General features: G+C 44.0%; 1 protein-coding gene and 1 long non-coding RNA gene across 4 annotated transcripts; both read left to right on the top strand.

Moving 5' to 3' along the window:
• Positions 1–5,375: 5,375 nt before the first annotated feature.
• Positions 5,376–31,344, top strand: LOC106146465. Of its 3 annotated transcripts, XR_001230908.1 has the most exons (5): positions 5,376–5,805; positions 11,980–12,243; positions 12,827–13,003; positions 13,745–13,853; positions 31,124–31,344. It is a non-coding gene; the product is annotated as an uncharacterized LOC106146465 (long non-coding RNA). The 3 variants fall into 3 exon arrangements; XR_001230906.1 differs by lacking the exon at positions 31,124–31,344 and having other exon boundaries at positions 13,745–14,228; XR_001230907.1 differs by lacking the exon at positions 31,124–31,344 and having other exon boundaries at positions 11,977–12,243; positions 13,745–14,228.
• A 10,300-nt stretch (positions 31,345–41,644) lies between these two features.
• Cd38 (CD38 molecule) lies at positions 41,645–82,950 on the top strand. Its single transcript, XM_005402521.2, has 8 exons — positions 41,645–42,741; positions 64,530–64,659; positions 66,196–66,331; positions 69,122–69,204; positions 73,577–73,650; positions 76,177–76,269; positions 76,620–76,706; positions 81,592–82,950. The coding sequence occupies exons 1-8, from the start codon at positions 42,485–42,487 to the stop codon at positions 81,653–81,655; spliced, it is 924 nt and encodes a 307-aa protein (XP_005402578.1). The 5' UTR covers positions 41,645–42,484; the 3' UTR covers positions 81,656–82,950.
• The last annotated feature ends 43,535 nt before the right edge of the window (positions 82,951–126,485 follow it).

Here is a 126,485-nt window from a genome sequence, read left to right as displayed (position 1 = left end):
ATATATATATATATATATATATATATATATGGATAGGTGGGAACTGCTGATGTCTGGTGGTGTGTTAAAGGGAAGATTTAGTGCATAATTTTTTTTAAAAAATATTTTGACCAGTTTTGCATGTTTGTATTTGGTAATCTGAGCAACTGATGTGAAGACAAAAATATGCAATATGACAACCGTTGGTGAGTTTCTATAAGCTTGTCTAGTGAGACTCTGTATTGTCTCTAATGTTATTTTTTAATTATTACTTTATTATTCTCTTTAATGGTTTGATCAGTCTTCCCATCTTGCATCTGGTAATCTGAGCAACTTTGTAAAAGATACCAATATGTAAAAAAAAAAAAAACATACCAATATGTAATATAATAAGCATGTTAATCCCTATCATTTGCTTTAAACCCCGTATCTTTTTTGTGTGTGTGCCAGGAATCAAACTCAGGACCTTTCACTTGCCAGGCAGGCGCTTATGCCACTGAACTATATCCCCATCCCCTCACCCCACCCCTGTATCATTTTTAAGGTCCTTGCTTTGTTTGGTTTGTATTCCACTATTCTTTTTTTCTTTACTACTCTCTTTCAAATAATAAAAAAAGAATATTTTTATGTCATTTCCATGACATAAACTGTCATGGAAATGACTTACATATTTTGGAAAATGTCTGTTGAAAAGGCAACCTGTGTATGCATGTTTTACCCCTGTGCCAAAGTGTAAGGTACTTATTTTGGGTGGAAACAGATGCACCTACATGATTTTGTTGTAGAAAATATGACATCCTAACTCTGAGATGGTTCTTGTACAGTTTTCCTATTTGGGGGTAGTGATTACACACTTAGAAGCATTCAGAAGAAAATTTTTTTTTTTGTCTTTTTGAGACAGGGTTTCGATATGCAGTTCAGGCTGGCCTTGAGCTCACTTTGTAGCCTGGGCTGGTCTTGAACTCGCAATGATCCTCCTGCTTCAGCCTCCTGAGTGCCAGGACCAGCTCAGAAGAAAACTTTAAGCTTGTTTGAATTTTGTGTGATGCAGTGCTCTGTACAGAATTATAATCAGAGTAGTTACTCTTTTTTTTTCTCCCTGGTACTGGGAATTAATTAAACTCACGACCTTGTGCTTGCTGGGCAGGTGCTGTGCCGCTGAGTTACATCCCCAGCCCGTAGTTACTCTCTTATCTCTGCTTCTACAAATACAATTTAGGGAGGGTGAGCAGGGAGACAGAGAGAAAGAGGGCAAAGGAAGGGGAGAAACTCTCCCAACTCCTACCGGCAGATAATTAAACTAGTACAAATTACTATGTTTTAGGTATGTGACGAAGGTGATCCAGGGAATGTTGGGGTTGCAGAGTGAGGGGCCTACTCTTATCTACACCAGGGAAGGAAGAATTTTAGAACAAGGGTCCTTCAACTTGAGACCAGAAGGATGAAGGTTTTGTAGCCAGGTGGGAGGTGGGGCTGAGAAGGGTGGGTCAGAAGTATTTCCAGGCAGGGAGGTTAATGTGTACAAAGGTTTATGCTCTCAGCTATGGAATTTGTCTCAAGTGTTTGCACTTTATTTAACAAATTTATTTTGCTTGGCCAATATTTACTGACTGTCTTGATCAGAAGACTCGGGAGCAGCTGTGTTATTCCTGGACAGTGTAATTCCCAGGATGTGAGACTGTTTGAATTTGGCCCTGATGTTCACCCCTCCCCGAAAGGAGATGCCCTAACAAGGCTGCTGAAGGTGGCTAAACTCACAGATTGGAAATCAACTTTCATTACTGCTACAGTTTAGATCTTGAATCCCTCTGCCCCAAACCACTTGCTAAAGGCGTGGTCCCTGTCACTGTTAGGAAGCCATGGAGGCTATAGGAGGCAAAGCCTTGTGGGGGGTCTTTTGGTTACTGGGGCACGGGCTTTGGAGGGTATGATGGGCTGCAGCCCCCTCCACACTCTCTTTTCCTTCCTGGATGGGAGATGAGTAGTTTTGCTCTACCAAGCACTCCCTGCATGATACACTGCCTTGACACGGGCACAAACACTGGATCAATGACTCATGGCTGAACCCACCAAAACTGAGGGCCAGAATAAACCCTTTCTCTTTGTAAGGTACTTATCTCAGGTATTTCGTTATTCAGGAGCCAGATTGTCAGGCTTCTACTGGGGCCTGTCCTTGTCCAGTGCTGAGCTGGACGGCCCAGGGAGGACATCGTACTGGCGGTATGATAACCTCACCCAGGTGTAATGTGGCCCGAGATATTTCACTCCTAGAAATCCTATTAGGAGCTCTTCCTCAAGACAGAGGGCAGGTGGACAGAGGAGGCTGGGGATATAGCTCAGTGTCACAAGCCCCTACCTGGCAAGCACAAAGTCCTGAGTTCAATTCCTAGTACCAAAAAACAACAACAACAACAAAATCAAAGAATCAACAAATGGGATCATATAAAATAAAAAGGTTCTGCACAGCAAAGGAAACCACCAACAACATGAGGAGACAACCTACAGAATGGGAAAAATTTTTACCACCTACTCCTTGGACAAGGGAATAGTATCGAAAATATATAAAGAACTCAGACAAATTAGATCACCCCCTAAATAAAAAACTCAGTCAAAGAATGGACAATGAAATAAATAGACACTTCTCAGAAGAAGAAATATAAGCGGTCAATGACTATACAAAAAAATGCTTAAAGTCACTGATCATTAGAGAAATGCGAATTAAAACAACATTGAGATTCCATCCCATTCCAAAAAGAACTAATAAATGCTGGTGAGGATTCAGGGAAAAAGGGCCCTTTCACATTGTTGGTGGGAATGAATCCCCTTTAGTACTAAAGGGAAAGCGAAGTTGTTGACTGCATTATTTCACAAGTAGAAACTGTGACAAAAAAGAAGCCCAGGTACTTTCTGTGGGAGGCAATATCAGGAAACACTGGGCGTGGGAGGGTATGGGAGGTCAGAGGCCAAGGCAGTGTGGTGCAGTTACCCCAGAAGACAGCTGCCACTTCCGCCTTCTGGGGAATCCCAGCCAGCATCTGGGCCCCCGAATTCTTGCACCTGCTGCACCCTTGGGTTCATCTTCCAGGGGTGGCAACTAGCACAAGGAGAGAGCTGAGTAGGACAGAAAAGAAACAATTTTTTCACATGTAGTTTCTGGTGAACCAATTCAAAGGGAGCTTTTGGATTAATCTTTGCTTGTCATTTAAGGTACTGGTAAAGAATGCATACACGATTCTTCCAAATTATGCACACATCATGAAGTCCCTTTCTAGTTATGCAGACCTTGCAAATTATGGAGTGAGAGAAAAACATCAAAATGCCATTGTATCATTCTCAATGAAAATTCAGACTTAGAAGCAGTTTGTTGGAAGTTAAGTTTCTCTGAAAACTTGTTCTGTGAGTCATCAGTCTTAGATGTACTACAATTAATATTATAAAAGAACTTGCCAGCTTTATTCCAATACATTAAAATGTTTAACAGCTCCAGTAACAGATTTATTAGCAGGAAATTCTCAAAATTCAAAATTATGAAACAGGGGCTGGGGATTTAGCTCAGCAGCACAGCACCTGCCTGGCAGGTGCAAGGTTCGTGAGTTCAATTCCTGGTACCAGAAGAAAAATAAAAACAAACAAACAAATAAAATCAAACATACTGCAATCTTGCATTTTCCAAGGGTGACTGATATCACTTTCAATTACACCGATTGATAACAAAGTTGCTGAAAGTATAAATTCGAATGAACTATAAATGAATTTGTGGAGAAGAAAACCAGAACAGTGTCATAATAAATCATAGTATCACATTAAACTTATTTATTATATTAATAAAAGTATATACTATACATTGAATTCTGTAAAATACTATATTAAATTATGGCATCAAAATCTTTTTTTATAATTTGTAAGTTTATCCTGTTATTTATGATCACTGTTATACTAATTACATTTCATAAGTAATAAAATAGTTCTATTTTTTGTTTTTTTGGTTTTTTTTCCCAGTACCAGGAATCGAACTCACGACCTTGCACTTGCCAGGCAGGCACTGTGCCACTGAGCTAAATCCCCAGTCCCTGAAATAGTTCTAAAAGAAAACGTTTTATTGGAGTATCTTTAGCTTATTTAGTTGTACTTTTTTTCTTACTTTGTGAACAAGGTGTTCTGTTTTGATTTTGCACAGGGAACTCCCAAATTATATAGCTGGCCCTGTCTCTAGCACAGTGATTTCTTCTGGGTCATGCGGTTAAAATATCAATGAGATTCAGGAGCTGGATGCTCTGTGGAGCCTTGTCTTGTTCTTGGAGCCATTTGATGTCAAGAGCTTTCTGATTTGTATGATCAATGGTTCAAAACCATATTCCCAGGCATGGCTTGTGCTGTCTTCAAAATCCAGAGAAGGAGTCCAAGGGCTGTGCTTCTTTCATTGTTGCAGGAGACACAAGCTGAAATAACATATCCTTCACTATGGAGGGGAGGTCCTGCATGCCTCCAGACCCCTAGCTCACTGTAATCTCCTTCCCAGGTTGTAGGGTTAGCACCCATCCTCTAGACAACATGTATCTTACCAGGGCATCTAGAAGATCTGACACTTCATGCATACTAATTTTAGTTAACACAACTTCATCAATATGAGGGGTCAAACTGGTGTTATGATGAACATTTAGACAAACATTGAGATCATTTTAGACTCCAAAGGGCCACAGAAGAGGCTAAGATGGTGAGTCACCTATACCGTCCAGGTGAGTGCAAACTGCTCCTGGCCTTCACAGCACACCAAATCCTAAAGGTCATGAAGACATCACCACTTGGCCCTGTAGCTGAAGATTGGAGCTACCACTTGACTGTATTTGTGATCATCTATTGTCATGTGACATAGTTCATCTAACGTTTGGTTTTGTTAGGGGCTAAGTAGGTGAATTAAATGAGGATATGATGAATTGCTATCTTACACTGTAGGGGGCAATGAATCTTAGCATATTATTTTAGATAAAATAGTTTTGGTAAAAGCCTGCATGGTGCCTTGGGAAGCCTCCCGGGACAGTGTAAGAGCTAATTCTCCAGATCAACACTGCCCAGGAATGTCTCCCCAAGATAAGGGGGCGCCTAGGTCTAGTTAATCCTCCATGATCCTGCCTGGGCAGTTCCATCTCCTGGCCCTACGTAAACATTGTAACCATAAAGGAAATGTATGGTTATCTAAAGGGGGACATATAAAACAGAGTACAGAAAGTATATATCATTGTGGTTGGGCTCATGACCGGAGCCTGACCCGGTTACATGGCACAAGGAAAACAACACGTGGCCAGGGCTACAACATTCCTTTCTGTTACCGTGGAAACCAAAAATGTATATAACCTGGGAACAAAGACAGGTCCACTCCCACTTCCCGGACTTGCAAGTTGGGATGAGAGGTGACCGGTCTAAGTTAAAACTGTCTGTTCTCTTTGGTCTCTTGCGGAATACAGCCTGAATTTTTGCCGTAACAACACCCTCCTTAGGCTTAAGGGTGGTCCTTGCCTTGCCTTTTAGGTCTAATGTTGTTTCTTGAGTGGGGGTCACTTTCAGGAGCATTTTCTTGGTTTTTCTCACTACAAGAGCTTTTATCCACTATAAGCCAAGGAACCAGTGTGAGGAGGGGGTCAGGGAAGTAGCCTGCTCATTGGAGCCACTGTGATGACCGTACACCGGAAGTCCATTTGTCAACTGGCCTCTGGGATCCCATATTTAATTGAGACGGCCATGACTTGTGGTAGTGATAGCTTAGACTTCGTAATCAATGTTCATCAGAATCTCCAAGCTTTTCCACTCCTTCAGGGAGCAGTAAGGCAGGTAAGTGGCCATTGGTCTCTTTGGGGAAGGAATATGGATATCATTATTTTATATGCTTCCTGAAGGCATTGCAAAATTGTTCTTCCTTTTTAGAAATTAGATTTGGGTCTGAGATTCTATGCCATCTAACGAAGGCATCTGACACATTGTAATCTCTATTTAAGTGGATAATATTTCTCTCTCTCTCTTTTTTTTTTTTTTTTTTTGTATTGGGAATCAAACTCAGGACCTTGTGCTTGCCAGGCAGGAACTTATGCCACTGAGCTACATCCCTGGCCCTGGGTCTGAGATTCTAGATACAGGTCTGAGAACTGCATGACAGACTGTGGCCTTCCCTTATAGTAACAAACCTTTAATCACTTGCTCTTGGCCATTTTTCTTGCAAAGGTCAAGTAATATTCTTATGCCTGCCTGTGTGTTTAGTTCTTGGGACCTGTGGTGTTCATTAGCTGCAGTCTCAGTTTCTGGCCTGCAAGGCCCCTGTTTGCCATGCGTACTTTGTTGCTACAATGGTAGTCATGTCTACCTTGCTTATGGGGGTAAAGGGCTGCTCCCTGGGTAGCAGATGGTAGCCAATGCAGGCATCTGCTTTTCTGGAATCCTATTGTTCTTCTTTGCCTTGGGGAACCTGGGCTCGTAAAACTATCCCTCCCAACAACCTGGCCTTGAGAGCATAGCCATCTGGGATGAGCTTCTTCATGAAGCCAGTGCCCCACAGATGGTGCAGCCTTCCTTGGGTTAATGAGGAGCATCTCCCAGGCTCTCCTGGGGAACAGCGTCAGTTGGCTGTTGCTCTGTGCCGTACTTTGGAGTATGCGCATCTTGCTGAGCCCAGGCAGAGTACCAGATAAGCCTATTTCATTTGCTTCAGGCAAGCTTTTCTCAGATTTCTGTGAACCGTTCCAACAGTGTTACTAGGGCTTCCTCTACCTGCCTTACCAGGTGCTTACATTTAGGGTCTTCGAAGAGTGTCCCTACCCGATGCATTGTTTCCTGTCCAGCCTTATAGATCACCATCCCATCCCAGTCTAGCATTATTCTCATGCATGTTTTTCCAGTTTTGACATACAGTTAAGCAGATCTTACAGTTCTTTTAGTTAAATATACCCTTTTCTCCAAAACAGAGGACACTTTCCCAGGGACACAGTGCTGACACCCGCACTTGTGACTGATTCGGAAGCAGACAGTAGAGGTGGGTCCTGCAGAGGACAGACATCCCTGTGCACTGTGAGGCTGTGCACAGTCCCCAGGCCACGGGAGCTCTCACTCTTCAGCAGGGGAGGAAGACACTCCTGCCAACTCAGGACGGTCACGAAATCTGGGGGCTCAAGGTTCGCAAACATGTGGGGAAAGATGTCCTCATCTTAACTTTCAGGGTCCTCTTTTTCTCTGTCGGGCCTTGACTTGATTGAAGGACACTGCCAGGGCTGTGAGTTCAGAGTCAGACCTCTTGGCTACTCTGCTCTGGTCACAGTTGGCATGATGTGACCACGGGGTTTTTAGCGTGGCCGCATCTTCTGGCTGCAGGAGTAGAGATCTCCTTGGACACGCCATCAAGGTCTCCTAGCTTCACACCCTGTCTAAGTCAAGTGTTGTCTCATGCTATCCTGTATTTCTGTTCTGACCACTTTGATGGCACTGGCTGTGTATCAGTCAGGGTTTACTAGAGAAACAGATATAACACAAGATATACAAATGTACAAGAAATTACAGGTTTGGCTTACAGTGGTCAGCCACAGAGTTGGATGAGGAAGCATGCAGAGGGTGTCTGCATGCTGGAGATTGAAGAGCCCAGCCCCGGGCCTGGAGCTCGCTGCAGTGTCTGTGCAAGTCCATATCAGGACACTGATGGGTCTGTGACGTAATGGTGAAGAATGTACGATGAAGGCCGGAGAGCCAACACCAGAAGGCTGAATAGTCCAAATGGAAGCCCAATAGTCTGCACCAGAAGCCAGGAGACGACCAAGCTGAAGGCGAAGACCAGAGCTCCTCGGAAGAGCCAGCAGCCAGTCCTTTCTCTATTCCCCTTTTTTTATGCAGCCTACTTGCCCTGGGAGGGGTGGGGGTGGTCCTGTACACCCACATGGTCTGCATGCCTTCCTCTTGCACAGCTCAGGATGAGTACAAAGTAAGCACCCTGGCTCCCTGCTGAGTCACTTAGTTAACCTTCTAGACTCTCCAAGTTGACACAATGTATCAACCATAACAGGCTGTAAACAGCCAACTCCACATTCTTTATCAGTACCATTCTGCGACATTTCTCCTTTGCTAGATTTGTGTGGAAGTCAGTGAAACGCTGTTCCCTTCGTCCTCCACAGGCCATCTCCCAGGGGAGCCTCAGTAATAGTAATGTCACAGCACACCAGGGGTGGGACATCCAGCCTGGGAGGAAAGAGACCCACTAAGGGTGTGTTACAGGAAAGCTGTCACTGCAAGCAATTGGAACCTGAGCTGGTGGGGAGCTTTGGCTGACAGTGCAGTTCTCAGGGTGAACCCACTCAAGGGCACAAGTGAGCTGAGGTCCTCATCCTTCACTCCTGCCTGTCACGAGCTGCAGGGTGCTCCCAGTGAGGGTATTACTTCCTGGGCACTTTCAGGCTGTCTTGTGCACGGGAAGAACACTGTAATTCAATTAGAAGTTGGAGAAGGCTCCCAGGCAAAAAGCGACAGGTGCTTCCGGTGGGAAGGAGAGGCTGGGCAGGTCTGTAGGAATTGGTCACTGCCAGAGTGGGTAAGCATTAGGCATTTTCTGCTATAGTAAGTTTTCTGTCACTTGACCCAAATGCTTAACAGTTCAAAGTCTGGATTTCATTTGTTCTTGTACTTTATTCTTTTTGGGATTCTACTATGTCTGTACTTCAAAATTCAGTTCTGCCCTAGTTAATGTAGGACCTTTATTTTTTCATTCTTTTTTTTTTTTTTTTTTTTTTTTCTGGTACTGGGAATTGAACCCACGACCTTGAGCTTGCCAGGCAGGTGCTGTGCCACCGAGCTAAATCCCCAGCCCCAAGTTTTTCATTCTTATGGTCATTTTCTAAAAAAAGTCACAAGCACACTGAAGTCCTGGTCACTCGGCCTAGTACATTAGTTGATCTCGTGAGTAGAGCACACTGCTGGGTGTGTCTGGATAAATCACGGAGGCATGGCCTTGTGTATTGTATGTGATGCCTTGCTCATTCCACTCTGGTGCTGCTCCCCTGCCCTGCTCCCAGGCTGCCATAACTAAGCAGCTTTGCTCCTTCACCATGACGCTCCTGCTTTGAAGCCAACCATGGACTGAGTCCCACCAAGCCATGAGCTAAATTCAATCTTTCCTCCATTAAGTTGTGAGTGTCAGGTATTGTGCTCAGTAATAGGAAAACTGACTAATACACACGCACTGGGTGCTGTTAAAGTAATGGGAGGACGTTAGGCTATAATGGCTCTAATGCCTGGATCCCTACTATAGTGGAGGAAGAACTTCTTTTCCCATCCATCCCTAGGTTCATGGATGAGGTCTCTTGAACAAGGATAGATTATTTTTTTATTTTAAAGAGAAAAAATACTAAAAATAATGATAAAAATTTCAAAACTAGATTGTAGAAGAGTAACAATGGTTAGTACATCGCTTATTGTTATCTTTGAAGAAGTTGCTCAGATTATAAGATATAGACATAAAAATTGATCAAACGATGTAAGCACAAAACTTTCTATTAGTTAGCTAATAGAAATTAGTAGTATGGCTATCTTAACTATTTTATATATATATATATATATATAACTTTTACAAAGGACAGATTAATAGGAGAAAAACATACAAATCTGTTTAACGTTAATTGTATGTGACACGGGAGCCTTTGGAAATGAAGACCTAACAGTGCAGGCAAACCTGTGTATTTTTATGATTACTTCCAATGGAAAGTGGCAGTTGTGGAGAATCATAGAACAGAAGGGTGCAATCTGTGGTGATTACGTGGGGGAACTTAAGGAGGCCTGTTTGTTCAGCTTCTCCTGTGTGTCCCAGTTCCTTGAGAGATAAGGAGTTCCTTCCCTCTAGGTATAGAGAAATCACTTCTTGAATGCGGGTCTCATGGCCTGATGGTAGGAGGGTAGAAGGAAATAAGAGAGAGATCTTTTGTGGTTTTCTTAAGTGCCAGGTTGCCAAATTTGGGGAAGGTCTGTCCAGAATTCCATCACTACAAACAAATCTGAACAAATCCCTCTATGTGGGCTCGCCAGGGTGGGTCCAGCCCTCTAGGCTGGGTGGGTGCAGGATGAACAGTGCAACAAGCACCACACGGACTGATTGCCTGCCCCCCTACCCAGAGCCCCAGCAGACTAAGTCAACCTGTGTCCTTAGCCTCAGGTCCCTGAGTGCAGGAGCTTTTTTGAGGCCGTGATGCTGACTTAAACTAGGTAGGTGAGCCAGGGATATAGCTCAGTGGCATAAGCGCCTGCCTGGCAAGCACGAAGTCCTGAGTTTAATTCCCAGTACACACACACAAAACAAAAACAAGCAAACAAAAAAACTAGGTAAGTGATTTACCTGTGCAAGCACATTGTATATTTTCTCATGCTGAGCCTGCCCAGCCAGAGACTTTGGGAGATGCATCTGACCAGTGCCAAAGATTCTCTCTTTGACCTAAATCCTCAAGTCCCCTGACTGTGTTCAAGACGCACTACCCCGAAATATGGCACCCTGTCATCTGAAAAGCGGTAGAAGCAAAGATCTCCCTGGTCCTCCCGCCTTTAACCCTTAACAGCTTATAAAAGGATTCTCTGGCCTTCCTCTAAAACAGGTCATCAGACTCTCATGTGAGAGATGCCAACCCTATACCCATAAATGAGGACTGTCCTTATCTTTAGAGATAGAGGGACAAAGAGAAGAATCTAAACAAGTAGGCTTGCCAAATTCCCTTGATTAGACCACAGCCACTTTTTGTCCAGTCATATTTCTCCACAACTAATCATTTCTTCCTCAAACTTAGCAAAAAAATATGCATGGGTTTCCTGTTTCTTTGGAACTTTAGTTCTGAAGGCTTCTGTATCATTTAAAATTTACATCAAATAAATTTGTATGCTTTTGTTAATCTGTTCTTTGTTGTAGGTGCTTCAGGCACGAACTCAGCAATGGGTGATTTCCACTGCTATACCCTGATCTCGGGCATGCTTGGCCTATTTAACCCTGATTAACAAGGGTCCTGCTGGGGCAGTTTAGTAAAACTCTACCACCCCAATATCTGATCAAATTCTTTAACTGCCCATCACCCAAGAATTTATCATCCTAGCCTACCTTCACCAAGAATCCTACCAGGGTGGTTTACCCAGAATATTTTTCCTTGGGCATGGAGATTTCTTTTCTAAATTATATTTTGTAGTCAAAAGAACATAGGTGCACACATGCACACATCATACACAAATACACACATGTACATAAATGTATGTTCTGTATCAAATCTCTCTACCCCCTTGGAGGCTAAAGACACCAAGATATGATTAACTAAGATATTTTCAAGACTTACAGGGGCATCAAAATTGACAGATTATCAATCACTAATGTTTACAACAGCCTGTTCAGACCACCAGGCGATGCCTAGAAGTCTCCAGTCATCGCCTTAATCCTGAAATAGGGCTCAGTCATTGCTCTAACAAATTTGTGTGTGTGAGTGTGTGTGTATGTGAGTGTGTGTGTGTGTAATCATCAGGCCCCAGAGGTGGTATACAGATTATTTCTAAGTGAACACATTGGAGCCAAGAAGATACAGAAAGAAATCTCACCTGAGCTTCCCTTACCTAACTAAGGCAGTGCCTCAGAAAATAGCGCTGTCATTACATTCCCCTCTGTCATTATACCACCTGTGAATCTGGCAGCCTCAGAGACAGATTCCTTATTCACCGGCATACAAAAGCCCAGTAGACTCTCCCAAGCTTCCCTAATGAGGCCCTGAGCCCTCCTCCATTCTCAAGTGTGGCATATGCATACATCTTTTATCTCTGTCCGTTCAGTTACTTATTATTGTTACTTATCGTTGAGTTACTTATCATTGAGTACTCCGTCCTGTATATGAAAATTAACTTTTGTTCTTCTGTTAATTTATAGGCCTATCACTGCATACAAGTTGGAAAAAGTTCTCCTAACTAATGAATACACACATTTGTGTGTGTGCCTGTGTGTGTGTTCCTTTTCTCAAGTAGCTCCCAGGTAATGCGTAGGGAAGATTGACCAGCAACGTCTAACTGAGAAGAGGATGTGACTTGAGGCTGGAATCGGGTGCTCTAGAGCCCAGGAAATGGGAAGACTCACCTCGATGGCAGAGTGTGGTGGATCGATGTGCAGACAGTGGAGCTACTGAAGCAGACCTTTTTTCCTGTCGTGCCGGTCACTGAAATGATGAGCTTGCAGAAGAGAAAGAATTTACTAGCGGGGCACAGTCCTGTGCAGACAGGGAAATGCTTCAGGTGTGTCTCCTGGGAATAGGGTTCACAGGTACTGTTACCAGAGTCCTGGCCAAAGGTCTGGCTCTGGGGGCCCCAGCGACCAAGAGTTACAAGCCCAAAACCACCATCTGTGGCTGCAGGTCGAATCTCTAGTTACTAGCTGCTTGGGTTTGTGTAAATGACAAAGAATTTACATTCTGGAGAAAGTCCCCCTCGAAAACTTTTCCTAAGAGCTGCAGTAGAGGCCATAAAGCTTCTGAGCAGGGGTAATGTCCCAGAATTATGTCTTTCTTATAGTCTGCTTACCATTCATCTTATAAAAGAAAGTGAAGTGTTTCTCCAAAGGTAAGAAAAACAGTCCGGGGCGCCTAAATTAGCACACCCCAGGGAGTGGCCACAGGTATGCAGCTGCAGTCATAAAATTTGTCAGGAGACTTTGCACAGAGACTGCTCTATTTAGTGACTTGCTTCATTCATGCTTGTAAAGTCCCTTCGCTTAGGGTGTAAACATGGAAAGAACACAGTTGTAAATCAAGTTGGATTGGACTCGGGTCCAGCCTCCTCCCCACAGCTGGCTACAGAAACAAACTTCCTTCTTTTACAGATATTCTGCCTCTCAGTTTGTTGGTTTTAAGGAAGCAGCGGACAGTTTTATGGCAACACAGCTGTGACCACTTGTCCCAGGAGATCCATTAGCGGAGGAAAGGGATGGTGAAGCTGGAAAGGATCTTGTCTTCAGTGTGGCCATCCTGGGAAGAGCAGAGCAGCCTAATGATGCCAGGTCTGTCTTTGAGGTGCTGGCAGTGGCTCTGGGATTACAGAGGGGAAGGACAAAATTAGGGGGTAGCATACACGCAGCGTCGAGCAGTATGGGTCAGACTACGGTCTGACTGACGTCCGCTCAGGTTGTGTTGGTACCAAGGAAGCTGATTGTCTGCAAGGCTCCTTGTTCTGGAACTTGACATAGGTTGGGGAAGAGAACGATTCAGAGAGATAGTAGCTCAGAGGAGAAAATTGGGGTTGGTTGGGGCAATGCCTTGGGACAGGATATCGTAAAAGCTTGTGGCTGATAATCTGTTATTATGATGCCCCTGTAATCTTGAAAATATATCAGTTATTCTTATCTTATTGTCTCTAGCTTTGAAGAAGGAAGAGAGTAGATAAATTTAGGATTAATCAACTGCGTATTATTGGTTTTAGACAGATATTCCTTAAATGATTATCATGTCAGCATGCTGAGTTGAGCAGGAATCTGAACCAAAGTTGAAGGTAGCAAAGTAGAGAGATACAATGTAAAGGTGGAGATTCCAAGATTTGATCTTGGTTTTAGCTCCCATCAGATATCTGCAGACCCAAGTGAAGAGTCAAAGCCTTTAGGAAAAGCAGCCTTTGAAACCCTATTACAGTATTTATGGGTTAAAGAAGAAGGGTCGTCTAAGGCTTGGGAGGGGTGATTGGAAGTGAGAGAAATGAAATAATTTGTGGTCTGCACATGCGTAACTAAACTTCATGGCTCTTGCAGGGTGCATGTTTAGAAAACAGCTGCTTCATCGTGATCTACGGGTGGAAGTTTTGGCCTTCTTAAGTCAAAAGGTCATTCATCAGACACTTCCACGGGTCCAAGAGAAGAGGTTGGTGGCTTCAACTGGTTTGAGCTAGACAATGCTACCTCTAAGTTCTTGAAAAATAAGCAATTGTTACTGTTAGGGTTGAGACACTCGCTGCGTGAAGGAAGACTCCAAGAGACGTTCTCTCATGCAAAAAGCAAGGGGATTTTATTCACTAAGCATGCATGGGGCTCACTGAGCTCGCAGGAACAGAGAGCCCCAAGCCAGGTCAGTTCTGGCTCTTTAACCCGAAAAACCACAAAGGAGGGGGCTTGCAAGCATCATTACAGAAGCAGATGGCATTGGTTAATACACATAGTTTTTTACACTTATTGGGCCTCTATGATGTATAGTGTGCAGGAATGCAGAGTTTTTCTGCTTATGGGCAAGGGGAGGGGGAGAGAGCTGTGTCAACACCAGATGTTCTTTCTTCCAAGGACAGAAGATAATGCTCTGGCCCTTCTGGCGCTCCCTCCTTTCCGGGCAATCTCAAACCTGTTGAAACTGCTTATCTATGAGTCACAAGAAGCCTTATTTTTACATTTCCACAGTTACCATAGAGAACACACATCAGAGGTACTACCTATAGCAAATCTAGTCAGGGTTTATTACTTCTAAAGCAAATAACTCAAAGCCAGTGAAGCTTGAGGGTTTATTCAGGGTGTTCCACAATTTCAAGCAGGTCAGAGATGTCAAAGGGCAGCAACATTTGAATTAATACACGCTGTAAGCGGAGGTGAGAACAGTGCCTAGTGTGTGTGGCGATGGTGGTTATGGGTTGGAATAATGCCCTTCAGTTAAAAACATCTCAGGGAACATTCTGATCAGTGGGGCTTGAGTCATTTTGGTACTGGGCAGTTTCTGTGAGATCCCCAAGGCTGAAGTAAGGAATTTGTCCCATCCCTTTAAAATAAATTCGCAAGTTGGCTGAAGAAGAATTTTCAGGATGCGCCAGTAAAAAGAGACATGAAAGGCTTTTATTTTAGGACACATGCAAAGAACGGAGTGCCTGTGCTCAGAGAAATGAAAATACATGACAAGGTGGAGACAGGTACCTTTAAAGGGCGTCTTCACGATGGTGACCAGTGATCCAGGACGCCTGTTCTCACTGTCTGTCACCTGACAGAACAGGCCGTGTAGATGTGTTTGAAGTTGAGATACGCTTCCCCAGCAATGTTGCCGCTTCCCTGGGTGGTAGAGGTAGTGTAACTTCTGAGTAAAAAGGATTCAACTAGTGCCCAGAATTTACAAGATGTTGTAAAAGTGCAACGGCAAGCAGAAACGCTGAAATGACACTCAGGATTTGAAGGTGCTGATCTGGATCATTCCCAGAATATCAGGCCCTGATATCTGGTAGCCTAGGGCTTTTATATGATGTATAAACATGAGGCACAAAGGAGGTACAAAGGCGAGACAGAGCAGCCTGGCAGTTCTGGTTAGCTAGCAGGGTGAGATTATCAGTTACAGGGGTAGGTTAATGGTCATCAGTTTATGAAGCTTGGTACAATAGTACAGTCCATTGGTTACAGGGGTCAAGAAAATAATTACAAATCATGAAGCAGTTACAGGGCTAGGCAGTTTCAAAAGAACAAAGTTTTTAAAAATTTATTTTAAAAATAAAAGAAGGAAAACATATTAACAAACAGACATCCATTTACAAAACAGCATAAGAAGAACACAAACAATACAGAGTTACAGACAAGTTGTAGGAAGTTAACAATGGTTGTTGTATTACTTATTGATATCTTCAAAGTGGTTTCTCAGGAAAACAAATAGAGACATGCAAGACTGATCAAACAAGTAATCATTAACTGTTACTTTCTGTAGAGTAATAGAAGACAGTCGTATAACTACATTAGCTATCCTGTATATACATATGTACATAATTTCCCCTTCTTTCCCTTCTCTTTTCCCACACCCCAGTAAATGAGATCTGAATGTATTAAGCAACGTATTTTCTCACTAGTGTAAAAACCTGAAAGAGTGAATGAAAACTAGGAGGTATGCTAGACATTGTGAAATGAAAGGAAAATGCTCAAAAGTAAAGAACTAAGTTTCTAACAGAACAATTTCTAATGTAGAGTTTTTCCCTTTCAAAAAGACTGTTAGGATTTTTTTCTTTGGACTGAGTTTCCTGGAAGGGAAAAAGCCTTGTCTTCAAGCTACAGTTTTTCTTACAAGTACAATTTTAAAATCTTGATTTCCTTGTCTCCTTTCTACTTACTTTTTATTTCTTCTATCCTACCTTGATATGACCCTTCTGGACCAATGACTATGTTGAAGTGGGCTGACTATTGCAATTGACCTGGCTGTCGCTGGGGACAGTCCCATGGAAGAAGATAGGCTTCTCCATTCACAAAAAGAAGATAAGCAATTCCTCAAACGAAAGGTGGCACTGGTCTGAAAACTGGTCTGAACACTGGCCAAATTGAAGAACAACCATGAATTCCTTGCTCGTTTCATGCTGGTGTCCCTATCTCTTTTCCCTCTGTAAGACAGAAACACTCAGCACTTCTTAGGCTATGCCAATTCCTCCCTTTCAATAGTCATGGCAGTTGGGAAAGCAGCTTGTGGGGAAAGACCAGAAAGTAAATTGCTGCCCACTTATAAGCAAGCTAAGGAGCTAGCTTTAGTTTTGTCCTGAGCACAATGAGGAACCACTGAACACTGAAAAACATTGGCAAAAGAGGCAAATGACCTCTTTATGTTTTTTGAGACAGGGTCTCACTGTGCAGTTCAGGCTGTCCTTGAGCTCACTTTGTAGCCCAGGCTGGCCTCGAACTCACAACGATCCCCCTGCTTCAACCTCCTGAGTGCTGTGATTACAGGCGTGTGCCACCATGCCCGGCTAGACCTCATTTGCACTTAGTAATAAGTCAGCACATATTATCATGCATCACGCTTTCTAAGCACTCTTTAGGTACTGAGATTATTCAGTGCACAGACAATGATTCATGCCTGCTTACAGCGCACATCCATGTGAGTTGGCAGGGTGAGCAGTAAGTCACATATGTAAAGAAGTAAACTGTGTTTCACAAGGTGATGCATGGTACCCAGAAAAACTCAGCAGGGAAGCGAAGTAGAAACTGCTAGGCTGGACACTATGGCTTTGAATAAGGAGAAAGTGCTCAGGGAGAAGATGATGTTGGAGGAGTGGAGGCATCAAGTCATGCTGATATCTGTGGAAAGAACATCTCAGATGCAAGTATTATAGATGGCTAAGTTAGAAATTCATATACAGTCAGAGGATGGGGCCTTCAAGGAAGTCAGTATAAAAATAAAGACATAGAATTGTGGCTGAGGGTGAAGCAGAAGAGAGAAAGTCCAGCCTTGGGATGGAGCTGCAGTGGTCAGGTAAATGGCAACTGGAGATTAAACTGGAATAGTCCCACCTGGTCCGGTTGGTCCAGGTAGGCATCGGGGGCACAGGTGTGTGACTGGTACATCCGAACCCATCTTCCCCTCGCCTACCCAAAATGCCTCTGTTCTTTCCGTGTACCCTTGTAACATGACTTGTTTCTCTACTGGGTCAATATTAGCTAAGCAGCTGCCCTCGTAATCCTGTAGGTTGATGTTAGTCTGACCTATGTTGTATCCATATTGTGATTTTGATGTATAAATTACCCCTGACTAAGGACCTTGATGGCCACCCATTCGGGACCCCTCCTGGAAATCTAGGAGCTATTCTTCTTCCCCTTATTTCCAATAAAACTCTTGTAGCCTCTTCCTTTGGCTCCTGACTTCATTCCTTGATGTAAAACCATGAACTCTGTACATTTGACATCTATCAGGTCAGAGTTATATTTTTCCTATATCACAAGAACAGCGGAAGCAAAGGCTCTGGGTTGATCATGTGCTTGGAGAATTGGAGGATTAAGAGGAAGACCAGGATGGTAAGATTAGCAGAAGGCAGACTGGGTCCTGTAGGCCAGCTCAGAGGCTCTTCTCTGAATAAGACAGAGTGCCACGAGAAACCCACTGGAAAGACCCTTCTGGTCAGTGTATCGATGACCTCACACTCTGCTTGAAGACATAAACCAAATAGATAATAGGTAGATGAGATGGCTATCCTGTTAGTGTTGCAGCTGGTAGCACATCACCAACAGTTTCTTTTTTGAGACAGGGTCCCCCTATGCAGTTCAGGCTGGCCTTAAGCTCGCTTTATAGCCCAGGCCGGTCTCAGACTCACAATGATCCTCCTGCCTCAGCCTCCTGAGTGCCGCGATTACAGGCGTGTGCCAACACGCCCAGTCCCACTATCCATTTCTATATGCCTGATAGAAATGTTGACACCTCTGACTAGGTGTGCTTTGGCTGATACAGTTTCATTGAAGCTGTATTAGTCTCTGTGGTTTAGGTAGGTCAGGGCTGAAGCCATGGGGCTTCCAGAAGTCCATTTGTGGGAGGCATTGTCCAAAAAAGGAGCTCTGGAAAGGTGAGAAGAAGAGTTTCTAAAGGTTTCCACTGTATCTATAGTGAGACTGTCATATGTTGGTGTGTGTATGTATAGACCAAATATTCTGGTTTCCATGACAATGTAAACTGGTATCCTTTGTCCCCATGTAATTATGACTAGCATTCTTCTCTGTTAGGGAGATTGAGTGGGCTCCTTATGAATTCCATGAGACATAGAGCCATGAAGCATATTTGATGGGACTCCACCGACAAAGTGTGGCCCAGGCAGGGGACAGCTGGAGATTCACCAAGATGGTGGTCACCAAAAGCATTGATAGAACAAATTCAAATTACCTTATAGGCAGGGAACTCGATAGGGGTCAGTCCTAGAAGGGCATGGGTGCTACACTCAGGGTGATCTAAGGAAGGTTTCATCTAGGGCAATTTAGAAAGGTATCAAGAGTATGCAGGGACACACCAGGTGGGAAGAGCTGAGGGAACCAAGAGGCTGTGGGAATATGGAAGGAAAAGGTCCCAAGCAGAGAAGAGCAGTGACCTCTGCCAAGGAATCTGGCACTCTGAGGCTGCCCTGCAGGAGGAAGCCAGCTGGAAGCTGAGGACAGAATCTTGTGGTCCTTCCTAGATAGGAGCAGTGAACCCAGAAAGAAGGACGGAGGATCTGCAGAGCCACACGGGGGACTAGAAGCCACAGTCTCCTCACTAGGTGTCACCAGTGGAGAGAGAGGAGGAACAGAAGAGGCCAGGTGGATGGCAACTGGTGGTGGGCAGCCCTGGTGAGCACAGCTTGTCTTCTCCCTGTGGGACATCCACACATAATGAGGGAGAAACCCCCGGAAAGGGAACAAAGCTCTGCAAAACCAGTGGCGGCCTCAAGAGGCACTAAAAGAGAGGTGGTTGGGTTAGTGTGACCCCACGGTGAACTCTGGCCCAAAGGGACCCAGGCTCCCGCAGATGCTAGTTTGGAAGGCTTTCAGAATTTCCAGATGTTCTTTCCTGAAACGGAGCATTTGCTATTGTCTCATCTCCAAGGGCTGCATAAGAGGTATCTGAACATCCTGTCTGCTGCTGTGTCCTTGGGGGACCAGGGGGCAGCAGAGCAGGGCTGCCGAGGGCAGAGAAGCTGTGGTGAGAAACAACACCGGATGTTTTGTGGGTCTCTCAACTAGGGGTGATTCAATATGCGGGCCTTGTGTAAGACAGGAAAACCCAGCTGCTCCATATTGGTTTTTGTAATATATTATACATGAGTAGATGTCTTTTAGATTATATTTGGTGGTTTCATGCTATTTTTGCTGTTTTATTGGATTTCTTTTTATTTTATTGGTACATTTTAGATATACATAAGGATCACATTTGTCATAGGGGATTTGTACCTGTACATGCTATATCTTGCTTCTTCTTTTTTCCCCATTCCCCTCCCCTTTCTTCAACTTTTCCTCCCCTCCTTTATTTTTAAGAGGTGGTGTATACTCATGGTTAAAAAAATAAGAGCACTGTGAAAAGTCACTTCCACCTGTCTCAGTTCCTTTTCTACTGCTATGACAGAATACCTGAGTTACCGTGTTGTAAAGAACAGAAAGAAACTCATTTGGCTCATGGTTGCAGATGGGGGTCCAGGAGAGTGGCACTGGTGTTGGGGAGGGTCTTAGCCCCGCGTCCTGTGTGGTGGAAGGATGAACAAGCACCTGCCCAGCAGAGACAGGAAATAGGGCCGAGCCCACCCTCTCAGCAGACACTGACCTGTATTATAACCATCCACTGTTGTGGCAGATACTCACAGTAACTACCCACTCCCACACTAACTCTGCTCCTGCAATAACCACCCACTTGTGTGGTAACTAACCCATTCTCATGATTCCCACTCCCACAAGAACTGCCTGCTTCTAGGATAATGATCTTCTCCCATGCTGCCTACCCACTCCCACAGTAACTGCCACTCTCACGCTAAGGACAGTTCCTGTGTGAACTGCCCACTCTCACCAGGACAGCTACCCTGCTCACGACAGCAGTGCCCGCATGATCTCACCCCACCAAAAGTCTCACTTTGTACAGTTACAAGGGCAATTTCATTTCAGCATGGGCCTTGAGGGGACACCCAGACCTTCATGCCACCCCATCACCTCTTCTGACTCCCACCTGTCACTCTGATAACCACTTGTTAAGGATTCCTGTAGATTCTCAAGGATTTCTTTGTAAAAATATGAGCGTGTATAATTACATGTTATTGTGCCCTACCTGTTCTTACACAAAAGGGAGCAGCCAATGCATAACCTTTTGTACCTTACTTTTTCACTGATTAATATGCACTAGAAATTACTTTGTGTCAACAACGTAGAGACCTTCACTCTCTGTTCTTGTTTTTACAGTTGCATAATAATCTATGGGAGAGATGTTCTGGGTGAATTTGCTTAATTTCCTGCTAGGAAAATGATTTGAGTCTTTTGCAATCTTTATTTATAAACAATGGGATGAATCATCTGGTATATCCATCATTTCTTATGTGGGCAGAAATATTTGGAGGATAAATTTCTAGAGATGTGGTCAATGGGTTAAAGTGTAAGTGCATTTGTATAATGATGCACTGATTCTTTGCTGAGACTATTGCAATGAACTGCATACCTGTATTATTTATGGGTGAAAAACTCCAAAGAGGAAAATAAAAGCTGAGTTGGACTGTAATCTTTAATCAGTTTAGGCAGTGGTTGCCACTCGTGATGAACTTCTCAGGGCACTTATTCATGTGTGTGCCCTCATGTGGGCTCCACAAAATTTGAAAAAATCTAACCCTCTGGTTATAATTAAGTGCCCACCCCACTCTCAGAGAAACAAGTTTTTTAATTGACTCTAGCTGCATAAGTACCATGTACACTAATAGATGCCTCTGGGGTGCCAAGAGCAACATCTGAAACATCGTCCTATTCTTTGCAACATACACATAAACTTCAAAGTTGCAGGGCCAACCATGCATGGGAGTGCACACCTGTAATCCCAGCACTCAGAAGCAGGAGTTCAAGGCTAGCCTCGGCTACATAGTGAGTTCAGAGCTACCCTACTACATAGTGAGAACTTCTGTCAACAAACAACTCAAAAAACAAAGTTATGAAGTAAAATTGATCTTTATTTTGAAAATACCTGAAAATTGAATTAAAAAAAACAAAAAACAACTCAGTACTAAAAGCAACAAAACAGAAAAGTGAAAAAAGTACTTCTCTGGTGTTTTTGCTAAAATATAGCAGGGTAGATGGGGAGATTTAAAAAAAAATTTTTTTAAGAGAAAAAATGAAAACAATGATAGGAAATTAACAAAAGTTATTATACTGCCTATTGTTATTTTCAAAGTAGTTGCTCAGATTACAAGATACAGGTATGCAAAACTGATCAAAGCTTTTGTCAAGTTTAGAAAAATAAATCTTTGCTTTTTATTTTGTTAAATTGTGATAAAACATACATAATGTGAAACTTACCACCTTCATCATTTTAAATATACAATTTGGTCGTGTTAGCTGCATTTACAGCGTTGTGCGATGAAAACCACCATCGATCTCTAGAACGTTTTTCATCTTGCAAAACAAGCTCCATACTCGCTGAACTCCACATTAACTCCCCTTCCTGCCTCCCGCCAGCCCCTGGGAACCACTATTGTATCTTCTGTTTCTGTCAGTGTCACGCTCTAGGTACATCATATAAATGGGTCAAGCATTTCTATAGCAAGTATGTTTGGAATGGTCTATCATTCTAAAATGAAAATTTCTAGAAGCAAAATAAATAATAACATTCAGTATGTTTCCAGGATGTATAAGAACACCCTCAGGGACATTTTCCAGAAGCGACCACTGTTAGCAGATCCTTGTGTTTCCAGAAACACCAACTACGCTCATTGTATGAATGTGTTATGTATATGAACACATATAAAATCTTCACCACTATTTACAGAAATTATCGCATATTCTCCACAGTGTTCTACATTTTGCCTCTCAGGTATCAGTCTTGTTCTTATACATTGAGACTGCTTGAGATGCTGTATGTTTTCCATTGGAAGGAAAAACAAAGCATTTGCTCGGTCCCCTATCAATGGATGTTAGACTCCTTCCAGCCTTGTATTCTTTGAAGTCATCCTCTGCTTCAGCTAACCTCACACACAGGCTTTGAGTGCACTTGGGAATCTATTAGCCAGATGTATTTTTAGAGGTAGAATTGGACAGATAAGTGATTTCTTGAGTGTTAAGTGCTAGTGGGTCCTCTAAAGAGGCTGTTCCAATTTACACTCAGTCTACTAAGTATGTGAACTTTGGCAGAAAGATCTTTGTTACCATGCCTAAAAGTTGGGGTTAGAAAACATGGTAAGTTCCCTGTCATAATAAATACCAACTACTTGGAGGGAGACTGCCTGACCATTACTTCAGAGTCCTACAAGGGAGATAAATGTAGCCACTCCAAGTTATGTAGGAAGCTAAAGATGCTACAATTGAGTGGTCTCATTCTTACTCTTAGAGGGCTCAGCCTGGTATCCAACCCATATATGTTGAGCTATCAGGCTTGACTCCTTTGTGTGTGAAAGTCAAGAGGACAGGCTCTGTGTCTCTCACTGAGGTGGGGGGAAACTATTTTCACGAAAGGAAACACCAGAAAACAGCCTCCTAAAAGGTCATGAGAACAACTTATGCAGTAAAACCTAGAAAAGTTGCCTAAGACGCATGGTAAATTCAGGGAAGAATGGAAGAATAGGTCTGGTCCTATGAAATACTCAGTTGGCAAGAATATTTCTATTTAATCTTTAATCTTTTAGTTCTTGGGTGAAGACTGCATCACAGTGGCAAGTCCACAGTGGAATATGTTTGAAGAAACTATTCTGAATTTGTATTTTGTGGTACAAGCCACACACAGGAAGTGATGCTTAGCCATGTTTTCCTGAGCTGAGTGGAGATGAATTGAGAGTGTTGGATGGGTTAATAAGGCTGAGAAACATTTTGACTCAGGATGTGTTACACCCTCCCACCCTTGTGAACATGGTGCCCTGGACAGAATGGGAACATTCTCAGGGAGACTCAGGCCAGCACCATGAACTTAGGAGACCGTAACACCCTGTAAATTTGGCTGTGAGGAGATGCTAGTCCTGCCAGTGGCCTCAGAGGGAGAAATCAAGAGTAAAATTCAGTTTTCCCATGTGCTGCATGGCTGTGTGGTGGCCCACTGGGCCTTTTCCCATGATATTCAGTTGTTGGGCTTAGGACACACCACTCCAAAGTATGACTTAGAAGGCCAGAGTATACTGCCCCAAGGTAGACTTCTGTGGGATGTTTAGTCTGTTTATTCAGAGAAACTGCAGGCACATGAGTAGCTCTGAAAAATCTATCACTTTAAGAAAAACATTTACATCTGTGAAGGAAATTTTATTATAAGATATCTGCACTGGGAAGGGGGTTGCTCCCAAATAAATTTTTGTTACTGGGAGTCTTTATCTGCATGACCAGACAACCTTTATTCACCACATATTTCCTTCCCTGACGCTTTCTTAACTTGTGTTGCCACCTAGAATAACTTCCCTGCCCAGAAGTCCAAGGCCCTACTCCTTTCTTTGGTTCAATGTAGTGTAACAACTTCAGTTGTCTCACTTCTTTTTTGCCCTTTTTGTTTTGTTTTGTTTTGTTTTTTCTCCGGTACCGGGAACCGAACTCATGACCTTGCGCTTGCCAAGCAGGCGCTTTTGCCGCTGAGCTAAATCCCCAGCCCCCTTTTTTGCTTTTGTGAGGCAAGGTCTCACTATATATCAGGCTGGCCTCAAACTCATGGTGATCCTCCTGCTTCAACCTCCTGAGTGCTGGGATTACAGGCACGCACCATTGCACCCAGCCCATCATCTCACCTTTCTTCTAGTCCTGTATTTTTGTGGCACTCCTGGAAATAAAATGTAATTGAATGTGTTTCTTCTCCTGTTAGTCTGTCTTATGTCCATTTAATTTGTGGCCCAGTGAAAGAACCTAGGAAGATGAAGGAAGTCATTTTTTGTCACCAACATGGTCTTTGGTGTGTCTTTCTGAGTCAAAGATCAGACACCAGGACCACTGCCTTAATAATGTGAGTATTCACCTGAAAATCTTGAGAACAAGGGATTCCCTGAAACAGAATGACCAGGCCCTGGGACATCTTCCTGCAACTTCCAGCAGCAAGGTGAAGTTTCAAGTAGAAAATATCCAATGGCCCAAAGATAAGAACAATTTCAAACAAAGAGGCTTTGGGGAAAGCAGGCATCGATCATTTATACTGCGTCTGCATTGGTTGGAGGTGAGGGGGGAGGAATTACGCCTGCTGTGTGCACAGGTGTGTGTGTGTGTGAATATGTGTGTGTGCACGAATGTGTGTGTGTGTGTGTGTGTGTGTGAATGTGTGTGTGTGTATGTGCATGCGTGAGAGTACCATCGGGGATGGGAGGCCAGACCATAAGGCCAAGTATTTTTGTGCTTCTGAGTTGGTTGGGGTTGTGAGTAGGTTGTAGTGGCTGTGACTGAATTTGAGTTAAGGTTTTAAAATATGGTAAAACATGCGGACTGATCTTATGTTCTCAGCCCATTGCTTATTAACTGCTAACCTCCCCCACCTTTCCTCCCCTCTACCTCCAACTTTAGAATATTAAATGTAGGGTAAATTGTAAATCTTCTTTCAGTGAGATCTTGGCTGAATAAGATGGTGATCCTCCTGTCCATAAATGAAAATGGAAGCACACTCCTCCAGAGCTGAGGCAAATGACTTCTTGTTAAAGGAAACAGCTTCTCATCCTCAAACCACCCATCTGCAGCCTTCCTTTCCTCTAATATTAGAAAATTATGTATAGGGATTTCACAGGGAGTTTCTCAGTTGTGAAATGTTTAATTAAAAAGCACCTAGGGGCTGGGGATTTAGCTCAGCGGCAAAGCGCCTGCCTGGCAAGCACAAGGTCGTGAGTTCGGTTCCTGGTACCGGAGAAAAACCAAAAAAAAAAAAAAAAAAAAAAAAAAAAAAAAAAAAAAAAAAAAAAAAAAATAAAAAGCACCTAAGAATATTAACATTTTGGTTCATATTTAATATCAATTAATGACAAAAAATTTTGAGACAGGATCTCATCATGCAGTTAGGCTCATCATGAACTTGCTCTGTAGCCCAGCCTGGCCTCAAACTGCAGCAATCCTCCTGCCTCAACCTCTAGAAGGCTAGGATTATAGGTGCCACCTATAGGTACCACCACTTCCGGCTAATTAATGAAGTTAATTAATGAAGTTTTAAAATGTCTGAAGTATTTGATGTCAGTGCCTACATATCCCTAGAAAATGAGATAGGATGAAACATTTTCCCTCTCCTCCAACTCCCAGCCACAGGCTCATCACAAGGAGCATGCTGGTCCTCCTTCCACTGTGGATGACACCAGGGAGCTATAGCAGAGCAAATCCACACCTTTTGTGTTTCCGTGGCCAAGGGTGAAGGTGTGGGATCAGGCTGGCAGGGACCAAACCCTGTTCCCACGCTGTACTACCTATGTGTGTGCAGCCAAGTTGTTGCTTGGCTCCTCTGCTGTAGGCAAAGTTCTTAGTTAAGTATGACAGAACCGTCTCCAGGTGGCAGATTACAGAATATTAAGAAGCCCCTGGCAGGGTGAAAAAATTAGGAAAGAGCCAGAAATAATATCCAAATTGCACTATTGGTCCAGTAGAGAGTTTATTGCCTGGATTTCTGGGCGAAAGAACTGAGACCTGCCCCGTGCTGTCCAAAGCCTGAGCAGAGGAGCCCCACCAGCACCACCCCTGAAAATGCTGAGTTCACCACATTCAGCAAGTGCATCTGCTAAGGAGGTGCTCCCGGGGTTATTCTGAGGCTTCAGCAACATGATATACACAAAGAGCCCACTGCAAGGTTGGGTGTGTGGTAAGGCTCAGCTAATATTTCCTCCTCATTTCTTCCTCCTTTACTTCCTTCCACCTTCTCATTCCCTCCATTTCCTTTTCTTCCTTCTCTTTTTCTTTCTTTCCTCTTCTTCTTCCTCTTGTCCTCATCCCTTTTTCCTCCTCCTAAAAGCTGATAAGAAGAAGCATGTGAACTGTTTCCCAATGGCAACCATTTTTTTTTTTGTTTGTTTCTGGAGCCAGGACAGCTTGTGAGTGGACAGTGTCAAAGAGCTACTATTTAGTTGGATAGTACCATAAAATAATAAATGCCAAAGAGCTCTCTTTCCCCCTTTCTAATTTTTCTCCCTAGTACTTAGCCAGTGGCATTAAATCTGAAATGAGCTGTCTTCATAGCTGTGACCATTAGGATCAATTGTCCACTTGATTGGCTTGGAAACCACCTAGGTGAGTGAAACTCACTTCCGAGTGTGCCTGGGTGGGTCACAGGTGTGTGACCTTTTAGTTTTTATCAGCCCACTCCATCCTTTCTTCTCCAGTTCTGTTCATCTCTACTTCCTGTTGGCATGAGCTAAAGCATCTCTGCTCTGCCACACCCTTGTGCCATGATAGTCTACCTTGGACTGAGCCCCTGAAAACTGTGAGCCAGATTCAGTTTCTCTCTTTTAAACTGTGGGTGTTGGGTACTTTATCCCAGTGATGAAAAGCTGACCAATACAATAGTACGCTCAGTGAACATGAGAGTTGCACTAGGGAATGTAAGCTCCATGAGAGAAAGAATTTGCTGAACATGTCTTTTGAGATATAATTCACATACATAAAATTTACCCTGAAAGAGATTCAACAGTTTTCAATATATCCAGTTTTGCAATTGTCACACAATGTAGACTTAAAACATTTCCATCAACTCAAAAAGAAACCCCATACTCACCAGCAGTTGCACCCCATCCCCCACCATTCATCCCCAGGTAACCTGTGGTCAACTTTCTCTCTATATAGGTTTGCCAAGTCTAGATATTTTATGTAAATGGAATTGTTCAATGTGGTGCTTTGTGACTGGCTTCTTAAACTTAGCACAGTGTTTTTAAAGTTAATCAACATTTTAGTATGTATTAGTACTTCATTCCTTTTTCCAAGTGAGTAATATTCTATTATATGAATATAACCCACTTCATTTATCTATTCTTCAATTCATGGACATTTGGGTCTTTTCTATTTTTTGGTTGCTATGATAATGCTGCCATGAATATCCATGTGCACTTTTACGAGGACCTATGTTTTCATTACTATTAAGTAAATCCTAGAAGTTTCTAGGAGTTTCTTTCTTTTTTTGAGACAGGGACTTGCTATGTAGTTCAGACTAGCCTTGAACTTACTATGTAGCCCAAGCTTGTTTCAGACTCAGATGGATCCTCCTGCCTCAGCCTCTCAAGTATTGGGATTACAGGAAATGCACCACCAAGCCAGAGCCCTAGGAATAGAATTTCTAACTGTTAAAGATGCGTCTGGTTTGTCACTACTGATACAGTGATGACCCATAGTAAACTTACAAATACTTAGACAAATTGAATAAATAATTTGATTAAGTATTTGTGAAGATATAATTTTTTCTTACATATATAAACATGCATAAAGTATTTTTATTTGAACATTACATGTGGCATATAATTCTTTCAAACTGGTAATTGATGCTTATTAAAATTGAGATTTGAGATTTGGAGGTGTAGCTCAGTGGCAGAGAACTTGATTAGCATGCTTGAGGCCCACATTCAACCTCCAGTGTTGAGGGGAGAGAGAGACAGAGACAGAGACACAGAGAGAAAGAGAGAGAGAGAGGGAGAAAGACACAGAGAGAGACAGAGAGAGACACACAGGGAGAGAGATATTAATTTTGAAATTCTACTTTGGGTTGTGCTGTCCTGAGAAAGGTCTTTTTGTGTTGTATTGGTTTTCTCAATCTAAAAGGAAAAAAATAACTGAGCATGAAATTTAAAGGAGACAAAACCATATGTGGTAATACAGGTCTAGAATAACGAAAATAATTAACACAGGCACAGTGTCAAAAAAGAAACTAGAAAGCAGATTATTTATATCTTTGAGTCTGCTGCTAGCTTGATAGCTGGAAAACCAAATTTTAGGACTGTACACAAAATGTGAGAAAATAATTTATGGATGAAGACCTGGGTGAAGTCACTGCGGTCACTCACATTCTAGTCCCTCTGCCACCACTTTCTGGGAGAGAGCTGGTGCCCTGGTGTGCCGAAGGCTCACTTAGCTGGATGGACCAGGAAATCCTTCGCCTGGATCAGATGGAGACATGCTCAGGGCAGACACAGACCGCGAAGGTCTTGGGGCTACTGGGTTTGCCTGCAGTCATGAACACACAGAGGCTCAGCACAGTTTTTAAGTGTGTGATTGAACCCTGAGTGAGGTTTTGTGATGGGATGTTAGTAATTATAGACCATTTGCTTTTCTGTGGACGGCTTTAAGAACCATGTGTATATGTGTGTGTGTGTATGTGCGTGTGTGTGTTGCATGTAGTAGGCAAGTGCTCTACCACTGAGCTACACCCCCAGCCCAAGTACTTTATTCTAAACTATGAAGATATGTGTGTGTGAATGTACATAACTTGTGTCTGTCTAAGTATGGGTGGACAGAGGAGTATAAATGTGATTTTCTGTAGGTGCTCTGATGATGGGTGGTTTCTGTTCTCTTTGTAATTTTGTATATTTACTCGCTCCCACATTTTTCTGCTAGTGACGTTGGGGATCAAACCCAAGACCCTGCACATGCTAGGCAAATGCTCTAACAATGAGCTGTATCCCCACCCCTGCCCATTGTTTTCAAAGCTCATTTAAAAATATCTAATTGATAAAGACTGAATGTATTCAGGGTGTACAATCTGATGACCTGATGCCCCTACAGCTGTACAATGATGGCCACAATCAAACCAATCAACACCTCTCACCACCCACGCTGTACACTAGATCCTCAGAGTTTACTCACGTTATAACTGAAGATTTGAACCTTTTGACCAGTATTTCCCATTACCCTGTCCTCTGGCTCCTGGTAAACACCATTCTACTCTCTGGTTTCATGTGTTCATTTTTTTTTTTTTTTACATTCCACATATACATGCTTGTCCTTTTGTGTTTTGCTTGTCTCACCTAACATAGTGTCCTTCATATCACGCACATTGTTACAAATGAGAGGCTCCCTTCTTTTTATGGCAGTTACATACCATTGTAGAGGTGTACCATAACTTCTCCATTCATTCATTCATTCTTGCTTTCATTCATTCACTGGTGTATGGTAGGTTGCATAGCTTGGCTATTGTGAATAATGCTGAAGTGACTGTGGATATTATTTTTCCCACTCTTTTACAAAAGACATGTATTGTACTACATTGTGTTATGGAAAATACATACAATGAATGTAATTTAAAAAGGAATAACTAACCATGCATGGTGGTGCATGCCTGTAATCCCAGCACTCGGGAGGCTGAGGCAGGAGGATCGTTGTAAGTTCAAGACCAGCCTGGGCTACAAAGTGAGCTCAAGGCCAGACTGAACTGTGTAGTGAGACTCTGTCTCAAAAAAAGACGAAAAAAAAAAAAAAAAAAAAAAAAAAGAAAAAGAAAAAAAGAAAAAAGAATAACTGACTTCTAGATTATGTTCTTTTTCCCCCTCCCTCTCCTTCTCCTTTTTCTCTTTCTCCTCCTCCTCCACTCTTTCTCCCTTTCTCTCTCCTCCCCTCCTCCCTCCATTTTCTCTCTCCTCTCTTTCTTCCCTCTCCCCCTCCCTCTTCCCTCTCTCCTCTCTCCTCTCTCCTCTCTCTCTCTCTCTCTCTCCATCCTGGGCATGCAAACCAGGACCTCACATATGAGGTATATTTGAAAACTTGAATACTTACATTTTTTAAAAATCATTACAGTAAAAGACACATTGCCATTGATCCCCCTCTAAATATTTTCCCTCACTTTAAACAACTTCATCCCATAATTCTTGATACTTTTGAAACAGTTCTGGAAGTTCTCTCTCATGAGTGTCTTTAGTTATGTTGTGGCTATCTCCACTTCCTTAACTGATTGAAAACATTTACTTTTCATGGTCATTTTGACTGTGAGGCAGGGTTGGAAGTTTCATGGAACCAGATCTGGTGAATAAGGTGATGAAGACACTCATATTGTTTTTATTTGTTGTAAATGTTTTCATTGAATTCAGGATATTGAGGCAACCACACCAACACAACTAATGACATTCAGTGTTTTGAGGGGGAGTAATGGTAAAGCATCATTCACTATAAGAAATTAAAAAAAAAATTGAGCTGAATATTCATTGTATTCTTTGATTACCTTTGTAAACCGGGCAAATGCTGTACCCAACTGACCTATATTCTCAGATCCTTGATGATTTTCTTGATTATTAATGTAAGAACTATATTTTTGTATGGGTTTTAATGATTGTAGCTTTAGAATGTGTTTTATTTCCTAGCTCCTTTTAATTTCTCCCCTTTTTCTTCAAACATGAAGACTAATAACTTTTATTCAAATTACAGAAATTTACTGTAAGAAAAGCATAAGGGCTGTCCCTAGGGAATTATCTTTGGAATATTACTATGCTACAGTAAAAGACTGGAAATATTTGAAAACAAGATAATGATTAAACTATGGCATGACAATACTATAGAGGGTTACACATTATTAAATTTCTATTTATGAAGACAAAGTAAAATATCTATCATATAGTAAGTTAAAATTCAAGGATATAAATTCCTTGAGAGAGAGGAGAGAGAAAAGGGAGAGAGGAGAGGAGGAGAGAAGACAGGGAGAAAGAGTGGAGGAGGAAGAGGAGAAAGAGAAGGAGGAAAAAGAGAGGGAGGAAGGGAGGGAGAAAATCATACATATATCATACATATATCAGACCAAGATATTAACAGTAGTATTACTTACTTTCAAATAATGAAGTTATGAGTAGTTTTATTTTTCTTTCTAACCTTATTTTTCAGAATTACGTATGAGGACAAAATTGCTATTACAACTGAAAAAATAATTTTCAGAGCTCATTACTCTGTACATTCATGCTCTATCAAGTCATTAAAATACACAGGAACAGCATAAGTACGTATAGCTATGTGAAAGAAGCCAATCTGAAAATGTTACATGTTGTATGATTCCAACTACGTGATATTCTGTTTGTTTGTTTGTTTTGGTACCGGGAATCGAACTCAGGACCTTACGCTTGCCAGGCAGGTGCCTGTGCCATTGAGCTGTATCCCTGGCCCCCAACTACATGATATTCTGGACAGGACAGAACTATGGACTCAGTGCAAAGAACAAGGGTTGCCTGAGGTTGGAGGGGCAGGAAGAATGAACAGTTGAAGCATGGAAGACTTTTAGGGGAATGGAACTCTGCTGTATTCCACCGTAACTGGTAGGCACATGTCATCACACCACTGTCCAAACCCACAGGACGCACAACGCCAGGACTGGTCCCCAGGGTGAACTCTGGCCTTGGAGTGACAGTGACATGCCAACGCAGGGCCCGACTTTAACAAATGGAGCTGGGAGGCTGAGCGCACATTGGAGGAAGGGAGCAAACGGGACGTCTATCTTCTGCCCCACTTGGCTATGATCTTAAAACTGCTCTAAATACTGAAGTTTATTTTTTAAAAGGGCAAAGCAAAATTCAAAAATTCAGCCAGCGATGTTACATTTTACAGTATTCGAATGAGTTCTGTTTGGAGCTTTCTGCTGAGTTTGTTTTGTTTTGAATTTGCTCAGGATGATGCCCAGTTACTCTTAGAAATCCAAGAATGTGCTCCTTCCCCAGCGGGGACGCTTGACCTTCAGTCTCTCGGTGTTAGAATAAAGAATGGGAAGCAGAAACGCCCTAGGAATGAAGTAAATATCTTACAAGAAAATCTGTTGAGAACATTTTGGCACGAATGGACGTCCTGAGTGGGCTTGAAATGCATATACAGAATGACTAACGTATAAACTTTGCCCATGTGCTGTGAGTGGGCTAGATTCGACATGACTGAGTGTGCTTTTCTGTTGTTCTTTGATATCCAGTGTTTATTCACCCTTTGTCTGCTGATGATATCCTGGTTTTCCTCTCGGGAGCCTCCCCTTGCTTCTCTCTCAGCTGATGTGGGGCTCCACTCCCAAGATCACCCATCTTTATTCAGGACACCCAGCTCCTGGCCAAGTGATTGGCTAGGAAGGGGCTCAATCAGGTTAATGGGAGACGCTTCCTGTCACATCTGCCCCCTAGCCCATAGATCTATACATGGAGGGGTGTTAGACAAGGTCTTACTATGTGGCTCAGGCTGGTTTTGAACTCACCGCATAACCCAGACTTCCTGGGCCTGTTGAGCGCTGTGATTACAGGTGTGTGCTACCACACCCAGGAGGGCCTTGTGTGTCCAGATCTACCATCAGCCGACAGGTAACATGGTGAAGAGCATGATTCAGATGCCCACTACATGGATCTGAATCCCAGTTCTCCAGTGCCACCATGGCAAGGTGACCCTGACATTTAGGTTGAAATGTGATATGCACTGACAGCTTTGCAATTCTGTGGAGACCAGCGTCTTGCTAGTCACTGGGGACATACTTGAGGCAGAGACAGTTTGGTGTTCTTCTGTACTCTACACCCTGGTGGAAGGCAATGGGGGCTGTGAAGAAACTGTCAAAAATACCAGGATAAGGAAACACATAAAGGAGCTTGGGATCCAGAGGTGAAAGATTGAAAACCTGTCCCAGAGACTGAGTAGCTAAGCCACTGGTGGCGAACCTATGGCACGTGTGCCGCAGTGGGCTGTTTATGTCACTGAAAGCTCTGAGAGGTGCGCCACCACTGTTCTAAGCTGTTACCAGGAGGCTGAGGAAGAGGAAGGACCTAGGGAGAGGCACGGGCAGACGGAAGCACTGGGAAGTCCCTGGGTCTGGCAGGCTGGGTTAGGCCTCGCTGAGGAAGCGGTTGAGAAGCTAACTTCTGTGCCCTCGGATCTGTCCCCATCTTAAGTAAACAGGCAGAGAGCGAGCGCAGGCAGCCCAAGTGAATTAAAAATATTTTCAGGCGTTCTGCCAAACCCTGTTTAATCTTGTTTCATTGAAAATACAGAAAAAAAAGTTAGTGAATGCAAGGTTGCCCTTTGTTCAGTTTCAGGCTGTGGTAAAAGAAACCACATAACTCTTCTTTTCATAAACTGGCTTGAAAAAAACAGGGCACGAACTGATCTGACGACCTCATGAAGTGTTCTTTCCTGTTGTTTTCAATACTCGGTTTTTATTCACGCTTCTTCTCACTTGAGGAGGTAGAAAACATGTTGAGGAAGCGGGATCCTTCTCAGGAAAGCAGATGGACCCTGAGCTTCCCAGGGGCACCTGAGGTCTCCTCACAGCTGTCCTGGGCCCGCACCCAAGCACGTTTCCTGAAGTCCCCTTGTGGGCCATAAATCCTCCTCAAGAACAGAGTCAGCTCTAGGCCCCAGCTCCTCAAGTATAATGCGGGACCCAGGACACATTGATGCGATGCCCCTGGCATGAGGATATTGCTTGCGAAGTACTGGACACTTTAATGATGTTAACAGTTGTCATGGAAAGGGCAAAAGCAGAATTAGCCAATTAATTGTATCACCTTCCTCTGCTCCTTCTAGCACTGTGCTTTGTTCTCAGCAAATGAGTAACACATGCTTGTTGATGGATTTTACCTGGAGAATCTGGGGAAGACCTTGGATTTATGAGTGGGTGCTCAGCCTCTTGTCATGAGTTTGACTGAGGGAGAGGGAATTGTTCCTTCTTTTCCCATGTGCCAGCCATGTAGTGGGCATTGCCTTGGTGCTGAGGACACAGTGAATTTGGTGTTGCTGGTGAACAAAGGCAGGCAATGGCCTTCTCCTCAGGGAAGAGACCTTCCAGTGGGAGAACTGAGGAGAGGAGGTGCCCCGATTTCTAGGGGCTTTCCATAGAGGCTGTCTCTGTTTTGTATGTAGAGGTTCTTATAGCAAGCCTGAGATTTGGGGAGACTGCGTATGAAGTTTGGGGTCCATGAGCCTCCAAAGGGTGAGAGTTAGCATCTGAGCCTGGGAAAGGAGACATGGGTTGGCAGGGATCCTGCATGTACGGTGAACCAGGACTGTCTCCAGACAGGGTCTAGGGAGCTCCCCAAGTGGAGGCAGAGAACCTTGACTCACCCACCCATCAGGGGCAGCTTGCAGGGCTGCTAACTTCCATCTCAGGAAGAAAACTTTAGGGATGCATCAGTAAGAGCCTTCAAAGGGATTTGGAAGGCAGACTCAAAGATATAAAGCAGGTCCCCCAAAGTGAGAGGGGTGTTTTGGAGCCTTGAGCAGGGTGTATTTATAGGAATTCTGGGGTAGAAGTCTATAGAGTTTGTGGGTCTCTGGAAAGAAGGGGACTGAAAGGTGACAGCCTTTCTGTAGAAGGGTGATGGCCTGCTCATAGTGACAGAGCTGTAGTCCATCCATAGGGGAGAGGCCTATTTTACAAGGGAATTTATAGGCCTTTAGGAATTGTTGAACTGCTTTGTGTTCTGAACCTGTAGTTTTTATTAAAAGTACAATTTGAAAATTATGATTTTTTGGGGTCTCCTTTGTTTTACCTGATTTCTCTTGTCTTGCCTCAGAAAGAACGTGTCTATAACATCATATTTAATTTAAATGTATTAAGTATTCCCCAAATATTCATCTTTGCATTTCTACTAATTTTGCAGGTACAAATTGTAAAATAACAAAGTAAGTTAAATAATATGTTTTAAGCAACTTCAAAGATATCACCTATTAAGAAAAAGGCTGGAGAGATAAGCAAAATTTTAAGGGTACTTGGGTTACTATTTCAGAATGAGGGGTATTTTTCTTCTTTTCTCTATTTCTAATTTTGAAAACATGATTATATTACCTTGAGTGATTTAAAGATGATAAATGTAATTGGCTGAAGACAGAAGAAAGCTTGAAACCCCCATTGTAGGACCAGCATTTCCACCACCTACCTGGACGGCTCCCTCGGCCTGGTGTTCTCCTTGTGGCTCTGTTTAGGTGCCTGTTCCTCTTTTTGTGCTTGCTTGCACTTCACAGCCTGAGTTGCATCCCTGTCTTGAGAAAGCCTTCCTGAAGGTTACTCCTGTCTCTCACACAGCCAGTGTGGTATTAGTGCTTATTTGCTGAATACTTGTTGGCAGCCAGGCACTAATGAACTCAGGGAGGCCCCAAGATGTTTTTAAGGTCATATTACAGAACAGGAAATTGTGGTTCAAAGCAGTTTTATTATTTGTCTAAAAGGCAGAGACTACCCATTTGTACATGACCACAAAACCCATGCTTTTTGCTGCTATGGGACATATCAGTTCCTCAAAGGCAGTTTATTTTGGTGTCCTCACCACCTAACATAGTACCTGGCATTTGGCAGGTCCTTAATATTTGTTGCATGAATGAACACTAGGGTGTGTCATTTTTTGAGCCTTTGTACATTGCAGCTATGTACAAATAAGCCCATGGGAACTGTATTACCAGGCAGGCACTTGTGTCACTGAGCTACATCCCTGGCCTTAGGGAACAGTATTACCATGTGCTGAGTTTCTAACCCATTCTAGGTGTGTCTGTTATTCCCCAATAGTCTCCAGTTCAGTTTATGAATAGGCATTGCATTATACCCCTTTACAGATGAGAAATGGAAATTTAAAAATGTAAGTAACTTGGCCTCAATCATGCCACAGAAATATGGTGTGCTAGGAAGAGATGGATACTTTTTAGTATCCGATAATGAACATTGTACCTGAGCACCTTACTTGCAGAAAGACAAAAGACAAAGGGAAAATGTCCTCCAACCAGTTGACTTAGCAGAAGGAAAGGGTTTCAGGGTCCCCTTAGGATTCATTTTCTCAAATGTGTGTTATATTTAAGAGGAAGAGGAACTACAAGCTGAAATTCCCTAAAGACGCTGCTGATTAGAAACCAGAAATGAAGACGTAGCTCACCCGCAGGCCTAGTTGTATGAATGTTGGGAAAGTTGGATTCTCAGGCACTACTGTGCACAGGTCAATTAGTAAAGCCTATCGGTGCCCATAGGTCTTGGTCACTTTCGTGTGGCTGGATAAAAACACCCACAAGTTAAAGAAAGATAGGTTTATTTTGGTTCACATTTCAGCCCATAGCCTGCTGGCTCCAAGGCAGGGCAGCAAGGCAGAGCGGTGAGGTGGAGGAGAGCGGCTCAGACACGGTGCCCAGGAAGCACAGGATTGAAGGGAGGAGCAGGAAGTAGCCTTCCTGGTCACACCCGCAATGATGCCTCTTCCAGCCGGGCTCCCGCTCCTACCGGCAGGTCAGCTATGATGCCTCCTAACCCAGTGACCTTTTGAAAGTCCTGCCTAAGATCACAAAAGGCTTTAGTAGGACATCTCGATATAAATCATGACATCACATCTTTGAAAGTGTTCATGCACTTTGACCCAGGAAGTATACATTTAAGACAGCATATGTGCCTGATTTTTTTTTTTTTTTTCAGTGATACTGGGAAAAACTCAGGACTTGCACATGCTGGACAAGAGTTCTACCACTGAGCTCCATCACAGCCTTAGAGTGTGTGTCCCTGGACATGTGAAAAGTATCCCAACACAAGAATATTTACGGTAGCAATACGTGTAGTAATGAACATGTAGAAAACCTATGGGCCCACTAATAAGTATCTGGTCAAGCAAACTATGGAATACTGTGCAACAGAATGGTAGAGCTATTTAAAAGAATTAGAGGGGCTGGGGATTTAGCTCAGTGGCAAAGCGCCTGCCTGGCAAGCGCAAGGTCGTGAATTCGGTTCCCGGTACCGGAGAAAAACCAAACCAAAAAAAAAAAAAAATAAAAAATAAAATAAAATAATATAAAATAAAAGAATTAGATACAGCAACATGAGCTGATATGGGTGTCTTCAACATATATCATCCTGTGAAGAAATCCCAATGCCCAAGGGGTCATGCCTTATGTCACAAATTTATGAAGCAACGAAACAATGCTGTCTCTCTCCCTATATGTGGGTATGTTTTTTTTTATGGTTTTTTTTTTTTTGGCTTTTTGAGACAGGGTCTCGCTATGCAGTTCAGTCTGGCCTTGAGCTCACTTTGTAGCCCAGACTGGTCTTGAACTCACAATAATCCTCCTGCCTCAGCCTCCTGAGTGCTGGGATTACAGGCCCTTTGTGTGTCTATGTATAAGGGCTACTTGGTCATTAATAGTAGAGGGGGATTTGGGGCTGGAGAAATATCATCTATGTCTACCACCTTGATCTAGTCATCTTTTACTCCATGTATATTTATTTTATCTGTTGTCAAAAGGAAATACCCTTTCTAAAGGAATGTTTTGGGGGACAGACCCCAGACATTTTACTTTACAACCAAGAAAGAGAAGGCAAGGCTTATGACGCAGAACTGGTTTTTAGCCTTATACTTCAGACAACATGAAAAACACAGGATAACAAGGTGGAAGAAGGCAGGGACATAGCCATACTGTGAGAAAATGAAGCCGGCAAAACTAACATTTCTCACTCTGTGTTTCCACACTTGTAGTTTAGCTCTGGCATTGCAAGAAAACCCTCTGAGCACAATACTCCACTTCTAAGAAGGGGCAGAGTAGTAGATGCCAGAATGGTCATTTATTACTTTTTCAACCAGCATTTGTGGACTTCAACTTGAGTTCTAGATACAAAGAAAAAGAAATGGTTCAGTGGTTGCTGGCCCAGCCCTGAGCAAACTCAGGAGGAGGGGACCTCCTAGAAGAAATTCCCAGAAGGTGCTTTCTGGGCTGAGTGGTCCAGACCAGAGTCTCCAAGATCTGCACTGTCCCAGGAGAAATACACGTACCTGTTACTCACTGAGTTGAGAGTGCAGCTTGGAGACCTGGCCCGGTTTGGAAAGACTTCCTGAGGAAGTCGCACTGGGGCCAGACCTGACAGGTCAGGAGGAGGTAGGAGAGTGAGGGCCTGGCACCTGTGAAGGCTGAAGGCAGAGGAGAACTTAGGCTGGCTGGAGACAGAGAGTGGCCCGGCAGGGCTGGGATGTCATGGAAGTTGGAGACAGATGCGTCATGGAGGTTGCAGAAGCTGAAAGGGGCCCACATATTGCTTGCTATGTCCAGAGCAAGTGGGGAGGCGAGGGAATCAGATCTCTGCCGGAGAAATTATGTCTTTAAAAAGAGCATCTGGGAAGAACACAGCCTACCTGGCTGTGGTACAGAGAGAGCCGATGGAGGGCAGGGTGTGCGGATTTGGGAAAATGCTCTGGAAGCCCTGCCTGCGTGGGAAAGAGCTTGGACTGAGCTGGTGGGAGTGGAGAGGCAGAAATGAACTCATGGCGAACAATTTGCAAGCAGTAGCCACCAACCTCCTACAACCAGATGGGAGGAGGGAGAGACAAGGCCAAGCAGACTTGGAAGTTTCTAGTTTGAACAGCTGGGGGGATATTGGCTCTTTTGCTGAAAGTGAAAAACCAGGAAGGGAGCTTGTTTGGAGGAAGATTAACTGTCCATTTGGGGATGGTGAGAGGGCACAATGCCTATGAAACCACTCAAGTGCAGATGTCCCCTTACCTGATCTTATGGTTTAGATCTAGGACGGCCCTAAAAGTCTCGTATGTCTGGAAGGAGACTGGCTTCTGGGGATGCCATAGATGGCTTGCCGTGAGGAGATGGGCCTGGTTGGAAGTGGACCACTGGGGTGTCTTGGTTACTTTTCTCTTGCTGGGACACAATACCTGATGCCCAGAGCTTAAGGGAGAAAAGTTAATCTTGGCTAACAGTTTGTAGAGGTTTCAGTAGTGGTCTCCGGGCTCCAAGGCAGGCAACATGGCAGAGGGTCACGGCAGAGGGTTGCTCGTGGCGTGGCAGACAGAAAGCAGAGAAAGTGATCAAGGGAGGGGAAAGGGAGATAAACCCTTACAGGCCACACTGTCAGTGACCCAGTTCCTCCTATGAGGCTTCATCTCCCAATGTCACATTTACCTATAAATTCATCAGTGGACTAATCCAGGGATGAGTGTCACAGTCCCATGATCAAGTCACCTTCCAAAGCCCTACCTATGAAGACAGGAGACCTCAGGGTGGCATCTACACATAAAATGTAGCAAGGGCATGACCTGGAAAGGTGTATCTTCCTCCCCAGCTCCTCTCTTCTCTCTCCTTCCTGATGTGAGCAGCTTTCTTTCACCATACCCCTTGGCCAGTTTGTCTTTGTTTAGAGCCAGCCAACCCTGGACTAAAACCGCGAGCCAATGAAAACCTCCGCTCTTTTAAATTGTGGGTGTCAGCTATTCTGTCACAGCAGGTAAGTAACGAGGACATCAGGCCCTCCTGGCCATGAGCTTGTGCATCTTTCCGTCTTTTCTTGCGGCCTTCTTTTGCCCTCACTTTGGTTTCTATAGGATGTGGATGCCACAGACTATCAGAAAAACCTTCCTTTGCTTAAACTTTCAACTTCCTTGACTTTCTGTTGCTCTGCTGTACTGTACCCAGTGCTAGGGGTTCAGTGGTGTCCTCCCAACATTCTTATTTGAGGTCCTAAGCCCTAGGGCTGTAGAAGGTGACTATATTTGGAGACAGAGTAACCACATTTAAACAGGCACTCAGGTTAAAATGAGATCGTTAAGATGAACCCACATCCACTGCAATTGATGTCTTCCTAAGAAACGGACATTTGGGTACAGACACGCACAAAGAGAAGGCCACTCAAGAGGCAGGGAGAAGACAGCAAGCTGCAAGCCGGGGAGAGAGGCCTCAGGAGAAACCAGCCCTGCTACACCTTGACCTTGGACTTCCAGCCTTCAGACCTGTAGGACAGTAAATTTCTATAGTGTTTGGCATTCCATGTGTGGTACTTTGTTTAGAAAATTACTGCTCCTAAGAAGCCCAACCCTATCAGATGCAGCTCTCTGCTTGCTTTTTCCCTTTGTCTAAGCTGTGGGAAGTGACTGGGCAAAACACAAGCTCACCAACAGGCCTATCTTTAAATCCCTGACCTCCTGTGGACATCCTGAGACTTTTCCTTTCATTCCACAGCCCAAGTGCTTCCCCAGCTTCTGTCCCATTCCACTGGCACCCCACTCACATCAGGAGAGGGCCACCTGCTTCTTACTGGGAAGTCATCGGAAGGCAATGTCTCCATCACCAAGCCTTAAAGCCCTGTTCATTTTTCTTCTGTGAGCCGCAGAGCACCCATCCCACCCTCACCAGCCTGGGATTCCTCTTGCCTACACAGAGACCTTTTGCTCTGAACACTTCCTCCTGTCCTTCACTGTCAGCTGTTTCCTGTCCAGTGAGGCATCCCACAAACACGCTGATAGAGGTCTCATCTGCGGATAAAACATTCTCCCCCGGGGTCCCCAGAATATTCCAACTGTGTCCTTAGTTTTTGTGACAGAGTAAACACACACACACACACACACACACACACACACACACGACTTGCTTATACTCTCTTGGACTTGCTCTGGGTGGGCTTGTCCTCCCTGCTCCTCTACAGTGATACATTTAGTCGTTATTCCCATAACGGGCCGGCTGCCCTTCCTCTCGTCTCACTCACCCTTCCCAGCTCTCTCTGATCTCTAGTCCAGGAAAGCCCCAGGGTGAGCCTCTGGAACTTTCTTCTCTGCACATAATCTCTACATGACCCTGTTCCTGCTCCTGCCCTAAAACCTGTACGCAAACCCCTCCTGCCGTGATGCCTGCAGCCCTGGTCCTTCTCCTCAACCACAGACGTTTGTATCCTATTGGCTGCTGGATGCGTCCTCTTGCAGGCCTCTCCGACTTGCTGCATTTAAACAGAATTCTCCATGCACGCTTCCCCACCTCCAAGCCACATCCACTTTGTTGCCAGTTCTCCCGTCTGTATATGTAGCGAAGCTGTCCTTCCTTTGATCAGTTACTCAGAACAAAAATCCGGGAGTCATTTTTGACTTCTCTCCTGCTAACAAAGGCTACACTCGCTCAGCAGCTAATCCTGCTGCCTCTACTTTCAAACTACATGCAGAATTCAGCTCTGCTTCGTTCCTCCTGTCCTGCTCAAAGTCGTCATTACGGGTCTCCACCTTTTGTCCTTGCCGTCTGCACTGTATTCTCAATAGCAGAGGCAGGTTAAACCTTTAGAATGTCACACCAGACTGAGACCCATAGTGACCTGAGTGGGTTAAAAATAAAGTACACTGTCCAAAAAACCCAAAGAGTTTGTATCCTGTCCTACAGAGCCATGGTGATCTGGCCTCTGGATCCCTTCTGAACCTTTCATTCCTACCACACTCTTTCTAGTTTAGCTGCAGTGGTTTCCTTGCTGCAGGGACAGGTCAAGGAGGCTTGCAGGGGCCCCAGGGAGGGGTCCTCCCAGTTGACGGGACCTCCCTTGCCCATCTATCTACTCAGGAGTCTGGTAGTGAGCCGAGTTAAATCCGCTCTTCCCTCTGCCTGGAAATCATTTGCCCCATGGAAATCCAGTGGTCTGACCCCTCACGTGACTGAGGTCTCTGCTGAAATGCCACAGATGTTCTGTGGAGAAAGCAAAGACAAGACAAAGCCCATGGGTGTTTAAACTCCGATTCCCACCCTGTCCTAAACTCATGTCACACACGGAGGAACTGCACCTCTTCTGCGGCCCAGTAAACCCCGCAGTAACAGGTTAGCGACCACTGAGCAAGGGCCAGGCATTGTGCTCAGCCCCTCGGAACACGAACCCACTCGATCCTAAAACCCTGAAAGCCGGTAGGGCCACCAATCTCCGCCTCCCATCTGAAGGCGGACAGGTTAAAAAGAGCTTGCTGAGTCCCCCAGCCAGGGCTGGGCTTGAGGCCGGAGCTTCACCACCGGTGCTTCTTAGAGAAGGAATCAAACTGAAGTTAGGCTGAGCACGCATTTGTCGAAACTCAGAAAGAGACGTGGGCACAGGGCCGCCTTCTCAGGCAGAAGGCGCTGTGTGAACGCGGGGACGGAGCCCGGCAAGGAGCACAGCGGCTCAAGCGTGAAGAGCAGAGTTGATAAACGCGGAGGGCAGGGACACACCGTGTGACCGGGGCGCCTGCAGAGGGTTCCAGGTAGCACTTTCTCCCCCGAGATGAGGACCTGGGCCCCTCAATGTACTGGAAGCGCTAGGCTGGAGGACGATTGTGTCTTTTAAGTCCTTTCAAGCCTTACTGGCCCGGCGTCCCACGGAAACTTTGAAGCAGGGGGGTTGGGAGTGAGAAGCGAAGCAAAGAAAAAGCAACCGAAAGGAAGCGGGGAGGTTCAGTGTCAGACAGCCGGCGCTCTCCTCTCTTCCTGCCCGGCCTCCCGCTGCCTCGGCCTCCCTCGGCTTGGCACCCCGACCACCCCGCCTTCCGTCTCATGGCCAACTATGAATTCAGCCCGATGCCCAGGGACGAGCGCTGCTGCCGGCTCTCTAGGAGATCCAGGGTGTGTCTCTGCCTCGGTCTCCTGGTCCTGGTGGCCTGCGCGGTGGTCCTGGCGGCAGCCCTGACGTGGTCCCGCGCACAGACGCCCGAGCCCTTGGCGTGGAACGGGGCGGGCACCACCCGCAACCTGTTGGAGCTCGTCCTGGGCCGGTGTTACAGCTACACGCAGCTCGTCCGGCTGGACCTCAGGTGAGCGGAGTGGTCCCGCGGGGCACAGCTGGGCACAGCTGGGCGGACGCGGCCCGGGCCCCACGCGTGTCCGCGGAGGGCGCAGAGCCCGGGTCAGCCTCGCAGCAGGGACGGTCACCTCGCTGCGGGGTCCGTCCTCGTCCCTGCTTAGAAAGCGTGGGACGCCTGCCCCGGGGCGTGCGGAGCCCGCGCTGAGCCTGCGGGTGCCGGCGGGGACTTTGTTTATTTATGCAAAACCACTCGCGCTCTTTCCTGCGCGCCCCCGAAAGCTTGTGCCCGTTAGCCGAGCCGCAGGGGCTGTAAGGTCCGAGACTCCGCCTGTCAGGGAAGCGACGCTAAGCTCAGCACCCATCCGCCGGCCTGGACCTGCGGGATCCCCGACCCCGCGCCCCCCGCTGGGAGGCCGCCACCCCACTTCGATTCTGGGGCCGGGCCTTCCGGGTGGGACTCGGTTTTAAAGATGTGCAGCGGAGGCTGGGAAGGCCCCCAGGCGAGCTGCGAGGTTGCCCTCCGCTTAAAGGTGCAAAATGCTCATCCCAGACTTCCCGGGCGACCCAGTCCCGCTGCCGCCGCGCTCAGCTCACGGGCGGGGGAACCCGGAGGCCCAGGTCTTGCAAATTGTTCACATTCCAAGGTTCTGAGGGTCCCGCTGAGAGTTTTGTTTTTACAGATAAATACTTCAGTGAAAGAGAAAGTAGACTTTGAGGCGCCCTCTTTCCGGCTACACTGCAACTGGAAATGGCACTTAAAAAGCAGTCTTCAGAGAGGCTGAGGCAGGAGGATCACAAGTCCCAGCCTGGGTAACTTTTCTGTTTAGGGAGGCCGTGTTTCAAAGTAGAGAGTAAAAGAGAAAAAAAAGGGGAGGGGGCGGGAAAGGGTAGCATAAGCAAAAGCAAAAGGTCTTATTTTTATTTTCGCCTTAACTTACAGAGTTAAAACGTCTTTGGTTGCTTCATCAGTTTTGATAAATTCATACCATCATTTAGATGTGCATATCCATATAGCAAGACAGATGGAAGCAGACACTGCATGGCTTTTAGTGTTGGTCTGGATGCAAGCTCAGTGTCGAACACGAGTGTACACACATCTGCACTTGTGTCTCTATATATTCAGCAAATACTAATACATTAATATTATTTAATCATAATCCAGTTTCAGATTAACAGAACATAGCCTGTTAAAAGTTTTATTTTATTTTATTTTGGTTTTTCTCCGGTACCGGGAACCGAACTCACGACCTTGTGCTTGCTAGGCAGGTGCTTTGCCGCTGAGCTAAATCCCCAGCCCCCGCCTGTTAAGAATTTTAAATATCTTTACAGGCATCATATACACTGTTTACACCCACTCACTCACATTTGATATAAATGAGTTACCAATAATATGGTGCTTATCGCTGTCTACCGAGCACTTCAAAACATTGTCACTTAATGCTTTAACGACTGGTGGTTACAGTTGATATCCCCATTTCACAGATAAGTAAACTGAGGGTTTCAGTAAACCACCTAAAGTTGGGCTCTGGGAACTGAACTCTTAGCCACTAACTTATACTCCTTACCTGTTCCACAGGTTGAGTGACTAACATTTGTTGGTTGTGCCTAGAGACTTGAAATAGGGATGCCAGTATCATAAATATGGACTGGACAGACTTTCATCAGAGCGTGTGGCCACCTTACCATTGGGTGCTTTAAGCACGTCAACTCTGGAGTCTCACCACCTGGGTTTACCGCTTGGCTATGTCACAGTGTGACCTTGGGTGCATGCCTAAGTTTCTCACCCGTAAGATAGAAACATTAATGATAGCATCCCCCATGTAGACAAATTAGGTTGGTTAGGAGGACTCTTCTTACCGTAAATTTTCAGTGTCCTATTTTGGAAATGTAGCATTCTGGCAGCTTTCTTCACTAATAAATACAGATCAAGGCCATTTACAGCGAATGGCTTGTGTCAGTCCAGCAAATCAGCCCACCACTGACAGCATTTATGTTCTCATTTTTAAGTGATCTTTTCAGCATGTCTTAATATTCCATAGTGTAGGTGTAACCATTTCTAGTTGACAGAAAATTAGTTTGTTTCCCATTTTTTAAATCTCATTCATTCAGCAAAATACTTGAGCATCTACTGCATTCCAGGCAGTGAACCAGTGAAGTCACAGGAGTCCCCACTATTAGGAAACTTTCCTTCCACTGGGGAAAGACACGCCCCAGGGAACATCTTTGTCCTTGCACTTTTGATTACACAGGGGGATGTTTCTGTAGGACAGATGCCTAAGGCTGAGATTGTTGGGTCAATATTTTTACTTTAGATTTTAATTTTTTCAAGTTTTTGATTGTCGTTCTATTCAGGGTGTCAGGTCCCCAGAATGAGGTGCCCACTGATGAAAAGAAAAAAGAGGATGAAAAACAAGAGAGGCAAAAGTCTGGGATCAGGGGGGCCTTACAGCCTCTTGGACTGCAGCCCGGATTACCAATCTCAGTCACCTTTACTGAGGGAGAACCAAGGGCGTAGCTAGTACAGATGGGCAGATACCCAACGTTTTAGCAAGGATAATTAAAGGGTTATCCGTCTCCACATGTAATCCAACACACGCCTGTAATCCCAGCACTCAAGAGGCTGAGACAGGAGGATCGTAAACTCAAGGCTAATCTGGGCTGTATAATGAAGCCTTATCTTAAGCGACCCTAACAAATAATAAACAAATCATTGTGTCCTCAATGCATTCTAATCAAAGAATGTCCTCCACATCTGATATTTCCAAACTCCTCCCCAAATAGCTATACCACTTCACACACTCACATCAATCTATCAGAGGACGTGTGTTCCTGTAATCTCTTCATTATTGAATATTTTCAAGAAAAGTAGCTCCTAATCGTTCCTCAAGTAGCAGTGAGTCTACTCGTGGATTTTTATTGGTGGTTTACACTTTTTTTTGTGAAGCTGTTGTTCAGATCCTTGATCATTTGTGTTGAGTTACACATTTGTTTTTGTGAGAGTTCTTTATATATTTTAGATAATATTTACATGCACACTGTCTGATAGCCCCTTCCCTGGAATTTCTACTCTGTGAGCATGTTTCATTGGCAGCTTCCTGGATTTGATTATTGCTTTGAGACCATTTCTTACTTTGATCATCTTTTACCAGAAAAGATTGGGAATGGCAGTTTTCTTTTCTTATTTTTTCCTTCTGTTTTTGGCAGTACTGGGGATCGAACCCAGGACCTTCACACTGAACTACACCCCGAGCTTTTATTTTATTATTTATTTGTTTATGTATTTTTGAGACCATGTCTCACTAAGTTGCTAAGTTGCCCAGTTTAGGCTAGAACTTGTGCTCCTCCTGCTTCAGCCTCCCTAGGTGTTGGGATTACAGGCATACGCTACCAAGCCTGACTTTAGGTTTTATTTTTGAACTCAGCAAATTCCAACCTGGAAATATTTGCTCTTGATTCTGCTTTAAACAAATCCCGAATTTCCCCCTCTCCTTTTGTACCTCACCTTACACAGCTAAAAGAAATGAGCTGGCCTTTTCAACATTCTGCATGGACGTCTGCTTAGCCGGACCTCCCAGTTCATACCTCCATTAGAGAAGGTGACTGAGAAGTGGGTAATGTTACCACATGAAGTGGGCTGCTGTTCTTCCTGGTCAGCGGCCTGCTTGTCCGTCTAGCCCGCACTCACCATCTCCTGACACCCTCCTTCCTCCGTCTGCCATCCGGTCTCAGTGCCAGTGCCACAGGGTGCAGTCAAGGCCTCCCGAGAAAAAGAAACAGTAACATGCATGGGGGGGTGGTTTATATCATTTTGAAAGGCAGCAATCAGAAAATCCTGGCAGGCTGGAGATCCAGGCAGAGTTGATGTCGCAGTTTGGGTCCTGGACCTCAGTCTTTTTCTGAAGACTTCAACTGATTAGAAGTGGCTCACCCACAATACGGAGGGCGATGTGCTGTACATCATCTAAAAATACTTTCATAGCAACAACCAGAAATGTGTAACCAGTATTCCGGTACCATGGACTAGACCAGTTGACAATTAAAGTTAACTGTCATGCATATGTGTTAGGTTTTTGTTATGCTGTACCTGACTTCCAGATACCATTTTCTACTTTGGCCTTAATAAGCTAGCGCCCTAAAACTTACTGACATAAAGCAGCAATCATTTATTATCTCCCAAAAGTCTGTGGCTGGGCCCAGGTCAACTGGGTGGCCTACCCCACATAATGTCACCTAGGACTGTTGTCAATCCAGGGACCAGACAAACCATCTTTCCCCATCTTCTCACAGTCCCTTCTGTGCCCCAGCCGACTGTCTTTTCTGATCTCTTTATCTTCCTGTTACAATTATTGATTCTCTTTCCTTCTTTGCTTCTTCTTCCTCTTCAAAACTTCCAGATTTTCTCAGAAGCCACTTCTCCAGTTTTACTTCCCTAAGCCTCCTATTTCGATGACACTCTCAGCCTGTGAAAGTCTACTCAGTAAAATTCATTAGTGCACAGTGGCGAATTCACAGAGATGCTTGGGAAGACCTGTGGCCTGCGTGGTGACAGAACTCCGCATGGAGGGGGAAAAGAACCCTCAGGCCTTGATCTCTCCGGAGTGGGAGGTGGGGAGGAGCAGCCTGAGAACCTAACGCTGTAGGACTCCATGATCTGCAATGACAAGAGCCTTATGCGAGCCTAGAGGGCGCTGTGGAGGCCGCCATGGGGGGCTTGGAATCAGCAGGGCTGTGTCAGGGGCACCCAGGGACCCCTGAACAGGGCAGAGTGCTTGGGCCCCCGCACAGTGCCACCTATGGGTGGAAGTGGGCATCACCTACAGGTCTGGGGGAGTCAGAAGGTCTCTAGGAAGGTAGTTTTGTTTGAAGGCTGCTTCTTGAGATAGAATTCTGCAAGGGGTGCTCTGAGGAAAGGGTTTCCCGGTTGTGAGAAGCCGGGGCTCAGATAAGACCCTGGTACGGAAGAAGATGGGCCTAGCAATGTACCAACACTTTTTAAAGGTGGAGGGCGCTTGGGGAGGATCCTGCTGCTGATGGGCTGGACCTTGTCCGTGACCTGCACTTTCTCAGTACACAAAAGAGTAGGAGAGGGACCATTGCACACAGGACCGGCCAGGACAGGTGAGAATCCCAGCAAGGTTTTCCTCTGGAGCGATGGAGTGGTCCCCTGGTCCCAGCAGTATTCCTGTCAGGCTGTGAGCGTCCTTAGAGCTGTGGGCAGAATCATACCCCCCACGTCTTCTCAAAGCTTAGGGGATGATTTTCAAGCTTCCTTCAATCCCACCTTTCCTCCAAGGGTTCTGGGACCAAGGCCCATGGACAGACACGTTTAAGCCACCAGTCTAAAAGTGGAGCTTGGGGCTATCGTGGTTACGAAAGGGCAGTCAGCTCACAGAGCTGAGTAATCTGTGGAAGGGTGCAGTGGAATACACAGGCAATGAGACTCAGTTTGGGCCCTATGGGGCTTATGGTGCTACCAGGATGTCCAAGAGAATGTAACTGTGGTAGTAGAATCTTCTAGAAGGAAAGGCTGATCAGAGGTGTTATGGTTGATACATTGTGTCAACTTGGGGAGTCTAGAGGTTTGGCTAAGTGACTCAGCAGGAAGCCAGGGTGCTTACTTTGTATACATCCTGAGCCTGTGGAAGAGGAGGTCACGGAGATTATGTGAGAGCTACATGCCCCTTAGGTGGGGGTAGCCTGTTTACGATGTAAGGCAAGAAAGAAGCTGCTTGCTGCCATTCCTCCTGTTTTGCTCTGGCTGCACTGCTGTTCGGCTGCCATTCCCCCCTCTGCTCTTGTTGCTTTGCTGTCTTCTGCCTCGGAGCCAGCCAAGTATGGACTGAAACCTCCACAAACTGTAAGCTAAATAAACCTTTCCTTCCACTGTTTTTTTTTCTGCACCATAACTAACAGCTGAGGGAGGACGCAATGTTAAACCAAGAGAACTTTTATTCGTCATCACATTGAGCAGTCACGGCCTTCCTGCTTCTCCCTTTCCGCTTTGTCTTAGGACCCTTGGGAAGCAGCTGCTAGACATCAGGTATTTTGAAGGGACGAAGGATGGGTGTTGATGTTGAAGGATTGTCTACAGCATACTGGGAACTATACAGGGTTTGTTCTCTTTAAGTTTCATCAAGATCCTGTCATGAAAGTCTTGGGGTCCACATCCTATAGGCAGAGAAATGATTTCTAAGTGAGGTTAAATAATTTGGTTATATACTACCTTTAGTCAGGCTGCCTGTGTCATTTGTGGGGTCCTGTGTAGAATGCAAATGTAGGACTTTCTGTTCAAAAAGCAGGAAAAGCTTGCTTGTCCTTCTGAGGTCTATGTATGGAGAGCCTTTCCTGGCCCTCTTCATAGCCCAGGAAGTTTATGTTTGTAATCCCTGGAAAAGTTATTGGAATTCTAGTGAGTCAATTCCAATCTACCACATCCAGTGCAAGCCGATGGTGAGAATACAGGCACTAAGGCATATTTGTAGTTATGGAGCTGAGGGGTCCTAAGTCCAGCCATAATGATGGCTTTCCTGAACAAAGACCCGACTCAGGGTTCAACCCAGGTTTTTCTAATTCATGAAAAAGGGAGTGGCTTGAGGATGAGTGACTGTGAGAACCATGGGAAGTGGGTGAGTGCCATGAGCTGGGCTAGGGAGGAGGCCTGAAATCACCTCTGCAAATGCAGAGAGGATATGCAGAAAGAGCAATCTGCATGACACAATTCAGAGCAGTATCTAATGTTTTGGGGTTGGTGCTTCAGCTCTGATGTGTAACCTTTGAAGCCCTAGGAAGTCATAGTCTCTATCCCAAGTCTCCATCCCAGCAACAGCGTGGAGCGTTGGCTCACACATCCCCCACTCATCCTGGCTCACTGGAGGGAGCAACAGGGGGTCGGGGAAACACGCCTGCCATCTCCAAAGACTACCATCAGCACCTTGGCTGGACTGATATGCATTGCTTAAAGCCAATTGAAGGGATTAAGAAAAATCCCAACCAGCTCTGTACATATCAATACATGGAAATAAGGTCAGGCTCAGCCAAAATGGAAGCAATTGCTCCTCTTTTAAGGAGAGTTGCCCAGGTGGTCCCCCACATCTACCTGCCATGATGTTTTCATTTGCTATCTAATTTTGAGCCCCTGGGAACAGCGATACTTGTAAGAATAGCATCAGATACTTTCTGTTGACTTCAAAAGTGAGCCATAAGGCTGCAGTGTAACTATGGCCACTGGTTTCCTAAAGGATGCAAGATCCTAGAGTTTAAGGCATGGTCTCTGTACTTCAGTATTATGGATCTTTGAGAGCAGCGGGATGCGTATCTTGCTGGTCACCAGGACATGTGCTTCATGGTTTATTTCACCTCTTCAGCAATCTCCCCTTAAAGCTGAGTTAGGAAGTTCACAGTGCACACCTGGCATCCCTGGAGCTCACCCAAGGAACACTGTTCATCGATTACAGCTCGTTGTGTGGCCCACAGTCCAGCTTCCAAATCCTCCACACACAACACACCACGGAGATGCTCCTGAAGGTGACATCTTGCAGTGGTGTGTCAGAATCACTTTGCTCATCAGCCTAGGTGGAGAGGTGTGCCAGACACTCCATCATCCTGCCAGACCCTCTCAGTTCCAGGGGTAACATTCAAAGGAGTGACTGACAAATGACAGCATGTCCCGAGGCAGCAGGCAGCAGGGTGCGAAGGTGGATGAGTCCAGTGGGAGATGTGATGGGTATCCAGGTGCCCTGCAGTGGTGAAAGGCAGTCTTACTGCATAGGGATTGGGTGTGTGCTCTGTAGCTGGTAGAATCAGAGCTTCAATAGTAAGTTGAGGAGCTGGGAATTTAGCTCAGCGGCAAAAGCGCCTGCCTGGCAAGCGCAAGGTCGTGAGTTCGGTTCCTGGTACCGGAGAAAAACCAAAAAAAAAAAAAAAAAAATAGTAAGTTGAGTTGTGTGAGCCTGGAGGTGCCGAGAGAGTTCTTGGCAAGATATGTTTGGAAGACAGTGTGTAGAAGACTCAGTGGAAGAAACTGTTTCAGAAGGAGGTAGTGGAAACAGCTCATGCAAGAGATTCTGATTGGCCAAGTAAGGTGATGACAGGAAATTGACCAATGGACTGATGATTTGGACAAGGTCAGTTCAGGAGGAGTAGTTCAGAAAGTCTGGTCTGGAAAAGAGTCAAGGAAAGACCAATGGGGAGAGAGAAGAGTAATTGGAGACTGTACACGTACACAATTCTTGCAAGAGAGTTTGCTGGCAAAAATGGGGCAGTAGCTTAGTGAGTAAGAAGGTGTAGGAGATGTAGCTCAGTGGTAGAACATTTGCCCAATGTGTGTGAGAGCCTGGATTTGATCTCCAGCATTGCAAGTGTCTAGAATACACAATAAACTCAAAAGAATTAGATCCCGGATTTAAAGACCCAGTTAAAAAAGGGCATCTGAAGTGAATAGATGCTCCTCAGATGAAGAGCTACAAGTGACCAATAAATACATGAAAAAAATATTCAACATTGCTGGCTGTTCAAGAAATGCAAATTAAAACAACACTGAAATTCCATCACAGTTCAGAAACAATGGTTACCATCAAAAAATCAACCAAGAGTAGATTCATGACAACAAATGCTTGCAAGGCTGTGGGGCAAAAGGAACACTTCTCCATTGTTGGTGGGACTGTAAACTGACACAACCACTATGGAAATTAACATGGATATTACTCAAAGAACTAAAAGTAGAAATTCCATTTGACCCATCTGTTCCCATTCTAGATATCTTTCCAAAAGAGTTAAAGCCAGCATACTACAGCAATATATGCATATCCATGTTTATAGCAGCATAATGTCTAATAGCTAAATCTTGGAAACAGTGTAAATGTCCATCAATTGATGAATAGATAAAGAAAGTGTGGTATTTATACACAGTGGAATACTATACTGCTATGAAGAAGGAAAAGCTTGAATCATTTGTAGAAAAATGGATCCATCTGGAGACAGACACCAAGCTTAAATATTGCATAGTTTCCTTTATATTGAAAACAATATGTACAGTATGAAATAAAAGAAGTTAATAGCAAAAAAGAGAGAGAAGGTATTGCAATCTAAAAGTGTACTTTGGTTTAGTACAATTATCTTACATGTTTCATATGTTGACCTATTAGTCTGGTTTTCAATCTATATATATGATCAGTAACTTAATAAGTTCTTACAAAGAAATGAATCTGATGCTGGAAAAGAAGTGGGGTAGAGGGAAAGGGAAAACAAAAATAATTGAAAAGTGTTATGTACATGTATCATTCCTCACAGAGACTATAATCTTTATGAATTGCAAGCATGTACTTTTACTAATAAAAGTAAAAAAAATTAAAAAGATTCAGGTAATTTAAAAATGATCTGAGGGTCTGAGTATAACAAAGAAACAGCTAATAAAAGTCAACTCAATCTGTAAAATAAATAAATAATAATTAATTAAAATACAATAAGCTCCTTTAGAAATAGATGAGATTAGAAAATCGCAAAGACAAAAGTTTGTTAAAAGGAGAATGAGTCCAGGAATGGAACGGCACCCGAGGGAGTCAGGAGACAGTGAGCAGCTTTATTCTACACTGGCGGTCCTAGCTGGCATAACCTCCAGAATCCAGGCAGTAGTGTCTGTGAGCCAGCATTTTTATCTGAGGCATAAGCAGGGGTTACAAAGGTGGGACAGGACAGCCTGGCAGTTCTGAGTAGCTAACAGGGTGAGATATTCAGTTACAGGGCTAGATCCATGGCCATCAGTTACAAGACTAGCTTAATAACCACAAAGCTTGGTGCAATCAGGTTAGGTTGTGCTCTCATGGTTACAAGGGTCAAGAAATCAATTACAGAGCCATGAAATGGTTACAGAGCTAGGCAGCTTCAAAGAAAACAAAGTTTTAAAAAGAACAATTTTTCCTTGTACAGTTTTTCCCTTTCATTTTCTTTTGTCATTACTTAGAAAAATATTTTTCATTACTGCTTCTGTCTAAGCTGCATAAAAAGGAGTAGCTCTCAGGGTCACTGGAAACTTTTGTTGTTGATTTGTTCTGAAAGAAAGTGAGTAATCCAACTAATCAGGCAGGGCCCTAGCAGGAGAATTAACATAAGGGCTGTCAAGCCATGGTCTCAGGTCAGGTAGACCTTGGAACCATCCCTGCTTCTGATTTTGTTCTTTGGCCTGGTTATCTAATCTCTCTTGCAATTGTTGCAGAAGATTCCAGACTTACTAGCGTAGAAGCAACAGTTTTCTCCTAGGGAGTTAAAAACTCTTCCTTGTTGTGGAAAGACTAAATCTAAGCCTCTCCTATTTTGGAGGGCAACTTCAGGAAGAGAATCTATTTGGTCCTGTTACAATGACAGTGTATCATCCAAACCTTGGAGTTCCTGGTTAGTGGTTTCAGCTAACTGATTTAGTCTCATTTTCCTACTAGGCTTGGACTTGTGGTAAAATGATCTGGAGAAATTAAGACTGCTTCTTTTATTTCATTTTCATCAATGTTTGCCAGGTGAAACTCAACACCCGGTAAATGCTGGCACTTTAATAACAGTAAACATCTTGTAGTTATAACTGATAGCCCTAAGCTTTTTCTAAATGAAGAAGACAGTTCAAAACAGCAAGTCCATCAACAAAACTGTACAGAGTAAGGAAAAGAGCCCTACTGATTGTTTTCCACCATTCTGAGGCCACTGTCCATGAGGCCAAGGCAAAGGTTAGAACCTGTAAGAGCATAGAGAAGAACCAAGCAGGATAGCACAGTATCAAGTACATGTGGGAGGAACTGGGGTAAACAGTCACACTTGGAATCCTGTGAACCTTGTCCTCTAAGCTTTAGCTGTGCGTTGACCTGTCAGCATCCAGAGTGACAGGAGCAAGGTGTGGAGTATGATGTCTCTTCAGTGTTATTTTCAGGGGAATGGACTTGTCTGGATAGACTTCCCAGCAGTTGTCTAGCTGAGCCTTTTGACCTGAGAGTGATGGATCCATGGCTGAATTTCTGATACCCTGGCAGCTGGTGAGGGTTTAGGCCCCGATGGAGGCTCAGTCCTTTACAGTGGATAATGGCAACCTTCTTAGGCTTCCAAATTGCAGTCAGGAGTTCAGAGATTTCATCCTTGTTTTTAATTTGTTTTCCTTCTACCCTGAGAAATCCATGTTCCTTGTGCAGCATTCCATGGGCATGATAGTGTGAGAAAAGTATACCTTGAGTCAGTATAAATGTTCACTTTCTTTTTCCCAGTTAAGAACTGTGTCCAGGTACATAATTTAGCTCACTGAGCAGACCAGTTTTGTGGAAGAGGTCCAGCTAGGAGCACTTCCTCCGTGTAACAACAGCATATCCAGCCTGACGGCTCATCCCTGACTGAGCTACTTCTATCTGTAAACAGGGTATGCTCAGCATCAAACAAGGGCTCGATCTGTAGACCTGGTTGGCTGGCCAAAAGCTCATCAGTCAAAGTTAGACAGTCATGGTTGGGGGGCAAGCTCAGTGGGAAGAAGATAGCTGGATTCAGAAGTTTAGTTAATTGAAAAGCGAACCTTAAACTTCTAGGAAAAGAAGAGCAAGTGAAGCCCAAAGCTCATATGAGGAAGGAAATTACAAAGATCAGAGCAGAAATTGACGCAATGGAGACTAAGAATACAATATAAGGAATCAATGAATTGAAGAGTTGGTTCTTTAAAAGGTTAAATAAAATTGACAAATCCTTAGTCAACTCTACCGAAAAAAAAGGAAAGAAAAGGCTCAAATCCATGCAATAAGAAATGAAAAGAGTATAATCACAGTGGATCCTGCAGAAATCCAGAAGATCATCAATGCCTACTTCAAGAGCTTGTATGCTAATAAAATGGAAAACGAGAAATGAACAGATTCCTAGGTACATATGAATTACCAAAGCTGAATCAAGAATAATAAAAGCTCTAAGGAAGCAAACATCAGCAATGAAATTGAAGATATTATTGAAAACCTGCCAACAAAAAAAAACCTAGGCCCTGATGGATACACTCCTGAATTCTACAGGAAATTTAGAGAGGAATTAAGCTCTACTTTCAGTTTTCTTCAATTCTTTTTATTCTCATCCCCTTTTCCTCCCCTCCCCCTCCCTCCATCTCTTGTTCCTCACCCGTTTGAAAAGATCCTCCTCCTTCCTATTTTGTTCTCTCTCTCTCCCTGTCTCTCTCTCCTCAGCCCTAGCCCTTAGGAGGTTCACAATGAACTCAGAGTCTATCACTTTGCATCATCTTGGCTGCCACCACCCTGGTTCAAGCCATAGCCAGCCCTTCTTCAGTTTCTTGGTCTGCCCACCCCTGGCATTTCCCTTTGCTTCTGACTACACTCAGCAAACTAGGGTGAGAAATCCTTTGGAATTTAATCAATATCACGTACTGCTCATGCTCATGCTCAAAATTCACAGTGCCTCCTTACCTCACCACAAGTGTCCAGTTACCATGCTTAAGAAGCCTTGCTCAGGGTGAGCACCTTCACTTTCAGATTTTATTTGCACCAGCTCCTCCCCTATTCCAGCCACACTGGCTTCTTCGGTGTTTCTTGGTGTTTCTTCAGTGTTTCTTGGGCTGCCTGTTCCTTCTGCTCAGATGGTGTTCCCTTGGGTATTTGTATGGCTAAGCGTACCACTTCCTTTAATTCTCTGCTTAATGTCACCTATTGTCCCCACCTTATCTAATGCAAATGTCACCACCCCTTCCCCTCACTCCTGACTTTTATATGTGTGTGTGTGTGTACGCACACATGCACTTGTATTTGTGTTCATTTACTTTAATACTACAATACATACACCATTTTATCACCATGGAACATAACTTCAGGTTAGACAAGAGACTTTTACAAGTGATTACAAGCATTCTGTAGCATATCAAAGTTTGTGTATAATGTCTGCTTGCAAACCATTAACTGCTTCCGTTGTAGGTAAATGTTTCTCGTTTGCAATTTTTTTTTGTTCGTATTTTGAGACAGGGTCTTGCTGTGCAGTTCAGACTGGCCTTGAACTCACTTTATAGCCCAGGGTGGCCTTGAACTTATAGCAGTTCTCCTGCCTCAGCTTCCCAAGTGCTGGGATCACAGGTATGCACTACCATGCCTGGCACTTTTACAATTCTTACAGAGAAAATAAACATACTACATATATTTAAAGTGCTCTTCATATACCTTAGTATTAATACTAAAACTAAATATTTCCATTTCATGATGACATTTATAAATTATTCCAATACAACAGAGGCAAAACTGTAACTCTGTAATAAAAAAGACCTAAAGTGGAATCCACAATCAAGTTATTTGCATGTTTCCAAGTATGATTCTAAAATAAGTGTTAGTTCTAGGCAGCTCTGTTGTAAGCTTAACAGGTTTGAACACACACACACACACACACACTTTCAATTGTGCTAAGACTTGTAAGTCATTTTTCATACATTTTTTTGAAAGAGCCAGCTGATCTTAAAAACTATTCTCACCCCAGTGCACAAGGCAGACAGATAGAAATGAAGTGAACCGGGGGTAAATAGGATTCCTACATAAAACCCAAAGCGTGTGATATTCTGCAGCAAGCTGAGAATACATCAGGAATAGCCTGCTGTCTTCTTTAGAGCTAATTTTGTTTTAAGGATTTAAGAAGATGGACATTTTAACAGTATGAAGTGCAATTAGGTGATGTGTTGCTTTTGTTTTAATTTGACTCCCTGAATGACCTAGTTAGCAAACTAGTCTGTATTAACTTGGTCACTAGGCAGATCAAGATGCAAGAAATGTAGACAATAATATGTAAAATGATAACCATTGATAATTTCCTACCATTTTGTCTGTAATTTGCTAAGTCCCCCCTATTATTATGTTATCCTTCTTTTATTCTTTAAAATAAAAAAAAAAAGAAGAAAAAAAAGATGGCAAGAAAAGAACCACTATTCAAAATATTATCTTGTAGTCTGAACCCACTGAAGTGATCTATTTTTGACACAGACTTGTAACACCAACAGATGTCCAACTAAAGCAAGCACTTTCAATGGGACTAAGCCAGCATCTCTTTTTTGTTGTTGTTGGTTTTTCTCCGGTACCGGGAACTGAACTCACGACCTTGCGCTTACCAGGCAGACGCTTTGCTGCTGAGGTAAATCCCCAGCCCCCAGCATCTCTTTTAAGGTTCCTGCAATTCCCTATGAGTACAATAGGATATAGCACAGGTCACTGTTCCCCAAGCAGAGCCGTGGAGGCTATGAGCATGCGGGTGAGGTGAATGGACATTTTAGTATTTTCCTTGCTCTCCAATTTGCATAATCCACACGCAGCATTTGCTGCAAAACCTGCCCTTCCAACAGGGACAAATGGTGCGCCCTTAGCTTTCAGATCAATGTAGATCCCTTCGTCTTTCTCTTCGAAAGAGAAACATGTTCTGGGTGACATGGTCATTGCTTGAAGAATTTTCTCAAAGTGGCCGTCATGATCCAATCTGCTTCTCTCCTGTCATTATTAGCCTGCTCAATTTCCTTCCTTTTCACGTAGAACTTACACACTTCTGGCACACTCTATAATTTACATATTCATTATATTTATTGTTTATTGTTTGTTTTACTCTAGGGGAATGTAAACTCACAGAGCAGGAGCCTTTGTTTTGTTTTGTTTTTCAACTGAAAGAGCAGTTTTAATGACACACACGTACATTCATAGGACTTCAACAAGGTGTAGTATAAAACGCTTAAACAGAAATGAAGGGAAGGAGAAATCTGCGTTTGCTATCCAGGTACACTCACCGGCCGGCAGGACGCCCCGGGGAAGGCAAACAAAGAGTGAGGTGCGTCTCAGAGGTGCGTCTCACTGCTGACAGGCAAGAGGTCACCGCACGACCCCGTTAGCTGCTCTACACGCCCGCGGTCACCTGCACCTTGCTCTCGCCCCCCAGACAAACCAGGGTGGGCGTTTCCTGTTTTCCAGCTTACTTGCTTGTCAGCGGTCATTTCTTAACGTTCGTTTTTTGGAGATGAGCCCTGCTGTATAGTCCAGTCTGGCTCTGAACTCACTATGCAGTCCAGGTTGACCTTGATCTTCCTGCCTCAGCCTCCTGGATGCTGGAATCACAGGTGTGCTCCACCATGCCCAGTGTTTCTTAAAATTCTAATTTTTTAATTTAAAGGTTATTCTTGGTTTAAAGACTCCACGTATTATTACTGGCTGGGCCCCACCAACTGCATCTGTTTTGATAAATATAAATATACAAACGGTCTGACTGCGGCTGGATGATAACACTTGTTTATCTTTTACATCTGGGGAGATTTCTGTGTTGTGTTTCAAAACAAGAAACCACCAACCTTCTAAAGGGTGACAAAGGCACCACTGCCAGCAGGGACAGGGGCCTTTGTTTTATTCTCTGGTCTATCCTTTGTGCTCATTAATCACCTGCGAATATATGTTAAATATTTGCCAGATTAATAAATTAATTGTTTCCGTGCTTTTTCTTCAGCCTGAAAAGTTTTCAGGTTTTAAATCCTTAGAAAATCCGAATTGCTTCGGTGTGTCGCACTACTCCTTACTTCCACAGGGTGGCAGACTTTACCTTAAATGCAGGCTCCAGCCGCCTGCCATTTGGGAATTAAGTAGCTGAATCAACTTGTTTGTTTTCTTTGAGCAGAGACAGCTGGCTGCCTTGTAGGACTTATGGAAAGTGCACATAGGGAGTCTGTATTATCACCCCTCGAGGTCTAAGTGCTTTTGGATAAATGGTCTTAGGGTGTGCGAACTTTCCGTGAGAGCCGCATGTAGGAAGCCAGGAATAGGAAGCGGATGTGGCTTTACTGATGGCGTTGGTTATTTGGGGAATGGCGCAAATTTACAGTAGTGAGTTCCGCACAGAGCTACAGCACCTAAAACGGGCTCATCACCCCATTTAATTGCCAAACAGAGTAGGCTCCAATTTATGAATGACTTCTGTCCAGGAGAATTGTTTTAAATTGAATACTTTTTACACAGCACACCTGTGAAAGTTCACAGCGCAAATGCTGTAAGCCGGCACTTACTGTAGAGTGCCTGTATTTCTTTTTCAATCTCTGTATAGGATTTCAACTTGTTCTGTCCCAGTCACTTCACTCCAGTACCTGGGAGTAACTGTGCCCTGTTCAGATCTTAAACCTGTTCTAATGGTTTGTGTCTGGATGCCCCCCCAAAGCCTCATGCAGTTGGGGATGGGCTTCTAGAGTTATGATTGATTCATGGTCCAAAGCTGGGATTATGGATGTGAGTCCTACACCAGCCCGGGGGCAGGTAGTCTGCATACAGTGTAAGGGAGGGAGAGAGGCTTGCTCTTCCGGCTGCTGCTCCTTCCTTTTGCTCTTGTTACTTGTACTTTGCTGTTCCGCTGCCACGAACAGATGTGCCACCCTGCCTTGGAGCCGGCCGAGTGTGGACTGAAACCTCCACAGACTGTGAGCTGAATAGACTTTTCCTTCCTTCATTCTGGGTGTCAGGTATTTTGTCTCAGCAAAGAGAGAAAAGTAACCAAGACAATTACATACTATTATCTTCAAGGAAGTATCTGTGTTTGCTTAGGCTGATGTAGTTGTTACTTTTGCTCTGCAAATTCCAAACTCTTGGAAAAGTGGGCGCTATGTCCCAATCTTCTTTCTCTGCAGAAACACTTAAAAATAGGAAAGCTCATGTTAGAAAAGCCCAGGTTTCCTTACAGGTACACCATGATTACAAGCCCACCTGCGGAGTGCGGGCGGACAAGGCCTTCTTGGTAATAAGAGCCAGGAGAATATCTTTACTTCAGAGTGTGAAAAACAGCAGGGGACAGTTCTGTTTGCTTGTTTGTTTTGGTGAGGAACAGAAAAGTGTGGATTTGGGAACAGCCTGTATATCCATTAACAGATGAATGGATAAAGAAAATGTAAAAAAAAAAAAAGAGAAAATGTGGTATTTATATGCAGTGGAGTATTACTCTGCCATAAAGAAAGATAAATTTGAGTCATTCATTGGAAAATGGATGCACTTTAAGACGATACTGTTAAGTAAAATAAGTCAGACACATAAGATTAAACATTGCATAGTTTGTCTTATACAAGAAACTCAAAATATAAATAAATTCAAGAGCAAAACAAAAGATGGATAATAGGAAACAGGGAGACAGAGGAGCTTTTGCAAAAGGAAAGAGGCCCAAGAGGTGGAAGGAGAGGTTGGGGGGGGAAGAAAAAAGAATCACAAAACATTTGCAGCTGTGGATTCTAGACGTGGAGGACACCAGGTGTGAAGTCTGGCTGGGATACTCCAGTGGTGGATTCTTGGGAAAGTCTCTTGGGTTTCTGAGTTTGAAAGTAAAAAGGAGGTGATCAGGATAGGTCTGTGAATACGAATCCAGTGAAATGTCTGTGAAACCCTTGGTAAGATGCCTGCTTGAGGACAACCCTGGTAAATGTTAATTGCTGTGGATCTAGTCGTCGCAGTGACTGGTCACTGGTGATTATTGGCTAACTAGCTGTAAGCGGATGATAGTAAAGTACAGAGGTGCGGGAATCAGAAGTCTCTTACAAGAGCCAGTTTTGAGTTTAGGAGCTTAGTGGAACCATGGGATGACTGGTCACCTATCAATGAAAGCTTGTATTGGCCATGGGCCAACCTCCTGCTCTGAACTTCCTGTGTCCTCTTGCGAAATGAAGGGGCTCCGTTGGGTCACTGTCCTCACTGGTAGTTAACCAACAAGATCATTCAAGCTTACCTAAGAACTCCGGGTCCTACTGTCTTCCCCACTCCCATGCTGGCGTGGTTGCCCTGGAGCCAGGCACTGTGATGGTTCTGAAGCTCTCCAGCTGGCCCCCCATGTGGCCTGCACTGAGGACCTCAGGATAGGACAGTGGCCAGCAGCACTGCATCCCGGGTGGGAATCGGCCCCAGGCACAGGCTGACCCCTCCGCAGCAGCTGCTGCATTGACAGCTGTCCCCGGCGGCCCCCCTCCTAAGCAGGCAGCGCTGGAACTCTCACCACCAGGGCTTCCTATTTCATAACGGAGGGGTCTTGGAAGAAAACTATGACACCGAACTTTCAGAAATGCCTCTTCATCCTTCCATGGGCCTCTGGAATCAGAAAGGTCTGCTTCCATCTCTGCGCACCAAAGTCCTAGCTCCTTTTCATTTCAACACATTTAAGTCGGTGAAAAGGCTGGCACGGGCATGTGGAGGGAAGGGTTTATTTTGAAGATGCAGAGAAGCTTCGCAAAGCCGTCCTCCAAACTTTGCACGGCTCTCCGCACTGCTCTTCACGTGAGCACCGCAGGAGGCTGGAAGCATAAACCACATAGAGGAAAGAGAACCAAGTTACAAACTCTTGCAAGGCTGGTTTCAAGTCTAATGCTCTGGATCCTGCTCCTTCTAAACAAGAAATTCTCTTAATTTTTTTTCCCCTCTTATGTTTTTAGCTTGGAATTTCCTGAAACCTTAAGATAGTGTTTCTTGAACTGGGGTCTATGTACCTAAGAGGCATAAAAATAATTTTGAAAGTGTGTGAGGTTTTGCTGATTGAATAGGACTTTGCTCATGAAAGCATTTGGTGTCTGGTAGGTACTTGGTAAACTTTAATTTTTCTTTCTTGCCGGATTTTTTTTTTTTTTTTGTCTCTTTTTTGAGACAGGGTCTCACTATGCAGTTGAGGCTGGCCTTGAGCTCAATTTATAGCCCAGGCTGGTCTCAAACTCACAATGATCCTCCTGCTTCAGCCTCCTGAGTGCTGGGGTTACAGGTGTGCACCACGACGCCTGGCTTTGCCAGATCTTTTCTAGTGGAAAAATCCTCTTTTTCTCCCACCTTTGTCTGCCTTGAGTCCTACAGATGCTACTGAAGAACAAGGTAGAAGACTTCTATGAGAGAGTTGGAATTCGGATCAGGAAGGCCTGAGAAGCCACTGCATTAATTAATGAAATTAAATGATAAACTCTGAAAGCAAAATAGCCGCCAAACTCCTCTAAACTGCCCACTGTAGGGTCCCATACGTTTCTACCGATACTGAAGTGTATAATGTAATAACTTCCCCTCCCCTTAGATATACAAGGGAGAAAGATAGAGTGGTAATGGTTTTCTGGTGTGGCATTTTAGAGCACCGATTGCTAAACCCGCCCCTCGGTGAACGAAGGACATTGGCAATGACGCTAATTTTAAAATTTTAATCGACCCATGCTACTTGCTCACATCTGTCGGGAGCGTGGACACAGTGTGTAAAAATCACATCAGGGTGATTGGTGTATCCATCGCCTCAGGCGTTCTTTGAGACGGGAACATGGGAAAGCCAGCGGTCATCTGTTGTCCTGCATAGATACCCCGCTGTGCTATGGAACAGTACAAGTCGCAGGTCCTACCTGACTGCAACCCACAGTGACCCTGTTTCTAAGTGAGGTCACAGTTGAAGGGATTGGAGGTTGGGACTTCAGCGTAGACTCGGCGGCGAGCTGGACCCGGACCTCGCCCTCATCCTAGTGCTGTGAAGTGCCATCCCGCGCTTTTGGTGCCCAGTCCCCTAGTGACTAGTGATGCTGAGCGCTCACAGTGCTCCTTGGCCATTTTTATATCTCCCGTGGCAAAACACACAGTACAGCCTGCTGCTCGTCTGCTTAATTAGGTTCTCTTCTTCTTATCGTGTGGTAAGAGTTGTTTGTTAGTCTGGTTGCCAGTTCTAGATCAGAAATAACAAATGACAGTATCTGATCCCATTCTGTGAGTTCTCCATTTACTTTCTTGATGGCAGCCTTTGAAGCACATCAGTTTTTAATTCTGACACGCAGTTTTTTTTCCTTTTATTTATGTGCTTTTTAGTGTCACATCTAAGAAAACATTTCCTCATAGAAGGTTGTAAAGGTGTTTTTCTTCTATGTTTTCTCTTAAGAAATTTGGTAATAATTTGAAAATTTTTTGCACATTATTTCTTTAAAAATTTCCCCTTCCTCTTTTTCTCTTCTTTTTCTTCAACTTCTTTATGTGTATGTCGTTATTCCTGATCTCAAGTTCACTACTTCTCCTTCCAGTTAAATGTAATATTGGTCCTCCCCAGTGAATTATATTTTGGAGACAGGCTCTCACTGTATAGTTCAGGCTGCCTTTGAACTTACCAGCCTTGAACTTGCAGTATAATCCTGCCTCAGCCTCCTGTCTTCTGGGATTACAGGGGTGTGCCACCATATGCAGCAAGTGAAATTTTATTCCAGATATTTACTTTCAACTCCAGACTTTCTCTTATATATTTTAAAAACAATTCTTGTCTTTTATTAATATTCTGTATTTGGTGAGACTTCCTTTTTATTCCCTGTGAATATCTGATTCTCCAGCTTTTCCTTTAGGTTTTTGCCTCCCGCTAACTTCAACAGGTGGGGCTACCTCACGCACCTACCGTGTTCTAGAATTGCACTGATTGGTTTCACGGATGCTGTGTGGATGGGGTCATTCACACAGAGCGAAGTCTGGGTCATGTCAAAGAAAGACAAGCTCTGAGATGCGGGCTTTCCAGCAAACTGCTAAACAGATCACATGGTGGTAATTCTCCAGGGATGGGGCAGTTAGGGTGGCCTGGACTTGCTCCCTGCCCACCAGGGGCTGGTAGGCTGTTTTCCACAGGTGGAATAGCTGTGGCCTTATCATATTTCAAGGCTTCCATGAAGATGAGAGAGATGGATTTCAGACAAGCTAACGTGGTATAAGGCTTTCTATTGTTACTAAGAGTTTACGTTTTGGGTTCCTGCAGAATTTAATTATTTTCCAGAGTTCTACGAAGCTGCTGTCGGTAGTTCTCTCCAGCATTCCTACTGTGTTCAAGGACGGGTGGAATTTGGAAGCTTCTGATGTCTCCATTCAGAATGTGATAGCATCCTCTCTAAACTGTACATGTATTCTGAGTCTTATGGGGATCGTGGGAATCTTGCCCTCACCCTATGAACATTATCTTGAATCTAGTATAAGACAGGTAGGGGGAGGAACTGGACCCTGCCTTTGGCCACAAGACTCACATTTTAGGAGAATAGGACTGTGTTCAGCTAACGGCAAAGCTGAGAGGACCAGGTGAGACCCTGTAAGGCAAAAGGCCCGTGAGATGAGGCGGGACTTCAAAAGTCCTCACAGCCACCCGCAGATGGCAGCCTCATTCTCGTTCACCCTGACTGCCAGAGGAGCTCAGAGCCCACGTGGCTCAGCAGCCTTCCAGAATCTGGAAGAGCACCCCAGCTCCAGCTCTCTCCGGGGCCGATATAGGAAGGCAGCATCCTCGGTGTGACCACCACATCCTCAAGGAGATGGGAAAATTCGGGAGGAGTTCAAGGAAGGCAGTAGGAATCCATAAATGTATTTATAGTGTGAGGTGTGTCTGTAGTGTTGGTGTCTGGCTTTCTTTGCTCTTCTCAGCTTTACTTAATGCTGAGATAATAGGGCATGAATGACTGAACTCCAGCCCTGGCACCAGCAGACCCAGATCTCAGTCTCTGCTCTACCACTTTGCTAACTGTGTGAACTGTGGAAGGCCACACTAGCTCAGCCAGGTGGGGAGTGTAACTCCCACGGTACAAAAAAGCAGGTATTAAATGAGATGGAATGGATGAGATTTTTTAGGGATATGCATATATATATAAAATTGTTTTTGAGACAGAGTCTCATTATGTAGTTCAGGCTGGCCATAAACTCACTATAGAGTCCAAGTTGGCCTTGAACTCAAGGCAATCCTCCTGTCTCAGCCTACCAAGTGCTGGGATTATGGGCGTGCATCACCATGCCCAGCTCAATATTTTAAAAATCTATCTTGATTTAATTTTATTTTCCACATTTTTTCTCACAGAAGCAAAGACTGCCCAAAGATACTAGATGCATTCAAAAATGCATTCATATCAAAGAACCCTTGCAACATTACGAAAGAAGACTATGAGCCCCTCCTTGACTTGGTCAACCAAACAGTACCCTGCAACAAGGTAACTGGGTCCCGTTATTGATCCTGAAACTGGGTATAAAAGCCAGTGGGAAGAGGACACAGGAACAAATTTTGAGTAGGGTCAGGGAAGAGGGAAAATGGAGGCGGTATTGCAACACAGGTGTGAGTGTTAGGGATAGAGTCACTGGGACCACTGGGGAACCAGTGTATCATCTGACCTGCAGGGATGGAGGGTAAGGGTGAGCCAGGGGAAGAAGAAAGACTTGGCCCAAAATCGGGCAAAGTAAACTTAACACCAATCTCAGCCCACACAAGAAACAAAAGCAACCTGACTTCATAGAAGGACAAAGCTTTCCCCTGGCCCTGGTAACATAAATAAATAGATAGTAGCAATTGCATTTGCATTCGCAGCCGCCTCCACCCCCATCCCTTTTGCGGAGTGCCGTCCTGTTGGGTTCTAAGGTCCGCATGCGCGGCTGCACTGGTGGACAGACGAGCCACTTGTCAGCGCTCCCATCTCACCAGCGAGAACGTTGAGTTTAGGTGGCCAGTGATTGCCCAAGTGTGGAAGGCTGGAAATGTAAATAGAACAAGGCTTGGAGGCAGACAGGCGTGGGTTCACGTGCAGTGATTACACGGGAAAAGGCGCATCACGGAGAGCGTTTTCTCTGAAGTCAGTGTTTATAACAGGCCAAGTTTCTGAGGGTCCGTGATTGTTTTTGTGAGGCCCCTAACCCCATTCACAACTCACAGCCTCTCATCTGGTTCCACTGTTAGTGAGCTGAAGTTATGGCCTCCGCAGACAAAGTGCTTGGTAAATAATAATGCCGCCTGAGGTGATGCTGAATGACTTACTTGCATGACTTCATTTAATCTGCCCAGCCGCCTGTGAGTTTATCACAGTCACTGCCCCTACCAGCTCGCAGGTGCAGAAGGTGTGGCTTAGCAGTACTTTGGTCAAACAGCTTATAAGTGGTGGCGCTCGGTGACATCAACAGAGACCAGGACTTCAGAGCCCACGCTACGAGCCACACCCCCTGCGGCATCCGGCTAGGCTGAGTGGATGGATTGCTTCATGAGGCAGTGTTATCCTGAAGTGTGGCTGTCTGTGCCTGGAGGGAGAGCCTGAAACACAACCCACTGTATTTTTTTTTTTTTTTTTGGTGCTGTCAGGGAGCACTGGGGAAGGTGGAAGAGACTGTGGAGTTTTTAAAGAATCAATGAGCATTTCTCTCAGGAAACAGCACATAGGCGAAACTTGGTGCAGATAGCTTTAGGAATACTGGAACGCCCTAATGCCCCCTCCAGAGGTGACTTTATGCCATGTTCGTTGTAAGACTTTGATCAGTGGCTTCCAGAGTTTCTTGACTATAACCCAGAATACTAAATGCATTTTACACGGTGACCTAGGACACACACACACACACACACACACACACACACACACAGACACACACACACACACACACACAGGCTCACTGTTTCACACAGAAGGCAATGATGCTCAGAACAGTCTTTACCCTTCCTACACATGACTTACTCTGACTATTTTGGGGACGCCTTTGTTCTTTCTCAGAGTCTGTTCTGGAGCAAGTCGAAGGACCTGGCCCATCAGTACACCAGGGTGCAGGGCGAGATGTTCACGCTGGAGGACACGCTGCTGGGCTACCTTGCTGACGACCTCACGTGGTGTGGAGACCCTGGCTCTGCAGGTGAGGACCCGGCCGCGCAGTACCAACCCCCGCCCGGGGTGTCCGAGCAAAGGAGCCCTGCCAGGGCCCCGAAAGACAAGTGGCGGGAGAGCCACAGGCCATCATCCTGACGCCATCTGTGGCTGTAAGGACAACTCAGGCCAGTGCACTTGACGAACCCCTAGTCTGCTTGGGAGTCTGCAGTCACACTTCTCTCTGAGTCCCTCCTTTCTGTTTTTCTTCCAGTACCGGGAATCGAACTCACAACCTTGTGCTTGCCAGGCAGGCGCTGTGCCACTGAGCTAAATCCCCAGCATGAGTCCCTCCTTTCTGAGTGCTTCTAAATTCTTGGTATTTTGCTTCCTATGTGGACGTCATGTAAGACCAAAGAATTTGTGAGGTCTCCGAGTGACGCAGGCCAAAGTCCTGTCCTATACAAGCCATGGCAGCCACAGTGGCCCCCAGTGCATGGCTCTTCTGTCATCTGTCAGTATGGCCTTGTCTTACACAGGAAGACCCAGAACATCTTGCTCAGAAGGGTGTTTCCATCTCCAAAATCGTACTAAGTCCAACTTCACTTTTTTCCTTCTCTTTTTATTTGTATGGGGGATATTTTTATTTATATGATTTTCAGTCTTATTTTTTGTGCTTTTGATTATTTCCTTAAAAGTTTATCTTATTATTTTCTTATCTATTTATTTATTTGAGACAGTCTTGATATGTAGTTCAGGCAGGCCTTCAACTCACTATGTAACTGTCTTAGTTGCTTTTCTCTTGTTGCTGAGACAAAATACCCAACACTCAAAGAGGGAAAGGTTTACTTAGCTCACAGTTTGTGGAGGTTTCAGTCCGTACTTGGCTGGATCCAAGGCAAGGAGGCACAAGGCAGACAGTTCTTGGCGGCAGAAAACAGCAAAAGCAGCATGAGCTGAAGGCGGGCAGAGCAAGCCTCTTTTTCTCCCTTATATTGTATAAAGGCTACCGCCCTAGAGTGGGTCCTTTACAAGCTGTCCTCTTGCACAGGCTCAGGATGTTTACAAAGTGAGGACCCTGGACCCCTGCTGAGTCACTTAGTTAAGTTTCTAGACTTCTCAGCTTGACACAGTGTCTCAACCATTACAGTTCCCCCGGCTGACTTTGAGTTTGTTGTGATCCTCCTGCCTCAGCCTTCTGAGTGCTGGGATTACAGGCATGCACCACCACACCTGGCTTCCCCTCCTTTCTTGCAAGGACTGTTGTAGTATTCTTACTGCTTGCTCTTATCTCGTTAGGTCAGCCTCCGTCTGAGGACCGTAATGTTCTTCTTAAAATGAAGATGTGATTATAAGACTTCCTACCTAAAACCTAGAACGCTCTCCTGTGCCTGTAATGTCTAAATTCCTTGGGCTGGCCTGGCCTCACCTCTCATACCCTCATCTTCCTGCCCCCAAGGCCCAATCTCAATGTCCTCATCTGCACTCACCAGGCGGCTCACAGCTCTGTGCTCCCACACTCCGTCTCTCTGCATGGAGCGGCTTCTCTTTCTAGTGAAGTGATGACTGCCCCTGGGCTCGTTAGCACAGACAGCTCTTCACATACTCACCCTGTCTGAAGTCTATCTGAAGACGCCTGCCCCTCCTTCAAAACAAAGTAGAGCACCAAGCTTCTTTGTTGGCGCTGTACAACCCCCAGCCCAAGCCGACCTTGCTCTCGTTATTTGATTTCGCTGCATCATGTGCTCTCTGGAGATAGGGCTTTCACCTAGTTCCTCTCTCTGTCCTCACGACATGCCACTCAGTGTGCCCAGTACGTACGTACCTTTGCAATGAAGTACATGTTTGACTTAGTTGCTTTCCTTGTTGCTGGGACACAATATCCAACCCACAACTTAAGGGAGGAAATGCTATTCTGGCCCACAGTTTGTAGAGGTTCCACTCCACAGTTGGCTGGCTCCAAGGCAGGGTTGGCAGGGTGGCATGGCAGAGGAAAATTGCTCATGGCATGGTGGTTGGAAGGAGAGAGAGAGGGAGAGAAAGAGAGAGAGAGAGAGAGAGAGAGAGAGAGAGAGAGAGATATCAAGGGAGAGGGAGGAAGGCAGACCCTTCCAGGCTACCACCCCCAGTGACCTACTTCCTTCCATAATGTTACACCCAACACTGCATTTAGCTATAAACTCACCAGTGGGCTAATCCACTGATGAGTATCACACCTCCATGATGCAGTCACCCCCAGAGCTGCACCTATGGGCACATGAGTCTTTGTGGGGGGGAACATCTAGATCTAAGCCATAACAGTGCCCTTGAAGGAAGTGACACCTACGCTGTTTTGATGCTCCATGTTGCCCCTCCCTTAAAGGCTGAGCTTATCTTGCTGGAAGTGAGCATAGAAAGCCTTTAAAGCCAGCTGAGCCCAAGAATGCCGGGACTCATGGAGGCAGGGAAGGAAACTCAACAAGACAGAGCTGTCCAGAAGCAGAGAAGTGCTTTGGCCAGTTCACCAGTTTTACCTCTGATTCTTGCTGGACTCAGGAATAAGGATAGTGGCTTGTTTCTGTTGGGTGAACTTTTGCTGCCACTTGCAAGAATGATGACTCAAGCCTGTCAGTGTGTGCCAGCCTGGGATCAGTGTGTGCCAGCCTGGGAAGGTAAGAACTTGGAAGGGACTCAGGGCACATTAGTTAAATTGAGCCGAGATGTGCTCCTCCTCCGGCCCCCATCTTGGCTCTGATGCTGTTGGAAAATGATTCTACTGTGATTGAGAAGCCAGGGAAGGATGGGGCTTCCTGAGAGCTCTTTTGCACTTTAATTATTTTCTATCAATTATGTCCTTTAGAACTGAACCATCAATCTTGCCCGCACTGGAATGAGTGCCTCAGCAACCCGGGCTCAGTGTTCTGGAAAGTGATTTCCCAGAAGGTAAGCGACAAGCAGTACAGTTCTAGAATGTTCAGACATAGAACTTAAAGAGACATGGAACTTAAAGATGGCATCCAGTAAATGGATCACAGATCATTTTAGGAGTGAAAAGACTGTAGGATTCTTTCCTGAGAAAAGGATTTGGAAGCACATGCCAGCAGATTTTCACACACAATATTACAGTAGGCTCTAGTTGAAGAATCATAGCTCTTACCTATTACTTTGACTGTGGCTGCCAGGAAGTTAGGCCTAGGTTCTCTCTCTGATCGGGTATTGATTAGATTCATCGAATAGTATTATTAAATCTACATTTATGGTTTATTTACTGTGTGCTCAGCTCTTTACATGAATTGAAAACTTTCATCCCCACAAGAATGCTATGGGGTAAGTACTATGGATATCATGCCTTTCACAGATGACAAAACAGAGGTGCAATGTAGTCATCTGTAACATAAGCAATCTAATAGATTTGGGACTTTATCCCAATTCATCTAACTCCAGAACAGAACTTGAGTGAAGAAATACCACCACCCTCCCGCATTAGCTGTCTTCTCTTGAAACTGCCTGTGCATATTTATTTTTCTTGTAAGTTGCTTCTTTGGAAATGATCAAAGGAAAACTTTTTTGTGAGTGGATGTGGGAGGGAAGCATGAAAGTAATTAAGAAAGAAATGAAGAAAAAGAGCAAGTAAAAATATACTAATTACAAGGCTTCAAATTAAACTTAGATATCTGAGGAGGAGGGTGTGGCAGGCAGAAAATTTATATGTAAGTGAATATGGTTGAGTCCATTTGTGCTGCTTTAATAAAATACTGGGTGTGGGTAATTTACAGATTTCTCATAATCGGCAGGCAGGGAAGTCCAAGGTCAAGAAGCGAGCAGATTGGACAACTAGTGAAGGCTGCTCTCTGATTCCAAGATGGCTCCCTGCTGCTATGTTCTCACATGTCAGAGGGCAGAAGGGCAAAAAGGTCTAGATAGTTCCCATCAGCCATTTTATAAGGGCACTAGTCCTATTCACAGAGGTAGAGCCCTTATGGCTTAATCACTTCCAAAAGGCCCCACCTACTAACACTACTACATTGTTTCCAACTTATGGATTGGGGCAGGTGAGAAGGAATTCGGGCAGGTGGGCAGGTGTATGGATGCATATGCCTAAACTACAACAGCATATCTGATGCATTTCCTGTTTGACAAACTATGGGATGCCATGTCTAAGTCATTCCCATTTAGTCTTCCCAATAGGCAGCTTGAGAAGGAACAAATCTCTACATTAAAGGTGAAGAAGCTAGAATTCTTAGGCTAAAGGACTGAGCCAAGGTCAGTGGCTAAGAAGCAGCAGAGCTGAAAGAGCCAGACTTCCATCCTCCTGGTTCCGAAGCAGTGTTCTTCAATTTTGGTCTTTGAATCTGCTTATTGGTTTTTTCTTTTAAGTGGAAACTTTGATTTTCTTTAACTCCCTTTTGGTACCAAACTGAACTGCCTTGAGGGGATTCAGGAAAAGGTGAAAAAGCAGAGAGCCTGGGAGTTGAAACTTGGGCAGATTTAGCTGTGTACAGTGGTATAAGCTTGTAATCACAGCACTCTGGGAGGCTGAGACAGGAGGATTACAAGTGTGAGCCCAGCCTGGGCAATTTAGGACTTAGAAAATAAAAATAAGAAAATTAAAAATAAGAAAATTAAAATAAAAATAATAAGAAAATTAAAATAAAAATAAGGAAATTAAAAATAAGAAAATTAAAATAAAAATAAGGAAATTAAAAATAAGAATTTTTTTTTAAAAGCTGAGGATGTAGGTCAGTGCAAATTCCCTGTGTTTAATTCCCAGTATGACAAATAACAACAAACCTCCAAAAAAACAACTTGTTCAGATTTCTCAACCTTTCTAACCTTCAAACTCCTCATTTGTCAAGTGGAGTTCAAAATACGCATTAAATAAAATGCCACTCTCCTGATAAGTAACTGAGAACTCGTTTGTTTAACAAGTATTCATAGAGGACCTACTAGATACAGTGAAAAGTCAGAGAAATACATTGTTTGTCTGTTTGCTTTATCTGACAATAGTTTCTATTTTGTCATTCTGTGATATGCTTTGAGGCAGTGCTGTTGCTACACATTTGTAAAGCAGAGTGGCATTTTATTTGCACTGTGGCTTCCTTTGTCTTCTGATGGAGGACCAGCCTGGCAACTGCTGTGGAACCTACACCTTGACCTTTGTCGAATGTTCAAAGATGCATACAGACAAACTTCTTTTGTCAGACTAGTCCCTTTCTTCTTCTGACAGTAAGGAAAATGTTCCTGGTCATTTGAACCCCCGTCTCACCACTTTGTTTCTGAGTAATGTGATCTTGAGGGCCATTGACCTAGTATTTACCTCCGGGGACTCTTGACAGTAATGCCTTGAGAATCCTGTCTATGTGGTCCAAGCTAGGCATCCTGCAAGCACTTAGCACTTGTGATTAGACATAACCATTGGGCCTCTGTCCTCTTCTCTGCTCATCCCCCCAGTGACAACATAGAGCAGCACTGGATTTCACAACTCAGTTTGAAATCCATCAGCTATGTCAATGTCACCTGTATAATGCAGTCCAGAATAAAGTTTGCATTGGCAAAGCATCCATGGTGCTCCATGAGCTAACTTTTCTACACAACCTCAGCATCCACCGAGGGCCCTCCAGATACTGCTGCATTCTCTGACCCTTAGCCCTCCATTCACTCTGGCCTCAGCCTACACTTGCTGAAAGTGTGTCCTTTCTTTGGGACGTGGCTTTTGTGCCTTCCAAGATATTTGCCTGTGCTTTTCTGGTTTCTAACATAGGTTATCTCACTTCTTGCTTCCTCTTTCTCTAATGTCTTTCCTCCCTCTTTTCCTTCCTCGCATTTTTATTGGGTATCAGCTCTATGTGATACACTAGGGATAAGCCACTCAGGGCTGTGGAGGTGACCAGGAAAAACAGGCCCTCAGTTCTCGCAAAACTGTAGCAGTGGTGGCCGAAGTGCATTAGCTCATCATTACAATGCCACATAGTTAGGTAATGTGAAGGAGACATGGAAGGTTGTGAGGATTTAGAGAAGGGAACCTAAGTGTGTCCCAGTAGTACCGAAACCCCATGCAGAGGGTTCAGGTCTCCCACGTGGCAATGTGGCACGCGGATGCAAAAGAAAGACAAAGAGAATATTCTGCAGTTGAGGAGCTCTGGGATGACCAGTGTTCTCTGTGGACCAAAAGGCCACGGGTCCAAAAGCTCATGGCTTTCACTGTCATCAGTCAGGGAGATGAGTGGGGGTGGAGGTGGAGTGCTAGGAAAAAGAAACCTTGCAGGTACTGGCTGTAAAGAAAAACAGAGCAATTTTGTACTGGGCACAAAGGCCTCCAGTTATGTGTGCAAGGTTGGCACCTTCACTGCCAGGAAGGTGTAATTCTTTCTGGGTCCCATGGCCTCAGCTGAGACGTAATCTCATGTCTTAGCCCTGGAATCTCACAGGTTCTCGCTTGAGCCCCCATTCTAGTCATCAGCTGGGAGGGCAGTTCTCACCCATGTGCTGTAATGAGACATGCTGGCTTCTCAGCTGGACTCCATCACACTCTTTTAGCCAATTAAGGGGACGTGTGGTTCAGTACAGCAGCTCACGTGTCTCAGTGAGTAGGGTTGAAGGAGAGGTCAGGGAAAGCTGGAGACAAGGGACTTTGCTTCTTAAGAGAGTACAGCTCGGCAGTCTCCCACACAGGAGTCCTGGTATATCTCTTGGAGGAAGCTATAGATATTGTTTTGCTTTGTTCATTTTATTTCTTTGAGTACTTAGCAAAGATTTCAGCTGAATATTTGTTTCATGAAGCAATAAAATTCCTTGCTCAATTGCATTCACTCATTCGTTCATGCTCTTCTTCTCTAAGTGCCTTTCTGGGCCTCAGGGTCACCTTCTTTCTCCTGAGTTTTCATTTCTGTAGTGTTCCCATTTCCCTTACCCTAAATTGTCCGTCTTGTATCTGCTAAATAAAATTCAGCATCCATTGTGCGTGATGCTAGGAAAGCAGCTTCATTTTCCTCCATTTGGGGTTATTCCTCTTCCTCTCCTGGACTTCCTCTGGACTTCCTTCTCAGAATGCAGCAACCCTGTCAGCAATGCCAGTGAACTTCACTGTTCGAGCACTTACAGACTGGAGCAACCGCTTCAAGAACTCTGATATTTTGGAGCATAATGGCTCCAGTGCTTTGGAATGACGACTCTACAGATCTGGCATTCCTGTGCTAACCTGTTAGGGGATGTTCCCTCCTAGACCAGCTAATCCTCAGTGCCATTGGAGATGCACTTCCGGGAATGGTGACTAAGATTGCTTACGGAGGAATGGTGATTATTTCTTTCTTTTAAGTTTGCAGAATCTGCCTGTGGTGTGGTCCAGGTGATGCTCAATGGGTCCCTCAGTGAACCCTTCCGAAAATCCAGGTACTTATTTCTTTGAATCCTATTTGTAAGGGTCTTCATGGTTTTGGTATTAGACACTTCAGTCCTAGAGAGAATATATACTTTTCATATTTCATATCAGTAATAAAGATATGGGCTATAAAGGCACAAAAATGTATAATCTGAAAAGATTTGTCTTTCTGGGTCAATGCTTTTGTGTGCTTTCTCCTTTATCTAAAATCCTCTGAGTTTCCTAATGGTTATGACACTGTTTTCAGGCATTGCTCTTGACGTCTGTGTTAGGGCTCACCGAGGAACAGAATCAATACAAAATTGTATATTGATTATACCTGATTATACATGTATGATATACAAAGGATTTATGAGGTAGGCTTACAGGCTTAGAAGGTGAACAGGCCCACTGGCCATCAATGGCGGAAGAACCCAAAATGGCTGTCCATGTGCCGGAGAGCAAGAGGACCCAGCGAAGGCCTGGAAGCTCACCTCAGAGTCACTGGTGTGCGTCTGTGTTTGAAAGCCCAAGGTCTGCATTGGACGGCTGAAGAGTGTGGCCTGAAAGCCTGGAACAAGTGGAGAACAATGTCCAGAAGGCAACAGTGAAGACTAAAACTCATCCGAAGAAAAAGGAGAGACTTTCTTCTACTTTCCTCATTGTTATTCTACCCAGGATACAAGCCTATTGGTTGGTGCCACCCCCATCAGGAGCCAGCTTCCCCTCCTCAGTGTGTGGTCTGCATGTCAACCATCCACAGACACACCCAAGCCTTTACTGATCTACCAGGTGGTTCCTACTCAGGCCAGGTTGACACATCACAAAGAACAATCACAACTTCAGACTTGGTGCAGTTTTCTGAGCTTTCTCTTTTAGTACATGGACACTCGCATTCTCCACTCTGCCCACTCTGTTCTCTGTAGCACCCCTACAATCCTCACCACCTATGATTAACTGTCCTGGTTCCTCTACCCCCCGAAAAGAGTTTGTATCCCAATTCAGCACTAAAATTACCACTGGGAACATCAGCAACTGTGCTAGGCTCTTGACCTTCCTCATCTTTGTGCAGGCATTTCAGCAAGGCCTGGAATCCCAGGTCTTTGGGAGGCTGAGACAGGAGCATTGTAAGCTGGAGCCCAGCCTGGGCTACTTAGGGACTTAGTGAGAACCTGTCTCATAAAAAGAAAAAAAGAAAAAAAAAAAAGGCTGGGGATGTAGTTCAGTATGAAGGCCCTGAATTCAACCTCCAGTATTGAAAAAGAAAAGAGGATTCCAGACATTATTACATATAATCTGTGTGGCCTCAGACAGGCACTATGAACCGTAGTATAAGAACCTGAAGAAGAAACAGGGATACATAGATTAACTGAGATAATATTCATGAAAGGTGCTGAGCTCTGCCTAACGAAGGCACTTCTCAGTGAGGATCAGCTATTATTCTCTCATCAATCCTTGCCATGGAAGTAGCCACACTCTTGCCTTCCTTCTCTGACCTCCTTCTATATTCACAGTTTCTATCACACTGATGGACTGTTGTCCTTTTTCTCTAACTTTTGCCTGATAGGGCTGATCAGCTGAGAGATGGGAGCATATATGTATTTGTCCTGGGCATTGTAGGTGCCCTCTCTCCTTTGTGAATTTAATATGTAACTCACAAAGAGCCATTAACTCTTATGCCGTCTTCTGACATTCTTCTTCTGTGGACTCTTGGGCGAAAGTGAGCATGTGAGGATTTCATGCTCTGATGTTAGGGCTCTAAGTACTTGGGACAGGAGGGACGGCTGTCAGAGATGAGCGGGGAGTTAGAAATGAGGTCAGGGCACATCATGGGCTGCTCAGACTTGGCTGAGTGTGGGAACCACCTGGGAGCAGTTCAGGCCCGGGCTAATTCAGCAGGTGGTGGAGGGCTGAGACCTAATGGTTCTAACTATCTTGCTGGTGATCTGCATATGTAGATCTGGGACTCACTCTGAGTATCAGCTTTTTGTTGCTTTGACCAAATACCTGGGAAAAACAACTTCAGTGAAATAAAGGTTTATTTAAGCTCCTAGTTTCAAAGGTTTCCTTCTAAGGTGGGCCGGCTCCAGGGCAGAGATATCGTGGCAGAAGGGCAGTGCAGAGCAATGCGGCTCAACCCATGTCAGCCAGGAAGCAGAGACAGCAAAAAAGCTGGAGAAGCAGGGGCGCAGAGCCTGACAGCGCCCCTGGGCTCACAGCCCCATGACTCACCAGCACACACCCGGAAGTGTGCTTCACTGATCTCCAAGGCGTCTCCCAAGCCCATCAAGATGACAGTCAAGATGAACCACCCCAAGTAGCAAGTATTTTAAAAACTCAGGGCCAATGTGCAGGTTAAAATTCTTATCTTGAAAATCTTTGTTAATTCAGAATTGTGTTGAAAGGGAAAAGGCGATAGTTTCTAAGGTAAAATTAGGGTTGATTCCCAGGAGTAGGTCTAACCAATGGTGTCTAGCCTTCTGGTTTTTGACAGGAGGCATAGTTGCCCCCCAACTAAAGTTTGAGGTTGAGAATACTCGTTGTCTGTTCTATTTTAGCACTTTTGGAAGTGTGGAAGTCTTTAATTTGGATCCAAGGAAGGTCCATACATTACAGGCCTGGGTGATGCATGACATCGGAGGAATTTCCAGGTAAATCTTACTCCTGCTGACCCAGGACACATTTCCATGAGCTAGCCCACAGAAGAATGCACACTTAGAAGAACACACTGGGAACAGACTCAGAAGACACTCCAGCTCAGGAGATGAATGGGGCTTTACATTTAGCTCATCCCAACAACCTCTTAATTTTATCTCCACAATGGACATCTAACTGGTTCACACCTTCAGCTCCCTGCTGACCTGAAAACTCTTCAAAGTAGACTTCTGCTCCATCGTTTTATCCCAGGGCTTTGCCTAGGGCCTCCTCAGATGAAGAATCTAAGTAGACTCTGGAGGTGTTTGCGACATATTGTTATTTTGACATCTTCTTTCTTCCCCAGTGACTCATGCTCGAGTGCTTCCATCAATGAACTGAAGTCAATTGTGACTGAAAGGAATATGACATTTACCTGCCAGAATAACTACAGGTGATTGCTTTGTTTTTGAAGAAATAGATTTCTTGCCCTCTCACCTTTCCCTGGTCTCCTCTGAGCTGGGATCCCTCTTGGGCCTCCAGGGTGATTTCTGTCCGTCTGCCGAGTCTGGCTCAGAAAGTTTTCCTAGCCAGGGGGCTTCACCTAGCAACTTCTCTCCATCACTCTCCTCTCTCACTGCCAGCCCCACACTGTGTCCTGCCCCTGAATCTGACCCAGCCTTTAAGGGCCTGTCTGCTGGCTTCCAAGTGAGTGGCTATGCCCAGGGCTGATGCACTTGCTGGATTTCAGAGGAGCAGAGGTAGGTTTTGCCGAGACCTATCTCCCACTTGGTGGAAACCCTGAAGGTTGGCATACATAGGCATGTGAAATCTCCTTAGTTGGATCTGCGTGTAGATGCCTAATACTTGGTAAGTTGCTACCAAGATGCCTAATGCTTGCTAAGTGGCAGTCTACTAACATTTGCCTTTTTTAAATAAAAAAAGTAAAAATCTTAACGAAAATGTTTAAAGTTACAGACAGGTACAGTATGTATTTTTTAAAGTCACCTGTAACTTTGTTTTCAAAATGGGACCTATTCCTCTTTTTTCTTCTTTTTTCTCCTTTTTCTCACTTTCTCTCTCTTTCTCTCTCTCTTTCCTTTTCTGCCATATGACATATTGAACCCAGCCCTCCATTCATTTTTAAGTACTTCTGGGCAAGAATACAGGTGGGGACACATGACTAGAAGAATCTTTGAAGCTCTTCCTGTGTATAGTATCTTAGAAAAAACTAATACAGACAGAAAAATTTTTCAAAGAGTATAGAAGCTGAGCTGCTAGAATATTTTTTCTGTCCTCTCATCCCATCAACCAGCAGAAGGACAGACTCAAGAGTCTCTCACGAATGACTCTTGTTTTCCAAATTCTCCAACACTCAGCTGTCTCCTATCTGGAAACTTGCAGAAAATCACACACGTAAGCTGTAGTCATTAGATAGGAAAGCAGAACGAGCTATAGAAGAAACTGATCAGTCTGATACTCCAAGACATTTTGTATGGAGAAAACAGAGTACTGGGAGCCTAGGAGAAGACTGGGGAATGCAGGGGCTCTTACCCAACAGTCTTCTTTATTCTATATTAAACATTTCCCCACGCCTCGTTAATGGCCAGAAACCTTTATATTAAACCCATCAGCTACTTTCACTTATGCTCAGGTGAGCTCACTCGTTCTCCATCTGGGAAGAATATGTAGGCATAGCTTTTACTTGGATTCAGACAGACAGCGGCTCCTTCATAAGCCGACACTTGGCATTCAGAGCATCAGAATTTGTGACCTTAAATGTGGGGATCTAGTAAAGTCACTGCTTGTTTTCTCCAACCAAGAGGACTAATGTACTTGGCATAACCCTTTGGGCCTCATTGATGATGTCGAGCGATGACCTGTAGGAGGTCTTGTTGTCAGCTGAGTTGCTTTGGAGCCCAAAGCGAATGTTATGGACATATGCATAGCTTATAGTCCAGTAATTTCAATTTCCCCATCCCAAATGTACCTTTCCATTTCCAACAACTTTCATCTAGCTGCCTAGATATGACTATTTAATGAATAAACAGAAGTGTAATTCCATTTCTATAGATTAGATTTCCTAATGATTCTGATATTATCCTCTAATGAACCCCACTAGTCAAAGAAAACACTACTGACATTTGGCTTTGTGTCCTTTAGGAATTTTCCTTTCTTTCTTTACACACACTCATGCTCTTGATAAAACACGTATAGAATTTATTAACATAGGTTTTAACCAGTGGATGAATACCTGTAACAGATTTTTTGGGGAGTTCCATAAAAACAGCAAATGATTAGCGTGTGTTAGCTGGTTGTTATCCACTAGTGGGATACAAAAAAAAAAAACAAAAGACAACCAAAACAATAAAATATCTGTTTTAAGGAGTGCATTAATTCCTCTGTTACTTTAAAATATACTCTGGGCTTATCCCTTAAAATATTATCCAACATATGAGAGGTGTGTCCATTTTACTAGAACATTGGATGTGAGTACTTACATATTTATGGAGAGAGATCGTCTTAACAATATAATTGCTGCTGCTTTTCCATAATGGAATTCCCAATAAATCAGAAACTGTAATTAAACATAATCATATTTCCTTCATTTAATATAAGGCAAAAGTAGCTTCAGAAGTCCTAACTGGCCTAGAGATGTTCCTTTTCCATAGGAGGGGAGTTCCGTAAGGAAGAGACATGCTCTTTGCCTAGAACGTATTCATGTGGGAAATCCCAGCTTACCAAACTGTTGGGATGATGTGACTTTGCACTTACAGCCACAGTACCCAGCTGGTCAAGACAGTGGCTTCAGGTGAGCCTGAGATGGCCCATCACAAGGGCAGGTTCTGACACTTCTCCCTCCCAGAAGCTGCTACTTCTAAGGCTCTCCTCTTCCTCACATGTAGCAAAAGCAGATTTAACTATGATTTAATGATACTTCCCCTCCTACCCACCCCGGCCTAGCCATGAAGCAGCCATTCTCTTTGGACCCTGTGGCTTTTTAGCTCATATTTATGGAAAAGATAGTCTTTACCTGGTGGATACTTATCTCCAGTTTGTTCTATGCAAAAAAGGTCAGGTAGCCCAGCATGGCGGTACACACCTATAAACCCAGTGCTCTGGGAGAATGAGGTAGGATTGCAAGTTAGAAACTATCCTGAGTGACATAGTGAGAGTCTATTTCAAAATAGGGAAGAGAGGAGAGGAGAAGAGAGGAGAGGAGAGGAGGAGAGGGGAGGGGAGGAGAGGAGAGGAGAGAATAGTAGAGGAGAGGAGAGGAGAGGAGAGGGAGAAAAATAGGTATGGGATGTAGCTCAGTGTAAAGTCCTTGGGCTCAAGCCTTAGTACAGCAAAACCAAAACCAAACCAAACCAACCAAACAACAGCAACCCCAATAACCCATGATCCTCTGCCAATGGCTTCCAAGCACCTCTTGTAGGGTCCATCACACCTGAGCTGCCTCTTCCCCTTTGATCCAACAGTCCCTCCAGAAGTTCCTGAAGAGGGGAGACATCATCATCAGGGACTATTGGTGTCCTAGGTCCCAGTGGCTGCTTCTGCTGGCCCTCAGTCATCAGCTGACATTGCTAACATTGGTCTGTGACACTCTGGAGCCTGATGCCCCTTCTCACAGCCATCTATTACCACCCACCACCCCTTCTTGGTGCTTATTGATATGGCTTTGCAAATGAAACAAAACTAAATTGAACCTCACTTTCTTTCTGTTTTTAATACATCTAATTTAAAAACATATTTTATTTTAATGTAATGCAAGTAGATATTAATAAATAAAATATTAAAAATTCTATGAAAAAATAAAACAAAATTTTGTAACAAAATAATTGGAGAATAACAATGGTTAATATATCATGTATCATGATCTTAAAAGAATGACTAAAATGTTACTCAGAGCATAAGTCACACTAAATAAAGTCTCTGTCTTACAAAGAAGAAACAAGTAAAAGCACAAAAGTTTCTTTTTTTTTTTTTTTTTTTTTTTTTTTTTTTTCTAGTACCGGGAATCGAACTCATGTCATTGAGCTTGCCAGGCAGGTGCTGTGCCACTGAGCTAAATCCCCAGCCCCTATTTATTAGTTTTGTGAACTGCTGAAGTGTTATACATTTTTTGGCAGACTGTATACATGGATAGATAGCTCATATCAGAGAAACAATGCAGGGGCTGAGGATTTAACTCAACGCACAGTGCCTGCCCAGCAAGCGCAAGGTCGTGAGTTCGATTCCCGGTACTGGGAAAAAAAAAAAAAAAAAGAAACAATGCAATATTTAAGCTTGTGCATCTGATTTATTTCACTTAACCTTATGTTTTAAGTTGCATCAATTTGCATACAAATGCCTCAAGTTTATCTTTCTCTATGGCAGAATAATACTGTATTGTAAATAAGTATCACATTTTCTTTATCCATTTATCTGTTGATAAACATACATGTTATTTCCAAGAACTAGCTATTATAAATTGTGCTGCCAAAAAACATGGTAATATTTGTGTAATATAATATCTTTAAATTTTGGGGAAAGATACCTAGAAGGGGGATATCTGGATCAAATGGAATTATGATTTTTAATTTTTGAAGGAATCACCACACTGATTTCCATCGTGGTTATACTAGTTTACACTCCCATCAACAGTGTACAAGATTTCCTTTTCCACAGGTCCTCACCAGCATTTGTTATTATTTGATGTTTTGATGATAGCCATTCTTTCTGGGGTAAGATGGTATCTCAATGTAGTTTTAATTTGCATTTCTCTAATGGCCAGTGATGTTGAACATCCTTTCTTGTGCTTATCGGCCATTTGTACTTCTTCAGAGAGGTGTCTATTCATTTGAGTTGTCCAATTTTTGACTGTCATTTATTTTGGGAGGCCTAGTTTTTTTGAGATTTTTATGTATTCTAGATAACTAAAATCTAAATGAATCAAAGATCTAAATGCTAAAAAAGAAACAATCTGCTGGGAGATAAAACAGGTAAAACACTTGAAAACAAAGGTATGGATAATGTCTTCCTGAACAGATTCCCAACAGCACAAGGAATAATATCAAGAATTAAAAATAGTATCTCATCAAACTGAAAAGCTTCTGCACCACCGCCAACAGAGCGAGGAGACAACCTACCAATGGGAAAAATATCAGCCACTTAGCAGTCAGTCAGCCACACTTTGAAGTCACCCTCGCCCGGCACAATGGGGAGAGGAGCATGTGCGGACGTTTATTGGTTCTTGCGTACTTTGTTGCTAAAGAATGGGCTTCTCTTATTAGTGAGCAGGACCATCATTGTGTCATCCCTCTTCTTGATCTCTTCTTTTTGCTCCCCTCTCCCAGGCCTGTCAGGTTTATTCAATGTGTGAAAAATCCTGAGCATCCGTCTTGCACATCTGAGATCTGAGCCATGGTTGTGTTAGATCTTGGATGCTTTGTGGTACACAGGACTCAACAACACCCCATGGAAAGCGGATGACTTGGGCGAGAATTCTCAATCAGAAGGTCAACACCAAAGACGGAAGCTTTGTCCCTCAAAGTACCAAGATAACATATGTTATCAGCATAGTTTTTTTTGTGTGTGTTCTACTAATATTCAACAAAAATTGTATAAAATTAGAATGAAGATTTTATACTAAGTTATTTTTAAAATTTTTTTTTCATGTTTTGCGCTTATGTTGTTTATATATTGGTAACTTTTGGGGGGCAGTGCTAGCAGTTAAGCCAGTGTCTCATGCAAGTCAGGCAAGTGCTGTATGACTGAACTACATCCCCAGTGCAGCTAGTACCATACTTTCTGATGAAAAATGACCCCAGCAAACCTCTCTTATTAAAACAGGCAAAAGAGGAAAATAAAATGCTCCAACTTTTCAGAAGACAGTACAGCCCAAGCAAACAACTTTATCTCATGATCTATATTTGCACCCTTCCTAAGGCTAAAGTCATACATTTAGTATCAACATAGGAGTTGGATTTGAACTCCGCTCCTTCCAGCTCCAAAGTATATGTAGTATGTGTAGTTTCTCCTTCTAGGCATATAATACCAAGCTGACAACATCTTATGTCCTCCAACAAATGTGTGTCAGATGAAATTAAACACAATAAAATCTAGAGTATGATCTTTCTAGATGGTATCAAAACAGATTAATTTTTTCCTCCTCATGTTCAATATCTTACATAGAGTCCGCTGTTAAAATACATTTGATCTTGATACCGGTCATTTATGTTTTCTTCCTTTTTTCCTTAGATTAGTTTTGTTTGAGATTTATCCATTTTATCATTTTTTAAAAGAACTGACATTTAGCTTTGTTGATTTTCTCTATTTACTTGGTTTTTGCTCTTTATTTTTAGAAATATAAAAATTTCTTCTGATTTCTCCAAGTATCTTTATTCAGTTTCTTGAGATGGAAGCTCAGGTCACTGCTTTTTGAGCCTGTTTTCTCTTCTTTTACATGTTTTTTAGGAGTATAAATTTTCCTCGGAGCCCTGCTTTGGTTGCAGCTCTTAGGTTTCCATATGTCTTTTTTGACTATCATTCAGTTAGAAGTATTTTCTGATTTCATTGTTATGAAGAAGTATGTTGCTGGAGATTTATTATTTTTCCAAAAACAGATGCACTGAATGAGAATTAAAACATGAAGGCTAGGCTTCTTCAAAGAATTTCCTTGGTTTGTTGAAGATGGAATAAATGTTGGAATCAAATATTTCTGGGTTATATTTTGGACCACTCTTTTTTTTTTTTTTTTTTTTTGGTTTTTCTCCGGTACCGGGAACCGAACTCACGACCTTGCGCTTGCCAGGCAGGCGCTTTTGCCGCTGAGCTAAATCCCCAGCCCCTTGGACCACTCTGTATTTACCTTTGGCCATGCAGCCATCTTGTCTCCAACCCCAGGGACTTGCTGGTCTACATATCAATGGATGCCCGTGGTCCTCTTCTCATTGGTAACTGCTGCATTACTAGTTGTTCATGTACTTCACATTTTAGCCACAAACGTGCTGTTCTCATCTCCCCATTCTGTTCTTGCTTGATCTAGAAAATTCTCTCACTATCCCTACTTTACATGCCATCATTACCATCTGAAGGGTAGAAATGCTTTCAGTCCTAATGTCACTTCCAAATTTCTTAAGGCTCACAGTCTTCCTTTTGTGATGACTTTGACCTTATCATGTGTAAAGCACATTTGCAAATAGAGTTGTGAAATGTTAGGCTTGAATACTTGAAACGATATACATATGTATATAAGTAAGTGTATCTAAATGTGTGTGTATGCTTTCCTGTTAAAACAAAACAAAACAAAACAACCCCGTGCCTGTCATTGAAGCATTCAGCAATATTCTGTAGCTCACAAAGCTATCAAATATCTTGGTAAAACACACTGTTTCTTTGGTTTTGTCTGGGGCAGTTTCTGAGCCTTTCTTAATGTTTAAAACAAGCACAGCCCAGGCCTGCACACCCTTTGACTCAAAGGACACAACCCCAGCAGCATTGCTTCCTTCTCTGTGACACACACCTCTTTAAAACAGTCCCTAAATCTAACACTGTGTGCCCCAGGGAGACTACTGCACAGAACTCTGCTTGGGTTGGTTGTTAAATGGAAAGTAGTTACATACACTGGTTTTTATGCAAAACAATAAAAACTATTTAAAGAAAAATTAAAGCATATGTGGAAGACTATAATTTAAAAAGCATTTTACAAGTGTAGTTTTAACCCAGACATTTTTCTACAGTTTTTTTCTAAATAATAAAGCAATTAATTTCCTTCTATTATAAGGAGGCATCATTTTAATGTACATCTTTAAAGAGTCCATCAAGAACTCAGTAGCTGGATGCTACCCTGAGAGACAGTGGTCAGCGGGCCCTCAGCCCACACACAAAACAGAGAAGGATTTGCACTGTACCCCAATAGAGTGTTTATCCCTGAACTTGACTGACTCATAGCTACGCACTGCCATTCTCATCCTCTGATTAGAAGAAGAGTAGCTTGAGATATGAAAATCACAGAACTAAAAGGCAGGTGAGCCCCTGGGAAAGTTCACCAACATCTGTGAATTTCTAGTTTGGAATATGGTGATCACATACAAACTGAGTTATATAAGCAGACATGGTGGTGTATGCCTGTAATCCCAGCACTCTAGGAGGCTGAAGCTAGAGGATTACAAGTTCAAGCCCAGCCTGGGCAACTTAGTGATTTATGGAGACCCTGTTTCAAAATTAATAATTAAAAAGGGGGCTGAGGATGTAGCTCAGTGCAAAAGCCCTGGGCTCAATCTTTAGTAACAAAAAATTATACAAACAATAGAAGAATAAGACTGGTGGAAACAGTTTTTAAAAATAGTTGTCTCTGGGTTTGAAGGAAGAAAAAACAGATATGTTAAAGTGCTGCCAAAGTTCACAGGAGCTCATGCCTACTCTGTGCCATGACTGAGTTCGGTGGCTGAAGACAGGATGTGCTGTCTTTCTGGGTGTGGCTTGTGGGTGGGAGAGGTAAGGACAGATGTCAAAAAGAGTCCAGATGTGCACCTTGTTGGACACCTGGAAGTACTCCTTCTCTTTTCCTGTTGGGACATCAAAGAAGGAAGAGTATTGTTTTGCTTTCCAGTAAGCGTCTCAGATTTGAGAATCACACAGGACCCATCTTTGTTTGCCATTAAGGAAATTCACCTATGGACATCTGCGACTGTGATGTAGTGACAGCAAAATATGTGATTCTTAGTAAGTGACACAAAGTGAATTGGCTAAAGCCTTGCTACAAAATGCAGGCCTGTGGAGAAGAAGACTGACATTGCTCATATGAGGCACTTCACAGGTTGCAGCAGCCGGTGATCTCTGAGGCAATGATACCGTGCAACTTTGGCTGAAAATAAATTTTTTGAAGACTATCAGTAGCTTATGGTTCACCAGGAAGGCCAGGGAATAGTTTGGAAGTCAGCCAGCCAAAGAACATCACCCCCAGATACGCCCCGAATGGTCAGGTAGAAAAGTCAGTGCTTGCCCCATGGACACTTGCTGTCCCTCTGTCCCTGAACACAGCCATGACTTTCTCAGAACAGAAGTAGCCCAAGTGGAACGACAGGTGATAATGGTGCATGGCTCCTAGTACTGCCTTCCTTGCTGTGCCAGCCTCAAATTCACGTTTACACAGATCTATCTGGTCTGATGAGAGCCTGCTCTAAGTGAAATGCTTGGAACAGAGCTCAATTTCTGTCTGCAGAATGGAGTGAGAGTGGCACTTACCTCTGTTGTTTTGACACTAAGCAGGATGAGGGGTTAGGTGTGTTCCATCAGTGTTATCTTTTAGAAAGATGTTAGAACATGTTTTTATCCTGGAGGAAATTCCTCAACAAGTCACTTTGGTTTAGAAGTGGAGCAGGGGAGAGAATGGCCCCCTGGCTAACCATCAGCCTCATAAATTTTAATTATTCTACAACGTCATTAGAGGTACTGACTTAAACTCAAATCAATCATTAAAGACACATTACTTGAGAGCCATTTGTTGGGTATGTTGCAAATGTAGGAGCTGACACTGTAGTAGCAGATGCCTCCCTGCAACAGCCAGTATATTTTAGTTTGTTAGTTGCCCAGGTAATAGTTTTGGTTACAGTTCCTGTTATTTTTGTCTCTTAGAAACAGCTGGTCACTGTGACGCAAAGCTGGTCACCCACTGTTTAAACCAACCCCCAACTGACAAGCACTTTTGGAGGCTGTGAAAATTTATCCACTTCTCAGATGATTCAGGAGAAATAGTCATGTCAGGGAAAGACGGAAAATCCCAGCTGGAGTTTGTGTGCAATGTCTGGAATTCACATTGTAGCAGAAGATGCCACCCCGCTCCCAATATACTTCAGTTTGTTAGTTGCCCAGGTGATAGTTGCAGTTATAGTTACTGTTACTTTTGTTTCTTAGAAAAGGCTGGTCACTGTGATGCATAGCTGGTCACTATGATGTACATTGTAAGAACCAATCCACAATTGACAAGCCATTCTGCTTCTGTACTTCTTGCTTGCTTATCCCATATAAGTCCTAGACCAATAGAAATCAGAGCCTGATATTTGGGGAATGATCCTAATCAGTGCCTGTTGTTGTAAATAAATCTGCCTCCAAATCCTGGATGAGGTTTCAGGTTTCTGCTTGCCGTAGCAATATGAAAGGACACTGGTCAGTTCTTCTGTATTTAATTTCATTTCTTAGTGGAAGACTGATTTTTTTTTTTTTTTTTTTTAAGCCTAAGGAAGTGGAAAAAAGCCCAGAGAAAGAGAGAATAGGTGTTCATGAGTAGGAGAACCAGGTGGATGTGGGTTGGATAGAAGAACGTTCTGAAAAGTTAAAAACAGCAAGCCAGCACTGGGCAGGGAGCTTGGTGGTAGAGAGCTTGCCCAGCATGCACCAGGTACTAGGTTCAATTGCCAGCACCAAAATATACTCAAAGCTTTAAGTTAAAAAAAATTTCAATGTCAAACTATGGCAAATTCCATTTCTTCAAATTCAAGGCACTCATTCATTTCATATCAGCAAATTTCAAAAATTGGGAATATCTTACAATTCATATTTAATTTTTCTTAAAAGCTAATATTTATTGATGACACAGCATTAATATAATATAATATATAATATAATGGGATTTATAGTACAGGAAATTGGTTATTCTAAATTTTGATATCCCACTGCTGCCTACTTTTATCCAGGTCAAGAAAAGTCCAGTGGTTATGAGTCCATCACCTTCACAGGAAAGGAAAAGGAAAGGAAAACAAAACTACAAAGCTAACATAACTTGATGGAAGAAAAATACAGCAGGAAGTAATCACTGAGGCCCTAAATTTGTGCCTGCCTCACAGCTCACCAGAGTGACTTGTTACCTGGTCTTCTGTGTTTCCAGGGTGTTGTGTGCCATGGGTCAAACCTGGTCACTTATTTGTAGCTCTCCCTCCCTGACTTGAGCAGGGCTCACCTTGCTCTCTAAGCTAAGACGACTGTCTTAGCCTTCAGTTCCCCATCTCCTCTCCAAAAAAGACATTGCTAGATACTTCGACATTCCCTCAATGGCAAAATGAAATGTTAAGTGTAGGATTTCCTTGTCTACTAATTCTATCTCTGAGACACCTGTCCCAGAACTGTCAGAGTACATGCTCCAAAAACATTAGTTCTCCTTTTTCCCTTCCAAATCAGCCACTTCTCACTTAGTGCCTCGCAGTATGGAATCTCTCTAGGGAATGTGTTTTTTCATATAGTTTAACCAACATAGGACCTCAAGGAATTAGACAAAAAAACAGTGATAGTAAGAACTGCAAGAAAAAGAACACAAGAACAGATATTTGTTGGACCCTTCATACTGAGCCTTGGGCGCATCAGTTTTTAAAAATTTTTTATCAGTACATGTTTCCAACATGATGTTCACGTTCCTGTGGGGAGCAGGTACCTGTGAAGGACACATTTTAATGCTTTTGCTCAACCTTTCCCCTTCCTCTTCATCCCTGTCCCTTCATCTCTTAGCTCCTATCCAACATGAGAAAAATCTCTCTCTCTCTGTCTCTGTCTCTCTCTGTTTCTCTCTCTCTCTCTTCCTCTCTGTCTCCCTCCCTCTCTCCCTTTACAATTGATCCTAGCCAAAAGGCTGGGGAGGGATGACCATTTTTGGTGTACTATACTCATTATCTCATTTAATCCTTGCCATGTTCTCATGGGGTGGACGCTACTATGATTTCTTTTAGAAAGGGAACAAAGAAGGGGGTCAGTACTTAGAAACATAAAATAAAATGCCCAAGGAAATGAATGTAAACTGGTAGAATCCAGTGCCTCATTCTTAGTCCCAGTAGAGTCAATAAATAAGAGTCCATAAATATGCACATAGCACTTCACAGTTGCAAGTATGCTTTGAGATGCATGGGGTCATTTGGTCCCCAGATGACTCTTTGACTAGAGTGAGTGTTCTGATTTTGTTCATGAGGAATTAGAGGTCTGGAGAGGTAGAATCACCTGATCAAGGTCACTCAGGTAGCAAAGTCTGCATCTTATATGGGAGACTTCTGATGCTCAGCCAAGGGAGATTTCCCATCCATACACTACAGGAGCTTCAGATTCCTCTCCTGTTGAGGACAGTATCATAGCTGTATCCCTACCTACTTATTTATCCGACAGCTATATCACATCCCTGGGCCCAGGGCAGGCATTAAAGACAAAAAGTCATAGAAGTCTATGAACATGTACAAAGATCATGCTCAGCTGGAATTTGCAGTGCTAAAAGGTGAAGTCTACTCTAAAGGAGAAGATGCAACATCTTCCAGGGGGAGAAGCAGCCTGTTCCCTAGAGGTCAGGGTGGTTGTAGGCCCAGACAGGAAGAGAAAACTGAGAGGAGGGATGGAAAACGGTGTGCACTCCGGACCTCGCCGCACACCTCAGGTCTGATATCTACTCAGTGGGTCAGGAACCAGTTAGGGGACAGTAGGAAAACCTTCTACAGGATTTAAAAAAATATTATACTGGCTTCTGGTTTGGTTTTGTGTTATCCAAGGTTCCCAGTTGTATGGACTATATGTTCCAATGACTAGAGGAATGGATGTGTGGCAAAATATTCTGTCAGGAGTCCTACAGTAGGGAAGTTACATCCCCTTTCTGAGCCTGAGTCTTCATGCGTGGAGCCCAGCACTCGGGAGACGGGGCAGGATGGCCGCCGGCCTGCGCGGCATGGTCAGGTCAAGTCTGGCCTAACTACAGCGAGACCCTGTTTCAAAACAACAACAGAAGTGATAATAATGTATTACCGACATCACAGAAGATACTTGCGATATAACGAGACAATGAGTGAGAAAATGTTGAAATGCGGGACAAAGGAGGATAGTGGGTGTGATGATGTTGGTGTTATATGACTTTTTAATTATCCTTTTAAAATTTGGGACACAAATAACCTTTCTGTAAGTCTGACACAGTGCTCAGTGAATACCAACGAAAGTGTGATTTGCAACAGGACCACCAGGGGGAGGCAGCGTCACACGGGCCCAGGAGCCCACGGCTCGCCCACCCGATGGACTCGACGTTTCGCCGCCTGCAGGTGGCACAGCACCGGCGGGCTAGGCGCTCCTCGTTGTCTTGTATCCCCTTGGAATTCAGTGGTTTGCACAAGTTTATCCCAGACTCCACATTCCAACTGTTCTTCCTTACTAATTCCTGCCTGGGGTCCCGCCCCTCTCCTCCCCAGAACGCCTTTGTACCTTCACAGCACCTGGCACCTCTCCTTTGTTATTCTCCTGGACCAGTCTCTCAACCCCACATCCAAAACAACACCAGATTCTCTTGGTTTGGTATTCAAAATACGTCCATGATCTGAGCCCCGCTCGAGACCCGGCTGAGCCTCTAATTTCCTCACCCTGACTTCTGCAAAAGCCTCCTTGACTGCCATCCTGCTTCTCCTCTCTCGCTGAGTCCTCTCAGAGCACCCTGAGCGGGCTTTGGAGACACAAAACAGATCACGCGTCCCTGGTCAGTGATCTCTCCCAGGGCTTAGAGCGAAAACAGAAATTCTGGCTTACGCAACCTTTGAGGTGGCTACCCACCCCTCCTTCGCGCCCCTCAGGCTCCCCCTCCTTCCCCCTTGCCTGCCGCATTCGCATCTGAGGCCTTGCACAGACTGCCCCTCTGCCTGGGCTGCGCCTCACACAGCCACCTGGTGACGGCGCTCCCTCAGGTCTTGGCTTAAATGTCCCTGTTTCCACGAAATCGCTTCACCACGCCACGCACATACCTCTCCGTGCCCTTTGCAGCCCTCTGCTTCTTCTTGGCCTCATCTTTCTCCACACTTATGAATGTAGAACTTTCACAGTACTGTACTTCCTTTGTGTTGGGTACCCTGCTCGATGCATCTCAATGCCTCACTTAATTCTCACAAAAGTCTCTGCAAGTGGGCCTTGCCACTGTTGGTGCTTTCCAGATGAGCTGGCTAAGGCACAGACAAGTTATGCAGCTTGATGAAAGTTACGGGGCTAATAGAGTGTGGAGCCTGGCTTCAACTGCAGGGGTCCCGCCGCTGCTTCCCACCCCTAACGCCACACAGCTGCCTCCCAGTGCACTGGAACCGTGTGATGTTTTATTTATGCCTGTAGTGGATTGATAACTGGTGGTCAACTTATAACCCCCAGCTGAACTGAGTGAGTGGTGCTGGGTGTGTGAGGCCCACCTGAGGACTGTTGCCAGCAGCATAAGAGGCAGACCACCTGGAGAAGAAGAAGCGGGCTGTTGGGAGCTGAGAAAGGCTGTTGGGAGCTAGGAGAAGCTGTTGGGAGCTGAGAAAGACCGTGGGGAGCTGGCTTCCTGATGAACTTGGCTGTTTTCATCCTCCGAGGAGCTCGGGACCTCGCTGGCACTGAGAATGGCTTCAGTTCACTTTGGGGAGCTCTGGTCCTCACTTTGAGCATAGCTTCCTGGTTCTGGAGGGGAAGATGGTACACTGCCGGCCTCCTGGAAAAGCTTGCTGCATGGCTTCCCTGATGGGAACTCGGCCATCCTGGTCATCGGAGGAGCTCGAGACCTTACTGTTGCCGACGATGGCTGTGGTACCTTTTGGGGGAGCCCTGGTTCTTCTGAGCATCACTTCCTGGCTCCAGTACAGATTCCTCAGCCTGCTAGCACAGATCCTTCTTCCTGCTGGCACAGACTTTGTAGATTCCACCACTGACCTTTGGGCTTTTCCAGCAGATCCATGACACAGGTCCGCATGAGATATTGTCATGGGTTTTGGGCCTCCAGTTGGATTCATGGAGGCATTGTTATGAGCTCTGGGTATTCAGCTCAACTCGTGTAGACATTGTTGTGGAATCCAGGCCCTCAGCTGGATTCCTTGGTCTTAGTGTGTGGACAGATTTCCTGCACTCTTTTGTATACTGTTCTTTGGGTGACTTATAAATAATTATATAAAGTATGTGTCCTGTATTATGTTGTTCCCCTTGCAAAAATAAGCTGCCCCAAACCAACACAATGCCAGTCTGTGTTTATTTCCTGTCTTCCCCTATTAGAGGGGGAGCATTTTATTCACTGGTACATTCCTAGTCCTTAGAGAAGTGCTGGCATGTATTAGGTACTCAGTAATACTTATTGAATGAATTAATAAACTTATCATAAGTAAACTACATAATGAGTAATAGATATAACAAACAAGGGAGGGACTGTCTTTTTTGCTGCTAGACCCCAATATCTAGATAAGCACAAGGGCCAGAGCTAGCCCTGAGCAGGAATTCTTGAAGGAACCAGTGAATGGATTCTGGTTTCCTTATCAATGAATGGACCAAGTGGATGGTGAGATGCTGTCACTCAACACTTAAGCTTTCATAGACATCCCCAGAGAGACTCTTTCATGATTTGAAATAAGGGAATCATACAGTCTTCAAAGACTAATGCAAGACCTGGAACATCTTTATCAATAAATCACTACTGCGTGATCAGGGAAGGAAGGAATATATTTGTAATCCCATCCTGCGTGGTTGGGCAGATTGTGGTGTGGATCAGAAGGGACACAAGTTGCAGTAAGTTGCAAAGAGGTGGAGGCAGAGGAGGACGGGAGATGCGTCCAGAGTTATGAGCCAGTTAGGGCACGGGTCTTCAACGGTGCAGGTGGGGGTGGCAGTGCGCAGAGAAGTTACCTTCTTGACAGGAGGGTTGGAAGTATCTTTTGAGTATGGAAGATGTGAAGCCATGGCGAATTCCCCTTTCAGAGAGCCCAGTAGGGTGATGGGAAACTGGGACCGGAAATGGAAGAAGAACTTTAGAGAAGTAAAAGTAGGTGAGACTGTCAGACAGCAATGTGAAGAGAGAAATCGGACAGGACAGAGCCTCGAGGAACTGCCTAGTCCTAGGGGATGGGAGGAAAGAGGTCGGGAAAGAGATGGTCAGAGAGGTAAGGGGTGTGCTGCGGAGTGCAGGGCTGAGGAAATAAACTGGAGCTGTTTCCATATAGAAAGGGCCAAAGGAAATGATCGTTAAAAGGAATCTGTAATTAGTGATAAGAAACGATAAAAAACATGGAAGAAGAGGATGCATTTGGAACTACAGAGAATCGTGGAGATGAGCAGATAAGGAAGTGAGAGCGATTAGTTCAGAACCAGGCACAAAGAAACCCTTTGTAGTTGGTATCTGTTTCACCAATTTTTGGTTCTTGGGTACACAGCAAGGCCTCAATAAATAATTTGTTGTTGTTGCTTTTTCTGGTACCAGGAATCGAACTCAGGACCTTGTGCTTGCCAGGCAGGCACTTGTGCCACTGAGCTATATACCCAGCCTGTCAATAAATAATTATGAGTAGATAAATGGGTGGATGAGTGAATTTATCTTGGGCTACCAGAATAAAGAAGGGCAGGCCAACCCTCACCTTTCTTTAGCTCTCTGCATTGCTTCATCTCATCTCATTGTCATGTCCCCTCCTCCAGGGCCATGCTAGCAAAACCTTGGTGACCAGGACAGTGGGGTGTGGAGGTCTGGTGCCCTGGGGACAGGCCCAATAAACTGTTGTGATTCATCCACTTGTTAGTTTTCACCTGGGCACTAAATTATTCATGTCTCCAGATGAGCTTGGGAGTGGGTGAAAACTAAGGGAATTCCTCAAAGCTTAGAGGGAGAGAGGCCAAAGCAGGCTTCCTCCCTCCCACTCAGGAAGTCACTGCCTCACTAAACATCTACCTGAAGAAATTTCATTCGAGCAGCTTAGCACCAAGTTGGTTCCACTTGGAACAAGCTGACACTGTGTAACTACCGATGATTCCTCTCTTAGGATGGTTCTACTTAAGGATTTTTCAGGTGGTACAAAAGTGACCTGATGATGCAAAAGTGACCTGCATTCAGTGGAAACTGCATTTCCAATTCTGAATGTGGATCTTCTCAAAGATCTAATTTTGAATCTGGTTCTGTGCTATGATTTTCTCTTGAGATGCTAGACAGCAACCATGAACCTTAGCTCCTGGTCAGCCTCATGATCACAGTGGGAAACAACCAATCTATTGTATAGGAGTGCCAGTGTTTGGAGGGATATAGGCAATACATTACATGAGATGCTCAACATTTCAGTATAAAATAAACTTTGTTAGATGATTTCATCCAATGGTAAGGTAATGCAAGTGTTCTTGACACACTTGAGGTAGGTTAGGCTAAAGTAGATGTTCTTTAGGTTAGGTGCATAAAATGCATGTTGAACTGGATATATTTCAATTTGCAGTGGATTTATCTGCATGTTACCCCACTGTAACTCAAGAAATAGCTACTATAATTCCTAGCCCTCCAAGTGGGGCCATGGGGATTCCTGTGGACCACTTGCTCCTATCATTTTTCTACAAGCTGTAGGAATATTTCTTGTTCTGAAGGGGAATGTGTCTGCTTTACACATCTCTGCCTGGAGACAAGGAAGCAGAGATCTACTAGGGAAAGCGCTGAGATGGCTGGACAGCAGCTTCTGTGGCCTTGAGCGGGTCATGTCATGTCTCCAGGCTTCAGCTTTCTCATCTACTAAGGAAGCTGGATAAGATGATTTCTTAGATCATTTTGCACTAAAATATTGTGATTCCCTAACACAGGAAGCCCACAAATTGTCCATATGGAAAGGAATTCTTTAGGGACAGTTTCTAACAGTAGCTTGTAGGATGGGCTAGAGATATAGACACTGTGAGGCAGAAACCCACATGAGTGCACATTAGAATTGAGACCTTCCCTGTGTGCACAGTCAACAGATAGAAGCACATAATGTACACCCTTCCCCACCACCTGCTGACTGACCCTTCCCCACCACCTGCTGACTGATCCCTTGCTAATAACTTGTAGCATTCCACCGAAAGGATAACTACCCTCCCTAAGGAAGGTGCCGTAACTCAAGCAATTTGCTAATGAAAACTCAATGTCTTTGAAAATGATGAACATTTTTAATGTCTAGAAATCCTTGCTTGCTGCAGCCAGTGCAGCTCTTGAATTTCGCAGGAGGAGAGCAGTGGAGGATGGAGAAATGGAGATAAGAGTCAGAATGCAGAAAGCTGAGGTCAGGTGGAGCCCTCTCTCCTGGTGGAAGAAAAGGAACTGCCCAACAACTGCAGCGTGTTTACACACTGGGTGAATGAAGTCAATTGAAATCCCTCTGCCTAACAACTTGTTTGCCTGGCTGTCCTCAGGCTCCTGGAGTTCTTGGATCTGGCCTTGCTTTAGCACCACATATGTGATCCATCTCTAGATTCAACCGGTCCCCACAGTTGCTATATATTTTTTGCTTGTACTAAGGTGGAGAAAGTTTGAAAACCCATTTAAAGGAGTCAACACTCCTGGCTCCTCATTTCTGATCATCTTGTTACATCATGTCACACAGAGTTACACCATGTTCAGTTAAATCGGACAGTGCCACCCAGGATGTGACTTGGCATAAAATCAAGATGGGATCCAGATTTGTAATTTGGAAAGTATCAACTTACCTTTACATCTTATTCTATCTTGGCTTGGCAGGAGAGCTTCCATAAGTTGTCCACATTTTAATTAACCTTCAGTTTAACCTTGTTTGAATTCAGTTGCCAAGTTTTTGCCAAACTGATGTTCTAAAGTGCACTTATTTGAGCCAACAATGAGAACAACAGCAAGAGCAAGGAAGGAACAATACTCTAAAATATTGTTTACATTTTGTCCTTTGAGCCTCAGAATGACAATGCATCTAATTTATTGTCCTCTCTGAACTGAAAACCAACAGCAGTCAGTGAGAAAGCAGTCCACATAAGTTTATGGCAAAGAAGAATAAATGAATATAACCTTTGGGTGACAGATTCCAGATGGGGTTGATAAAGAATGCCCAGCTGTTTGAAGGTTGCTCCAAAATCCACCTGTCTACGATCCTCCTTGTTGGTGTCTATGGTGTCATCGTCAAAAACTCAGTGCCGGGAGCTGGATGTGGTGGCACATGCCTGTGTTATGGTTTGTGTCTGGATTTCCCCCTAAAGCCTCAGGCAGTCATAGGGCAGGCTTCTAGAGTTATGATTGATTCATGGCCCAATGTTGGAATTATGGGTGTGAGTGCTACACCCGCCCTAGGGCAGGTAGTTTGCATACAATGTAACAGAAGGAAAGAGGCTGCTTGCCACTCCTTCCCTTGTGCTCCTGTTGTTTTGCTATCTTCCACCTCCATGAACAGTTGCCCTCTGCCATGTGCCACTTTGCCTTGGAGCCAGCTGAGTATGGACTGAAACCTTCACAAATTGTGTGCTAAATAAACCTTTCCTTCCTTAATCTTGGGCATTGTGTATTTTGTCTCAGCAATGAGAGAAAAGAAACCAAGACAGCCTGTTATCCTAGCACTCAAGAGGCCGAGGCAGGAGGATTACCATGAGTTCAAGGCCAGCCTAGGCTACATAGAGAATTCAAGGCCATAGTGAGATCTTTTCTCAAGAAAACCCCAAACAAAACAAAACAAACACAAGCACACACACACACACACACACACACACACACACACACATCCACACACACACAAAAACAAAATTTAGTGCTAGGAAACTTTTGTGTTCCTTCTGTCATGTTATCTGAGACTGCTTGGAAGTTCCTATGTCTCCTTTTCCCAGCTTCAAAAAACTCAGGAACTTTAATTTCAGTATTAGACGAGTACTGACAACTGCTTATCCCAAACTCTGGAACATCCAGAACTTGCTTTTCCATTTCTGTAAAATATTGTGCCTTATTTTTGTAGGTTCTGAGAGATTTAGAAAGTAGAGAGAAGAGTTTGGAGACATGTATCCTAAAAAAACTAGAGAAAGAGTTTATTGAAATGCTTGATGTAATGGAAATTTACTTCTGTAACACTGATTTCTAAAATCATTACTTTGTAATTTAAAAAATTTTGGAAATACCCTATAAAGGGGAAGAAGAAAATGAAAAATCACCTCTAACTCCACAACAGAGTTAATTATTATTTTTAAATTTTTGATGTAATGCCTAACCTAAAACCTGGAAGAAGTAGTCATCCATTGATCTTGTCCTCAGGAGTTAATGAAATTTATGCTTTTGTATATATCCTTTAAATTGCAGCCATAGCTTGTGAATTGCTTTATAGCCTGCTTTTCAACATGTACTTCAAAATTGTAAGTCAAAATGAGCTGCTGGTTTCAAAATGGTGTCCTTGAAAATGATGACTTCCAACTATTGTGGTGGGTCAGTGTTCACTTCCTTTACACCGGTGTATCAGTCAGGGTTCACTAGAGGAACAGATATAATACAAGATAAACAAATGTACAAGGAATTACAAGTTTGGCTTACAATGGTCAGCTACAGAGTTGGATGAGGAAGTGTGCAGAGGGTGTCTGCACGCTGGAGGTTGAAGAGCCCAGCCCCAGGCCTGGAGCTCGCTGCAGTGTCCGTGCAAGTCCTTATCAAAAGGCTGATGAGTCTGCGACGGAATGCTGAAGAATCTACGATGAAGGCTGGAGAGCCAACACCAGAAGGCTGATGAGTCTGCGATGGAATGCCAACAGTCTGCACCAGGAGCCAGGAGACGACCAAGCTGAAGGCGAAAACCGGAGCTCCTCTGAAGCAACCCCAGCCAGTCCTGCCTCAATTCCTTTTATTATGCAGTCTACCCGCTCTGGGGAGGTGGGGGTCATCCTCCACACCCACACCCTCTGCATGCCTGCCTCTTGCATGGGCTCAGGATGAATACAAATTAAGCACCCTGGACCCCTTCTGAGTTGCATAGTTAACCTTCTAAACTTCTCAAATTAACACAATAAACAACATCCCAGAAGGGTAAGGGGGTGTCCTTTTCACCCCAAGAGGCAGAACTGCTGAGTCACTTAGCCAAACCTCTAGACTCCCCAAGTTGGCACAATGTATCAACCATAACAACCAGTCTATGTGTGTGCTTTAGGTGTGTTATGGTTGATACATTGTGTCAACTTGAGAACTGAGAAGTTTAGAAGCTTAACTAAGTGACTCAGCAGGGGGCCAGGGTCCTTACTTTGTAAACATCCTGAGCTTGTGCAAGAGGAGGGCACCAAGACAGTGCGGGTGGGTAACTGGCTTATAATATAAAGGAGGAAAAAAGCCTTGCTTCCCCTACACCCTTTTGCTCTTGCTGCTTTTGCTGCCTTGAACTGTTGCCCCTGTGCCATGTGCCACCAAACCTTGGAGCCAGCTGATTATGGACTGAAACCTCTACACACTGTGAGCTAAATAAACCTTTCCTTCCTTAATTTTGGGTGTTGGATATTTTGCTCCAGCACTGAGAGAAAAGTAACCAAGACAAGGTGTGATTCCCTGACAAGCAGATTCAGAAGATTAGAGAGCCAGAGTGTGTTGAAGTATCCTTGGGATCAAAATTCCAAAAAAGGAGGCAAAAGAACTGGGACTGGACAAAGAGTGGAATGGGGAGCTGTGTGGTCTCTGCTAGGCTTCAACCGACCCTGTGGGAGCAGGGCTGGCTTTTCCAGGTCGTCTTCTTAGGCAAGGGTGCTAGAGCACTGAGCAGTCATTAGCCCAGCCTGTTGAGCACCACTAGCTGCTATCCCTCCCTGCTGCTGGGGGTGAACTGGCAGTGTCTCCAGAGGGTGAAGACAGCACTGCCAGCATCACTGTACCACCTATGCCAGGCACTGCTATGGGTCTGTCTTAGTTTTTCTTTCTTTTGGCATTTTATTTATTAATGCCTTTATTATTCTGTTACTGTATGCCAGCTGGTGGCATGTGAGTTGATTAATACTGCTCTTCCTTTTCAAATTATACACTTTGTCATCTTTTGTGTGTTACTTCAGTACAAGTGCTACTGCACTGAACTGTTTTGAAAATCCTTTGTGAATGTGCTTTTTGTGAGTTACTTTACTTCTACCTTGTTGTCTCAGTCACTTTCTCATTGCCGGGACAAAATGCCCAACACCCACAACCTCAACAGGGAGAAGTTTATCTTGGCTCACATTTTCAGTCCATGGTCTGAAAGTGGCATAGTGGAAGGGGTTGGGCAGAGGACACTGCTCACCTCATGGGGCAAAGGATGCAGAGAGAGAGAAAGGAGGAGCTAGGGAGGGAGACACACCCTTCCAGGTCCTGCCCTGTGACCCACCTCTTCCAACCAGGCTCTACCTCCTAACGATATAGTCAGCTGTGGGCCTCTAAGATCCAGTCACCTTGCAAAGCTCGAGCCTGTGAGCGCATGAGAGTTTTAGGGGTCATTCTTGTTCCAAGACATTCCACTTACTGAAGAAGAAAGGGAATCATTTTTAAAGTCAAACAGAAAAACATGATTTGGAAGGAATTTAAATGCTGACTGTAATGGCCAACAATCTGAATCCTTGAGAAAGAATTTCTAGAAATCTTTCTAGCATTATAAACTATGCTTATTACAAGATAGCCTTGGTCCTGGGATCTTACTATCACTCTTTCTATATAAATAGATCATCATCATAATTTAAACAGATAAGGACCAGAACCCTGAGTACATTTTCCCAACATTGGTTGAGGTGGAAATTTTTGGGTGCTACCAATCCAAGATTGCTTGGTTCTAAAGATTACTGAGTATCTGTTTTATACTGTCTTCTTTATACATGTTTTTTTTTTCAGGAAAATATTAAAGAAGAGTGTGTTTAAGGAACACTGTTAGGTTTCAGGGGGGTTCGGGTCAGTCAAAAGGACTTCACGCTTTGTGACAATAAAGACAGTGACTTGCTGCAGACCAAAAGACCTCCTTCAGCCCTGATCTCATCACCAGAGACCCCCTTTTCCACAAGATCAAGTGCTCATCTTGAAAGAGTAAAATCCACACCCACTAACTAGACAATTCCAGATCAGCAGCAGAAAAGATTTCCAGAAGCCTGAAGAAAATTGCATTGGAGTATGCTCTGGAAATTACCCAAATTTCCTTTATGCAATTTACATTTTTATTCTTTAATTTCACTTCCACTCTAGCAGCTAAACAATGGCACGTACAACTTACTAATCAGGCCCTTTAGCAGAAATTTCCACTTGCCATTCCTGCTTGCTGCAAGGCTAAATATTATTAGTAGTCACTTAGCAACAGAAACGCCATAATGGCCTTTGGTAACACCATGGGAATCACTGACATTCCCTTGGTAATTTTCTGGATGTTTAGGACCATAAAAGATCCCAGAGGCTGTGTCATACATATACCTATTCAAATGATTCCAAGTGCACAGTTGAATGGGCCTCACAGCATGATGTAAAGTATACATTTGGTAGATTTTCACTTAATTTGATTAATTAGCTAGGCAATGCCGAGATCTCCATCCTAGTGTTCCCTAACTCTGGGGGTGATATTTTGTTGTCCATTCTGCCTTAGTTCTTTGTCTTAAGTGGAGTGCTGTTTCTTAGTCTTCTAAAGCTCCAAATATGCTTATTAGAAAAATCTTGGAAATAGTGAAGAAGCTGAAATAACATTGATATTTTCTTTACCCAAGGACTACAGTTTCTTGTATTTTCTTCTGATGCTTTTTCATTGTAGAATAAAGTTTTTTTAAAAAAGTAAACTTAAAAACGTAAACTAGTTGCTTACCACACACACACAGACAAAGAAAAAGTTCAAAATACATAGGGAAAATAAAATTGCATAAACTTAACTCTGTTGGTCTTCATTACTATTTTAATAAATAGTGTATTGTTTTTTAAATAATTGAGGTCCCATTATACACACAATTTTGGCTTGATTTTTCTTTACCTCAGGTTTTATTTTTGTGAGATTTCATATATCCACACAGTCAAATTACTCTGAAAGATCTGGAAGGAATCAGTTTCTACCATACCAATGTCCCTTTCCTCCTGTACTAAAGTGAACTTAACTGTTTTGCTGTATCTTACACTAGATGGTGTCTTAGAGTTCGTGAAAAAATATACATACACATTAGAGTTAATGAATATATATATATATATTCAAGATATCTATTTTCAAGAGTGAATACTCCTGACTCAGAAATTTACTGCAGTATTATTTTTATTAAGATTTTAGAAATAAAATCATGAATTGAAGAGATAAATACGTGTGATGCCTTCGTTTTGGAAACTTAGGTAATGCAGCCATAAAAATTACCTTTAGGAAGTGTTCCCACTAATTTGGAAAATGTTTATGTTCCTTTTTTTTTGCTTTAAAAGGTATAAAGTAGGTTAGAGACATCTGATGAGAGGTGACAGATGGCAAGTAAACATTTACTTTCATGGACTTCCAAGCTCACACCAAAATGAGAATAAGCCAGACAAGTAAGGAAAGACCTAAATCTTGGAGGAGAAAGACTTCAAGAAGACTTGGGGCTGTCGCTCAGTGGGAGAGAGCTTGCCTTACATGTAGGAAGCCCTGGATTCCATCCTTTGCACCACAGAAGAAAAAACAAACAAAAAACCCCACAAAATAAAGATTTTAAGGGGCTGGGGATTCAGCTCAGGGGCACAGTGCCTGCCTGGCAAGTGTGAGGTCGTGAGTTTGATTCCTGTACTGGAGAAAAACCAAAAAAAAAAAAAAAAAGACTTTAAGAGAAGAATTAATGGCAAACATATTTTAAGTGGTAGGAAACAGTTGAGTGACTGGACTTAAATTCAAAAAGTTAAATTTCAGTCAGCACCGTGGGAGACCAAAATAACCTGATTGTATACTACTTGTTATAAGTTGAATTGTTTCCTCCCCAAATTGATATGTCAGGGTTCCCTGTACCCTACAATGCGGCTTTGTTTGGAGATAGGGCCTGGTAAGTGCTGTTTAAATTAAAAGGAGGTCATACGGTGAGCCCTCATCTAATAGTCAGGTCCTCATGAGAAGCAGCAATTTGCACACAGAGACGCAGAGAAAAGTCTTTGTGAAGCCAGTGAAGACACATTGGGAAACAGCCACCTCCATGCCCAGGAGAAAGTCCTCAAAGGAAACTAACCTACTGACACCTTGCTCTTAAACTTCTGGCCTCCAAAATTGTGAGAAAACCAATTTTTGTGGTTTTAGGCACCTAGCATGTGGTCCTCTATTATGCCAGCCCCGGCAAACCCACACACTGCCAGTTCCCTGGAAACTCGTGCTGGGAAGAGATGCCACTGGAAGGGAGGGGATCATGGCGTGCCAGGTGAGAGCTGCTTAAAAGTGTGTGCAGGAAACACCTGACGTCTTCCTGGTCTTGCTGAAGTTATCTGTCCCGCCCTGGAAGATGACTGGAGGTTTATTTTCCTTACAGGATAAAACAGAGAGGCTCGCCAGCGTGGGGCAGTAGCCACATAAACAGTCAGTGGGACAAGATGAGCAAGTGAATACAGGAGCGAATGAAGCTTGGGCCATGAGAGCTGGGACACTGTTGCCAGCCTGCTTTCGCCATGGGCTTCAGAATGTCGGCATCTTCAGGAGACACCGAGAAATCTCTGCTCCACTGTACCAGCCCAGGAGGGCAAGGGTTTCCTCCAGGAAACAGCCCAATCAGTCACCCTGCACCAGACACCCCAGTCGTTACAGTACCCACAGCCACCCCGGTGCAGAGATCTGTGCCTCTGGCTTCCAGTGCTTTGGTCTATATATGAGCGAGTTATAGGAGACTGTGGAGTGGGTCTTGAGTGTCCTTTCCTGAGGAAGACTGTGCATCCCACTGTGTGGATGACCTGCTCTGGAAAATTAGGTGGAAAGCGAGGTGCTCTTTGTCCTGTCTGAAAAGAAGCTTTCAGGCAGCGCGTGCTCTTCTTTCCCGCCGCTTAGAGCTCCTGCAAACAGGAGCTGACACGGAGCGCAGAGCATCCTGGGGGCTGTGTGGAAATGATGGGAAACCCCTGCCAATCCACTAAGGACTGGCAAAAACGATCATGGTGATTTTATGCTGTTGAAAGCTCTGTTTTGCTTGTGACTGATCTGACTATCCCAATGGATAAAGAAGATAACTAAGGACCTCGTTCTGAGGAAACTCCCTAGAATGAAAATCAGATATCCAAACAAGCCGAGAAAAGATGTCTTGGGGGAGTTAGGTAGTGGAAGAGGAAGAACACTTGCCTGGGCATGGTGATGCAGGCCTTAATCCTAGGAGGCTGAGGCAGGAGGATGGAAATTCAAGCCCATCCTGGGCAACTTAAGAGAGACCCTGTCTCAAAATAAAATAAAAGTAAGTTTAAAGGCTGAGAATTTAGCTCAGTGCAAAGGTCCTGAGTTCAATCTCCTTAATGGAGAAGAAGGAAGAGAAGCAGAGGGAAGAGGAGAAGTAAGTGATCTAGAGGAGAGAAACTCCCAACTTGCTAGATGTCTGGTATGAGTCTGAGTTCTCTAAGACTGAAGAATGAATTTTAGGAATAATGGAGGTTAAGAGCAGAATATATATAATATATATATATTATATATAATATATAATATATATTATATAGTATGTATATTATATATACTATATTATATATAATATATATATACCATATTATATATATTATATAATATATAGGGGGAAAGAAAGCGTCTGTCCAAGAGAGACAGAAGTGGTCCCGAGTGGGTTGCCAATGACCCTGCCTTTTCTAAGGATTTTTATAGAGCAAACCCACAAGGTGAGGCGGGTCCAAGGTGGAAAAAAAAGGGAAATCACAAGGTGCTCATGAGGTGGGACAAAACTATGGTCAACTAATAAGATTATGACTATAATTGCTCAGGTAAATTGATTAAATCAGGATCACATAGAGAAGCAAGTCAAGTAGCAAGCAGCACGCACACAGAACAGGGGCCTTTCCCGTAGGCATTTGGGTGAGTGGCTCCTCCTGGCTTTCTCAAGGTGATAGAGACCTATTTAGAATGTCAGTCCCTGATGATCTCCTTAGGGAGGGATGTGGGTGCCTTTGTTTTATCTTTTGTCTTGAGGTCTCGCCCACAGAAGCAGTGCCTGGCTCTCCCACAGGTGCAAGGTATCTCATCTTCCTCATTGGCTCCTTCGAGGGCCTGGCCCAGTCTGACTGCCTATTTCTGTCTAACTCAGTGGCCTACAACAAAAAGGGTTAAAAAAGCTGTCATAAACATACTCAGAAATGTGAGAATAAAAAAAGGGAAAGCCAAACAAAAACACCAGGATGCTATTTTGAGAAAGAAAAAGAGTGTTTAGAGAACTGCTTTTGGAAACCAATTATATATAAGAAAGGAAAACTTCAGTGGAAGGACTTCAAGATCATTTTGTAAGATCATTTCCTTCAACAAGAAGGAAAAGCTTTGGAAACTGAGGCAGAGGAGAAAGGAGAGGATCAGATCGAAGGCCAGCGTGCTGGTCACAGGCTCCTGCAAGAGGCTGGTGGTGTTGAGGAACGGGAGGGAGGGAATCCCGCCTGAAAATGCTGAGAGCATTTTCCTGAGCTGTAGGACTTGAATTCTAGAGTTGGAAGAGGCTTCCAGTGACCCAACACTGGTCGAAACCAGCCTGGGCTACAAAGTGAGCTCAAGGCCAGCCTGAACTGCATAGTGACACCTGTCTCAAAAAGACAAAAAAAAAAAAAAAAAAACCTCTCCAATGACCTAACACAGCGATGAAAGAAGGCTACAGCACTGAGAAAGGCTAAGAGTTCAGGGAACAATAGGACAAGAAAAGCCAGTCACGTGAAAGAGATCAGCATGAGACTGGAACCAGCTCTCTGAATCTGAAAGGAACAGAGCAAAACGGCGTGGCATGGTGAGAGGGGAAGCTTCACCTTCATTTTGGTTTGGGGACGACAGTCTTCTGATCCTCCTTTTTTGGTGGAGAGAGAATTACCCTCTCCTTTTGTTCCTTGGGGCGGAAGACCAAGGCCCGGCTGATTTACACCCAAATAGAAGAGGAGAAAAAAGGAGTGGAGGCTGCCCCGCCCCCGTCTCCAGGGCTCCTTTTCTTCCTGATGTTTGCTCCTGTTTTCTTTTTGTTCCTAGAGCACCTCTGCGGGCTAGAAATCCAGCTGTCCTGCAATGAAAGCTACCTAGATACTTTTAAAGTTCTGTTCACTTTATATAACCTCAACTGTTTGCATTAGTAAAAAGGCCCGGATGGCACGGATTAACATGCATGAATACGCTCTTCTGATTCAAGGGTTTGCTTCAGTGCTATTTTTCCTTCGGGTGGGGTTGGGCACATGCTCTTCGCACATGTTTCAGACAGGTAAACAATAACTATAATATGAGTTAAACATCGTATTTTTATGGAGGAGACTGAGGACCGAGAGATGAAAGAATGTACGAAGTCCTCAAGGGTAAACAAAGAAACCTCCATAAACTCAGCATGTATATTTCTATTATTAATCATTTCATTGGTTTCATTTTTTACTATTTTTTTAATTTGTGCATATGTGATAATGTAAACAATAACTTAATGTGTGATAATTAAAGGAAGGTGATAAGCATTTCCATCTCTCCAACCAGGAATCACTTTCGTGGTGGACATTTTGCACAGTTTTGGTCATTCTCAAATACATCATAAAGTTGTTTTGCCCTGTAGTTCCCTCCTGTGCTGCAGAAGAGCCGGGATTGGTGCCCCTGAGGGAACATCTTTCCATCCATGGAAATCTTTCCATCTTTCCATCCATTTCATCCTTTCCATCTTTCCATCTTTCCATCCATTCCATCTTTCCAACTTTCCCCACCATGAGGGGGTCTTTAGGGACCACTGCTCATTCTCGTCTTCTACATGGGTGCCTATGGGTTTCTACAGATGAGTAAGAATGTGTGACATGTGTCTTTCTATGTCTGATTTATTTCACTAAACATAACGATCCCCACTTCCATCCATATTGCGGCAAATAGCAGAATTTCATTCTTTTTTTAAGGCAGAACAATACTCCGTTGTGTAAAGACATCACATTTTCCTTACCCACTCATTCACTGCAGGGCCTGTGAGTTGGTTCCGTATTTTGGCTTTCATGAATAGTGCTGCAGTGAACGTGGGAGCGCAAGTATCTTTTTGGTAAAACGACTTCATCTCTGTTGGATGCACACTCAGTAGCGGGCTTGCTGGAGCACACGGTAGTTCTACGTTTAGTTTTTGAGGGGTCTTTGCACTGTTTTCCATAATGGCTGCACTAATTTACGTAATCCACATAAGCAGCTCAGTGCGCTCTGAATTTAATTCATCATCTTCCCTGGGCATCCACTCTGTCTCTCTTCTGGAATCCTAGCCACTGTAGAAGAGCGCCCCTTGTGGCTGGGCCTCACCTGTGGGTCAACTCCCCTTGCTTTTTGGACCAGCTGGCTGGTGTTGTGCACTTTGTCTCTACCCCTCCACGGTGACCCCTTGCCCCCATTGAAGTACAGATCTGATCACATCAAGTTTTGCAGATTAACACATGGAACATCGTGGCTGGAGCAGGTATTTTGAGCAAGCTGCAAACCAACTCTTTGTTGGGCCTGTACCTGAGTTGCACAGGGCTATTCTTCTGCTACCCTTGGGTAGAAGTTCAGGCAGGGGCCACTCTTTTGGGGCACCCTTGAAAATGAGCGTCCCCTGGTCATTGCTACATAGTCACTGTTCAAAGTTTACAAAGTCAGATCCCATAGAATAATCAGCATTTCCACCTTGACTCAGTGAAAGCTTTGCCCACTCCCACTGGACTCAGGGGAGAAAACCTGCACCCTGCAGCTGGGGGACAACTCGCTTCCTCTGTACCCCACCCCTGTTCACTCACTGGCTTCTATAGCTGGCTCCTTTGAGGTGCCAGAGAGTAGAGAAGAAGAACCGGGCGTGGGAACCTTCTAACTTGACTGACGGGCTTATGATTACTTGCCATCATGCTTTGGGGGCTTGCAAAAATATAAGAGATTCTGTCTCTTATAGGCACTTTCACCCATGTCCTCAGAGATGTGCCTTCTTCCCCCCACTGCTGGCATCTCTTACCCGCAATTTCCTAGACACAGTCAGACACATACCCAACCCAGCCCTTCCTCAACTCCTGGAGACTGGTAGCCACTCAGCTGTTCATTGGTGTTGTCTCTAGGCTCCCTAAAAGCCCTTGGGACCCAGGATGCCCCATGCCATCTTGCTCCAGCCTTATTCATGTTTGTACCACAGGCCACACTCTGGTGTCCTTTGTATTGGCTGGTTCCTTTATAGCCATTTACCTGGCATCATCTACTAACAAGGCTCCCATTTATCTCTTAGCCTTAGATTTCTCACCAGGGGATCCAACAGCATCTACTTTACTCTACCAGGAAAAGGTTGAGCTCCTCTATTTTGACTTAAAGTGATGGGGTAAGGATTCCCTCAATTCTTCTCCTTGGGGCTCACAGTACACACCTCTCAAGGGAAATCCTCTTCAGAGGTCCTCACTCAACCCCCAGCTTCCATTCTTTGAATATCCACCATAAGTCAGCTCACCCATGGAAAACAATGGCACGCTCATGTAATAAAGAACTGAAAGAGCGTTCATCTTCTAAAGGTATAGGTGGATTTAACCAGCAAGGGATACAACCGACAAGGAGTGGTGAAGCACCCAGGCTAGCCGCAGGGGGGAGCTGTTTCTGCGCCCAAGAATGAGCATGACTGGGATCTGGGAGAGCTGTGGGCGCTGCAGAGGGTACACTTGCCAAGAATCACGGCTATAGACAGGCAAGGAAAGCAGCCATTGCCAAACTCAGCCTGGAAGAGAACAAGAATGGCAAGAAGGCTGACTCTGGCTGGAGGGTGGCTAAGACTGGGGTGCCACCTGACCCCACCATGCTGGCACCATGCTCATGCTACAGGGACCTCATCTGAGCACCACGTCTTTCCTTCTACTCTTTCCCCATCTCCTGTCCTCACCTCGTACCGGCTGAGCTTACCTAGAAGCCGGAGGGAATGGGAGCCCCACGCACGAAGCTAGAGAGATCAGTCCTCAGTGCGAGTGAAGGTACTAAGGTGATCTTAGCCTTGCTCTTGGCACATTCCAAGACTGTGGCCTCTGACTTGCAAACTTCTTTGGTAGCAGACAGCTTTTTATCTGAAATTTCCATTGAGTGTTCCAATTTAACTATCTTCTGACACTTTTCCATGTTGTTATTTCAAGTTCTACTGAGAAAACAAAAAACATTCGAAAGTTTACAACAGAACTTATTTAATGAGAGGAATTTATTACACTTAAGATGAAAGAGGCCAAGTAGCCAAATTGGGACCGGTGACAAGTAACAGCTGAAGTCTTCACTAACCCCAGGATGGAAAATCAAAGGGACGAGCATGTGTCATGCAAACCTTGCAGCTAGGCTGCCTGGCTGGACAGAGGGACCCTGGAGGGCTTATTGGGTAGGAGAGGAGTCCTACTTGCTGCAGGTGGGGGTGATCTAGGCCGTGGGTTGAAGAAGAAATCACCCACTTCCTCCTCCTCCCCACCCTCTGGCCTTGTGAGCCAGTGTGCCATTAACATAGACTGAAACATTTGTGACTTTCCACAGTGTGAGACTTCATTGCATATTAGCAATATCGATTTCACTGGCTTTACTTCACCTAATAATCTTGGTGTCCCTTGGAGTTGTAACCGTGCCCATCACAAGTTCTTTCTTTCATTCCGATCTTAATTACTAACATCCACCACTTAACTGTCTTAACAGCCAAGTCACACAGCAGGTCTAGGTTTAGGTTACAGAAAGAAAATAATGAAGAGGCTATGGATTTCAAAAGGCAACAGATGGGGTTAGAACCACAACAAATGCAAGAGTTACGTAGCAGGTCAGGTATTGTGTTAACAAGATGCAAAATCATTATACCTTAGCATTTGTGCCCTACATGGAGTAATCCAGGGCAAGCTGCAGCTGCTCCAGGGAGATCTCCTACCAACTCTTCCCTTGACTGAACAAGAGCCAGAGGACCCCAGAGCCTGTAGGGGCCAGCGCCCTGGACACAGAGAGAGCAGGGCAGAATGCAGAGCTGAGGGTGGCAGTGCCAGCACAATCCTCTGACAGGATGTCCACAGGGCTCTTCCACAGCTTCAGTCCTCCCCAGAAATTGTTCCAGAGCCCTGGTGGGGCTCAGTGCAGGGACCCAGAGCTGCTTTCTTTTTTTTTTTTTTTGGTTTTGGTTTTTCTCCGGTACCGGGAACCGAACTCACAACCTTGCGCTTGCCAGGCAGGCGCTTTGGCCACTGAGCTAAATCCCCAGTCCCCCAGAGCTGCTTTCAATGTCTTGGGCACAGGGTCTGCTCTCAGTGCATGGGGACGCAGAGGAACACTGGCCACTGCTATCCAGCAAGGCCTTGTCAGACCTGAGAAAAGATGAAGTAACTCTTCAAAGGGCTTTGTTCTCAGACCATGGAGACACGCTTGGGAGTCCATGGTAGGAACCCTGTCATTCAAATTCCAGTTCTTCTGTATCATTAGCAGTTCAGTTCTTCCTCCTGGTTTTTCATCTTTCTTGTTTCATCCCCACTTGTCACCTCCTCCTAGATTACTGCATTCACCTCCTTCACCAGTTAGAAATGTACCTAGCTGCTGGGAGCAGCAACTCCAACCTGCAATGGCTTAATAAATATGGCTTCAATCTCTCAGATAACTAGAATTCGGGAGGGAGCTGCGGGGAGGGAGGTGCTGCCCGGCATTGCTCAGTGGCCCCACGGTGTCAGTGGCCCTGTGCTCTGATTCTCCTGGGCTTTCTCTCACATTGCAGCAAAGCTGCTCTATCAAGAGGGGACACGTGAATTGAAGCAGAAGAAAACAAGAAAGACTGCCCTCACCGTGCCTTTACCTTTTGTCAGGTAACGAGTGAGCCAAAACAAGAAAAGCCTTCCCAGAACCTTTTGGTAGGTTTTACCTCACATCTCATTGAAAGGGGATGTGTCAAATGGAGCTTGAGAATGGATTTAATTTTTTTTTTCCAGCCATTAAGTGTAAAAATGGCACCAGGCATGGTGGTGCATATCTGTAATCCCAGGGAGGCTGAGGCAGGAGGAGGCCAGCCTGGGCCACATAGTGAATTTTAGACCAATCTGAACTACATAGCAAGAACCTATCACAAAAACAAAACAAAACAAAACAAAACAAAAAAACCCAACCAACCAACCAAAGAAACAAACAAACAAAACACACAAAAAAATAAAAATTGCATGAGAAAAAGGAATTGGGGTTATTTGCTGATTTGGCCAAAAAAGTGTTCTGTTCTCTTTTCTCATTTATCGTGCTCTTTCTTGTATTGCTTTCTAAGTAAAACAAACCAGGGTTGTCTGTGGTGTTAGACTTTTAGGGTCACCATAACTAGAAACTAGATGGATTAAAACAGCATAAATCTATTTCCTGATCATTCTGGAAGCTAGAATTCCAAAATCAAAGGGTTGACAGGGCTATGTTCCATTTAGAGACTCTGTGAGAAATCCTTCCTGCCTCTTCTTGGCCTCTGATGGTGGCTGTCGATCCTGGGTATCGCTTGGCTTGCAGCTGTGACACTCCAGTCTCTAACTGTGTCATCAGATGGTGCATTCTCTGCTAAGACCACCTGTCATAGTGGATTAGAGCTCACACCCAGGGTCTCACCTCCATTATCTCTGACCTGTCTCTCAGGTCAAAGACCCTGTCTCTCAATAGGTCACATTCATGGTACAGAGGGTTAAGACTTTAACATACTGTGTAGAGGACACATTTCAACTTTAATGTGCCGGAAAGTTCCCATTATATTTTCTAACCTTTACTTTGGGTCAAAAACTATCCAGGGCATTGTAAACACCTCATCTTCTAAAGTTGTGCCAAAATTTAAGAAACTCTAACATGAAAACCTCAGCTTCCAGAACAAAAGAGAAATGATTCTGCAATGATTCATCATCTTAACAAAGCACTATAAAAAGTTTGTTAATTTTTTAAAAAAGGAATTTCTGCTTCACTAATGCAGTATTTGTTTTACACAGGTTTTGTTTATATAAAGCTTTTAAAAGCTTGGCTCTGTTGTGAAAAAGAAGGACGGCGCATCTATAGTAAATCTAATGGAAATCCTCCACAATACTGTCATGAAGAACGTTGTCTTTTGCTGGATCTAAGAAATCTAGATTTATAAATTGAAACACCCTTGGTCAAGCAATTGGAGAGCAGGGTAAGTCAGTATGTAAGTGGGAGCTGAACTGTGTGGAAACAACCAAACAAGCGTGACCTTTGACATCTACCATCCTGTAATTAAAGTCTCAAAATTCAGGCTCTTTGTGCAACTAGAATGGAGCGTGAGGAGGAAGAATAAGAATCCCATTGTCAATCTGGCAGAGCCTGGCTGGACCTGAAGGGCCTGTGATGTAACCCCAGATCTGCTATTCATTCGTTTCGTGATTTGGGATAAAGTAATTGACTCACCTGAGCCTGGGTTTCCTCCTGACTGAAATGATCCTTTGGGACTATCCAGTTAATAAAACCCTTGTATTGTTCACATTCAAATGTTCTTTATTAAGGCCAGCCTGAGCTGTATAGCCAGACCTTGTCTCAAAAGGACTAAAAAAAAAAGTTCTTTATTTCTGAAACTCTGTGTGCAGATAACTAAGAACGTTGCTGGGAACAGTTTCAGCTGTCTGTTGCTGCACACACGAAACCTACACAATTTCCTTAACTCATGCACTGTTTTTATGGTTGGGAATCCAGTGCGTGGATGGGGCATCTCACCTCTACTCTCTCGTGTTCCCATCTGCGTGGCTCACATGGGAGTGGAGGGTTCAAGGTGACTCTTCACTGGTCTGGTGCTGCAGAGGGAAGGCTTGAACAGCTGGGTGCTGGCTAGGATCACCTGGCTTTGCTTTTCTTGTGTATCTGCTGGACTCACTCATGAGACTGAACCTAGGCTGTCCTCCATGAACCCTCCCCCTGTCCACATGGATAGGCTTGGTTCTTTTCCGTGGTTGGCTGGATCTCATTTAAGTGAAAACAAATCTACACAGATTCTTAGGGTTCACCCCCTGAAATTCCACAGCACAAAAATTACACTGGCTGCATTCCATTGGTCAAACTACGCTGCCACAAAGGCAGCCTCGGGCTCCATTTCCTGACAGGATGGTGGACTCGGTGGTCTTCTTTGCAGGAAATGTAACTAGAATCCACTGCAGAGAGTAGCCATTGCCACTCCCCTCTACCATCTTGTCTTCCCTCAGTGTTAAAAACCCATGAGCACTCAAGGCCTGTCCAGGGAGAGAACAGGATCCTAAAGGAAAGATCAAGGGGAGATTTTTTTTTTTTAAAAAAGGAATGAAATAGAATTGAAAAATAATTCTGACAGGCTTGAATGCTTTTACACCTGTGGTTGCAAAGGCCCAGCTACAGATACCTGTGTACCTGGTAGATAGAATGAATCAACTGAAAGCATTTACCTCCAGACAAGGGTCTGAGCTATCATTACCAATCCAACAGTTTTGAGAAAGAGAATAAACCTATTTACTTCCTGGTCTAGCTTCCAGGGCTGAGGAGGCATGAATGTTGAATACGCTTCATAGGCTGATGCTGATTCAGTTTGCCCTGTTCTGGTTGAAAGGGGCTGTTGTAGTTTCTTGTCTGGAATACCCTCAGGTGCCCTTAATAAAGCGGTTTTCTCAATGGATTATATTTGGTTCTCATAGCACAAAGGAAAGGTGAAATAACTAAGGCTCAAAGAGGTTGGACAATCTACACAAATCCCACTGAAGGACAGTGGTGGCCCCAGTCAGTCTCCTACTAGCTTATGAACATAACAGAATCTCAGTCGCATGGCTCATAGACTCTAAAAGCTGAAGCAATATCATCAGGTCTAATGCAACTTGGCTGACTTTCAGAAATGTTTGGCTGATCCATTTTTCTGATAAAACAAGTAGGGCAGGTGATGGTTTCTCAACTCTTGTTACAGAGCCCAAAGCAGGTTCTGTACCTTTAATCTTTTTGTTAGTTAGTTAGTTTTGTTTTGTTTTGTTTTGAGACAGGGTCTCCTTATGTAATTCAGGCTGGCCTGAACTCATGGTGATCTGCCCACCTCAGCCTCTTGAGTGTTAGGATTATAGGTATGTGTCACCACGCCTCACTCTGTATCCTAATTTTGTCATAAAATCTATGGTAATAAATCTTTAGGTTTAAAACAAGCTGACCCAGTTGGGATGCTGAAGATTCAAAATACAATACTTTGCCAGATTATGTTATTACCTTTGATTTACTATCTCAGTAGGAGGCATTTTATTAAGAGTGAAAATTTTAAAAATCTGATGAGCTCCTTATGGATAAACTCCACCTCACAGCTCCTGCAGTTTTTCTAATGCACACCTCCCAGTTGAGAGGTTTCCCAGGTCTGAAATTGTAACTGAGGGAGAGTGTACCAAGTCAGGCACTGCCAGTACCTGAGGACTTCTTACCAGAAGACACTGGCCTGCAGTGACTCAATCAGTCCCTTCAAGGTCTCTGTGAGATGAGCTTTAAAAGCTCCACTTAGGCGTGCGGAGAGGGGACCCACAGACGTTTTCCATCTATACCACTTATACCCACACATCCACTTTCTCCACTACTACCACAGATAAATATCTCACGCCTGTCACTTTGTGGCCCAGATCCTGCTCCTGTTGTCCTTTCAAGATTTTTCCAGGAAACCAGAAATTTCCCTCTGTTTTCTGTAACCTCAGGGGATTTGTTTTATTTTGCTTTGCTTTTTTCTAGATTATTCTCATCAACACATAAACATACAATTAATTTTCCCATGTAACAAAAACAAAACTCCAGAAAATATAAAACACTTTTTCTGGGTACAGTCTTCATCACACTGGAATGAGAATTGAAGCCACAGCCTTTTCACTGAGCTACATTCCTAGCCCCAATTATTTATCTTTGAGAAGAGGTCTAAGTTGCTAAATTGCCCAGACTGGGTTTGAACTTGTGATCCTCCTACCTCAGGTTCCCAGAGTGCTGGGATTATAGGCATGGACCACCAGCAATCTCATTTTTAACTATCCTTTGCAGCAAGATTCCACGGAAGAGTTGGCTAAACTTACCGGCTCCTTTTCTTCCCCTTCTGTTTTTTTTGCAGAATCATCCCACCTGCTTTTCAGCTGTGTATACAGAGAGCTCTTGCCAATGTCAGAACGACCTCTGCACTGCTGTTTGCTCAGTGTTCACCTGGCTATGACACAGCTGACCACTGTGTCCTTAGCAATTCTTCACTTGTCTCCCAGGACACTGTATTTTCTTGGTTCCTGTCCTGTAATGTTACCCATTCCTTCTATGTCATCTTTGCTGCTTCCCATTTTCTCCCAGATCTCTTCCTGTTGGAGACCCGAGACTCTATCTACCTTGGCCCCCTGTCTTGCCTCCAGTCCCGTTGCATTACATGCCACCCACACACTAATGACTCCTACTATTACATCTCCTTGCTGGGCTTCTCTTGTGAACTGCAGAGTCAAACACCCAACTATCCCTTGGTATTCCCTCTTGGCTATTCCAGAGCTCTGTCAAATTTAACACAGTTCCAATGGATTAACCTCATCCGTGCCCTTCGAAAACTCCTGCTCAATTCCCAAGCTTTACCTATTTCGGTTGTTGGCAACTTTGTCTGCCCCGTTGGTCAGGTCAAAGCCCTGAAACCAACCTTGGCTTTCTCTTATACACCACGCTGCATCCTGGAAAGGACAATTAGTTGCACTTGCAAAATACACCCAGAAGTGGCACGTGTGTTGGCCTTTTTTCTGTTGTCCCTGGGACCCAAACCACCTCTTGTCTGGATTACAGTCCTTGTCTCCTCCCTGGTCTCCACTTTTGCTCTTGCTCTGTAATATGTTCTCCACAAAGCAGCCAATGTTACCCTTTTAAAACATGTTGGAGAGGAATATACCTCACCTAAAATATTTCCAGTGGTTCCTCATCTTTCTCAAGTGAAAGCTGAGATCCTCACAGTGGGTCTCAAAGCCACAGTGACCGCTCTCAGACCTCGTCTCCTTTTCTGTGTTGGTTCCTCCTTCAGCCTCACTGAGCTCCTTGTTGTTCCTTCAACACACTGGGTCCTTCCCTGCTGAGGGACCTTGACACCAGCTCTTCCACCTTCTAGCACAAATTCTTTCCCAAACGTCACCTTCCCAGTGAGTCCCACACTCACAACTCCCTAGAACTGCAGCTCAAGGTCTCCCTCACCCTGCTTAAGGCTTAGGTAAAAATATCTGTCACGACAAGAGTTGGCTTACTATTTATGTCTATGATTTGTTATTAGCACCTTTGTCTCCACTGGAATGTAGGCTCTTCTGTGGCAGAGGTTATTGTCTGCCTGATTCACTAACTGTAGAAAATGCAGAACACAGAGCAAGCTGAGCTTTTAGTTAGGACAGCTGTAGTTAGCTGCTAGACTGCCGGCTTTTTACCATTGGCCTTGGTTTTGCTGGGAAAGCAAAAAAGTTTAGGGAACAGCAGATAGAATGAAACAAAATATAAAATATACACTGATACCCAGATAGTGGTGCTTGTTGGAATGGCCTGAGGCCTCCAACATGAGAGGTCTGGATGGAAAGTGGGAAGTAGAAAAAGGTGAAAAAGGAAGGTTGGGCAATCATCCAGGAGGAAGCCAAGAGAATGACCCACCCTGAGAGGCGGCGAAGACATGCTGAAGAAGCCGTTCCTTCTCATTTCTGTGAGCAGAGGCCAGATCTGTCTTTCCTGCTTGACTGCTACCAGAGAGCTGGGAGCTTGCGGTGGATCTGAAGGTCTGCACAGAAGGAAGGGATCACTGTGATGGGACAGAGAGGGGGTCAGCGGCCACAAGGCAGGACCCTCCACCTGAATGCACAGTCTCCAAATGATCCAGCTGGGCCCTAACTGTAATCACAAGTGTCCTTATAAGAGGGAGGCAGAGGAGCTCTGCCACCTCACATCTTCCCTCCTGTACCTGCAGGTAACCGCTTTTCTTAGTCTCTATCCTATTCATATATGTGTCTATGGTGTGAGATACATGTATACGCACACATCTACATGTACACAACACACAGACACACACACACACAGACACGAGTCATTTCTTCATGAGGTGTCTGTCAGTGATTGGTTCCCAGAATCCCATGGACACCAACATTCACAGCTGAAGCTTCTGCTATCAAGATGCAATATTTGCATACCGCCATCACAGATTCTTTTCCTCACCTCTAAATGACTTATAATGCCTAAGATAATATACATGTTACATAAATAGTTGTTACATTGGATTGTTTAGGGGATAATGAACACAAAAAGTCCGTGTGTGTTCAACGCAGATGCAATTTTTATAAAATTGTATTTGACTTGCAGTTAGCTCCATGAGTGACAAAGGAACCTGCAGATATGGAGAGCTCACTGTATGAGGTATGTGTGTTGTTGTGTGCGTGTACTGTGTTTCCTGTGGAAAAAAGATAACATATGCTACACAGCAAAGCACCACTTGTCCATGGAGCAATGTCTCCCAAAGATCTTTCCCTATGGATAAAAACAGCCTTCGTTGTTTTCAGGGGCTGCATACCAATCTGTTTTGTGGCCACTCCATGCCTTGCTAACTCCACTCTCTTCTGCTGGACATCTGAGCCATTTGCAACTGTGTCTTTTCAGACCCTCGCAGAGTCAGCTCCTTTGAACACATGGTTTCTCATTTCTGGTGCACTTGTGCACCGTGGGGTAAGTCCCTAGTAGGCTGGTTGCTGGATCAAAGGGAAAATTCAACTATGGCCTGGATACACACTGGGAAATTTCTCTCCATGCATGTGGCACCATTTTATGCCATCAGTAAGGAATTTTATCAAACTCCTTTAAGGTTGAAAAAATTGCAAATCACTTTAGAACACCTTCTAAATAAATGATGGAAAGAATTTGGATGGCAAGGAGACCACATAGACAAGAAGTAGTTGTGCTGGCCAGTGACCCAATAGACACTATCTGGCTTAATTAGTTGGCTTTGTGTGGCTAATTGCCTGTTAGTTAAATGTGGATCGCTCACCCACAGTGAGGTTTGGGTTTTTCTATTTCTCAGATCTTTGTGCTGTATCTTGTTAGCCCAATGGGTAATGCTCTTGCCCGAATGTGCTAAGTCACTGTCCCCTGGATGTGAGTGGCATCTTCCTCCACGGAGAGAAAAGACTCTCTCCAACCTGCGTCACTGGAGCTGATGGCAACAACGAAGCTGGGTGTGGGCTGTGTTTTCAAACACACACTGGCACACGTCCCTACGGATGATAACAGCAAATGCTCCTCTAGGGCATACTTTGTTCTGAGCCCTGCTTTAAGAGGTTTATTTGTATAAACTCACTGAATCTTCAAAATGACTCTGTGGGGAAAATATAGTTCTTACTGAGTTTTTCATTTCAGTTGAGAAGACTGAAGTTGCCATAAGTTTAAATAATTTGCTCCCTGTTTTAGGAGTGGTAAACAAAGAGACTTGGCATTTGAATGAAGAGAGTCCTTTCAGATACAAAGTTAACACTCAAAAACCAATAGAGTTCCTGTACACAAGCAACAAACAGACTGAGAGAAATTAGGGAAACCACACCTTTCACAAGAGCATCTAAATAATGAAATACTTAGGAATCAATCTAACAAAAGAAGTGAAAGATCTATACAGTGAAAATTATAGTGCTTTGAAAAAAGAGATCAGAGAGGATATCAGAAAGTGGAAAGATATTCCTTGCTCAAGGATAGGAAAAACCAACATTGTGAAAATGGCCATACTCCCAAAATTGTTGTACAGATTCAATGCAATCCCAATTAAAATACCATTAGTATATCTCACAGATCTAGAGAAAACATTCCTAAAGTTCACCTGGAACCAGAAGAGGCCTAGAATAGCAAAAGCAATCCTGGGAAACAAAGGAAAGGCAGGAAGCATCACAATTCCTGACTTGAAATTATATTACAAAGCTACTGTGGTAAAATCAACATGGTACTGGCACAAAAACAGACCTGAAGATCAATGGAACAGATTAGAAGATACAGATACAACTACAAACACACTCAGTCACCTTATCTTTGACAAAGGGACCAAACATATTCATTGGGAGAAGGATAACCTCTTTAATGAATGGTGCTAAAAAAACTGGCTTTCCACATGCCAAAGACTAAAACTAAACCCATGTCTTTCACTATGCACTAAACTAAAGTCAAAATGGATCAAAGATCTAAATATTCAAACAGAAGCACTAAATTTATTGGAAAAGAAATTAGGTTAAAAATCTTGAAGACATAGAAGTAGGCAGAGAGTTCATGAACAAAAACCAAACTGCACAGGAAGTCCTTCAAAGAATCAACAACTGGGATCTCATCTCATTGAAAAGTTTTTGCACATCAAAAGAAATCATAAACAGAGTAAAAAGAAAACCCATGAATTGGGATAAAATTTTAGCCAACTGCTCCTCAGACAAAGGACCTCTATCTAGGACATATAAAGAATTAAAAAAAAAAAAATAGGGTCCCTAAATTCAAAGACCCAATCCAAAAATGAGCATCTGAGATGAATATGCACTTCTCAAATGAAGAGATACTAATGGCAAATAAATACATGAAAAAATGTTCAACATCATTAGTCATTCAAGAAATGCAAATTCAAACAACACTGAGATTCCATCTCACCCCAGAAAGAATGGCTATCATCAAGAAATCAACCAATAACAAATGCTGGAGAGGCTGTGGGGAAAAAGGAACCCTTCTCCACTGCTGGTGGGAATGTAGACTGGTGAAACCACTGTGGAAATCAGTTTGGACATTCCTCACAAAACTGGGATTGGAAGTCCTACTTAACTCAGATATTCCCCTTCTGGGTATTTTCCCAGAAGAATGAAAAACATCAGACCACAACAGTATATGTGCACCCATGTTTATAACAGCACAATTTGTTATAGCTAAATCTTGGAAACAACCCAAATGCCTATCCACTGAGGAATGGATAAAAAAGATGTGATATTTTTATATAATGGAGTATTACTCAGCTATAAAAAAGATAAACTCAAGGCTTTTATAGGTAAATGGATACAACTAGAGATTATACTCACAAGTGAAATAAATTGGACCCACATGTGTAAACATCATATTGTCTCCCTGGTGTAGGAACCTGAAAGAATAAGTAAAACTTAAAATGTACAATAGATGATAGGAAAGGGAAAGAAATTGCTCAAAGGAAGGAATGACTGGGATGAGGGAAAGAAGAAAAAAGAAAGGAGGAAGGCAAAATATAAATATATATATGAATAGCTATGATAACTGTATTGCTGATGTCTGATAGTATATTGAAAGGTACAGTTAATGGTTAAAATTTTGTACATTCTCACCAATTTTGCATGCTTATATCTGGTAATCTGAGCACCTGATTTGAAGGTAACAATATGCAATGGAACTACCACGGTGAATTCCTACCATCTTGACTAGTGAAACTCTGTTTTATCTCTAATGTTTTATCTAATAATTATTTTCTTATTTGCATTAATGCTTTGAACAGTCTTCCACTATTACATCTGGTAATCTGAGCAGCGTAGTTGAAGATAACAATATGTAATATAACAACCGCTGTTAATTCGTATTATTTTGTCTTGAAACCCTGCCTATACAACTTTAGATGTTCTTACTTTGGCTTGTTTATGTTCGTGATTCTGGTATGCTGCTATCGTTTTTTTTTTTTTTTTTCTCATTTACTACTCTCTTTAAAATAAATTTTTAAAAAAGACAGTTCTTTCAATGGTTGTGATTGTGGAAAGTGGTAAAGTGAGTCTCATAGCACCCATTTTACAGGGGAGCTAACTGAGTCTCAAAGAGGTCAAAGGGTTTTCCCAGCATCGGACAGCTAACAAGGACACGAGCTAATATTTATTGTTTTTCCTGTGACTTTAAATCATGTCCTCCTGTTTATATGGTTTATATGTCACGCTTTTAATTGAACATAAAACAATTTTATGCTATCCACTTGTTAGAACTAACATGTCAGTCATTTAAGAAGTTCCTTTCCTTTCCTAGGATATAGATCCTTTCTAATGCAGGAGAGCAATCTGTAAGAAATTCCAGGTACAAGGAGAGCATTTAATACATGTCATTTGGGGGCAGGTTCTCTGTAAGATGTACGTATATTCTGCTTGTTGATTCCATCAGGGTGCGCAAGGCTTTGGGAGTCCTGAATCTTTGGTTTTATTCTCTATATTTTAAATATCAGAGTACCAGGGGTCTATGAATTATACTCAGTATTGCTAAAACTTTTTAAAACTTTTTTTTTTTCTTTTTAAACTGGCCATGAGTGTGAAACCATGGCTTGAGGATGGAATGGAGTAGAGCAATGCGTGACTCAGAGGGCAGACTTTGTAGGGGACAGAAACCAGAATCCTGGCGTCTGTGTTCACTTCTTTTGTGACACTGGACAGATTGAGCTACTCACAGCCTATTTTCCCACCGTTAAGTAGGAATAATTCCTCTCTCACATAGTTGCACAGAATTGAATGAGAACACATATATAAAATGCCCAGTGTGGATCCATGACGGTGAACATTACTGAGCAAACAAGAGCAATTGGAGTAGTAAACTATGTCATCTGATAGCACCATCATGTGTAGGTGTTCGGAAAAGAAAATGCCGACAAAATAAAATTGCTGGCAGCAAGCCACAGGGGTTACTACTGAGATCAGTGGCTTTTTCATAAATTAGCATTTTTTTCCTTCATATTCTTTCTCAAACCGAAGTCACTTATTCTGAGGAGGTTGACATGGATTCTCGAGAATCTCCTGATAAAGATCACGAGGCATAAAGCGAAAATTTTTGCAGCATAAAACTAAGGATCACTGTGACTGCATTGTATAAGTGAAAACGCCACCCCTCTCAGCTTCTTGGGTGGTAGTGGAGGGCTTTGAAAAATTAGATCTTCAGCCTGGTAATTGGAAACTGAAGGAAGCTGATGAAATCAAGCCCAATATATGGGTAGAAACTGACAAGATATAATTTTTAAAATACTATTAGGCTTTCAAACATGTGAAGTGATAGATACCCAGAATCCCAAAATGGCGCCTGCCAGGACACACTTCCTGGTTCTTCTTCAGACCCCAAAATAAACTTTCCGCTTCCTTTATTGAGAGCTCACCAATCCCTTCCAATACAAGTCCGTCAGAGCCTTGCGTACCTCTCCCTCGCTATCACCTAATTCGCTTCTATATAAACCAACACACCCCGCCCCTCTTTGAGCGTCTGCAGTCCTAGCACCCCTCCCTTACCGGCAATAAAGGTTTTTTTCACACTTACCTCTCTCGTGCTCTATGTGGAGCCAAACGTAACATGAAGCGGTTCAAAGGCTTTAAGACACAAAATAAACCCGCGCACGCAGGCAAACGTAATTGCAAAGATTTCATCGTATCAGAGAATCAAATGATACCATGCAGGGTAATGCATGAGCTGAACTTGTCTTTATAAAACACATGAAGTTGAAAATAAGAACTTTTCAATAAAAAGCAAGCAAACCATAAAGAAATAGAAAATGACTGATTTCGGTGTTCTGCACAGAAGTCCTGAGACCTGCAGATTTATTGCTGTGTATTTATTATCCTTTACACTGCACAGTTACTGTTATTGTCTGCTGTGTTCAAGGGAATGAATCAAATGCCATGAATGTACACAATACATAAAAATAGCAAGCTTGTTACCAGAGGTTAAGGTCCACACTGTTCATTGCTCCCCTCAAACCATCCAGGGCAGAAAGTTCTGGTGGAGAGCAAAGGGTGTATTCCAAGCTAGCTCTGAAGGAGACAGAGGGGGCCCTTATTGCCTCACGTCTCTGTCTCCCCAGGTTTAGATGTGCAAGGCTTGTGCTACAAAGACGGGGGTGGGGTGGGGTGGGGGTACAGTGAGACAATAGGCAAGGAAAATCCCTAGCAGTTTTCCTCTCTGGGCCATTCTTGGCTCCCTTCCTCCTTTGTCAAAAGGAAACCAGGCCTTGGCCTTCTGGGGCTAGCATCAGCATTTTAATTTCAGACATTGCTTCAGATTATTTCTCTGACCCTTGCTTGTCTGTCCCTACGTCTCAGCATGAGGCAGTAGGAGAAGCAGCCTATCTCTAAAACACAAGTTAATGAATAAATCTTCACTTTTAAAGGCCCAACTCAACCTCTTGGCTGCAGGCTCTGCTCTCAAAGATCATGCTAGATAGATGCAGAGAAGACCCCTGGGAAGAGACGATATGGATGCAGGCTCTGTGGAGAGGCAGGAAGAGGAACCGTGGGGCCTGGGAGGGCCAGCTGGGCCTGTGCTGCGGATACAGAACTGGGGAGGCATCCACACGGCAGATACTGCTGACTGCCTGCCTGATATCCATGTCTCCTTCCTGCTAACAGAGGCCAGACTGTTGGTCAGGACAACTGTGCGTTCATCTCACTCCAAGTCCAGGGGCAATGGATAAGCCCAGGTGTCAGGAGCAGGGAGCTCTCTACAAGCAGCAGATGAGCTGCCATGGGCCTTCATGGGATCCTTCATCATTCTTTTTTCCTTCTGCTGTGGTCTGGCCGCACCAGTCCTGATGCGACAGTGCTGGGAGGGGTGTGGGTGGGGAGTTGGAGCCGCCATGGCTTAGTGCCTTTCCAGTGAGGGAGGGAGGGAGGTCTCACCAGGGCAGGCCTGTGGAGAGCCGAGATCCCTCAGCTTCTGCCTCTTCCAATGCACCCCTGGACCTTCCGTTTTCTTTCTTTTCTTTTTCAATAAGTGACTTTTTTTGCTTTAACATTTTATAGTCAGTTTCTATGTAACTTCATACTTTCTCAAAAGAATTCACTTTTGGTAAATAAATTTCTACCCTGGAAATTTCAAAGCCGGAAAACCACTTCAATATAGGCATGTGTTACTTTTCTGCAGAAAAAATCCTAGAGAAGAAAAGTCAGGCAATACTGGAATCCATCAAGAGCAGTGAGAGAGTGATGGAGTACAGATGCCATTAAATCTCACCCCCAGTAACCAATTCAGTCAGTGGCTTCTACAGATGTGTTCAACACTGACACAGCATAAGGTCCTCAATAGATGTGGCTGCTTGACCTTGGACTTCTCAGCCAAAATAAACCTCTTTTCTTTGTAAATGACTCAGCCTCATGTCCTCTGTGACAGCAAAAGCAAACTGAGACACTTCTAACCTGCAACATGGATAAGATAACAGAAATGCAAAATCAACTAACACCCCTGCAAGAAGAGCCCTGCTTTAGCTGCTTTGCTCATTGCTGAGACAAAATGCCCAACACCCAAAGTTGAAAGAGGAAAGGTTTATTGTAGCTCACAGTTTGTAGAGGTTTTAGTCCATAATCAGCTGGCTCCAAGGTAGCATAGGATGGCAGAGGGATATTGCAGAGGAAAAAAGTTCATGGCAGGTAAAAGGCAACAAAAGCAGCAAGGAGAAGTGACAATGGTAGCTTCTTTCTGTCCCTTATCTTCTATCTAGGCTACCGACCCTTAGGGCTGGTGGCACTCACACCCAGGATTGGGCACCCTTAGTTGTAGCATCGCACCATGAACCAAGCCCAGCATCGCATCCTTAATCCCAGCATCACACACTCTAGATCTTGCCACCTCCAACAAGCCCCATGTATGACCATATGAGGCTTGCAGTGGGGGTGTGGGTTGTGCATCTAGATCCAAGACGTAACAAGGCCTAAGACTGACAGCCACAGCTATGGAAGGCTCAGTAGAAAGACAGAGCCTGGTCCTAAGGCGCTGAGGAGCTACCATACTAGCCCTCCACTTTCTGCCTCCAGGTTTCTTGTTCCATGGGGACCAGACACCACTCTATTGGTGTAGCCTGCTGTTTTCCTGCAGCCAAAGGTAACTGTAGCTGCTCTAGTCTTCAAAGAAGGGGAAGACTCTGGTAGGTGGGGTGGTGGCAAGGGCAGTCTAGGGGAGAAGAACGGTTCAGGAAAAGATGTAGCAGCATAGATGAGCCATGTGGCTAAGAAGAAGGGCAGCTTGGCTGACCTGAAGCATCCCCTGACTTCTCAAAAAGTCCCTCTGGTTCCTCTGGGGTCCTTTGGCATCATTTTATAGGTTTTGCTTTCCCAGGGGATCAGATGGAAATGGCAAAGCGAGCCTACTGCCTATTGTTTTCACACAAGTTACTGTAAAGACCCGTGAGTTTCTTCCCAAAAGCCAGAAACGGGAAGAACACATGTGGTGTTTGCGTACTCCCCCATTTCTTTACCAAGAAATGATGCTTTCTTGATTTTAAATGTTTCCATTCCAGAAGAGGCAAAAGATTTTGCTCTCCAGTTTCTCAGAAAACTGTATTTGGGGAAGATTGCTGAGCATTCTCCAAATCAGGTAGGAGGAGGTCACCCTGGCTTGGGCATTCTGTTATTTGAGTGATGGCCCAGTCATGCTGGTGGGGACATGAGCAATCCTCTCACTGGTGACAAGGACCAGTTCTGGGCTGCATTAAGCACCCCAATAGGCAGAGGACTGGGCAGTGCATGTAATACCCAGATATTACTCAGTGCCACATTTGATGGGAAAGAAAAAGATCTCCTCTTTGTCCTGGTTGTTGCCTGACAGTTCTGTGTTTTTAAGTATAATAAATAAATGTTATTTGAGGATGAAGAATACTTACCTAATTGAAGTTCTGGAATAAATGCTATTCAAAAATATGTCAGGCGTGTTTCTGCTTGACTATCTCAACTGCTGTTTCTGGCCCTATTCTCTCTTCTTAACTTTTATTTCCAATTCTAGAAAAGTTAAAAAGATATAAGGCTCTTGTGTTTCCCAGACTCTTTCATAGCTTGGGGAAGCTATCTGATATAATTCAAGCCAATGATATGCCCGTGGAAATTTGCTGGAAGTTCTAATTTCAGATTTTTTTTTGTCAAAAGAAGATCTATGCATCTAGTAGATGTGAGGTCTGGAGATTCAGCAGTTATCTTGGATTTATGAGGCGACAGCCTAAAAGAAAGGTCTAGAAAAGGTCAGAGGCTTTGCCCTTGACCCTGTAAGCCATTGAACCAAAGGCAGGAATATTCAACTCTAAACATCTTCTAGTGTTTTAAAAATTAACTCCAAATAATTTTTTCTTCCCTGCAGTAATGGAGATTGAACTCAGGGCCTTCATACTGAACTATCTTCCTGGTCCTTTTTATTTTTCGTTTTGAGGCAGACTTTCACTAAGTTGTCCAGGTTGGCCTTGAACTTGCAATCCCCCTGTCTCAGCCTCCAAGAATGCTGGGATCACGTGTTCGCTGCGACATCTTGCTCTCCTAATCGTGTAAATCAGTGGCAGCAAACCTCTGGCGCATGTGCTGCGGTGGGCACACGGAGCCCTCCCTCTCCATTGGCATGTGAGCCAATTTTCTCCAGCATCGCCCCAGCAGCTGGGCATCAGGTAATGGTGCACCCAGGGGCAGTGTTGGCACTTTGTGATAAATAAGTGGATTTGGGGTTGGGTAGTTGGTCTCTACAGGATTTGCCATAATTGATGTAGACCCTGCTTTTCTGCTCCTAAGGCTCTTGTGTTACTGACATCTGGATGCACTCTTCCTGAGTACAGCTGGATTGGTACTGATGTGTTGGGGAGACTTCAAATTCTAGAATAAAGACTGTGGAGTTTTATGCCTTTTCATAATAATGTCCATGAGATTTAGAAACATCACAGCAAGATCCTCTCCCTCTATTCAGAGTAGCCATAGAGGTTACATACTGTCCCTATCCAGCTACCAGGAACCGGACTCCTGGTGAAGGTGAGAACCCCCTGCTTGGGTTGGGTCAATGGATTTTCTACATCTCTACTTTGAATCAGGAGAACAGAGGGAGCCGGCATTTGGTGATGGTCATGAATGCGGAGAGTCTTGAATTCTAGGGTCAGAGGCAGCCCAACTACCAGCAGAGACATCCCGGTGAGACAGAAGGGTATGAAGTGTGGAGCACCTGGCCTGCGAGAGATCAGGCAGCTGGACTTCGAAGGGTTTCCTACATCCAGCCTCTGCCTACACTGAGCCTGAGCTGCATCCGTTCCCCTTTTATCTGCTTTGTTGTTGTCGTTGTTTAAATTTTGAGACAGGGTCTCACTGAATCCCTAAATAGCAAGGGTGGGCTTGAACCTGTGACCCTCTTGCCTCAGTCTCCCAGAGTGCTGGAATTGCAGGCATGCACCACCCTATCCAGCTCAGCTCGTTTTCTAGTCTTTGCTGTGGTTCTCCACTTTCAGTGACCTGAACATCCTCTGCGTGGCAAATTAAAATAGACAAATTCTTTGTCTCCTCAGGTAGGGACTGACGGTTTGTATGTCCCCTCCCCTGCGTCTGCCTCCAGCAGGAAGTGATTTGGTTAAACAAGTTTATGAGGGTGGAGCCCTGATCCTGAGGCTCAGTGACCTCTAAGGTGAGGGCATGGGATGTTCACGTTCTGACTTTCCACAGAGGCCAAAGAAGAGGTGACTCTGACTACAAGCCCCGAGAAGCAGCCCTGAATGAACTCAATTAAGGGGCAGCTTGGCTTTAGACTTCCAGCCTCCAGAACTGTGTGAGCCACCCTGTTTGTGGCATTTCATTATGACAGCCAGACTGAATGCTCCCCCTTACGTCATACTTACTTTGTTGCTCTTGCCACCTTCTGAAGCACTTCCACACGTCTTCTTTCGAGTGTCTAGTTGTGTGCTGGAGGCTGCTTCAAAGTTCTGAGTCCATGGAAAATGTTCACCTTTCATAGTCCTTTTGACTTTGGGGAAGAGGCTTAAGTCAGGCAGTGCCAGGTCTGGTGAATAAGGTGGATGAGGACTCACCATCAGTTTTTATTGGACAGAAATTGCCATAACTGTTTGATCAGTGAGGACAGATCAGCAGATATGGTGAATGTTTAAATTAAAAAAAAATTATCATAGTAAAAAACACATCACCATTAGTCCCTGGTATGGTTTATGGCTGAATGCACCCCTCAAGGCTCATACAGTCCAAGGCGGGGCTTGGAGAAGGTGATTAGATTACGGGGCACTACAGTTGGATTGGGCTTGGGAGGTAGGGCTGGGCCAGAACACATGGGTTATTGAGGGTGTGACCTGGAAGAGTTATCTCCCTTCCTGGTTCCTCCCTTCATGCTCTGTTTCCCTGTTGCCATGCCATGTGCAATTTCGTCCCCCTGTGTGCCTCTGCCATGCCGTCCCACCTTGGTGCCAGCTGATCATGGACGGTAAACATCCTCCCCATGCTTAAGTTGTGTGCATCAGGTATTTTGTCCCAGCAATGAGGGAAGTCACTAACATAATTCCCCTCAAAATGCTCACACTACTCTGCCTTGATTTGAACACATTTATCTCATCATTCTTAGCAATGCCTCTGTTGTTATAATAAGTTATTTTTATTTAAATTTTCACCATATGCTTTGTATCACTACTTGTAAATACAGCACTGGGTTCATGAGCACCTTCTATGTAGGAGATGCCCTCATGTCCACTGCCACTTCCTTTTAACGCACCTTGGAAACTTTCTGTTCCTTGTACCCAAAAAGTCTTGATT

Source organism: Chinchilla lanigera, unplaced genomic scaffold, assembly GCF_000276665.1.
Source record: "Chinchilla lanigera isolate Chin_1 unplaced genomic scaffold, ChiLan1.0 scaffold00079, whole genome shotgun sequence".
NCBI lineage: Eukaryota > Metazoa > Chordata > Mammalia > Rodentia > Chinchillidae > Chinchilla > Chinchilla lanigera.
This window is presented reverse-complemented; position numbering and strand designations above follow the sequence as displayed.

What these genes read in the sequence shown, in the direction of transcription:
- Cd38 (XM_005402521.2), top strand. Translation starts at nt 42,485, where the DNA reads ATGGCCAACTATGAATTCAGCCCGATGCCCAGGGACGAGCGCTGCTGC. An exon ending in TGGAGACCCTGGCTCTGCAG is followed by an intron (nt 66,332 to 69,121) that starts GTGAGGACCCGG and finishes TATGTCCTTTAG; the next exon opens with AACTGAACCATCAATCTTGC. An exon ending in GACATCGGAGGAATTTCCAG is followed by an intron (nt 76,270 to 76,619) that starts GTAAATCTTACT and finishes TTTCTTCCCCAG; the next exon opens with TGACTCATGCTCGAGTGCTT.